This window comes from Astyanax mexicanus, chromosome 5 (genome assembly GCF_023375975.1).
Source record: "Astyanax mexicanus isolate ESR-SI-001 chromosome 5, AstMex3_surface, whole genome shotgun sequence".
Taxonomy (NCBI): Eukaryota; Metazoa; Chordata; class Actinopteri; order Characiformes; family Acestrorhamphidae; genus Astyanax; species Astyanax mexicanus.
Window position 1 is genome coordinate 29,309,994 of NC_064412.1, and position 141,561 is coordinate 29,451,554.

Below are 141,561 nucleotides of genomic sequence, written 5' to 3' on the forward strand. Positions count from 1 at the left end.
GTTGGGTTGATTCTCATATTATACTCAGCAACTGGGGTGTTGGCACGTGCAGCACAAGCTGATTCCTATATTATACTCAGCTACTGGGGGAAAAAACAATACGGTTTGGGTCAATTCTTTAAATTTCAAAAAGAAACATCAAGTGTTAGATTAGGAAATCTTAAATAAGATGAGGCTTCAGTCAGTGTTTGAAGACAAGTATGAAGTAATTTTTTTTGTTTTGTTTGAAGTAAATGATTCAGCTGTTCTGGCACCCAGTGGAAGTTTGTTGGGATGTATGCCTTCCATGGCACTCAAGAGGTGGTGGGTCAAGCCTGTCCTGGAAGATCAAAGAACTCAAGGTATACCGATCTGGCTTTGACCATTTTTATCATGTATGAAGGAGATATATCATTCTTGGCTTTGTAGGCCAGCATCAGGAATTTGAATCTGGTACGAGCAGCGACAGGAAGCAAGTAGAGGGAACGCAGCAAAGGGGTCACATGGCTGAACTATGAAAATTGAATAGGATCGTGCAGCTGCATTCTGAATCAGATGCATTGCTCTGATGGCTTGCAAAATAAGACCAGCCTGATGAGAGTTGCAGTCAAGAGACACATGCACAAGCACTGGAGTGGCTTTATTTGTTGATGATGATGGTGATGATGATGATGATGATGATTACTATTATTACTATTATTATTTTGATTATTATATTAATTTTACTAAATATGTTCAGTTTTTAGAAAGAAAAATAGAAAGAGAGCAAGAGAAAAGGGGAGATACATAAATACAAAGATAGAAAAGAAAGAGAGAGGTCACAGCAGAAAGACAGATAGAGAGACAGTAATATAAAAGGGGGGAGGGAGAGAAAGAACGAGAGGAGCAGGAAGACATAAAGAGAGAGAGAGAGATGCTGATGGGGAGCAGAGAAAGAAAGACAAATAGAGGGGGAAGGGCAAGACATACCGAGAGGAAGAAATAAGGGCAAAAATGGATATAGAAAAGAGAGAGAGAGAGAGAGAGAGAGAGAGAGAGGTGGTGTATGTTTGAGGAGAGGAGGAGGGGAAGTGAAAGAGGGTTCTGTTAGGTGTTTCTACATTCAGCTTGGAGACGAGTGAAAATAACGTGTGTCTGACAGATGGAACAGTGGGTAATAATAATAGAGCGTTCAGATGCTATGATTAGATGGAGCCGGCAGCAGTGATCAGTTTGTGTTGGGCTCTGCTGATTGATTCAGACGACACTCAGTACAAACATCGCCCATATCTTGTCGTGCCCTCATCAGTGCTAGAAAGGGTCAGCCCAGTGACTCAGAAGCTTCTGACCTCAATCTATAAGGTTCTCGTTCCAGTACTTGCTTAGGAATCAGGACTGTTGAGCCAAATACTGTAGCACAATGCTAATACCGTATTTTTTGCATTATAAGGTGCACTTAAAATCCTGTAATTTCTTTTGTTTCAGCACTACCAACGCTGGAGTAGTATTAGCATTAGCCGCTAACCGCAGCACTAGCTCTTTCACATTTGCACTTTAATTAGGTTACATGTTTCTCTTAGAGCACCATTCATAAGGCCATATGACAAATACACACTGACAAACTCACTGGTAGACTCCAGGTGCCCCCATGGTTGAATAAGTGGCAAAAAAGAGACAAAGTGCCCATCTTATGAGTGTTACTGTTGCCTGTTCTTGCAATAAACAATGATCATGTGGCATCTACATAAAGACATTTTAATAACAGGTCTTAGTCAGTGCCCATCTATGGGTGCCCTTTTAGTAGAAAAGGGTGCAGTTTTGACTTTAGCATCTGTTCTGTTTATTTATGTTTTCAGCCTTAGGCAAAATCAGAATGTCAGTGGATCATCTTCACTGACGAATAATGATTTTGTCACTTTTTTTTTGTATTTTCAACCAAGGAATCCATCTGTGGAGGCCAAGTGCTATGGTGTGGGGTCAATTTTGTATAATGTCAGATTACCTTTGGTCATAGATCTAGCAATGAGTTTATGCACTTTAGTTAAAATTAATAGTGATAATGGACTACTATCTGTTTACACTGATGACGATACATTATAAGATACATTATGGGACGGTTCAGTGTTACCTAGATCATGGGGTGAAATCCTGATGTTCATTTCCATTAAGGAACAGACTGTGTGTTCTTGTTTCTTCGCGCTTCAGTGCTGTGTGACTCCTGCCTCCCCCTATCCTACTCAAATTCACCACAGCACACACTGTGGGACAAGGACATACACACGTACTTTCTCTCTGATCTCACACACACACACACACACACACACACACACACACACACATACACAACATATTTTGCTGTTTTCTCTGTATTTCATGTAACACATACTCATTCCCACCTCCCTCTCTCTTTCTCTCTCTCTCTGTTTGACACTGTATCGCATTTGCACAGTAGGACATGTCTCCACAGTGTGCGCACACACACACACACACACACACACACACACACATCATTTACACACCCCGCTGCCAGTACACTCACACCTCAACTCATCTGGGGAAGTTTCACTCAGAGAGGCGCTCGTGAAATAACAGACAGCTTCAGCTCAGAAACACACACACACACACACACACACTCTAACAGCACCACTGCACCATCCACCCTGCAGACACACTGCACCACAGGGATCCTCATTTTTTATATTCAGGGGCCAAAGTGCGTTCTCAGTGATTCATCAAACACCAAAAAGACAAAATTAAGTATGTGGTTATGAGGGTTATGAGTCTATCATATTTTTAAACACCAAAAAACATCAAATCCAGTGAGTTTCTGATGTTATTGGGTGAATACAGTGACATATAGTATATACTGGTAAGGGTGGTGGTCAGGGTGTGAGGGTAGGCTCACTGGGGCAACAATTACCTTTATCAGCCATTTCTTACTGTATATAAACTGACAAAAAATTGTATCTTTACCAAAGATCTATAGTAACAAATAGAACATTTTCGCCACTGTATTTACAGTTTTTCTCAGTCGATTTGGTACATTTTCCACATTATGATTTACATTGAAACCACAACAAGTGCATTTCTCAAAACAGTTAGTGCAAACAGCAAAACTCAATGAAATACCTGCAAAAACACAAACCTCTCTCAGAATTCTTTGTTTTTGCTTCAGAAGCAAATATTCATGTCAATCAACTTGTCAGCGCCATCGGAATGCCTAGTCTGTGTGTCCTTGCCTATGAACAAGGCAGTCAAAACACAGTGCAATACAGTGCTACAGTGTAAGTATATTCGAAAACAAGCTATTGATTCAAATTAAATCAATTAAAACTGTATGTGTTACACACAAAAATGCAAACTTACACAAAACATAATTAATTATGATTGTATGTGGGAGACTGACAGCAGGAAACTGGACTGTAATCAAAAATTCTGAGTAATCTTTTTTGTATTGTATTGTTTGCAGTGCAATTTGTTGACAAAAAAAATCTGAAAGAAATTCAGGAAAGACAGACAACTGTCTATAAAGACAACTCTATAAATAACACAAAGAAAAAACTACAAAATTAGAAACTTACTCTAAACATTCAAAACAACTTGAGACAACTTAAGGAATTAGAGTTCTTTCTTTTTTATGCATTCTGACTCTCCTTTCTGTTGGGCCACATGTTTTCATTCACGTCACACTGAATCTCATCCCTTGCAATTCTTTTGAACGATCGTAGACGCTGTTGTTCTTCCAATATTTGGCTGCATCCGGCGACCAGCTTCAGTCATTGTAAGATCAGTATTTTACCAACTTTACCAACAAAGTTTTATAGAAATGTATATATTATGCCTGAGAGATTATGATAACCTGTTCAGCACTTTTGCATGTAATGACCGAGGCAATGACCTAAAGCCTAAATGTTTTGGAGGGTAAGACAATTGCATAGATATTCAGTACAACACATTTTGATGAGCACGACATAAGCAATGGATAATGCAAAAAACAGCTGAAAATTGTACATGAACATTGGCCATAATGACAAAGACATTTGCAAAATGTGAAAGAATGAGAAATTCAATAATGATGTGCACAAGTGACAGGGAGATGTGGAGATTGAATGAACTGTTTTGAGAACTTTTGGGAACAATTCTGATCTGAGAAAAGTACCAAATGGACTGAGAAAAACTGTAAGTACTAAAATGCTGTATCTGTATCTATAGGAATATTATTTTTTTCTCTTATGTCCACTTTTACTTTACTACATAATTTTCCATGAGTTTAATACTTTTACTCTGAGTTTTTATGTGCTGTATCGTTACTCGTTACACTTAGAAAACTGTTAGCAATAATTCCAAGCCTATATTATCACTAAAGAAGATTTTCTGCACCGTCACCAGTTTTGATGAAGCTCCTCATCATTGAGCGAATCAAGCTGCTCTTAAAAGAAGACCACGCTGCTCCTATTCTGCCTTTGAGTTGCAGTATTTATAAAATGGAAATAAATAGGTCTCAGGGCTGTGTGTGCAGAGCTGATGTAATATAGCGTGAATATTCAGGTTAATAGATGATGCTATTGTAAAAATGTTCAATAGCAAATTACAAATTACACTGTAATTTCTGTGTTCATTGATTGTAGTTTTTGTAATGAGGGGCAATTTAGTTTCTTTTACACTGAGGCTTATTCGATCCCACCTACGCTACTGTCTGATCACTCTAATCGCTACACCACTCCAAACAACATCATCATTATCTGCACAGAGTACACACGTCACCCACGTCACACATATCACACTTCAGTAACCCACCAAGACCCAGTTTCTTGAGTGACATAACCACCACTAACCTCAGACCTTTGCTGTAAAGCATTGACATTCACAGCTGCTGACTCATGTCTACCCCACTTGCCCTTTCAAATGATGCTGAAAATCTAGTGTTTTTCTAGTGTTCAGATTGTTCAATCTGATTGTCTGATGCGATTTTACAGGTACAGAAGCACGGTTCTCATATAAACTTCGTTAAAATAATAAAAAAAACAGTAATGAATGCATGTACTTCTGCAGTACTTCTGCTTAACTGATACACATAATTTTGAATATACTATCTCAGGGCAGCTCCTAAAAAGTTTACCGTTTCTGAGTGATGATCTGGAATTTAAAACGATGATCTGAGATTCTGAATGATGATCTGAAATTCTGAGTTATGATGTGATTCTGAATAATGATCTGAAATTCTGAGTGATGATGAGATTCTGAATGACGATCTGAGATTCTGAGTGATGATCTGAGATTCTGAGTGATGATGTGATATTCTGAGCGATGGTCTGAGATTCTGAGTGATGATCTGGAATTTAAAACGATGATCTGAGATTCTGAGTGATGATGTGATATTCAGAGTGATGGTCTGAGATTCTGAGTGATGATCTGGAATTTAAAACGATGATCTGAGATTCTGAATAATGATCTGAAATTCTGAGTGATGATGAGATTCTGAATGACGATCTGAGATTCTGAGTGATGATCTGAGATTCTCAGTGATGATGTGATATTCTGAGCGATGGTCTGAGATTCTGAGTGATGATCTGGAATTTAAAACGATGATCTGAGATTCTGAGTGATGATCTGAAATTCTGAGTGATGATGAGATTCTGAATGATGATCTGAGATTCTGAATGATGATCTGAGATTCTGAGTAATGATGGGATTCTGAATGATGATCTGAGATTCTGAGTGATGATGTGATTCTGAATAATGATCTGAAATTCTGAATGATGATCTGAGATTCTGAGTGATAATCTGATATTCTGAGTGATGATGTGATATTCTGAGTGATAGTCTGATATTCTGAGTGATGATCTGGAATTTAAAACGATGATCTGAGATTCTGAGTGATGATCTGAAATTCTAAATGATGATCTGATGTGACATTCTGAGTGATGATCTGAGATTCTGAGTGATGAGCTGAGTTTCTGAATGATGATTTGAGGTTCCAAGTGATGATCTGAGATTCTGAGTGATGATGTGGCATTCTGAGTGATGACCTGAGATTCTGAGTAATGATCTGAGACTTTGAGTGATCTGAGATTCTGAGTGATGTGAAATACTAAACGATGATCTGAGATTCTGAATGATGATCTGAGATTCTGAGTGATGATGTGATTCTGAATAATGATCTGAAATTCTGAGTGATGATGGGATTCTGAATGATGATCTGAGATTCTGAGTGATGATGTGATTCTGAATAATGATCTGAAATTCTGAGTGATGATGGGATTCTGAATGATGATCTGAGATTCTGAGTGATGATCTGGAATTTAAAACGATGATCTGAGATTCTGAGTGATGATCTGAAATTCTAAACGATGATCTGATGTGACATTCTGAGTGATGATCTGAGATTCTGAGTGATGATCTGAGATTCTGAGTGATGATCTGAGACTTTGAGTGATCTGAGATTCTGAGTGATGTAAAATTCTAAACGATGATCTGAGGTTCTGAGAGATGATTTGAGATTTTGTGAGTGATAATGTGACATTCTAAATAATGGTCTAAGATTCTAAGTGGTGCTGTAATTAGTGCTGTAATCTGAACTTATTAAAATCTATTGCAGTTTTTTTTTTTTTCGCAACACATTCATTTTAACTTATCATGCAATTAACAAGCACAATATGTGCCAGAGGAAAGAACGCACTAAAATGTACATCCCAGAACTGGAATTGGGACATACAGCTTTCCTTGATAACTGTAGGGTCATTGTGATGTCAGCAATAAAAACATCAGGTGTTTGACTTAGTGACTCACTTCCACTCAGCTGGGAAAAAGTAGGGCTAGTAGTGGTTATGTCACTCGGCAATAAAAGGATCCTGATGCCTGAATGCATCTCTGAAGGGTTTTAAGAAACATTTATCAATTTTAGAAATAACATTTGTCAATTTTCAACCTCAGTATTGCTGTTGATCAATACTATTTGTATTAGTATTACATTAATGATTGACCATTCTTAGCACATTAGTGACACTGATGGCTGCACTCTTCCTTGCAAATTGTACAAAAAAATCCCTTAAAACCATTTCACTGAATTATTCTTGTGAGAGCATTTATTGTAATAATGTTGGTGAAAAGCTTTGCAACCCAAAGAAGCCCATGGTGACATATGTGTTATAAAACCTGTAAAAGATATGTTAAGATAAGTTCCTTAAACTCTCTGTTCTTTACATTAGCTCATGAAGTCCCTAAGTGACATATACTGAACATCCTGAAAGCATCACAAAACAACGTGTAAATGTGTGTGAATACGGTGTCTAGTTTACAGAATGGCTTTTTTTGGTTAAAGATCTTCCTCATAATGTGATCGTTCTACACTGACATAGGTGTAGAACCTTTCTATAATGTTTAGTTTCTTTACATTTAGGCAGACGTTCCCAAATTCTTCTGAGTTTGTTAATTAGCTGAATATCTAAACAGGTGTGTTGGGACAAAGTGTTTATAGGAATATTGGTTGAATCGGTGGCCATCTTTGCAATGCGACCAGCAGTTATTTCCAGTCATTCAAAACCAACCTTCAATCTGTCTGAATTGGGAGAGGCCAAAATATTGGGAAACAAACGTTTTATTACCATTTCAGAAACATTTTTAAAATAACTGATCAAGGGGCGCCGAGTGGTCCAGCGGTCTAAAGCCACTATGAGCCACTATGAGCAGGAGGTCGCAGGTTCGTTTGGGTGGGTAGATGGCGCTCTCTCCCCACATCACTCCTACGGTGGTGTCCACAGCACAGGGCGTCTGTGAGCTGATGTACCGGATCCGAGCCGCTGTGCTTTCCTCCATGCTCAGCAGCAGCTCGAAAAGAAGCGGTGGCTGGCTTCACATGTATCAGAGGAGGCATGTGTTAGTCTTCACCCTCCTGGTGTGTTGGGGCATCACTAGTAATAGGGGGAGTCCTAATGAGTGGGTTGGGTAATTGGCCGTGTAAATTGGGGAAAAAACTCGACTCAATAATGCACAAAAATGTGACTTCAGCAGTTTGGGAATATATTTACACTGTTGGGTGTGGTGGTCTGGAGATGAGGTGCGTTCAGGTAAATTGTCAGAGTTTGTGTTTCTATCTTGGCAGCGGAAAATAAAAGTGCACCACTGACTGATTAAAACCCTGAAAACTGTCAAAATTCAGAGACCACAGACACACTGCAGAGCTCAAACCCAACTTTTCCTCAACAGTAAACAGAATAAAGAATAAAATAACATTACTCTTCCCTTAAATTAGCTGCTGGCGTACCTTTACAGCATGAATGCACAGGTCAGTATCCTCTGCCGAGACACACCGCTGTTATGATCCTAACGTGCCAAGGTCAGAGCACACCTGCCTCTTAAAGGAAATGGCAAATGACAGACTGATTGGTTTATTTGTCGTTACACCCAAAACACGTCCATGATTAATTAAGAGAATTAGTACATGGCTTTTGTGTGTTTCGAGGCGCATAAGGCATATTTTTTGCTCCCTCACTACACCAAAGAAACACTGACATGCTCTAAACCCAGCTGCATGATGTGCAATTGACCAGTGAGCTATAAATCGCTAAAATATGGCCCTAAGAGTCTATCCAGCCAAGAGCAACCAGAAATTGACCACTTATGCACTGCAAAAAAATCCAGTGGCAAAAAATAGACAAAATATATGGAATTTGAGATGTCTATGCTTATATTAAGCAACAAAACAAATCTGCCAATGGGTAAGCAAAATGTCCTTAGTAAATTTTTTTAAAGTAAGTAATCTCAAAGTCTAAAAATGAGTGAAATAAGAATTTAATCAAAAGCAAAAAAATTGCAGATCAGACACAAGAATCACAATAACTTGACTGGAGATTTTTTGTGCTTATTTTGACCTAAAGTAAGATAAAACAATTCTAGGCAAATTATCCTAAAACAAGCAAAACAAACTTACACTTACACACTGCAGTAAGACAAAATTCTGATCAGAGAAAAAATAAGATTGCCATGAAATTGGATCATTTCACTTGTCAAGATGATTTTTTTTTTTTTGCAGTGTGAGGTGTTAGTGGATGTCAGTGAATCAATGCTGGACAGGTAGCCAGAGAATATCCACTGCCATTTTATCATGACTAGTTACTAAATCCATCTTAAGAAAAATAAAAGAGATATGTGGGCTGCTTACATATATATATATATAGAGAGAGAGAGAGACTAACGGAATATATATATATATATATATATATATATATATATATATTTTTTTTTTTTTTTTTTTTTTTTTTTTTTTTTTTCTAACTCTAGCCTAACCCTCTATTACATAAAATGTTCATGAGATGTTCAGTTTGTAGGGCAACAGCATTTGTAGTGGGCACAAAGCATAACCTTCTAAATGCATTCATTTTATCCACTGTCAGTCTTTACACACACACACACACATGCACACACAAACACATACTCAGTGTATCCTCCTGGAGCACTCTCAGCGAGCAATTTGCATGGCACTCTTTGACTGGCCTCTCGGATTTGCTTGCCATGCACTGATTCGCTGAGGAGAGAACAAGGGGTGGGGCTTTACATACACTGAGGTACATATAAAGCAGAGCCAGCACCAGACAGAGGAAGCTACAAGCTCCTTCACTGCAACCATCAGCTGCTATCTATCTATCTATCTATCTATCTATCTATCTATCTATCTATCTATCTATCTATCTATCTATCTATCTATCTATCTTCCTACTGCACATGCAGAATAGACCTTCTTCAGTACAGAAAGGAGATCTAAACGTCTGAAGACTTTGGTGCTGAAGAACCTGAGAAGCTGCAGTTTTGCAAAGGTCTGGAGGATCTGGAAGACGACTTGTTGCATGCAGAAAGCAATTTGTTTCAGAAAGATCCTTCAAGAAGTCCTTCAGTCCTTAACGGGGAGAGAGAGGAGGATCTCTGACCATGGCTTTCTGAAAACAAGACAAGACAAGACAAGACAAGAAAGACAAGACGATCAAAAGAAGATTCTGTCAGTGTTTGGAAGCCACAGTTCTGCAAGACTGATACTGCTGAGACGCTACAGCTACAGCTCACTCTGAAGACGCTGAACTGTAAGGAAGTGCAAGACTGGAAGACTGGAGACTTGTTGCAGTTACACAGTCTACTCTCTGCAAAAATCTGAAGAAGCAATACAAAGAAAGGCATACGAAGACTCAGAGACTGTAACTATTAACTAACTAGTCCACCATGTCCCTGGACGTGAAAGAGAAGACGCAGGTTCGTCTGGTGTTCATGGGAGCCGCCGGCGTGGGCAAGACGGCACTCATCCACCGCTTCCTAAAGGATTCCTTCGAACCCAAGCATCGGCGCACCGTGGAGGAGCTCCACAGCAAAGAGTACGAGATTGCAGGGGTGAAGGTGACTTTGGAGATCATGGACACGAGTGGCAGCTATTCCTTTCCAGCCATGCGCAAGCTGTCCATCCAGAGCAGCGACGCCTTCGCCCTCGTCTACGCCGTCGACGACCCCGAGTCCCTAGACGTGGTGAAGAGTCTGCGGGACGAGATCATGGAGGTCAAGGAGGACAAGTTCACGCCCATTGTAGTGGTGGGAAACAAGACGGACAAGACGGAGCGGAAGGTGCAAGCTGACGACGTCCTGTCCATGGTGGAGCTGGACTGGAACAATTCGTTTTTGGAGGCTTCTGCAAAGGAGAACGAGAACGTGGTGGAGGTGTTCAGAGAGCTGCTTCAGCAGGCTAACCTGCCAAGCCGACTGAGTCCAGCCCTGAGGCGGCGCAGAGAGACCTTTCCCAAAGACACAGACTTTCGGCCACCTATGAACAAGACCAACAGCTGCACGGTGTCTTAAAATGGTAGTTTGAAGAAGTAATCAAACGAATTTGCACAATTTTACCTCTTTATTTCTGACAGCAAAGACATGTTTGGTGTTCCAATTTGCTTATTTTCTAGATTTGCGCTGGAGTTATGAGGCTAATGTAGAAAACAAGAGCATTTTATGTAAACTGCATGCCTAAAATCATTATCAAACACTCATTTAACATACTGGTGTGGTGATATTTTGTATTCTGTAAAACCCAAAAACGTAGACAGACATTTGCCCATGCAATTGAATTGAAACTATTGGAAATAAATTTGATGTACAATAGAATAGCCTTGAAGCTTCAGAACAAAACTGGACACCAAACATGATTTTTGCCAGGTAAAGACATACAGAGGAAGGGGAAGTTGGTGCAAATTTGTTTTTGATTATCTATATGTTTTAATGGAGCTTGAAGATAAGAGCAGATGCAGAGAAGGTTAGGGGGGCGTTCCCGAATGCTTGGAAAGGCGGCAGTTGTTGTAGAGGACATTCCTGGACGGGATTCCCATCCGCTAATCTGCTACAGCAGAACAACAGGTGATGCTGAAGCTAAACAGAGCAGCTGAAAATATACATATAAAACCTTTCAAGTTCCATCTCTGCTTTCTAACTGCAGGTGAGAACGTACCAGTGAAGATATGAAGATTAAGAGTAAAATGAATGAATCGTAATGTAAAGGACTGAAAAAGGAGACTGCAGTAAATGACTATAGATCAATGTCTTAATTCTTATATGTTTGTTTGTTTTTTTGCAACATGTCACTTTGTAACAAAAGCACAATGCTGTATATTCTGACAGCACAATGATATCTATATATGGTGTCTAATAGACTGAAAAGTAGATTTTTATGATTTCCACAATCCACTGTCTGAAACTGCCATTATGTTTACAACAATAGGGTCTTGTACATAAAGTCCATATGTTCATTTAAGCATGACTTGTGTAATGTCAGTAATTTCAGTAATGCTATCATGCACTTTCATTATTTTTGTATGTATGTGTAAAATATTGTTTGTTTGTTCGTTTTTTTTATTTTTACATCAGTTGTGCAATGTACGCTACCATGTAACAAATGTCTATAAAATAAAAATAAAAATATAATTTCTAAAAGAACCATTGCAGATATGCTTATTTTTTGGCTTGAAAGGTATGACATGTTCATTTAACCCCGTAAAATGTCTTGTCCCATATGAGGGTTACAGGTGTAGGTAATATTAAACCCTTTTTCTCTGCAGTAAAATAAATTATTTACATTCAGAAAATTTGAGGGCTTTGAAATCTCCTACAGGACACTTGGAGAAGCTGTTCACTCTCTGTTCACTCTTTACTCCACTTAATAATTCCAGATCAGTAACCGGATCCAAACCAAATTCTGTATGTTTGAAAATAGACATTAAAACTAGACAAACATAATGAAACAAAAGGTTTGGAGGACATTAAATGTTTGATTTGTATTCAGGAAAATACTAATTTTAAAATAAGTGTCAATTTTATGATTTTATTCATTATATTTTGACTTAAAATGATTACTATGTTAATTACAATTAGAATACTACGTTTATTAGCAAACATGAAACATTTTTATGTAATGCTTGAATATAAATCTTCAAGATTTAGGTGTGTAACGTCAGGCAGAAAATTGACAAAAATGCTGGCCTGTTAAGGGGTTTAACAGATTTTAATAAGCTCACATTGGGTATAAATTGTTCCCTGGCACTGGTGGACCAAAACATGTCACAAGGTTGTAAAGAGTGTTAGTGGTGATGGTTGGGAGGTTATGTAAATTTTGGTCAACTACAGGGAACCTCGATTTTCTCTACTTTATTGTGTGAATATGTGACAAAACACAACAGGTTAATACTGCCCTCTATTGGAAACATGTGCTCAGTGCAGGCAAATGCCAATGCAGTTGTGCTATACATTTTCATAATGTAAATAATATACATGTATTAATATATAACACAGCTATACACATCTATGAACAATACTCATATATTATGGTTTAATTCTGTCCATATTTCCAAATAAATAAGCTAAATAGAAATAACTTAAGAATCAGAGATTTGAATTTTACACATTTACTCATTTACGCACTATTTTATTTTTTATAAATAGCATAACATAACTCAGTGGACATTAATTTTAAATAATTAAGTAAACATTCACTACAGTATAGTCTTTTAATTTAAATTTAACATTGTGATACAGTACCCATACTTTCACTGTAGTTTTTTTTCTTTTTGAATTAAATTGTGAAACAGTACCTTTATTTCCACTATAGTACATTATGTGATTTTAATTGAGTTAGATTGATCCAGATAGATCCAGTACCCATACTGTCACTACACTGTAAGCCCTGATAAGTTGAATTTACTTTAAAAATTTGAGGAAACCGGTTGCCTTAAAAAAGTTAAGTAATGGGGAATGAAAACTCAAGTTAGCATAACTTAGGGGAACTTTTCACTTTTTTTTTAACTCTTTATATTGTAAGACCGGATAAGTTGAGTTTACTTAACTTTTTTAAGGCAGCCGGTTTGCTCTTTTTTTTTTTAAGTAATGGGGAACAAAAACTTGAGTTAGAATAAATTAAAACATCAAGTTAACACAACTAAAGTGGAATTTGATTTATTTCTAAGGTCGCCCAGGGGAAATCATTACACACTGATGGTGAGTGTCTGTCAGAAACTGTTGGACACACCCAGTATGCAAATAGATTGTGACCAGAGCCAATGAAAAAGAAGCTGCCAATGGAAACAGACTAAACTCAGTTACTATAAGTTGTTTCAACTCAAAGATCTCAGTTTGAATAAGTATATATGTGCCCACAAATGTTAAACTAACTTAAAATAGTTGAGTATTGTTTAGAAATATCCAATTTTATGTAAAACAGACTTAGATCATTTGAGTTCAAACAACGTATGGGTTTACGGTGTATAAAAAAGTCTTTGCTCTTTTTAATTAAGTTAGATTTTGATTCCATATCCCTACTTTCACTATATAACAGTTCCTGCTCATCTATTTGAGATAAATTGTGATTCCATACCTGTAATTTCACTAAATGACAGTTCCTTCTCTTCTATTTGAATTTAACTGTTGTTCCATACCCATAATTTCACTGAATGACAGTTCCTGTTCTTCTATTTGAGTTTGTGATGCCATACCCGTACTTCCACTATATGGAAGATCCTGCTCTTCTATTTAAGTTAAATTGCAATGCCATACCCATAATTACACTATATGACAGTTCCTACTCTTCTATTTGAGGTAAATCGTGATACCATACCCATAATTACACTATATGACAGTTCCTACTCTTCTATTTGAGGTAAATCGTGATACCATACCCATAATTACACTATATGACAGTTCCTACTCTTCTATTTGAGTTATATTGTGATACCATACCCATGATTACACTATATGACAGTTCCCACGCTTCTATATTAGTTAAATTGTGATGCCATACCCATAATTACACTATATAACAGTTCCCACGCTTCTATTTGAGTTAAATTGTGATGCCATACCCATAATTACACTATATGAGTTCCTACTCTTGAGTTAAATTATGATGCCATACCTGTACTTCCACTATGTGACAGTTCCTGCTCTTCTATTTGAGTTAGAACGTGATTCCATACCCCTACTTCCACTGTGACAGTTCTTGCTCTTTTATTTGAGTTTATGTGATCCAGTGCTTTTATTTTACAATAATACAGTTTCAGCTCTTTCAATTGAGTAAAATTTTGTTACCGTGCCTATACTTTTACTATAGTGCATTTTCTGCTCTTTTAAATGCCTTAGATTTTTATATGGGACCCATAATTTTACTATATTAGATTGGCTGCTCTTACAATGAAGTTAGATTGTGATACAGTACTTATACTTTCACTGTAGTTTCTTATTTATTAATTAAATTGTGTTAACAGTACACATATTTTCACTGTAGTACAGTTTCTGCTCTATTAATTAAGTCTTTGTCACTATAATAGTTTCTGTTTGTAATTAGTTAGATCAGGTTTCAGTACTTATACTTTTGTTATAGTTCAGTTTTCACCCTTTTAATTGAGTTAGATTGTGATCCAGTAGCCACAGTTTCACTATAATAGAGATTCAGATGGTTTATTTTAGTTAGATTGTGATACAGTACTTTTACTTCCACTATAGTACAGTGTGCACACTTTTAATTGAGTTTTAATTGAGACTGTAATCCAGTGCCTTTATTTTAAAAAAGTAGTTTCAGCTCTTTTAATTGAGTAAGATTGTGGTACTGTACCTATACTTTCACTATAGTACAGTTTTATAGATTTTAATATGGGACCCATAAATTTACTCTACTACACAGTAAATTTCTGGGTTTAAACAAAAATGTGTGAAAGTATTAAACTGTGTGAGTTTATTCTTCAAGTTAAACTACAAGTTGGTGGTGTAGTATTTCAGAGTTTATTCCAAGTTGTTGAGGAGCTTGACTGAGTTCTCTAAAGGGCGTGTCCCCCAATCCTAGCTCACCATCAGTGTGAAGTCTTGCCCACCAGAGATACCTTCCATGGGGTGTTTCATTATATTTTATATAATGGTTGTTTGCCTTGCTGACATTTTGTTGCCTATAAGAGCAAGTTCCCACCGGTCGTGAAATTTTATCTAAAGTAAAATATAGAGATTGGGAAATGGTAATCCATGCTTTTATCAATACAAGGTTGGATTATTGTAACTCTCTCTCTACTTTGGCCTTGATCAGTCACTGCTGCACCGTCTGCAGCTCGTACAAAACGCAGCGGCTCGTCTCCTCACTGGTAAACGTAAGCGTGATCACATTTCCCCGGTCTTAGCTTCGCTGCATTGGCTTCCAGTTGCTTTTAGAATAGATTTTAAAATTTTATTGTTTTTAAAGCTCTTAATGGCTTAGCCCCTCAATATCTAACCGAGTTACTTCATGTTTACTCCTCCGCCAGAACACTGAGATCCTCCAATCAGCTCTTACTGGTCCCCCCTAAAACAAAACTCAAAACCAAAGGTGACCGAGCCATTGTGGCGGCGGCCCCTAGGCTCTGGAATAACCTGCCCTGGCACATTCGATCAGCAGGTTCTCTTGAGGTTTTTAAATCCTTTTTAAAAACACTTTTTCTCTCTGGTGTTTAATCATATTTAAGTAGACTATTGGCTGATAACCTTGATTTGTTGTATTTTTAAATGTATTTCACATGAACTTTGTACTGTGTTATTGTATCTATTGATTTGACTGTTTGGAATGGTGGCATTATCTGAGTCACTTTTACCTTCAATGTAGCTTTCTATCTTGTACAGCACTTTGGTCAACCTCGGTTGTTTTAAATGTGCTCTATAAATAAAGGTTGAGCTGAGTTGAGTAAAGTATTACAATGTTTTAAAAATATTAGTTTATAACATTTTTTTTCATAAATTGTTAACACTGTGAAGGAGTTCATGGTGAAATTAACTGCAGCTGAGATCTGTATTTTACTTTAGATGGGGTAAGTTTTTAACTCCCACAACAGTTCAGATTTAACTCCTGAACAGATTTAAATGTGAGAGTGTTACTACAGTTTACCTATGATGTATAGGAAAATGCAATGTTTTCTACAGTTTATGGAGTTACTTTAACTCTGTCATAGAGTGTAGTCAATGGTCATGCATATACACTTAAAATGAGTTGATATTAACTCTCATGGAGTTTATTCCAAAAAACAGAATTTTCTGCGTAGATTGGCTGATCTTATAATGAAGTTAGATTGTGTTACAGTACTCACTGAGTTAAATTGTAAAGCAGTTCCACTTTAGTATATTTTGTGCTCTTTTAATTTAGTTATATTGTGATCCAGTACCCACACTTTTATTTATTAATTCTGACTGTTAAATTGAATTACATTGTGATACTGTAGTAGCTGCTCACATCAGTCAGTTTGGAAATATATATTTTTTATTTTATTTAACACAAAAAGAGAAGAATACATACAGTATATAACACACCTCAGTTCCTGTGCTGATAGATGCTGCAGAGTTTCCACTGCAGATCTATAGGGGAACTTCTGGATCTCAGATGTTGGTTTTTGTGGTTACTTTTACTTCTACTTGAGTCGTGACTGAAGTAACAGTACTTTCACTGTGGGTTCAGGCTTCTCCATACACCTCCGGTCTGTGCAGGTAGGTGTACTGTAACTTTGCCTTAAATGGCACGCTCCCTTTCATAAAGCCCACACACACACACACACACACACACACACACACACAAATGCCCCCACATATAGCAGGCCGTGTCCATGTGTTTCCCTTTTCCTGTCTCAGCTGTGATAGGGGCAGCATTGTCTCACAGGAGGAAGTGGCCGAGAGTCGGTTGCTCTGTAGTTCCTCTTTGGCTCATGTTAATACAGACATTTCTTCCTCACCATGCACATTTCACTCGCTGCACCTCGGTACACAGGGAACCAGTCTCTTCTTATGGCCACCACACTGGGTAAGTGTTCTAGGTGAGAAACTGGGATGATTTTTCATTTTTTCACATTTGAGGTATTTAACCAGTAATAGCAGGGGACCCACTAACCATGGACAGTGTAAGATGTATGTAAGAGCTATGTGAATACAGCCTTCATATAAGATAGGCTGTATGAGAGCATGCAATGTTATATATAGTTTTACTAACAATATCTGATAAAGATTGTGTGTAAAATATGGGTTGTTCTATTATGTTGGACTCAATACATGGTGAAATATGAAAAATACTAAAAGATGCTAGAGGAAGAGTCTGAGTCACTTTCATAAGAACCAAATTTTGCTAACCAGATGACTGGGTCAAAAACATCTGATCATCAGGAAGGTCTTATGGGGTGTTCCTGGTACGCTGGTATTTCTAGGGGACAAACTGGCCAAAAATGCCAATGACATGGAGGCCCCACATCATAACTCACAGGTCTTTAAAGGATCTGCTGATAACATCTTGGTGCCAGACACCAGAGAACACCTTCAGAGGTCTTGTGGAATCCATGCGTTGATAGGTCAGAGATATTTTGGCACCATGAGGAGAATCTAAACAAAATTTAGCAGATAGTTTTAATGAATAGACCATTAAAAATGTGCAATTCTTTATTTTATAATAGTGAACAATGTTAAACATCTAGGGTTTTAGTTTATTAACAGAGAAATTCACACATTCAGAACTTAGGACAGGAGGTGGTCCACAGCTGATTTTGTGTGTAGCATTTCGAATGACAGTAATAACCGTGGAGTGATTTTAACCAGTATGAATCGGCAGTGTGTAGTTATTACAGTTTATCAGTAGTCATTGCGAGTTCACTTTAATCCAGTATGAACACACAGTATGTGTAATATTTAGCCTGGTATTATTAATCACTAAGGAGTAAATAAAAAAAATGTTTAATTATTATAACACTGAAATGATTCCAGTATGAATGCAGTGTAATCTAAGATCAATATACACAGCAAAAAAAAAATAAATTGTCAAAACTAGATAAAATATATATAAATTGAGATTTAAAAATTGTTCATATGAAGCAAAAATCTTCCTGTCGAGTAAACAAATTGTCCTTTAATATATATTTTTTTTAAATAAGCAATTGCTAAGTCTCAAAATGAGCGAAGAGTTAAATAAAGCAAAAAAAAAAAAAAAAAATCACACATTCTAATCAGAATAACTTTTGAGCTAAAATTACTTAAAAATAAGGTGAAATTCTAAGCAAGATCATTCTTCCTAAAATAAGCTAATTAATCTTACACACAAAGCTTAGTAAGACAAAAAGTCTTATAAGAGAAAAAAATAAGATTTATCACCTGTAAATGAGATAATTTCACTTCATAAGATTTAGTTGTAGTGTTGTCTGACTAATAACTGAATCTGCATTGTGTGGTGGTGATTGTGTAGCACCTCTTACTACAGATTCATGCTGCATTGAGTCCAGGCCTGCTCGTCTTTGCCTCTGGACTTGGTCGAAGCTCCACAGTGACTGAAACTAAACCTGCGGAGTTTAGAACAAGTACCGGGTCTAAGACACTAAACAGCTTCTTTACTAACGAATCACGGTTCAGATTCGAGTCAAAACAGTTTAACACACAAGGTGGTTTATTGGTTCATTGTCTTCATACATTACAACAGACAGACACAGAACAGAGGAGAATACTGCTAATACGCAGTGCATGGAGCCTTGGTCTCACTGCATATGTGCGAATGAAGGAATGTACCAGAGATCATTAGAAACAATATCTCGAGATCTCTGTTTACTGTGGTTTCACCGAACCTGTGAAACCATGAAGACCATAACTGTAAACTCCAGAGCACAGTAACCCAGCATCCACCCATTAATTAACACCCAACATTCGAAATTATTTTTTGTTTGTTTGTTTGATATGAACTAAAACAAACAGATGCATTGGAGGGCATTTGAGAACCATGTAAAGAGGAGGAGAACTTCCTTCCTTATCCAAGGTTTAGAATGTCCTAAATAATGTGAATGAAGAACAAAAAAAGGCAACTGACTATTTAAAACTTGTAGTTTCTCCATTCACAATGTTATATAGTGTTCACTTCCAGGTTGAATGAGGGAAATAGATTTAAGAACAGCGTGAATGGATTAAGTGAATAGTGTGAATAAAGGAAGCACGTGTTGGAACAGTGTGACTGAAGGAGAACACTATAAAAAGTGAACACAGTGAATTATATATGTTTCGTTCTAGAACAGTGGTTTCCAAACTTATTTGCCAGATTTTTTTTTTAGTGCTATGGTTTTTCAGCTCTAATGTACGACCTTTAACTCAGGAAGGGTTTGTTCGTTAACTGATTAGTTGGAACAGGTGTATTAAAGCCCGAAGCTTTAATACACCTGTTCCAACTAATCAGTTAACGAAGAAACCCTTACTGAGTTAAAGGTCGTACATTAGAGCTGGGGGAACGTTAAAAAGCACTTTCCCAGACATGAATTAAAGGAGAAATCCGGTGTGAAGTGGACTTGGATTTTGTGAAACATGAAAATGAGTAAGAACTTCTGTCGGACAGCCCTGAAATACATCTCTTTTAGTTGACTGTTTATACCCACAGTACCTTAAGGTAGTTCACTGGGTGCTGCCATCTTGAAATTAAGTCAAGATAAATTTACTGACTAGCACGAACGAATTGGTATCATAGGATAACAGACTGCATGAACCATTACCTCCATGGAAATGCATCATTGCTAAAAATATCTTTAGAATATTCATTCATATTCACCCAGAGAACAACCTCAAGCTACTGTGTGTATAAAAAAAGTTTCTTAATAAACAACATACATGTGAACTTTTAAAGTTCTAAGTGGCTTGTTTCAAATGTCAGGGCCCTCAGAATTCTACCATTAAAGTGTGGAGCAACTTTGAGCTTGTTAATGGTGTAAAAATAGCCATTTCTTTGCACAGGCAACGCTAGCATTGTAAGCCTGTTTGCTGTTTTGGAATGCTGGGGCTGAACGGAGGTGGATGTTTCACTTCACCCCAAGTCCATTTCTCTAAAGATTTCTCCGTTATGCCTTATGTGAATGTGTGAAGAACATTCTAGGACAGCATGGGTAGAGGATTAGAGGAATAACATTGCAGAACAGAGTGAAGGGATGAAGAACATTCCAAAACACTAAATGGACAACATGAATGACTGAAGACAATTCTAGAAAAGTGTAAATAGACAAGGAGGTGAATTGGTGACAAATATTCTAAAACTGTGTGAATGGAGGAAAACACTAGAATATTGTGAATGGAGGAAAGAACATTCTACGAGAGAAACACACCAACCAGGCATCTGCGATCGTTGGTGGTTACTGGTGTGAAGGATATGACAATATAATGCTGTTATGAAGATTAACTTGATTTACTGACCAGCAACAAGTTCAGTAATTCAGAAGATGTTTAGAAGTGGTTTCTGTGTGGCACAGCATCGTTTACATCAGCCTGTGCTCTGTACTTTAGAGTAGGACTCCAAATGGAATGCTGTAGACTCCATCATCTCCAGCTCCTTCTCTTTCCATACCTGTGGAATACTAAGACAGATATACTGATAATTAGAGGTCTGTGCTGAGCAAAGCACTGCAAGCATGAATTTCCTCATGAGGAAGGTTTTAATACTGTCATGCTTTTAAGAAAACAGGCCCCGGGTCAGTGGCTGGTCTCCAAGTACTGCACAGAGTTACTGTCCATCCTTCAAATCCCAGACCACCACAAAAAAACAAAGACCCCAAACTGGTCCCGAATCAGCCGAGGGACTTCCTAAAGCCTGGGGCTAGTCATCCACAGTGACGTTGCGGAACAGGTAGGCCATGGACTCGCCGTTGTGGATGCGCCGGATGGCCTCGGCTAAAATCATACTGACGTCCACTGTTTTGATCTTGGGACACTGTAGCTTCTGGACCTCATGGGGGACAGTGTTGGTCACAACCACCTGAGAAGAACCACAACCAGGACAAACCAGTTAAAATCATAGCAATGAAAGCAGCATGAGCAAACAAAGCAAATATATGAACCAGGTCGGTCATGATAAAAACATTTTTTTTGGATGATTAGCCCAAAACATATTGCAATAAACAATATTATTGTCAGTTTCAAATTAATGTTATTCCAAAAGATGTAACTATAATTTAATAGCATAATATTAATGCATTTCCACATTTATTTTGAAGAGCAATGAAGCAGAGTTATAATTATTAAGAATATTAAATTAGACTTATTTATTTATTTTTGCTGACCATACGCCTTTTGTATCCATACGCCTTATATGAAGGGTGGGTTTGGTGTTTAAAACAAATAGTGTTATGAAGCTAAATCAAACCTTTATTTTTACAAATGTACATTTATTTTTATTAGTTTATAGGAAATAAAGTTTCCATTTCCCATTTATTAAAACAATTTAATTTGACGACACAGGATGATCAGTTAAAGGGGGGAGTGTGTTTCTGTGTGATGACATGATAGAGCAGAGTAAATGCAGTGTTACGGCTAAATGACTCTTCAAACTAAGATTTTTCAGTGCACACTTTAAACAGAGGGCTATGAGAATCACTGGTAAGATGGCGGCACAAGCAAAGACTAAAGAAACCCCATAAATATGAGTATTTTCCTCGTTAAAAATTATGCCAATTTTACCATTGTTTAATGTAAAATGTAGTTTCAATGTTTTATGGTCATTTTCTTCAAAGAAAGCATATAAAGAAAATCACTAGTAGTTTATCTCTGTATCTGGCTGTATTAGCCCTTAAATGGTGCAACAGACACAGACGGCAGAGGCTGAAGCATTTAAGGTCCCCATCATAGAGGAATGAAAGAAAGGACAATATTAATTTACTGCTGCAACACCTGCTTCCTTCCTGAAGACAAAGGTAAAGGTAACTAGGTAAGCAGCAGCTAGGTTGCTGAATTTTAGCGTGCCACTGCTATAGCTAGCTATATCTGTATGGGTGCTTTAAGGGTTGTCCCCATTCTTAGGGGGGTGGTTTTACTAATTTCCCTTGTAATTCTGTTCCAGGGGAAGGCTTATACCCGTAAAGAAGAAGTACAAAAGAGAAGAGATATTTTAGGTCTGAATCCTTTCAATTTTTTTCCAAAAGGTGCATAAACAGAGGAGGATCACATTCAGAAAGTTGTGAGGCACAATAGTCCCCAAACAAAGTTTTTTCCCCTTCTTGTTTCCATATTTTGGACCATTTTTTATCATCAACATTCCATAAAAACACAAAAGACACTTGTAGATTTATTGGTGTGTTTAGACAGTAAATATAAAAGTCCATATATGTGTAGCAATAATGGTGGCATCTGTATCTATTGTTAACTTACAGACTTGCAGACAATGGTGTACATCAATGGAGCTTGGTTTCAGACCACACCCCACTCTGAATGGCTCTGCTTACATCTGATATTTGTTTATATTATGCCGAAATGTTCAATTCATTTGCATGATGCAAAGAAGTACCTGCAGCGACTCTGACTTTTGAATACATGTACAGCCCTAAACAGCACACTAAATCTTTCTAAGACTGTAATGCAATTCATTTTCTACTGTAGTTAAAACCTAATAAATGAAATAAATGTAATTAAAAGTATTAAAAAGTGTGAACTCTGCTTTAATCTCTTTGCTCTTTTTTCTTTTATCATATTTAATTTGATCCTTGGAAACTGTAGCTAACATCCAGCTGTAAAAGATGATTTTTATCTGCACTGCAGCTATACACAGCATGGTTAAGCAACATTACTGTAGCACCCATTGCTATACTGATCATTTCCTCCATATAGCATCCACCTATAACAAAAACCCAGTTTACTAATAACAGAGTATTAGAGTTGTGTTTTAATTCTGATGCAGGAGTAGTACCTTCTGGTAAATATGAATAACAACCATTAACGAATTAAATACTGGTATTTACACTCAGTAATTATTTTCTTAATGTTTATTTGGGTCTATTCTAATGTTATATAGAGTGAAGTACAGGTAGACACACTTATCACTGTCTATGTTTATTTGAGTGTATTATAAAGTTATATAGAATTAATTACAGGTAAACACACTCACTGAATTTGTTTGGATTTATAAATTTATTGGATTTATCTAATGTTATATAGAGATTATTACAGGTAAATACACTCACTGATCAATGGCTTTATGTTTATTTGGGTTTATTCTAATGTAATATAGAGTTTACCACAAGTAGACACTCACCCATTACTGGCTTTATGTATATTTGGGTTTATTCTAATGTTATATAGAGTTTATTACAGGTGAACACACTCACTCATCAATGGTTTTATGCTTATTTGGGTGGATTTAATGTTGTATAGAGGTAATTACAGGAAGACACTCTCACTGACCACTGCCTTTATGTTTTTTTTGGGTTTATTCTAATGTTATATAGAGTTAATTACAGGTAGGTACACTAACGAATCACTGGCTTTACGCTTATTTGGGTTTATTCTAATATTATTTAGAGTTATTTACAGGAAGACGCACTCACTAATCACAGGCTTTATGCTTATTTGGGTTAATTCTATTGTTATATAGAGTGTATTGTATGTAAATTTCTCTCTCTCACCTCATCTATGGCAGACTCCTCTATGAGGCGAGGAGCATCCGCTGAGAGCAGGCCATGGGTGGCCATGATGTAGATTTTATATGCTCCTCTTTCCTTCAGGATCTCTGCTGCTGCTACAAAGTCTGCCACATCATCGATGATGTCATCCTTTAAAAAAGAAAGAAAGATAAAGGAAGAAAGAGGAAGGATTTCAAATTCAGGACAGTACAATAGTACATAATACACCAGTACAGTACACAATCAATACCACACAAACACATAATAAAAGACACAGCCCATATGACTGTAATTCCTTTGATAATCAATTATTTAGCTACTTAAGTGTTAAAAAAAGAAGTGTAAAAAAGTACAGTTGTTTAGTGAAAGCCTGCAGAGCAGAAGGTCTTTGTGAAGGTAAACCTGATCGAGAACTGCATACTAGTGCTCCCTCTAGTGACAGAGCACTGTTATTACATATTTAAACACTTAAAATATACAAATATTCTGATAAAATTTACATTAACATTTTGTAAAAGCAACAAGTTTAACCAATTAATGCACATGTATTTTTTTTTCTTTTTATTTTCTCTGAGCCTGAACCAGCATTAATATACAGAAATGCATAAATATATTAGACAAAATCAGTGTAAAACAGAAAAAAGGAATAAGGTTAAAACAATATTATGGCATTTTTAACCAACTAAAAAATAAACAAATTCTAGAGTATGAAATTGAAAAAAAGTATGGACAAAAAAGTATGGCAAAAAAAAATCTAATTACTACTACTACTGCTGCATGCTCATTCACAGTTTACTTTAATAACGGAGTGATTAGACAATCTAGGTGTGTTGGATGTGAAATGGGAATACAGGACTTTGGCTAAATAAATAAATGAGAGAGAGAGAGAGAAAAACAATAGACAGACAGACAGCTAGCAACATATAGATAGACAGGCAGCAATAGACAGACAGAACTAGCTTAAGACCGACAGCAATAGACAGAGACAGAGAGACAGAGCTACCAAGCATTAGACGGACGAACAGAGACAGAACTAGCGTAGACAGACAGTTAGCCAGAGAAAGACAGCTAGTGACAGATAAACAGACAGACATACATAGCTAGCAATAGACAGACAGTGATAGACAGACAGAAAGAGAGAGAGACAGAACTAACGTTATACAGTCAGACAGCGATAGATAGAGACAAACAGACAAAGCCAGCAGCAGACAGACAAAGCTAGCAGCAGACAGACAAAGACAGAGCTAGTGATTGACAGACAGTTAGCGACAGACAGACAGATGCTAGTGACACACAGCCAGCAACAGATAGAAAGAAATAGACATAATACAGTGCAGAAACACAAAAAGTGCAAGAATATATACACATTTCTATATACAATTAATAGAATATGTAAAAAAATAGACATAGATTTAAACATAAAAAACAGTACAATGATGAATAAAACAATTTGCAGATATTAGCATATAATGAGAATACTGAATAAGCATGGGCATATGGCAAAGAGTATACTGATTAAAAAATAAACATGTGCATATATAGATATTTCATAAAGTGTATTGAGGAGTATCCAGGAGCGTAGGATATACAGTAAACAGCCCAGATAATGACCATATCTGGGCCTCCCTTACCACAATGATGGCAATTCGACCCCCAACATCTCCCACAACTGTGATGGGCGGTTTTTCTTTGGCCATCATCACTGAAATGAGATGAGAATACATTTTTACACTTCATATTAACAACTTAATTGGAAGATTGGTTTAAAAGCCACAATCACAAATCTTCAGGAACACACACTCATTCCTGCTCACCTCCCTACTGGTTTTTAAGAAAGCAGCGAAAGTTGAGCTCAGTGCCATACTTTGTTTGCTAATTGCGTCACATTACTGATCTTTTTAATAATGATAAACATTAAACTAAACCAAATATAATTTATTCTTTTTAATAATGAATGTTACATTTTCTACTATTTAAGCAATTAATGAACAAAAACAAAAAAGCCTCTGAGGATTAAATCTGTTATAGATTTGGCTACAACTGATGTGGCCTTCTTTAACTGATTTAGTCTGATTCACATCAATTTCATAGACCCTAAAATAGAACCCTGTGGGACTCCACTTAGTATGTCCAAAAGGGAGGTGAGTGCGAGGATCTGGGCTGCAAACAATACAATAATGAACTCAAATGAAACAAGAAATACATGCTCAAGAAGATTTTTACAATAATTAGACAAAATAAATAAACAAATCAAATAAAATGTCATTAAAATCACACGCTTACCGCATGCTCACAGCTAATGATTCTGGGTTAGAATCAGAACAGACTTTTTTCTTAATACTAACTGAATCAACGGAACATGCTTAAACAAACGAAAATCATAAAAGAGCAAACACACTGGCTTGTGTGCAGAATTCATTTCAGGAATAAGGAGTTAAGTGGGAGTTTTGGGTCTTTCTTTCCCTCATATTAACAATTGTTAAAACTCATTTTAAGAGACTCAGCAAGGGGATACATACAAGCCAGCACCACGTCAACCCAAGAAGAAGCAGCAGCAGCACACAGTGTTAGCAATGCTTTTAGGTCTGTTCCTAATAGGAGTTAAATTTAGGGATGCACCAATTTTTTGTAACCGTTGGTACTAGCTATTACTAATACTAGCTGGTACTAGCTGATACTAAAATACGTTTGACTGTATGAATACAGAATATAATTATTATTATAAATAAGTTTCCCTCCACCCACCAGTGGTAAAAGCCACAACAGGGACTAAGGGACAGAGCAGCCACCCAGCCAAAAAACTGCAGGTTTACGTTTTCACACTCTTAATTTTTTTTCAAAGTTGTATATAAAAGTAGAGACCACTTCAGTTTCTCTGATTATGCTACTTATAGGTATATGTTTGAGTAAAATGAACATCGTTGATTTACTCATTAAACTACGGACATTTCTCACAAATTCTTTATAAAAATTGTCATTTAGAGCATTTATTTGCAGAAAAGGAGAAATTGCTGAAATAACAAAAATGATGCAGAGCTTTCAGACCTCAAATAATGCAAAGAAAACAAAGTTCATATTTATTTAAAGTTTTAAGTGTTCAGAAATCAATATTTGGTGGAATAACCCTGGTTTTTAATCACAGTTTTCATGACTCTTGGCATGTTCTCCTCCACCAGTCTTACACTCTGCTTTTGGATAACTTTATGCCTGCACTCCTGGTGCAAAAATTCAAGCAGTTTAGCTTGGTTTGATGGCTTGTGATCATTCATCTTCCTCTTGATTATATTCCAAAGGTTTTCAATTTGGTAAAATCAAAGAAACTCAATTTTTAAGTGGTCTCATTTTTTTCCAGAGCTGTACATATTTTTCTTAGCATGAGTTCACATCCTCTTCAAACACTGTCTGTTTTCCTGATGAAAGATAGACTTAAAATCTGCTTATTTGCCAAAAGACTAGCTTTCTATCTCTGGGTAAATTTATGAGGTACATTTATGACTAAAACTGCTGAAGCAGCTAAATGTGTGACTAGAATAGCACTGCCTAAAAATAAATGTATGATTAGAATAGCACTCCTAAGGTAAATGCATGTGCTTTTTCGTTATGTCTGCTGGGATAAAATGTTAAATTAAAAAAAATATATTTTTTAAATAGTAGCTTTGTAGCTATTTGTGTTAAGTTTGTTAAGAAAGATAAAATGCATCTAAGCTACTAAATTTGTTAATTGGTAAATAAAGTGGCCACTTCAATAAAAACCTGTGAAACATGTAGTCAGTATTCAGCCTAAATTCGGTGCATCCCCAGTAAAATTACAAAGCCCATTATTTTCCCATTAGCAAAAAGGGTTTTTAGAAATAAGCTGCTCGAATTAAGAGATGCAGGAAGCACAGAGTAGTGTTGATCTGCTCAAAGATCCTTAAATTAAATTAAATTATTAATGCTAAAATTAAATATTAATAAATGTTCTGCATTCACACTGCTCCGCAATATCTACTGTTTCCACTACTAAAACAGTTTCATAGTGCACAGTCAGTGTTCTGGCCTAAAGTGGGAATGACAGAGACGCCATGGTTCTCAAGCTGCAACACTATATGGACAAAAGTATTGGGATATAACAGTACATACAGTACATTTTGTGCTAGATTTTTACAGAACAGCTTACAATACAATATCTTACTTCCAATAGCTTAGGTAAATCTCTGGGCGCCGCCATCTTAATTTAAGTCATAATAAGTCAACAGTCGAGCACAAATGTATAGGTAGAATAGTTGAGCAGATTGCAAAATGAATGCATGAATTCCAGCTGTTGCTGAAAATATCTGGTTAATGTCGATATTATAATGGGAAAAACCAACAACAAATTACATAAATATTGCTCAAAAAAGTTTGACTATTTTTGTTTAAATGTAAGATGGTTGCGCCCGGAGATTTACCTATGCTACGGGATGTAAACATTGACTTTTAATAAACTTCTTGTGCAGTTTTAAAGTTTTAAATGTCAGGGTCCTCTGGATTCTGCTATTGCAGTGTGGAGATACTTTAAGTCTGGATAATGGTGGAAAAAGTGATTTATCAGCAGGCAGAAGGCATGCCCCATATCATCCATTGTAAAAGCCTGTTTGGGCAAAGTGCACTAAACATTGGATATCAGAAAGCTGCAGGAGAGCAGCGGTGGGCTGTTTAACAAAGGTAAGTACTTTTAATCACATTTTAATACACCCATGTATTTTAATACACCCAAGTCTATTTCACACTAGAGTTCTTCTTTGACTCTGCAGCTTTACCCTATTTATTTGATAGTGCCATCACAATATACACCTTAAGGCAACTTTATATGGCCTTCAGGCCATGCCTGGTACTGGACATGGTGATCATAGCTTCATGTTTACCGGTTCTGCGGTTCTGTTGCTGTATTCTATTGGACAGGTAATGTTTCAGCAATGGATTCAACTTATAGCAGCCAAATGGATTCATAAGAAGGAGTTTCTACATACATTTTGACATATTTTATATTTTAAACATGTCAGTAAAACTGACACGCTATTTTCTTTAAGTTACTAAGCATTAACAGAGTACAGAGTACAGATTACAGTCTTATGCGGTCTTCACATGGGTGAAATATAGGCTACGTGGCCTGTAATGTTAGGGCATATTTGAAGTTATTTACACATGCCCTGTACAATGTCCTGTATTTTAACTATATAATGTAACTGTACATGAACTGAACACATGATATAAGGCCTGGTGTCCCCGGACTATAGGCACAACACATAGACTAAAAAGAGCTGAGTGTGAGTTAAATATGAAAGCCCCTAAAAAGCACAGCACAGATCAGTTTGCATGCAGGGCACTGCAGATCATTCGCAAAACAGCTGACAAAAACAACAGCGGAGCAGAGAGAAGGTGAGAGCGGCTGCCGTACTTGGAAGCTCGATGCCAGGAAATGGAGCTTGGTGTTTCCCTGTATCGCCAAAAATAAAGGACTGGTTAAAAAGCACATAAACACAGCAAACATATTCAGTCAGTGCACTGCTCTCTCAGACTGACCAATTGTGAGAGAACACTCACATTTACATCAGAGGACCAATTTATGCTCCACCCACAAAGCCATTCATTTTATAGCTAAATTTGTGAAACTTTATAGAAAATTGGGTTACAATAACTTTTGTAATGAATACAAATAGGTTTTGATTGATTTTGTTTTGGTAAGTATTTGGTTCAGTTGTGCAAGAGAGCCATCAGAATCATGCAAATTCATTTCTGTTGATATTTTCTAAAAAAAGTCCTTCATTGATAAGTTTAGTGCTTATTTCATAATTTAAATGATAAATATTTAAATGCAAATGACTTAATGAAACTGTGATCTGATATCTGTCATTCCCTACAAATTGTACTTTTATTGTCACTGAAAGAAACACACACCAGAAGGATCTCTTGAATATACATATGTTTGTTAATACAAAAATACAAACTACATGTGCATTAGTCCGAATTACACGGTTATAAGTGAAGTTTCTGTAAAGAAAAATGTAGCACTAAAATTCCCAAAAATAGGTGGAAATGGAATTCAGCGTGATCCTAATAATGGTACTTTAAATATATATATATATATATATATATATATATATATATATATATATATATATATATATATATATATATATATATATATATATATTAGGGTTGCAGCGGTAACCGGTTTCACGGTATACCGTGGTATTAAAATGCACGGTTATCATACCGTGTGTGTTTGCTTATTACCGGTAAAACGCAAGCCAGCGGAGAAAGTCACCCGCGCATGCGCAACTCTGCTCCGCTTCAGCTACTCAGCACACAGCGGTGAGAATGGCAGAAAGTGCATCAGACTAGAGCTTAGATTCTCTGCCCGAACCAGACCTGACCCGAGGACCGACCCGAAATCGGGTCCGTTCGGGCCGAGATTTCCCACCTCATTCCTCGGGCCGGGTCGGGTTGGGCTCCAGAAAATAGTCTGAGATGTAGGCATCTGTTTTTTAATTATATATTTTATTTTTAAATAAAGCTCTGGTGTGACAATCACAATGTTAATGCTAAGTAACCAATTATTATTGTTAATGAAAACGAACCAAATAACGAAAACTGAAAGTGAAACTTAACTAACTTATTTATAAGCGCTGTTTTCACTCCCGCAGTTCTACAGCGGGAGGTGTTGTGCCGATTCTGTCCGCGGAGCGGGAGTCGGATTGAGCAGGGAGTCGGATTCGGCATAACAGCGGCAGCGCGGCTGCACCTCGCGGTCCGCGGTGTTAGTTGTAAGCGCTCGCGCTAGCCGCAAAATACGACAGAAAACACTGAGAAACTGCAGAATTATGAATTGGACTAAAATGAGCACGAGGAGATAAAAGAGAACCTTTACCTGTGAGTAGCTCACACCAGAACAAGCAAATCTCTCTCTCTCTGTGTGTCTCTCTCTCGCACGTGAACTTCTCCGCACTGTGTTTAGCTGTTCTTAAAAATCATTTTTATTAAATAATAGTTCTATGCTTCTATGTTAGTGTTAATTAACATAATTCTGATCATATTTCGCTCATTCAAACAGCCTGAAAACAGACTTGTAATCTTGTAATCAACAAGCTTGTAATCAATGTGGCCGTAGTCACAGCTAAAGGAGGAAATACATCAAACCTGTTCTCCCATCTCCGAGAACACCACCCCGCTGTGCAGCGCAAAGTATGTGTTCAGTTTATAATTTTACCTAAATAACCTAAATAAAACTTCTTTGTAGTCGTGCACAACCCATGCGGTAAGCGCCCGCAAAAGCGCTGAGTTATCCGAAATTTGGGCACGCAGGTACAGGCGTGAAGTGCGTGCTACGATGGATTCACGTGTCCGTGTAAAGGTCCTGGCCGGACTGGATGTGAAAGACGCCATTCATTTACATGCGTTAATTTTCAAATTCTGACGTGCCTGTTTTTCATATGTTGAAGGTTTTAAGGTGTGAAAGCCTTAAAATAGAAATCTCTATTGTGAGGATCATGTCAGAAATAAATCCCCTCTTTCTGCAGTATCTGGTTATATACCAACTTTTTTTATATATATATACACTCTTAATGCCCTTAAGAGTAGTGGAAAAACATGGTTTCCTTCACCTGATGGTGTAGTTTCTACAATAAATAGTTAATTGAACAAAAAAACTTTGTTGTAATTTCTTTAAGGGTCAGTTTAATAATATATGTAACAAACTGTGATACCGTGATAACCGTGATACCGCGGTATTTTCCGAGACGGTTATCATACCGTGAAAATCTCATACCGTTGCAACCCTAATATATATATATATATATATATATATATATATATATATATATATATATATATATATATATATATATATATATATATATATATTTGTATTCATTTTATTAAATTTATTTATTGTATTTTTTTTTACCATAAATACAATAGCAAGTTATTTATAAAATGATTTAAAAACACATTTAAAAAGCATTACATATATTCTACATCTATTGTGCACAAACAAAATCTTTATAGTTATTATTATTTAAACAAATACATAATACAGAATTATATCATAAATAATGCAGGTGTCGACAGAAATTAAGTTTCTTTAGGTTAAATTGCATTCTTTTTCCTAGCTTGTCCAATCTATTAACAGTTTCCATTAAAAAGACTGGATTTGTAGGCAGAGCATAGAGAGGTCAACGGTCCATTATTTGCAGAAGGTCTGAGAGCATCTAATTGTGCACACACAAACATATTAACACAGCAGAACACCCAATGGCTTCAGCAGCAAGGATTAATTAGCAATGCAAAGGGTTTCAGTTCTCTGGGTTTTATTTGTTCATGAACAGTAAAATTATTCATTCCCTATATGGTTGAGAATACCTGACTCAGAACAGAAACTAACTGGCTGGGTATACAGTACATATCACAGCAGACATCAGAGACGGATTCATCAGGCATTATTTCACCCAGACCTTCAAAAGTCTGCTAATGCTTCAAAGGAGACAGTCTTATAAACATTCGCCCATTAGGCCCAATGAAATTAAACAGAGTTTAAACGTGAAACTCTGCACTGGCTTTCCTTTAATCTTACTGCAGTTTAATGGCCTGTGAGGAAGCAGATCACAGCCTGCAGTTACTGCAGTCAACTCCACCTGGCCTTCAACATGAATGAATATCTCAAAAATGCTAATGCGTTGCCTACCATCAGTCGATTAACATGCAAATGAGATCATGCTAAAAGGTGAAATATGACTTCCAAGAAAAGATCAGTAGTATAATGTTCTTTTTATATTAACTTGTTCAAAATTATAAGATTAAATGTGTGTACAACTGGCCAACATGACATTTTTTATATTGTGATGAACCTATTTTTTGTTATAGATGATATGCATCACTATGTGTATATTGTGTATTTTATTGTGCCTAAAAAAAATTTCCAACGGCACATTTTTTTAAAGACTTTAAGGTGTAATAAGTCCTGTTTAACTGGATAAAGTGCACCATACTTTGAATACAAATCACACCACTGTATTTAAACAACTGTAACATATATAATAAATTTTTAAGAATTGGCTAATACTAAAGCATTTATCTGTGTGTGAAAATATGAAAAATATCATGATTTTGTTTTAAATCATGATTTTTTTCTATTTTTTTTACCATACAACCCAGCCCTAGCAGATGCAGCTGTGCATGTGTATTTAATTATTTTTTTGGTAAGTGTGATTGTATATTCTGAAGTCTACATATATTTCTGTAATTATTTAGAATCCACATAAATAAAATAAAAAAAACACGTTTCCAGCCATTCAGGAAAATATACATAATTTACTTGGGGGCAGTTGCTTTCTTCATAATTAGCAATATCCTTATTTTTCCTTTTTTTCAGATTATTACGTATAAGATCTTTTAAGAATCTTTTTAGCAACAATGTTTGACTGATTTGTGTGTGTGCGCATGTGCGCGCATGTCTTACAGGGCAGCTCAAGGCCGGGGGGTCCACAGGAGGGTCTGAATGCAGGGGGCGAATGCCGACCGTCGGCCATGTCTGACTCAGCACACTGGGCTTCACCGTGCATCACTGCCAAACCCAACCTCAACCTCTCAGCATACGACTGAGCCCTGAGAGAGAGAGAGAGAGAGAGAGAGAGAGAGAGAGAGAGAGAGAGAGAGAGAGAGAGAGAGAGAGAAGAGAAAGAGAGAAAGAGGAAAGTGTAAGACGACTATGTTTAAGGGTAAATACCAAGCACTGTTATAGTGCACACCCAAACCAGAGCATAACAGCTTCTAATCATAATCACACTGAACACGTGCCAACCTTTGTTTTACCTCTTTGCAGCCGAGGGGGATTTTGCAACTATAATAGCATTTCTGTAGTCTGGAATCTGAGGAGAAAAACAACAGAATTTCTTCAGTCTGTAGTCCATAAACGCTCTCAGCTCATTCTTAGTCAATGATCTTACAATAGTTAGACTGAGGTGCACATAAAAGTAAGTGTAAACTAGGGCTGCAAGATACTGGAAAAAGTTTACATTGCAAATGTTCATTTTTCTGCAACATATATCGCAATATTAAACAATGCAGGGCCCATGACGTCACCAGCACCGCCCCCACCCGTGAGCTTTAACTGCAAATATCTGCGCAAAACTGTGCTTTTGCCACGTGTGTTAACAAACACTTAAAGCAAGGTACCCGCATGGTAACCGAGGTAACAGGATGGCCTTAGCACGTGCCCAGCCATGTGGATAGAGGCCATGCGGTTAACTCGTGTTTACTCCTATCCCCCCCTCGCATTCCCCTTCCCCCTCGCGCTTCTCACATAGGCAGCAGGAGCCTGTCACTCACACAGACACAGACACAAACGCTTCTTGTGTCAAGAATCAAAACATTGCAAGATGACGCGTTTGATTTAATTGCCTAAGGTGACATCACACGTCCTGCGATGAGCACATCGTGATGGCAATGCTTAAACATTGCAGCCCTAGTGTAAACCTAATGGTTCTTTCACATCTGCCCTCTTTTAGCAAGTTTTGGTTTAAACCTTTTTGTAACTGCTAGTGTGTATTTGTGTAAACATGAACTACCTCTTCCTGAATGTACTGCAGTAAAAAGGGTGAAGCTCGCAAGTTGTCAACAGGGAAGCTGAAGAAGCCCTGGATCTCTTTCTGATGCAGATCCATAGTGATGATGTGAGTCAGGCCTGAGAGGATGAATAAAAAGAGAAAGAAAAAGAGAGAGAGAGAGAGGACACAAAGTAGTGAGAAACAGAGAAATGTAGAGACACACATATCTAATCTAGTGGACAGGTAGTAAAGTAAGGCATATTTAAATGGAATGAGTATTTAGGTCCTATGCTCTTATGTTTTGACTCACAGACAACGTGAACCAGGTGTGGCAGATTCTTCAAAACACTCCTACTCAAATACTATTTTACGCATAGTACAGTGATTTATATCATTTTTGCTGCACATATTTCAATTTAAAAGGATTTTACAGCATCTGTAATGGAATGGACAGTTGTGCCAGTGTTCTTTAATGTAAGAAAATACAATAAGGAAAGTTATCAAAATACAATAAAATATCGATATATTACCCAGTTCTACATTTCTTTTTCTTCTTTTAGTTTCTTTTTTAATATAACAAAGCTGTTCAAATTTTACATGGAACACAAACATAAGCAATAGTGCTAAACCTAAAGTAATACTTTAAAATCTTTAAAATCATACTTTATTAATTGGCAGTATACCACAGCTATCTGATGTGCATCTGTATTATTAAATAAAACACAAAGGTTTGATCAGATTAGTATCAGCAGATACTCAGTTGTAAGGTACATAAGAAAGGAAGCAAACAACTGCTACAATGCAGACCTTGTAACTCCATTTTTTATATATTTTTTATTTTTTGACATAATGTGAATCTGGCAGTTTTTCTTTACATTTGTGTCAAAATGTCATAAACGGACAAATAGAAATCCTCCAAAATCACTTGACATTAAATACAGTCACAATTTTTTTACTGAAAGGTTTTTGTCACATGACCCCAGGCTGAAGCACTGGTGTGTGTACTCTCAGCATTAAGATTAGTGTGCGAAATATGAACATAATTCTTCCTACCAGCTTTAGCGAGCATGGAGGCCAGCAGCTTGCAGACAATGGAGCCTCTCTTCCTCATCTTGCACTGTTTGCTATAGGGGAAATATGGGATGACCCCGATAATGTTCTTGGCGCAGGATGTCTTCAGTGCGTACGCCATCACCAGCAGCTCCATTATTGCTGTGTTCACATCTCTGAAAAATAACAATATTACACACTTTGAATCATTTAAGCAAGAATAGTTGTATTTTACAAGATCAACTAAAATGATTATATTATATATTATATTATAGTATATTATAATCGATTAGATTATGGAAAAAATTTAGAGACCACTTCAGTTTCTGAAAAAATTGAGACCACTTCAGTTTCTGAATCAGTTTTTAACTTGGCAAAATCAAAAAACTCATCATTTTTAAGTGGTCTCTTTTTTCCTTTAGCTTAATATACAGTATACAATATATAATATATATAAAGTTTTTTTTAATGAAATTTCAGTTAGTTTTGGTCTTGTAATGTGATTGGCTAAAATACATTCTGTGCATTCTGTGTATCAGCATCGGCATTACAATGTGTGCAAGCAGAATAGTCACATCAAAAGATGTGCAATTTTGCATAAGGCAAACTCCTCAGGCTTTTGCTGCTTGATACAAAAGGAAGATTTGCAAATTTTTATTTCCCATTTAAAAACAACCAAAGGGAGTTTATATCTGCCCATTACAATTTATTTAAATGTATTTTTGACATTATTTAATGTCATGTTGGAACGTTGACCTCTAGAGGAATCAAAAAATTCATGTATTTTTTTTTTTTTACACTAAAAAACTGCAATAGTTTTAACAGTGCAGTTTAATTTAATAATAATAATAATTACTATTTTTTATTAACTTAAATTGGGCAAGGTCACGTCAAATATGTTTACCCTAGCCTTTAAACACAAAGTTCAAACACTTTATCAGGCCTGCTTGTTTGGAGACATCACTGACACAGATCGATCCCATCCGTTTAGGTTACCGTGAGCAGTGGGCTGCTCCAACTGTGCTATCAGACCCTGCCATCCTGCCTCTTCATCCCTTATGCTGCCAAGCCCAAAACAGTACAAAAATCAGTCTGAAACAGCCTGCAGTTCTCCACCAGCCCAGACCCATCAGTCCTACCCTGAACCTACAAGCTAACTGAGAGCCCAGGCTATGTATAAAACACAGCTAACAGAGAAGAAGAACATATATGGGCAAAGCTTAGCTGGTTTGATCTCAGTCTATATAAGGTCAGTGCAGACTGTATGAGACCCATCTGTGTAACCAATTTCCTGCTTTAAAATAGAACTAAGTCTTCTTTTGATAGAGATGGCATCTTTAGATCATGTCCTTTCTAAGGACCTGCATATAGACTGGTTGTGTGGGTTTGTTAAGATATAAATGAAAGCGGGCCATTTAACTTTAACAAATACACAAACACTGATTTGACTACTTAAATACTGCCACCTGGAATGTGTAATTGAGTATTTGAGTATCTAATATTAGTGTTTTTACCACTATGTTCAACATACAAACTACTTAATTAGCATGTATCGGCATACAGGGGTTATGATTCAATATACTTTATATAGCGATATTTTGTGATACTGTATGTAAGGTGAGCAATTGAGCAATTTTTTTAATGTTTGGGAAACCAGTCTCAAAATAAAAAAAATAGTCATATGCATTTTTTTTTAGAAAACAGAGTTACAATCATAACTGTAGGATCTAAAACAGCAGTCAAAATAGTCTGACATTTTTTGCATTTAAATTAATAATAATAAAAAATATATATATGTTTCTGAGAATCAGTACAGTACTGCAAAATATAATATCACAATATTTTGATATACTGATATTTTTCTTATACATCCATGTTTCATGATTTTGGTAAGGTGTTTTTCTGGCAAACTGCCCCTGGTATTTCCCTGATGTTTTATGGTTACGTTGACTCATCTGTATTTATAACTTTCTTTCTGAAGGGATCAGGGATCACTTAGAGAGCTTGCCAGGGCCATGGCCAGATTCAAACATAGAATTCACTATGAATTCTTTAACGTATTAAAAGGTGATCGAGGGAAATGTGGCATAATCTGCCCAGACTATCAAGCTGAAACTGAGGTGGACCATGCAACATGACAAATGATTTAAAATGGCCTGTACATGCAAGCAATCCCTCCAGCTATTTGGGCATAATTTCGGTCCCAATTTCTTCTCTACAAGGAAAATCCATTTGTATAAATTACATTTTACAACTCATGTTAAACGGTTATTTCTTCAGTTTTATATATTTAGTCATATAAAGCTCAATCGCTCAATACTGTACAATGAAAAACCTACGGTGTCCTCAGTTTTTCACATGACTGTAACTATATATAGCGGAAACTCAACATGAAGCAAACTGACATTACATAAAAGAGAAACAGTGCTTTGAGGGTTAATGCTATCAACTCTCAGTAATTCTCTTAAATGCCTGCAGAAGACCCACACAGAGACACCCCCGCTAATGGCTAAGTGCCTTTTAAAAGCTAGCCTGCAGTTTTAACCACAGGTCACCCCCACTAGAATTATGCCTTTGTCATCATAATTCTATTTAATTGGACTAAACTACTTCTAAATACAGTGTTTGAGTATTTCAGGGAACGTCATATGGTATTCAAAACCATATAAAAAAACGAAAGCCTCAGAAACACAATCAGATCAGTACCAACCCAACATCAGCTGTAGTATCAAATCACTGTTTAATATTGAGCGGATTAAATGGGGAGTTGATACTACAGCTGATACTCATGGATAGGTAACAGCTCAGTGATAAGGGGCTACTTGTATGACCATCTCATTTTACACTCACCTTGCAAACTGCACTCTGTTTTCACACACAATGTCATGATTCTGAGTGTGTGTGACTCGGACACACACACATGCAGAAAAAGACATTTTCCTTGTTCAGATTTGGCACTATTTACCATTATTAAAACACTGAAGGTCACATGTAGGGTTACTGAGGGGTTTGAATAACAAACGGTTACCGTATTTTTCGGACTATAAAGGTGCACTTAAAATCCTTTTATTTTCCCAAAAATAGTCTGTGCGCCTTATAATTCAGTGAATTCTATTGGTCATATTGTAAGGAGCAGTAAAGCTACTCCAATAAATTTTAGAGTATAAGGGAGTTAGCAGTGCTAACCACAGCCGGCTATGCTGCTAACTGGGGCTGAGTAGGCAGGCTAACTGTGGCTGGCTAGCACAGCTAAACAGGCCTGGCTAGTGCCACTAACTAGAGCTGGCTAGAGCTGCTAACTGCGGCTGACTGGCGCTGCTAACCGCGGCTGGCTAGTGCTGCTAACCGCGGCTGTTAGCGCTGCTAACCGGAGCTGGCTAGCGCTGCTAACAGGAGCTAGCTAGCGCTGCCAACCGGAGCTGGCTAGCGCTGCCAACCGGAGCTGGCTAGCGCTGCCAACCGGAGCTGGCTAGCGCTGCCAACCGGAGCTGGCTAGCGCTGCCAACCGGAGCTGGCTAGCGCTGCCAACCGGGGCTGGCTAGCGCTGCCAACCGGGGCTGGCTAGCGCTGCCAACCGGGGCTGGCTAGCGCTGCTAACCGGGGCTGGCTAGCGCTGCTAACCGGGGCTGGCTAGCGCTGCTAACCGGAGCTGGCTAGCGCTGCTAACCGGAGCTGGCTAGCGCTGCTAACCGGAGCTGGCTAGCGCTGCTAACCGGAGCTGGCTAGCGCTGCTAACCGGAGCTGGCTAGCGCTACTAACCAGGGCTGGCTAGCGCTGCTAACCGGAGCTGGCTAGCGCTGCTAACCGGAGCTTGCTAGCGCTGCCAACCGCGGCTGGCTACCGTGGCTAGTGCTCCCAGATGGACAAAATACTGGACATCTAAGCTTACTGTAAATAAACGAAAGCTCATTACTCACCCAAATAAATGGTTTTCAGGAGAGAACTGTGTAGATTAACATCCAGAGCTCATTTGAAGGGAGACATGGAGACTCCCTTGCTCACTAGTGTCGCTTAATGTGCCTTATAATTTGGTGCGCCTTAAGGTCCAGAAAATATACGTTCATTGATCTTACCTTATAATCCAATGCGCCTCATAGTGAAAAAAATATGGTATATTTGTTTTGTAGCATGGACAGGATAATAATTCCAGATCAAATTTGATTGTGAAAGACAACGTCCATATTTTAAACACATTTTTTATTTTTTTGTGTTTTACTGAACTGCAAATCTATTTAAATGGTGCTCAAAAACAAACAACAGTTAAATATAGAGGAACCTAATAAACATAACTGGCATTAACTTTGAGAGCCCTGCCCATTTCTACCATGCCTTCACAGGGACACGAGTCACCACTACAAACTAACAGACTTGTTTTGTGTAATCATCTCTCACCTCCCTCTATATTAAAGGGATTATATAACTGCAAGGAAATCAAGACCGACCTGCTGCTATGTAGGCCGAAGAGATCCTCTGTAATGAGGTCAATGCCTTGGTAAGGTGCTAAGCCTCTACTCACACTGCAAAGCCCTTAATACAAAAAAAAAAATAAAAATTCTCCAGCAAACACAAACAAGTTCATGCTGGCAGTTAGTGTATCTATACATAAAAAAGAAAGAAATTGATATTACATATATTAATGTGTGTTCTACTCTGTGTACTATATAAAAAGAATAAGCAAAGTTATCACATTAAATTGTATGGCGTCACATGATCATCTAAAATATTTTACAGACTAGCCCTGTTTATTGACTCCCAAATAACTAGAATAATACCAAAAAAATAAGAAATGTTTGTTGTGTAAAGAATGAAAAGTAGGCCTGTAGAACCATTGTGATTTAATACTAAATTCATCCAAACTATAAAGAAAAATATATTTTTTTACATTTTAGATTCTTAAAATTAGGCTTAGATGACAGCTTTGCACATCCTGGCATTTTCTCAGTCAGCCTTATGAGGTAGAGTCACCTGGAATAGCTTTCAGTTAACAGCTGTGCTTAACTTGTCAAGAGTTAATTACTCACATTTTATGTGTTTGAGATGAATCAGTTGTGTTGTAAAAAAGTAGAGTTGTTATACAGTGAGAAGCGTTCTAATCCATATTTTGTCAAGAACAAACTTAACCAAGTAAAGAAAAAATACTTTAAGAAATGAAGGTCCGTCAATAAAAACAAAATGTACTGAAAATAAGTATTCTCATGTGCGGTCACAAAGACCATCAAAAATGTTATAATGAAACTGGCTCTCATCAGGACCGCCCCAGGAAAGGAAGATCAAAAGATTCCTCTGTTGCACAGAATACATTAATCAGTTATCAGCCTCAGAAACTGCAAGTTAACAGCTCCCCAGATGAGAGCACCTAAATGCTTCACAAAGTATTTTGGTTTGTTTAACACTTTTAAGTTACTACATTAATTCCTTATGTGCTCCTTCATAGTCTGAATGACTTCAATAATAAGTTTACAATATGTCCAAAGTTTTGACTGGTACTGCATAAACACTGAATGATTTTTGGATGACATATAATGCCAGAATGTATAAACAATATTATTAAAATTTGAAGGCCATTGTATGCCGCTGAAAAAAGAATAATACAATAGAATAATAATAAAATTACAACCTTTTAAAGAGCAATACATTTTTCATTAATACAAGTTCAGACATATTCAGACAGTCACTTAAATATAACATTTTAATATAAAAAATTATTTTAATAAAATTATTTTTTTTAAATCAACATAAATGAAAAGACATAGTAAAAACAAGGAGCAATATGTACTGTATTTTTCGGACTATAAGGCGCACTTAAAAACTTTTAATTTTCACAAAAATTGACAGTGCGTCTTATAATACGGTGCGCCTTTTGTATGGATTTTACTCGTCAGGTTGTAAGGAGCAGTAAACACACACTCCGTGCAGCGTTATAGAGAGTTTCAGTGCTATACAGAGTCCAGAGCCGTGCAGCTCCGAGGCTGAGCAGCAATAGCATTAGCTAGATGCTAACCGCTAAGCTAGCTAGCTTATTCACTGTTCAGAGATCAGTATTATCTAAATTTTACCCGTCAGGTGTAAGGAGCAGTAAACACACACTCCGTGCAGAGCCGTGCCGCTCCGAGGCTGGAGCAGCAATAGCATTAGCTAGATGCTAACCGCTTAGCTAGCTAGCTTTTTCACTGTTCAGAGATCAGTATTTTCTAAATTTAGTACTTTTAATACTGCTGGAGCAGTATTATTAGAGTTAGATGCTAATCGCTAAGCGTTCACCGTTCAGAGGTGAGTTATCGGCCTGTAAGTCTGTGCTGCTTTGCCTGGCTAGCATTAGCTAGATGCTAAGCGCTAACTCTCTCAGAGGTGAGTTTTATCAGCCTGTAATCTGCTTGTTTACCGTGTTAAAACAAGCTACGGGGGACGAATCGCTAGCTAATATCTCACTGTCTTACCAGAACACGCAGGATTACTCAGTGTAACGCTGTCGTTTAAGTTTGGGTTAACTTTACTAGTTTAGGTGACTAGCTAGCGCGCTAGCGGATAGCTATGCTAACGCTGGTGCAGCAAGCCTTAGTGGACATCTGGAAATCTAAGCTTACTGTAAATAAACTGAAGCACGTTACTCACCCAAATAAACAGTTTTCAGGAGAGGAATCTGTGTAGATTAATATCCAGCACTCGTTTGACTTTGAAAGAGCTAGATTTGTATACTGAGACGCTCCACCGGCAAGAGACCACCCCCGGTGGGGGAAGGGAAACATGGCGCCACCCCTGTTCACTTTGATATAGGCACCCTTTCTAGTGTCACTTAACGCGCCTTATAATGCGATGCGCCCTATGTATGGAAAAATAGCAGAAAATAGGCGTTCTTTGATAGTGCGTCTTATAATACGGTGCGCCTTATAGTCCGAAAAATACGGTACATCAGCAAAAACTATTTAAGTAATTTCGATAAATTGGACCTGTCTTGATGAAGTGACTGGCTTGTATACATAAAAAATAAATATTTTTTTTAGTAAATTAAATATACATAGAAAAACAAAAAACACAAACTACAACCCTTGCTGCCCAATTTAGATGTAATAATTCTGCTTTCATAACTTACTGTATGTAAAATACTAATATGAATCCTTATACCCCAACTTCTTATTATATCACACATTAACAGTCCATTAATCAATGGAGCATGGTGGTCATCTTACCTGGGCATGGTCTGAATGATGAATATGTCCTGTCCTCTCACTGATTCCTTCACATCCACTCTGGTCTCTGTTAAACACACAAAGCCATGTTAGTCGTGTTAATAAAAATAATAAGTAATACAGGGGATTATTTATTGCACTTCAGTAATTATAACACTGTTTACTGATGTCTATGGTGCTTTAGGAAGCCACAGAATTTATTATTTACAAAAATTAGTATAATCAATATAAAATTCATTATTTCTGTAAGTGATCTATCCAGGCTTGAAAATACAAATAAATTAAAAGTGTGTTGTTTATGTTTTCCTAATGCAACATTTTGGTGCTGTTTTGTGGATCAGTTTAAATTATTCTTCTAAGAGAGATCTATGAAAATCCTTTGATGAATATTTAAAATGTAAAACTTTAAAATGTCCCCACACTCTCGCTTTTTCTTACAAACCTGACAAATAGATACTTAAACTAGATGAGATGTAGTATTTTCAAGTTGCGATTACTGTAATAATGTTAAAATTATTTAAGTTATTATTGAAGACACTTTTGTGGCCCGAATATTCAGCCACAGAGAGAGAGTTCACTGTATGGGTTCTGTTAAGGGGGTCTGTTGCAGCAGCACAGTGAGGGATTGTACTTTGGACCTAAAAGCTCCAAAAGGTAATAAGCTCCACTACTAAACCTCCAGTCACTAAAACTACACTGAGTAAGTGGGCAGCAAAAAATTACAAATAACAAGGCAAATGTTTAAAAAAAAAAAAAAGACAGCAGCTCTACACTCACCTCTGTTTGACTCCTGGTAGACCACTGATTTTCCCAACTCCACACCAAGACGCCTGAGTAAAAGACAACATGTACTCATGAATAAACAGACAATTTTCACACAGTTACATTGTATGTATTTAGTTCAGTCAGTTTCCGTTTCATACTGCAGAAACTGACCACATTTTGTCGTCATCACCTGTGATGCCCGTCTCTATACTTGACACTGATTGGCTTGTAAAATGTTGTCAGTTCAACTGCTGCCTTCAGGTACTCCTTGGAAATTCCTACTTACGAGTTTGGAGTTCGTAAGTATGAATTGACGTGCGTTCGAGTATTTTTTAGGTGGGTGGAAATGGGCGCCATTAGGAAAATATTTTTGTTTATACTTTTGGTTTATTATCATAAAAAAACAGGAGGCATCACACAGCAGAACGAGAGTAACTTTTACTTTCGGATTCATTTTATTTATGTAAATACTGTAAAAAAAAAAAAAGGCATAATCTACAGTTACAGCAGATACAGCCAAGGCAAGCAGAATCTGTTACATCCATATTGCTGCATGACATGCAAGTTTCCTGTGACTGGTCTGAAAGTCTGTTTATATATATATTTATATATATTCTAAGAAAGGGTTACACACACTGCAAATAAACCAAACCATGGTTCAGCTGATTCAGACAGAGACCACCTCTTTTGGTGTGATCAGTTTTTGGTTGTTTGGTCTGGACTATGGTTTCAGCACTGCTATTTTGGGTACAGACCTAGGGTTAGGCGGTATAATGGTAATATCCTACATTTAAGTATTAAAAGATTAACACGTCTCCAAATAAAGACAGTACTTCATTAATATGGCATGTATGACATGGCAAATTTCTGCTCTGGGTCTAGCTGCTGAAACAGCTCATTCATTCATGTGCATTTAGGATGGCCACAAAATAGGGAGCACTTTCTGAATTTGAGCCTCTCTCTGAAAAATCTTAATTGTATGTTTAGGCAAAGGAGTCTGCAAGGTGTACCTTCCTAAGATCACCCGACTGTTTGCGCAGGTTTTGAGCTTTATCTTCAAAACATGTTTAATTTGAGCCTCATTTAGCTGGAACACAGTCTGTGTTGTGATATTAGCAGTTAGCCTGTTAGCTATCATCGTTTAGTTAACTAACTAACTAACTAACTAACTAACTAATGATTCACACTCTCAGGAATGTGTTTTTAATCAGTACTCAAGTTAGTTAGTCCGAAACAGCTGTACTGAGCTGGCTGATACTCTGTATCTGTACTATAAGCTAGCTTAGCAAGTGAGCTACAAAAACAAACACCATGGAAAAAAACCCCACTAGTTTCTGCATTCTGTGCAACAAGTTGCTCTATCATTCTCATCTAAAAGTGAAGTTTCAATCAGACCGGAGTGCGTTCTGTGGTGAACAGAGTATTAGCTATCATGCTAGCTAAGTGAAGTCCTCAAGTCCAAGATTTTTTTTTTTTTTAAATTGTCAGACTGATGGTAATTTACGGTACATTTTACGCAGTACTGCATTTTAATACATCTATATATGCTTATATAACACCCTAACCATTACTAAACTAATTTGGCTCCAATATGTTAGCAGATCTTGTTTAGCTGGACAGATTAGGATTGGTAGGAATCAGTGCAGAAGAAACATTAAGCTTTGTGGCAGCTACACTGCCAGCTTTTGTGTTTTTATCAAAACCATTCTTTATGATCAACACTTACACGCCCTGTAGAGCGACAAAGAGGACTGCTTTAAACACACACACTTCACCTGCCAGGTCTCAGGTTTCATGATAAGTGACAGGGAAGGGCTGGTGAACATTCCAACCTCTTAACATGAAGCTGAGTTTAAGAGAGTCACTTCAGGTTCACACCAGGGCTGGCTGATTTATCACCTATGCCAGAATACAAATACTGACCCACTATGACTAAAATAGAAAAGTCATAAAATAAAATGTCCTGTTTGTTTGTAGCTTAAATTGTAGCATAGTACTATTAAGACTATTATTACAGCTTTATAAATTATAGCTTAATTCAGACGTGTATGTGATTTCTTAAAGAAAAATAACCCATGATCTGAAATTACTTCTGAAATATGGTGATTTGGCAAAAAAAAAAAAAAAAAAAAAGACATATCTGAATTTACAGCTAGGACTTATGAAAATATATTTATCATTTCTCCTCAACAAAACACATTTATCTCTAAAACCGCAACTGTACAAAAAAGGGAGAATAAATCATGTCAAAAATGAAATCACTTTAAAGCATTTCTATTGGTCCATTTATTATGAAATGTTAACAAAATATATGCTATGAATCACTTCTCAACAAAAAAAACGTACTTTAATTGTTACTACAAATCAACGGCAATAAAAACAGTGTGAAACTTTAGCTGAGAGTAAACACCCTGTAGATAAAACACTGTGGAGCTTTAAGTAGAAACACAATCAAAAAGAGCTGCTTATCCAGCACTAAAATTCCATTATTTTGAACGGTTGCTGCTTGGTGTGGCTAGCAGTGTTTGTTAGCACTTTTACTCAAAATGAAAGCCATTTGGTTAGTAAGTTTAAAGTTCCTCATTCTCTTTCCTCTATGAGTTTAAACTACACATTCCACAAATATGAACTGAGCCAGAGATTCTTAGGCCGAGCCTCCAGCCAGAGACGCTGCTACAGCCCTGACTGACTGAGCGCTGACTAGCTAGTGTCTGCAACTGTGCTACAGCTCTGGAGATCCATGTAGTGGTTAAATGAGGAACTGCAGCTTCCGGTGACCAGTAAGCCATACAGTGCTGCTGTAAACCTCCCGAATATAAACTGATCAGCTCTCAAGATCCACTAATTAGAATACTGATACATAGCTGATTAGTAAAACAAAAATTAATTGATGCAAATGGCATGTTTATATATTTACTGTGAACAATCCAATTGATATGTACAGAGCCCCTGAAGGGACATGATGTATTTTTTATGTAAAAATGTGGTAAGTGCCAAATACTAAGTGGTGGAAGTTTTCAGTGTGGAATTTTTTAGTTAGGTAGCTATAAGTCTAAAGCTAACAATAACCTATTAGCTAGTTAGCTAGATAACTATTATTAGAAGTGCACAAGGCAGAAGGTACAGAACACAGGCTAAACAGAAAGCAAGTCTTCTAAGCTAAGCTAACTTAGCTAGCGTTAGGTTAGCTAGCTATATCTTTGAAAAAGCAGCCTACATTACATCACAAATGGCTAGCTAAATAAATATGGTTTTGATAACGGTCTAAACAGATAACCTTATCCTCTTTAATTTGTTTTAATTCTTCTTGTGCCATCTGCTGTGACTCCAAAAATTCATAAACCTCATGATGAACTTCCATGATGAAGGGATGGAGAATTGCAGAGTATGTGCACAGCACAATGTAGCAGTCTGTAAATCCATGTACAGAGCAGGGAAAGTCCCTCACCACTTAATATGTGGTGCTCACCAGTTATTTTTTTTTTTACGTTACAAAAATACACCATGTCCCTTCAGCTCCGTAGATATGGTAGCTTCAATCAGAAAAAAAAATAATAATCCAATATTTGCAATCCTTAAGCATTCACAGCAAGTGTGTGCTTTGTACTGCCATAATTAATAAATAAATATAATAAATCTCTGCTTAAAGTTCTCCTCATTGAATCAGTATCTGGGCTCATTTTGCTGTAGGCATTACATTTTTCTCATTGTTGGTGGTTAAAAGCCATCAGAAGCCCATACCACATATATTTAACTTGTTCATTCCAAACAAACTTCACTGCAGTCTTTTCCTCAGACATAAATAAGGGCATTCTTCTCCTGTTTCATTTAATGCAACATTCTGCTACTGACCTCTCCACCCCTAAGCTTAGAGAATATCAGCAGTCAGCGCAACTGAAAAGACCCTCTGTTGACAAACCCTAAGGGGAGCCAGGATATACAGCAGTATACAGGCCTGGCTTACTTAGTCCTTGCCATGGGGCACCAAAACAGCATGTGAAGATACCACAGAGAAAAATAACACGCAGGAAAAAGGGGAGAAAAAAAAAAATCAAGTAACGCCTACCAGGTTTAATCCACTTCAGCAATTAAACCCACGCAGACATTTCAGTGTAAACAACTTTAGAATAAAAGTGGCACCATATGAAAACAGTCTGAACTTAAAATGTATGTTTCATATTTCTTTCTTTCTGTTACTTATTTAATAGTTCTTTTTTATATAGTATTACAATTAATGTCTAAATAGAATGAATAAAAATATACAAAAATACAAAGAACAGAGAGTTCATACACGTTTTAACCAATACATTTCCATGACTTTTTTCATTACTTTTCTATGCCTCCAAGCAAATTCCATGACTTATTTTTTTAAAACTTATCCAGTCCTGAAATTTGCTACTTTTATATTCCATGACTTTTCCAGGTTTTTCATGACCATACAAACCCTGAGAGCAAAATGCCAGTAACTGTTCATCAAGCTATTTCCCTGTAATCCCTTTATTCTTTAGTTGTCTCCTGAAGTTTAGTTTGTTTATAGAAGGCATGAAATAGTGGTTCCCTCAGGTAAAGTCTCTGCAGGTACTTGATTAGGCAAATTACATGCCAGCCGTACCTCCACCCCTCCGTAGGCTGGCTTTACACACAATACAACGGTGTTGCTTTTTGCCCTTTCCAGACAAAAATATCTCCAAACAAGTGACATTTTTCACAAAACAGCTGCTAATTTCACCATCTATCTTTCTCATTTACAGGCTGGAGTTGCTCCAACTTTGTTAGCATGAACCCCTTCATGTGAAACCTCGACAGGTGTTGATTATAGTATATACAAATCCATATATACATTTATTATATGTAAATCAATGTACGTGAAAACTCCATGGAAAAACCATCATGTTTTGAATTAATTATTAAAAAAAAAATAAAAATAAAAATTAATGGCTCCACCCATTAATATCGAAGATATAACAATTGTTGCAGCCTGCACTAAACAACAGATATACATATATTTTACGTATGTACATCAGACTTAAATGCACAGTAGGGGTGAAAATGAATATAAAATTTTATTTAAAGCTATTATTGCATATATTATACACAATATGATATGGCACACCCTTAATTGAGGTCACCACCAGATAGTAACAGAGCTCAATGATCCAATATGTCAGGATACTAATAATGCACTTTATATTTTCAGAATTGAAGTAAAATAAATGATACTGGACAGATAATCGGTCTCTAGAAGATATTTATTGGGAAATGAGAACAGTGTGAATTCTCTTTTTGCTACAAACTGCTAAAATGTTGAACCCTATTGACACATAAGGCCCGATTTTGGCACAAAAAAATACACAGAGAACATTTCAGACTGTGTAAAAGCCATTATATTTCTATAAAATGTATATAAAACAGAATTGATTCTCTTAACTGATGCACTGTATCTAACATGAGCAAAGACACAAACTGCCAACGTAATATGAGTTGACTTTAACAAGCACTGATCTAACAGCAACCCTCTTTGATCTGTACAGTTCCATTCATCTGAATATGAAGGTGACCTCCACACCAGCAGGCCTGAGCTTTCTACTGCTGTTCTGCTCAACGTCTTCCTCTGATCTTTCCCGTAAGCTCAGAGAGGAGCTGGATATTAAATAAGATCATTGGCTGCTTTGTGCTGTGTGTTTTTGCTGTGTGCGTGTTCCAGCGCAATATTAAACAGTGCTGACAGTTGGACCAGGCCGTGCTGACTGCTCTGTAGGGAGGCAGTTTCTGAGGCTAAAATCTGTGGGCTCATCATGATTCAATAATAAATGTCAATATTAAGAATATCATATTATTATTGTCATCATCATCTTTACTAGTGGAAGCCATTTTATTGGCACACAATTTTAAATATATGTATATTATGTGAATATATACAGTTACATATAAAATCATTAGTCTTACCAAAATCAAGAGCTTTTGATTAAGAAAATGATTAGGAAAGTGAAAAGTGAGAAGCAGAATGGTAATAACATCAGATATAAGGGATCCACATCAGATAACAGAAGGATTATAATCATAACAAAGAGAGAGGGGGGGCGGGGGGGGGGGTGGGGGGGGGGGGGACACCATGCACCTGTCCGATATATCAGAAGACAGGTGTGAGGCGAGAATGTGTTAAATGCTGTAAAACAGTCAGGAGATTGCTAGTTTACACTTTGTTAAAAAGTAATTTACAGAGCCTGCAGAGATCTAAAATGGGTCTTGTGGGCAAGAGCTCAAGATGAACTTATATCAGAGCAAGGGCATGAGAGGTGTGGAGGAGTGGAAAGCATAGCACCTCATCTATAAAACATGGTGGTGGGAGAATTATTTTTTGCCTAGGCCAGCATGATTTTCACAGACACTGGGTCACTTGCCTTAACTGAGAATTAAACATAGCAAAATAAATTCTGAGATGTATAGTATGGGTGTACCAAGTTTGACAAACACGCAATATGCAATACCACTTTTAGATTTAAAGTTAAGAATTGATTTAAGGTTCTTGGCTTGGCTGCACTCAAGCTAAAAAGTATAAAAAAAGACCTCTGCCTTGCTCTACCTCCAGCCTTTTTGAGTCACAAGAGTACAGTCTGCAGCATTAAGAACTCTTAAAGAACCACAGTTGCTGCATGTGGGTTATACAGTTAAAGTTTGCTGATATTCACAAGAATATAACATTTAATTTATGTGTTTATCGTAAAAAAAAAAAAAAAAAGAAAAATCTAATTGCAATAACAATAACTATTGGTTAAGGCCTTAGCGTATAGAGAAATCGAACTCCTCAAACTTATTGGACAGTCCAGGACAACGATCACAAACCCATTTCCAAATCAAAGCAAAGCCATTTCTCAGTAAAAATTCTACCCAAGCCAGGTCAGTCACCTGACCTGAATTCCATTAAGCCCTTGTTAACGTGTAGCTACAGTGTAAGATATGCTGAATCTAGACATTTTTCCCTTTTGCTCAATTTACATACATGTACAGACACATTAGCAAAGGGACGCCGTCATCTAAAGGCACCGGTTTCGTCGCCGTGAGTGGATGAAACACCCCCAGGTCAGTCAGAGCCCAACTGTGTACTGCTGTTGTATTCAATCCCAGTGTTGGGCCCCCTATGGTGCAGCGTATACAGCTGCCCTTGCTCTAACACCCCTTACTCAATTCATCAGCTAATTACCCAGACTTTGGTGAGCTGTATCAGGTGTGTACGCTCAGGAAAAAACAGAGAAATCTGTGGGGCATGGGAGCTGCCTGACTGGAAATAAACACCACTCCTGCGGAGCCTCCATTTCAGGCTTTGCTGACAGGATTGGAGGCAGTGATGGACGAGGCACGCAGCAGTTTACCACTGCACTTAGCATTTACTCTGCACTCGCCACCCTGCATGCAGCCTGTAAGCTCCCCAAGACCCACTTACAGGAAAGCTTCGGCAAACTTTCAGAAACATATTTGTGTATCTCAACATTTCTGCAGGTTTCAGCTCACTCATTTATTTGGCTAATAATTGAAAACGTGAAATGGGACAGGATTTAGGGCATCTATTTTGCTCCTCAGGAACCACAGATCCAGAAATATCCTCACCCACATTTACTGACCAGAATCAAATAGTGAAACATCAAGCTTTTCTAAAGGTAAAGGTCCTTAAAATTAAACAGGCCATGTCTGTGATTAAATGTAGGTGAAGCAACTGCACAGTTTGCGTTGTTCTTCATCAGCGGCTACAGGACGCTGTTGGTGCACTGTTCTTAGTCCAGCAAGGACACTGAGGTGTTTAAAAATTGCTGTTTGTACAGATGCTTGAGTGAGGCTTGAGTGATGATCAATCACTCAAATAATGCCTGCTATGTCATGGGGGGTTGTTGGGGCTTTATTGCCCCTTCAGCACATATATGTGGCATACACTTGGTTTTATATGTCCAGACAGAGTAAAGTTGTTCAAAGGTTATAGCATGATAGGGAAAATATACGTACCATTGATGAACAGGATAAAAGAAGGATAATAAAGGATGCAGAGAAACAAATACAAGACTACAGTCTGTATTATAGAACTATAGAACAAACTGTTCATATATCAGTGACCAGTGTAGATGACATCTGGTCATAATGTTATGATGGATTACTGTACATAAATGGCCTCTGCTCCGACTGGCTGACCTGCATTGTAGCTTATTCTAAAGGCAGTCTGACCTGGAAAAATACTCCTCACAACTTTTGTGTGAATGGGCCAGACTAAACCATTGTAAGCTGAAAAGGTGGCTATAGTATTTGAATACACTAGGTTTTGTGACAAAAACAATAAAACAGGCTGTTTTTGATCTTATAAATACATATCATTATTAAAACACATGATTTCAATAACTTAGAAGTAAATACTTTATAGTAGTAGCCCAATAATATATCAAAAGGCTTGAGTCATAAATGAATAATAAGCCAGTTGTTTAAAGCCAGCCCCAGTTTGTCTAGGGTGCCACACCTTTGTGTTTTAAACTGCATTGTTAAAACTGAGTCGCTCAGGCCTGAATTTTCTGCATAATTCAACAGGTAAGAGAAACTTATACACAGTAGCTTTGGTGTAAAATAGTGTGATAAACAGATCATTTGTTTTGGGAGTATCATGCCTTTAAACACCTCATACATACTACTCCACTGTGCAAAAAAAAAAAATCCTCAAAACTATGGTAAAACAGTCTTAGGCAAAAATTCTGACTAAGCAGGTTTGTCTGGAACAATGTGTTTCAAACCAAAACCATTCTGAATCACTTTGTTTACATTTAACCATTCTGTTATGACTAAATATAATTATTAACTGTCACAGAGAAGTTATAGAGAACCATTTTTTGTAAGACTGATACATAAGCTAATAGAACTTTTCCATACTAATATTTTTCATAAAGTTTTAACAAATTCTTTAAAATCACATGCCAATCTATAAAAAAAAAATATCATCTATTTGCATTACTTCTTCTATGGAGTTGTGCAAAGAACCCATGTCATATTTACTTTAATAGAGCCCATATTCTACACTATATAAACCATAGGTGCTTTAAAACCTGATCATGTCTATTTCTTAGTGACTTATTAAAAATAGTTCTTCTAGCACCTTTTTTAAAAGTGTGGATGAACAGTTGTTGGATGGATGAAAAAATTTTCTGTCCTAAAAGCTATCTGCTATTTACAGGTAATTGAGTTTGCAGTTTTATTTAAAAGTAGAATTTTAGTACATTATTAATATTTTTATACTAACTTTTGGTAAGTTAATTTTGCTAACAACATGGACAAAGATTTACAGATTTGTTTGCTTCTACAGAATGCTTCAAATTGTTATACTTACATGAAATAAACATTACCATTATTGTTGCAGTAGAATATTCCTGAATATAATTAAATGTTATAGTTGTTTAAGACTGATATATGTAAACAACCTCTGTTCTGATTGGCTGCCCGGTACTGTGCTACATTTAAAAAGCAGGGTGAGCTGCTACAATATGTATAACATCAGTGTATAGTGTAGAGATAAACTGCTGTGGGCTGAATAGATAGAAATATGTTATTACTTTGTATTGATGACCTCAAATAAAGGCTATTTTTTGTAGTTATTAACTGCACTTTAACTTTGTGCATATTTTACACCAAATCAAACAAAAATAAACATGATATAGGTCAAATTATAAACTATATTTCTTCTGGGTGCTTTATCCAGTATTTGTTTTTCGTTTTTATTTTGCTAATGTATGCATTTCTTTCTAGGTAAAACTACAGCTATAATTCACTTGTATAACCTCTTTTTATATCTTACAATTAAACAGACCATTTCTGTGCTTTTAAAACTGATATACAACAGACCAAACACAACATTATAACCTTGTTTCTATATAAATTATGCATTTAGTCTTAGCTCTGCTGAACATATAGGAGCACTTTGTATTTTTATAATAACAGGCGATAGTCCTTCTGTTTCTCTTGATATTTTAATAATTATTATTATTTTTTCACCCTGTTCTTCGATTCTTAGGACCCCAAATTGCCATTACCGCACTGACATGGTGATGTTTGTTGTGTTAGCCTGAGTGGATTAGACATAGCAGTGCTGCTGGAGTTTTTAAACACCAAATTCTAAACTATATCTTTCGGGTGGTTTAGCCAACATTCGTCCCGTTTCTTTTATTACATCACATTATTTAAAGACATGTTCAAGATTCACAGTTGCCCATTTTCCGCAATGTTTGACATGCGGACAAGATTCTTAAAAACTGCTAATTAAAAACTCTCTCATACAGCATTCTTTTTTTTTGCCACACATTATCCAATTCAACATGACTTTTTACCGTATCTTGTGTATAATGTGTTCTTAAAACATTAATGACATCCATGATGTTTCAATAAGCATATTTTCTATACAATAAAATACATACATACAGCTCTGGAAAAAATGAGACCACCTATAATTTATGAGTTTCTTTGATTTTACCAAATTGAAAACCTCTGGAATAATATCAAGAGGAAGGTGGATGATCACAAACAATCAAACCAAGCTAAAATGCTTGAATTTTTGCACCAGGAGTGTAAGACTGGTGGAGGAGAACATGCCAGGATGCATTAAAACTGTGATTAAAAACCAGGATTATTGCAACAAATATTGATTTCTAAACTCTAAAACTTCATGAAAATGAATGTGTTTTCGTTAATTTGACCATTTCTTATTTTCTGCAAAAAAATAGAATGTTCATTTTACTCAAACATATAACGTTACCTATAAATAGCAAAATCAGAGAAACTGATTCAGAAACTGAAATGGTCTCAAACTTTTTTTTCCAGAGCTGTATATATATATTTTAATACGATAAAAAATCAATATACTACAATTTAAACTATACTATAATTTATATCCACAAAAAATTAATACAAAAGAGTTTAGTTAGCACTTACTCAGTGATCTGCTTGGCGAGTTCAGAGCCAGCTGGTGTGGAGTTCGCAGAAAAGACCCGGTAGCCACTTCTCCCCACATTCATTTTGGACTTATAACCATAGGAGAGCTTGGGTGTTTGAGGGTGAGACAGAGAAAACTTGTGAGGGCCAGCTCGATTTTTGGGCATTTTTAGACAGAACTGGGTGTTTTCTTACTTAAATTTAGTAAAATTGTTTTTTGGGAGGCCGCAAAGAAGCAAAAACAAATGTGCAGTGATACAAATGACTTTAGTCCAAGTGGAAATGTGGTTAACCTAGCTACGTTTGGGGGCAAACTTGTGAAAGTGTAGAAAACTAGAACTGCACTAGCTTACTTAGCGTTAGCTAGCTAACGTTATGTAAAAACTTGATGTGATAAAGAGTTAACATAGATAACCTTGTTGGCTATATGGTGGAATTTAAATCCACTAACTTAGGTTAACTACCCAAACTAGTCAGAAAAAATGTCCCATGACACAACAGAATTAAAAATGAGAGGAAAACAAGGAAAATATATTAACCTAAACACACTCCAACATATAAACTAGCTTAGCTAGTTAAACTAAGCTAGCTAACCTTGGTTAACCTAATCTAACGTTAGCTACTCAGTGCCCTGGATGATGACTGACTGTAACTAGTTAAGCTAAGCCCTCACAGAAGTCCACTAAAATCTAGCAGCTCCTCTTCTCTCTCTCTCTCTATCTCTCTCTCTCTCTCCTGCTTTCAGAGCAAGCCCAGGTCTTTCTGCTGCTCATTCACCACAAACAGGATTATCCTCGTAGTCTAAACAGGTTTACCAAAGAAAATAATCACTTATGACCATATAAAGCCACAGACATGTAACGTTAACTCAGCAGGACAGGGAATGGTCTCCAGAAGAAGGAAAGAAAGGAATAGACCAGAACCTGCAGCTGCAAACCGATCTGGACCTCTCTTCCTCTCCGAGACTCCGAGCCGAAACAAAATACTATCCGATTACGAAACTCGTAAACAAGACCGGAGCGCAAAGTGTCCCGTAAAGCTGGATGGATTTGTATCACTGCAAACTTGGTTGCAATGCGGTTGGAAAAGAGAGAAAACACGCCACGAGTTTGCTCATTGGACGGCCCAGATACGCGACTGACGTTCGCCCTGGCCAATGAAATCCAGCGCAGTGAAGGAAAAGGGGCGGCGCTCTGGGGCTTTTAATCCAATCAGCTCAGTCTTGTGTAACTTCAGGGCTGTGTTCCTAACCGTGGATTGCTTATTTGAGCACCAGTGCACTGCGGAGTGAGGCAGCCATATTAATGCCGCGTTCCAATTCTCAGCGGTTAAAGTTGACACTGTTTGTAGAGGCTTGTCTAGGACCATATCTTAAATCCCGCATTATTATTGTGTATGAAGGAGATGGTGTTTTAAATAACGTTCTAAATATAAAGGGTTAATAGCAATATAACATGGCTTTTGTATCCACAACATAGCTGTTTATATTCATACAAACAGATTTCAGCATTTACTGTGACTAAAAACTCATTATGTGTAATACAGACATAAAAGAGACCACATCAGTTTCTGAATCTTGCTATTTATAAGTATATGTTAAAGTTTAAGTAAAATGAACATTGTTTTTTACAAACACCATTTCTCCCAAATTCCCCCAAAAATATTGTCATTTAGAGTATTTATTTGCAGAAAATGAGAAATGGCTGAAATAACAAAAAGATGCAGAGCATTGAGACCCTTAAATAATGAAAAGACAGAGTTCAGAAATCAATATTGGAATAACCCTAGTTTTCATGCATCTTGGCATGTTCTCCTCCACCAGTCTTACACACTGCTTTTGGAAAACTTTTTCTAAGCAGTTCAGCTTGGTTTGATGGCTAGTGATCATCCATCTTCCTCTTGATTATATTCCAGAGTTTTTTAATTTGGTAAAATCAAAGAAACTCATAATTTTTAAGTGCTCTCTTTTTTTTCCAGAGCTGTATGTGTGTGTAATGTTAACCTTCACTAAAGTACTTTTTGTATATTCATATACAGTTTTTATTTATGTGTATGTGTGTGGGGGTACTTTATTTTATTTATTTATTTCTATATATTTTTTATATTTAGTGCTGCCTGGTTGAGTTGACTGATTATGGTGGTAAATATTTTTATAATGTGATCTCAAAATGCATAAAAATACATACACAAAATATTGAGAGAGTCTTTTTCAATAATTATATGGAATTTTATTTACAATATAAAGCTGTACAATCTAAATGACTCACAATCCATTTCAGTAGTAACACATTTGATTTTTCATCAGGTAAAAAAATAACTTACATAAATGAAAGTGCTGGGTTATTATTTTCATACTTTCTTTTTCTTTTTTTTTTTAAATAGGTTAGTCACTGAAAACCTGTAAGTGCAACATGTACAGAGCCAAATTGGCAGTATACAGTAAATAAGACATGAATGAACTCAAAATCAGCTACATTCTACCTCAGTTCACAGCAAACGTGGTATCATTTCAGACAGAGCATCTATATTTTATATATACTGCGCATAATGTACACTCTATATACTGTCCTCTGAATCTTCTAGGATAAATGGGGTAAACCTTATATCTACAGCCATCTTCTAGGCAAACTTAATTTACTAAATCATGACCTCCAAGCTAATTGATAAAATACAGCTGTGATGTCATGGCACCTTCCTCAACCAAATTTCCTGGCTCAGGTACAATGATTCCACAGAGGCTCCAGACATACTGTGACCCTGGCCAGAACGAAGCAGATAAGAGGATGGGTCGATGGATGGACCTCTGGCCTCAGTCTGGAAACACAACAGGCTCCAGAAGAAGAAGTTTCAGAGGTGGATGAAATTACAAACTAGCGTGAGTTCGGTGTTGACTTTTTATTAGGGAAACTAAGTTATGTCTATGTGGGGGATGTTGCCAGTTGATAAGATAAATCAGCATTTAAAATGTAAAACAACAATGACGAACAGTATATAGGAGAAGAATATTACCAGATGACAGTTAGTATTGTGAGTATTGTGTGTAGACCAGATCAAGGACACTACTGGAGGACAGATGTTACAGGGTGATCAGTAAGGTCAGCATTCTGAGACGTTGACTGTGTAATAATATATTGATATATTGAAGTATTGCAATATTTTGTTTGGCAATACTGTATCAATTAAGTGTCATACTGTTGTGTTTAAACCCCAACCACTAGTTAGCAGGGTTGTGCATTTCGTTAGATCCCACCGTTATAACTGCGTTAAAAATAACTTTTTAACTAAGACTTTTGTACTATGAGATTTTTCTTTAAATTTAAACAGTTTTAAACAATCACCTTGCTTACAGTGTCGCAAAATATTACAAAATATTTATTTGGAACCTCTGTATCGTGATATGTATCCCATCTCAAGTTCTAGCCAATGCACAGCTCTAGTATACACACATAAGGGTTTTTCAAGGGTTCCTTTGTAAACTCAATGATTCTTTATAAAGTCATGGCAATTTGTCTTGTTAGATATTTTCAAATTGGTGGCAAACAAAAAAATGGCTCTATTAAGCACCAAAAAAGGGTTTCACCATCAATATGAGTTTAAAAACACTTTTAGTACTACACAGAACCTCTTTTGTTAAGGCTGTTAACAGGCTCTGGGGATCAATATGTTACAAGTTGACACTACTGGTAGTTCCCATTGCTAAACCATATAACTGCCAATATAAGACAAGTATAAATATAAGTCTCTGATTGAGCTGAGACAACCAGTCATTGTGAATCCTTTGGGTTGTTGCCCAAATCATTGTAGTCCAACTCATCATTCTGAGCTGTAGCCTAAAGTACTACCAATCTAGAACAGTGTCTATATGAAGAGTGATGCCAGCTGACAGAAAGAGTCAGCTTTCTGAGTTCTTCTCGCTCTTCAGCACCTTCTCTTTCAGCAGATCGAGGATGACCTGTCTTTCCTGGCTCTCCAGCTCAAACCGCCGTTCCCGCTCCTTCCTCTCAGCTCCGAGTCGTTCCCTCTCCAGAGCTATTTTACTCCTCTGGATCTCCAGCTCCTCCCTGCGCAGCGCCATCTCCTCCTCACGGAGGCGCTGCTCAGCCTCGGAGCGCTTCTCCAGGAAACTCAGGATCTCTGAGTAAGTCTGGCAGCAGCACTGGCATGGACGCTTAGCTGTGGGTGCCGCCAGCTCGGCCAGGTCCTCCTGATCGTCTGGCTCCAGTGCTCCAGACACTGCGGGGCAGATAGAGGGTACAATCAAACTATCATCTCATACTATGTCTTTTGCTTTTTTTTTTTAGGTATTGCATTAAGGGCATTTTCACACCTTTAGTTTGTTTCTCTGTTAATGAATTTATTTAGTTTTGGAGAGCACCAAAATGCACGTACATAAACCAAAGGAGCACATAGTGTCTTCTGATTGGTCAGAGCTGTCTGGCACAGGGGCAAGAAAGTAAATATAGCGAGAAGGTTCTGACTTCCAGAGCAGCACATATATCTGTGAAGTGTGAAGCTGAACATTCTGTTTTAACTGTTAGGTTAGGTAGTACTTACTCCAAATATGATTTATTATAACCCTTTTATTACACTTCAAACATGGCACCCATGTTGAAAGTGGGAGAATTGGGCAGCATTAAGACCAGACAACTTTCCAGACAAAGGGGGGTTGTAGTATGTTCCAAAATGGCAAGGCAGGGCAACGAGGGAATTTCTAGCATCTATTGTCCAACAAGTAATAGACCACAGTCTGGTGGCATGGTGTCTGCTGAAACATCCTGGTACCAATGCGTCTTCTAGTCACTGGTGTTTGGTATTTAAATAAACAGCTTCTGTCACTGATTGGGTCATGAACCATCAGACACCAGGTTATAGAATGGGCGAAAAAAAAAAGTAAATTTTAAATCTCTTTAACTCTTGAGCTATTTAAACATGCAGCAAACACAAATCTAAAATGTGAAAAATACATTTATTACATCTGATTAATGTCAAAAGTGTGTAAAGCAGGATATAAAAGGAAACAATAAAGAGATTCGTACTGTTTGATGGCTCCTCACCAGTTGCTGGTGCTGTCGAGATCATGGTGGGTTTGTCCTGCTCAGGCAGAGCTAACTCTTCCAGCGCTCGCTTCTTCAGCTCGTCATCCTGGTATTTTCCTTCCCCGCTGGCTATCAGGTTCTTCTCAGCCTCTAGCTCCAGAACTTCATGGAGCAGGTCCTCCTTCTGAGCGTAGAGCCTCTCGGTGCCGAATCTGAACACAAATCACACAGTGTGTCAATTACAGAATGATTCATACAGTCAGCTATGTACTGTTATTATGCCACTTCGCTCAGGATAAATGCTTAATCTGTGTAAAAAATATGTGTAAAAGTTTTTAACAATAACAAGGCCGAAAATCTCGTGCTAAGCTAAGCTAAAAGGAACAAAGCCAAAACACACTGCCATCAGTCTAACCTGCGCAGACTGGGAAAGTCCTGTTTTTTATAATAGTCCAGAAGCAGCATAGTCCTCTCCCTGCACCTGCGGCCGTCCACCTCAAAGTTCTCGTCCTGCAGAGCAGCAGTGATGATCTCCCCGACCCGAGCCCAGATACGCCCCGATTCTTTAGAGGTGAAGGGGTTCTGAGCAATGACCTCCCTGAGCAGCAGGATATCATGACGAGCAGAAAAACGCACCTGCCGCTTCCGGGGAGCAGTGGAGGGTCCGGCCATGCTAAACCCTAAAAAAAAGAAAGAAAAGACGTTAGGAAGGAATGAAGGAACCAACTAATTAACAAATAAGCCAACAAGAAAATAAACAAATAAAGAAAGAAAGAAAGAAAGAAAGAAAGAAAGACAGAGGAATGGGTGGATCAATCGATTGATGAAAAAATGGAGAAAAAAGATAGGAACAATGGATGAATATAGAGAAGAAAGAAAAGAAAGTTCGCAAGGAAGTAAAAACGAATGAATGAACCAACAAAATGGAAAAAGGAGAAAAAAAAGAATCATAGAACGAGAAAAGACAATAAGAATGAAGGAATGGAATGGAGTTAAGGATGGAATGGTAGCTAAAAAAAGAAATTATGTAAAACAGTAAAAAGAAAGACAGAAAGAATTACAGATATATGGATGAAAGGAGAAAAGAAAAACATAAAGGACAAGAGAATTAAAAGAAGGAAGGAAAAAGTGAAGATGAATGGATACATGAGTGAAAGAACTAAGAAAAGCTATAGAAGAGTAGAGTGAAAGAAAAAGAATGAATGAATAGGAAGAAAAAAAGAAAGAAAGAAAGAAAGAAAGAAAAAATAGATGGCAGATTGATAGATAAAAGAACTGAGAGTGGACAGAAAAGGAAAGAAAGCATTAAAAAAGAAAGAGGGAAGGAAGGACAGTTATAAAATCAGTGTTATATTTCCAGTTTAGACTTTTGCACACAGCTGAACCCTGAGCTCAGACACTAAAAACACCAAACATATCAATATTATTTCACACACATATCAGTGTGATCTCATACAAACACACCAACCAAAAGAACAGCTCTGTGATTCCAGAAGAGAATTGATTATCAGACACACCTGGATTTCAGCACCTGTCCAGATGTGTTACAAACAGAACATCTGCACTGAACTGGACCTGCTGGAGATTAATAACGTGTAGCACACGGACAGACTAAAGCAGTATAAAACAATACACAAACCTCAGAGTGGGTCAGAGCAGCTGCAGCAAAACACCCCCCTGATCACAGTGAGGGTCATGAGCTCACTACTGAGAACCAGACCGACCAGTACTGCTGCATTCTGGAGAAATGGGAGCCTCTCAGATCATCCGCAGATCAGCTGTTCGCCCAGAAATCTCCCCCAACATCCCTGCTCACCATCTCCATCATCATCACCATCACCATCATCAGCCTGCTCTCAGCACCTTCTCTCATCCATCCGGGAAGTGACGTTACACAAGTGTTCACTTCTGCACCGCGGAGTTTCAATCCCACCCGCTTTCAGACACGCCCCGCCCCCACGCGCGCTGCTCCGCGGTCCGATCTCTCATGTTTAACGTTTAACGTTAATTTCTTTAATATATTGACATATATTAATATTAACATATAGCTACAGTAATAGCTAACAGCATATACCAATTAGTGTTACTAATAATACAAATATTAGTGTTAAATTAATAATAAACACTCACAGAAATATTGTTGTAAAATTTTAACGATAAAAAATATGCTAATATATGTTAAAATCAGTAAAAAAAATAAAAAATATATATATACGTATATATATATATATATATATATATATATATATATATATATATATATATATACGTATATATATATATATAATTGTTCTTATACTGATTTTTTTTAGCTTAGGGGCACATTCATTGAAGGGGCATTATTTTTATGTTAAAATATTATTTTGTTATATTATTAATTAACAAAATCAGAGTTATTTTATACAAAATCGTTGTTTACAAAATAGACAAAAGTTTACATTTTTCTGTTTCTTTGTTTCTGTTTGAAAATTGCAGGAGTATATTCTGGAAATTAATAAAAAAATGTAGTGTTTTGTCACATAAAAGCATAAAAAACAATATATATTTAATATAATATATGAAATATGTAATTAATATATATTTATTTGTGTATTATTCTTTTCTTTTTTGCTTTCTATCTATAATTCTTCGTAAAACAATTCTCTCTAAGCGCAGCTGGTCGGATACGCCTAGCCAATCACAGAGTAGGAGAGGCGGGACTAACTCGCCGATTCTGAATTCTGAGTAGACGCGGGACCGCTCCAGCCAATCGCCGCTCAAGAGGGCGGGGCTCGTCTGAATACGGGTGGGAAATAAATCCGGAGGATTATATAGAAGCTACGCGCTAAGAATATGGTACACGCTTGAGCAGCAGCGCCACCGGAGTCTCGCGAGGCGTTACTGCGCAGCGCGAGCCCGGTGTTTTTCCGTCAGCTCGCGCGCCTCGCGCTCACCCGGCCGGTTAGTCTGTCTCAGACCGTCTCTCTTACCGTCTCCGCTCGGCATCTCCGCCACACGTTCCATCGTCTTTCCGCCCTCCGACGGTCAGCTGATACACATAAACCGCTGAGGTCACCGTACACGTCCGGCTCACAGGTTACAGGCTCCCGCTCTGACGTGTAACTCAACTTCTCGTGTAAAAAAAAACGGGAGGGAAGTGCAGCGCTTCGGCCGGCAGAGGGCAGCAGAGGACCGGCCTAAAATAAACCGCTGCTGCACGACCCCGCTCTCTATAACAGAGCTAACTATAATACAGTGACCAAAACCACTGAAGGGAGTAGACAGCAAGTGAACAGGCAGTTCTTGGAAATTATATGTTAGACTCAAGGTACAAAAGGACAAGAATCTGAGAGACTTCCAAAGGAAATTTCCTTAACATCTACAGGTCTACTAGGGGTGGGTATCACCACCGATTTCCCAATTCAATTTGATTCCAATTCACATGGTCCCAATTCAACTCAATATCGATTAATTTAGGGAAATTTCATTTACAATAATAGTTGTAGTTTGATTATGAATCTTTGTAATTATTCAAGGAATACTTAAACTTTAAAAAATTATTGGGTTTGAATGGTCACTTTACTCAAATGTTTACATATAATGTGGTTCCAGAATATTAACAAAGCTTCGGAAGCCGTCGTTTTCAACATAAAAGCTTTTATTTTAGTTACATAAAACAAAAACAAAACATGCTTCATACATTTCTTATTTTTTTGCAAATAAAAGTGTGAAATTTACCCAGACCCAATAGTTCAGATGTGATACTACAGTAATTATAGTGACAATAAAAAAGACAAGAAGCTAAATGAATAATGTTAAGAGAGAAAACATTTATTTAATTTAAAGGAAAAATTCATCTCTCCCGTTATAAGAGCCTCTTCCCCAGCCGGTAATAGCATTCATTTCTGGGGACAAAATAATCAAAATTAGTAAGAGCGCTTCATGGAGAACATGATCATAATTCCACTATTTACACATTAAATCACTCAGTTACAGGTTAATCTACAGTTATTCCTTCTAGCATATGCGGGGAAAATGGGCTAATTCTAAGAATTGATCTCAGGTTTATATAAATCGATATCGGATCATTCAAATGAAGATCAATTAAAAGTGCTCAAATAAAGGACAGATATGATAAAAGGAGACACTTCTTCACATCTGACAGGATTTAAAGTATCTGCTGCTTACGTCTGCAGGTGTTCAGATACCACAGTACACTCTCAGTTATATTGTGAAGATCAAATCTCAGACCGGTCACAGCTGTTTTGATGGGAAAATTAATTTTGGTTTTATTGTGTTGGCTGCTCAGAGGCTCTAGCCATTATAATTATGTTATATACTTTTGATTAACAATTTTGGTATATATGCCTGGCTAAAAAAGAGGTCACCACCTGGATTGAACTAAACAATTAGGTAAGTGCCTTCCATTGGATAATTACTGAATGGCTAATTATGTTTCAGCTGGCAGCAATTTACATAACCCAAACTAATGCAGTGAGTAGCTAAACTTTATTAAACAACCATGTGGAAAGACACTGTGATCCTGGGGTTGTGAAAAAGATGTAAATCTGTTTCAGAAGGTTCAAAACATTGGCATGCATCAAGCAGAGACAAAATCTAAGGAGATTGCATAAACTACTAAAATCTGGTTAAGAATTGTCCAACACATTATTAAAAAGTGAACGGACAGCGGGGAAATATCATTTTTGAGAAAGGAATGTGTGTGGAAAAAAATCTTAAATTAATGTGATCGGCAATCAGTTCAACGAATGGTGAAATCAAATCGTAGAAATCGTACAAAACCAGAACCGGAATATGTTTAATAGTGAAAGTAAGAGCATTTCCACACACACAATGCAAAGAGAACTCAAGCCTTCAGAAAACAACTTATTACTGATACTAACTGGCAAAAAAAATCAGTTTGTTAGAGAGCATAAAGATTAGACGATGGAGCAATCAAATGGAAGACGTCATGTAGTCTAATGAGTCCAGATTTACCCTGTTCCAGAGTGATGGAGCATCAGGGTAAGAAAAAGAGAGGCAGAACTGATGCACCCATCATGCCTAGTGCCTACTGGACAAGCCTGTGGGGCCAGTACTATGATCTGGGGTTGATGCTGCGGTTGGTCATGTCTAGGTTCAGCAACAGTATGTACTGAAAGAATGAGGTCAGCTGACTACTTGAATATACTGAATATAGACCAGGTTATTCCATCAATAGATTTTTTTTCTTCCCTGATGACACAGGCATATTCCAAGATAACAATGCCAGGATTCATGATGCTCAGATTGTGAAAGAGTGGTTCAGGGAGCATGAGATCATCATTTTCACACATGGATTGGCCACCATAGAGTCCAGACCTTAACCTCATTGAGAATCTTTGGGATGTGCTGGAGAAGGCTTTGCGCAGTGATCCAAATCTCTCATAATTAATTCATTAAAGATCTTGGAAAAACAGTAATGCAACTCTGGACATAAATAAGTGTTGTGACATTGTGGAAGCTTTTGGAAACGATGCCATAGCAAGAGAGTGTATAAGGGTCTCTGATTTAGGGCCTTTGATTTAATGAGAGAAGTACTGCTTGTTTGGTGGTCTTTTATTCTCTCTCCTGTTATAAATACAATTTTTTCAATGGGTATATGTCTTTTTGCTCAGCTCCTGGTGACGCTACATAATAATACATATACTATCATATTATAAATATTTATTAGCAGGGTTATTAACACCTTATAAGACATTAATACAAATAATAATTGGTTTTAAGGGGATTTCACTGTTACATTGAGACTCTAGTCACTTCTAGTCACTTTTTTATTCTCTCAGAACTAAGATTAACTTTCAGACACTCAATCAGGATGACTGATGCCTTTTATCAACATGTAAACAAACGTTAGCTCTGCGTCGCTGTTCTTAACTGTGTTAGTCTCTGCAGGCCTGAGAGCAGCTCTTGATTTACAGACTTCACAAAAAAAAATCACATGCTAATTTGTGGCGAAGTCATGCAGCGATAAAAATTGCTTTACTGACAGCCTGTGGTGGTGACTTCTGAGGATTGAAGCGGGGGTAATTTGGAGATATGAAGAGATAGACCCTCAGGGGTGAGACAGATTTGAACCCCCTCACTGCTGCCTCGTCTGACTGACAGCCACTGTGGCAGGGAATAAAACAGGGGGTTAGCAAAGCAGCTAAACATCTGACAGAATGCTGGAATCTGTTTTGGAAGAAATAGGGGACTCATCATCATAGAATAAAACTCCCAAAGGAGGACGTGAGGTGAATCCAGCTAAGCTCAACCACTTGTTTACCAGTTGCTAGGCTAGCACATTCTGCGATTTGTTAAAATCTATTGATCACAAGCAAGCTGAACAGTAAATTTTCTTTCTCTTGGAAAAAAGCCTCTTGACCAGACTCTCTTGAAAGAATGACCAGTTGAATTAAATATAGAGCTGAATGTACACATGCACTGATTAATTAATGTAAATGATGTTGTGGACTAAAGCTAACAGGTAATGTTGTTTATTGTGTTGTGTAACATACTTAAAAATAGAATGTTGCTCACAAGGGACAATCTGTGCTCAAAGTTTAAAATATAAAATTAAACCAACACATTTTAATATTATTAAAACCTATTTGTGATATAATGTTGAACAGCTATTCTTCTATATTATGTCTGAAAATCCACTGTAAAAAGTTTCAGTGTTAAGAAGGAAAAAGTTAAAACACCTAAACACTGTGATAAAGCACTTATAACAGCTTAGGCCACTAATGCTGGTTAGTCTAGCTTAATTTGGTACAACGACTGATACAACCCTATGCATACAACTTCTTATCTGCTTCTTCCTGGTCAGGGTCATGGTGGGTCCAGAGTCTGTGTTTCTCCTCCTTCATTATTATTTGATGATGAAGGAGTTAATTATTGTTTCTTCCAATCTAAAGGTTAGAACTCCCCTGTTTCACATGAAAGAGGTTTTCCTGTTCTTAGACTTGACTGGAATGAAATGAATAAACACTCTTTCTCTTTAAATGCAGGCATTTAGACAGTCACACTGTGAAATCAGAAAGAACAGAGATAAATTACCCAGAACTGTCTTTTTTTACTGTAATTTCACAGCTCTGAGGCAGCGTAATAGTGTAACTGCTGCTGATCGAGTGTGAGGAGGTCATAAATTCAAATACATACGTTCTCCAGGGTGTGAAATTAAAAAGGACATGTTTGGTTCAGTTGCGGTTCTGTTGTCCAGACCATTATTTATTTTGGTTTGAAAGTCCAGATCAAAGAAGGAAGGTGTAAAAAAGGATGGAAAGAGGATTCTTTTCTTTATCTGTATTTAATTGACCTTACTTGCAATCTTTGTTGTTGTGAAGTATTAATAATTATATATCCATCATTTCCAGAGTGATACAGTAGACCCCTTACAGTAGTATTTACAAATCGTAGGCTGGTTTCAGGCCAGCTTACTCTCTCTTTCACTGCAGAAACATGCAAATGTTCACACGTCTGGAGCGCCTATGGCTTCGCAAGAGCTAAAGGATTATAGAGAAGTCGCAAAGCAAAAGAAAAAGGACACATTTACTGACTGAATGCCTCCCGCAGTCACGACTCTGCACTGAGGAGAATGGTGAATGCATGCAAATGCATTCCCTTCCATGACACTGACACACACACACACACACACACACACACATGTCTACTCTCCATTTGAATCCACAGTTTAGTGCACTGAAAACCCTCCCCCCCATCCCTAGAGACTCAGATATGGGAAAACATGCACACATGTTCACATACACACGAGTATACATGCACACATGTGTACGTGCACATGCCCTCGCTCTCCCACTTCAATTGAAAATGCCTCTAGAGATGGTTCCAGGTCTTTGTTTATTAAACAGTTGGGAATTCAGCTTATAATAAAACACCATGCAAAAGGAATACTACCAAGAGACTGTGCCTCTTTTCCATCTTTGGGAATCCTGTTATACAGACCCTCCATGGTGGGCTGTACCACTCATACAGAAGCTCGCTGTGAGCATGATATTTCAAATGCAAACCTTGTATGCCCACTCACTAGCCAATTTATTAGAAACATCCACCTTGTGCTTCCACTTACTTGCCACTTTATTGAAAACACCTATAGCTTGTGCTTCAACTCATTGGACACTTTATTAGAAACACCCACCTTGTGCTTCCACCCACTGGACACTTTATTACGTTACATTTGGCGGACTATTTGTCCAAAGCGACGTTTAATAATCATGTACAGTTAGTGATAGAAGACAGAAGTTCAAGGTAAAAAAAAAAAACATTTAAGACAGAGCCTAAAGGAGGCTAAAGGGAAATAGTGGGATAGATGCGTAAAGGTGGGAGAGCAGGAAATGAGGTTAAAAGTAATTAGTTTGTTAGAAGAGTATGTGCTCTTTGAAGAGCTCTGTCTTCAGAAGTTTATTAAAGATAGCGAGAGATTCTCCTGATCTGGTAGTGGAAGGTAGTTTGTTCCACCATGGGGGAACTCTGTATGAGAACAGTCTGGATTGCTTTGTGTGAAAGTTTGGTAAAGCAAGGTGACGTTCATTGGAGGAGCACAGCGGCCTGGAGGTAGCGTAAGCCTTCAGGAGTGAGTGCAGGTAGGAAGGAGCTGTTCTGTCATCACCTTGTAGGTGATTGTAACAGCTTTGAATTTAATACAAGCAGCAACAGGTAGCCAGTGGAGCTCAATGAGCAGTGGGGTGACATGTGCCCGTTTTGGTTGGTTGAAGACCAGACGTGCTGCTGCATTCTGGATCATTTGGAGTGGTTTTACTACACATGCCGGGAGGCCAGTTAATATGGCATTGCAGTAGTCGAGGCGTGAGATGACGACTGCTTGTACCAAGAGTTGGGTGGCCTGTTGCGTCAGAAATTATCAGATTTTTCTGATGTTATACAGCACAAAGCGGGAGGATCATGCAACTGAGGCCACATGGTGCGTGAAGGAGAGCTGGTCATCAACCATAACACCCAGGTTCCTAGCAACCTTTGTCGGAGAGAGAGATAGAGGTGATGGTTATGGTGAAGTCAACCTTTGGTCAACTTTTTATACCACCAATCATTGGCCACTTTATTAGAACCCTCTACTTTGCATGTCCACTCACTAGTGTTTAAACTGGCGCAACTGGGCCTTAAGAAAGAATGTAAGCCTAATGATGTGTTCTGGTCACCAGTTTTGGGTGACTGTGCTGACGGGAGATCTCCACTGAAGGCTTCTTCCATACCAGGCCAAAGAGATGACCCTTAGCTAATGTGTGACTGTTAGACTGTGTAAATGGGTTATGAACAGCTTCAGCTCTTCATGCAGAGAGAGAGTCAGTAGCAGCACTGATTCATTCCCGGGACAAGACGGCTGAACGCATCACGTCACCACCAGACAGACTGTCGACTCTGATGTCTTCGCTCTGTCGGATCACTGTGGCAGCCCCACAAAGAAGACCAGGGGGTCGCCCCGCGCATCAGTGACCAGCGGAGCTGTAGTTCAGCTTCAATTCCCTGCAAACTGTGTCACAGCGTGACTAATCTGTGGAGTGCTCTCAGGGATACGGGCGAGGATGGGGTTCCAATCCTGCCTATACAAGTGGAACGGAGACATTGGTTCAGTGGGTTATAAAGCATCACACTTAAAGCATGTGTTCATGGAGTTAGCTCATTGTGGGGACCAGATGTCCTCAAAATCATTTATTCTGTTGATGAAGTTTATGATATTCTTGATGCATTTAGAGTAAGGATGCACCGAATATTTGTCAACCTGAAAATTCTAAATTTGGAGAGATGCGACAGGGAGTTGACTATCAAAAAGTTTAAGTTTTTTTTTTTAACACTCTACTCACACAAATTAAAAAAAATTAAGAGTTCAGTTTCCATTTTTACCTTTCACCAGTTGTCTGTTTTCCAGCTGATATATACAAGCTGTTCACAGCTAGAATAGTAACATTAACTAAGATAACTAACTGCATTTTTAATGTTTGAATTGAACTCAGATGTGAATTGAGTAGTTATATTTATGATACGAATAGCACTACTGAGGTACATTTAGAACTGGAAAAGCACTACTTTGACTAATTTTAGTCCTTTATTATTAAAACTGCACTGCTGATGTACATGTATTATGTTTTTTGGGTTTTTTTGAAAACCAAAACACAAGTATATAAAGCTATGGTAAAAATGTATAACATTTTACAAAAATCTGCTAAGAAAAATGTGTTCGCATTCAGTTTTGTGTTCGGTGCGTCTCTAATTTAGACCAAGGTCTTCATCTTTCTTAGTAGAAAGATGGAGAGACTGGGTCTCACTTCTAATGTAATGAGCATAGATTAAAAGGGATGACTTAAATTGGCTCGGGGACTGAACGATGTGGACCTACTTTCTTGTGCTCACTGCCAAGATCTGCCTTATCTCCAGAGACTGGTGGACTGAGATACTGTATCTTGTTCTGTAGGTTCAGAGCTAATATATGTATGTACATGTGTGCATCTTTATCTTTCATACTCTCTCTCTCCCTTTCTCTCTTGCTCTCTCTCTCTCTCTCTCTTTCTGTCTGTCTTAAAGCCAATGATACAGATTGTTCTTTGGACAATCCTCTATTTCCTCGTTTATTTGGTCTCAGTCAGAGTGGCATTTTCTATAATACCCAGAGTCCTAACATGCTTTCATGTGCTGATCATTTCATATCAGTCTGTTTTATAGACTCTTTTATGCTTCAGTCTAAAGGTTTTTTTTTTACATTACATGGTTTGGACTATGTTGATCCCAGCTATCAGGAGTGAAAAACTGCCTAGTAACTGTAGGCAAGGACTTATTCTTTGAAACATATTAAGAATTATATTATTACAGTTAGACTTTTATTTTGAAATTGTAGATGTTGCACACTGGATAAAAGAGCATTTTCCCAGTTTGTGTGTAACAATAAACAGTAGCCTTAATCGGTTTCTGGTTGTGTTGTAATCAATGGCTAAATACACCAATAATTTAGTTAAACGCACACATTGATAGAGTTTCCACTCCAGCTGAATAAAACATTAAACTTTTTAACTTTGCTCATCATGTATCACTTTAAACGAGGCAATTAATAAAACTTGGGTGAAGCTAAACCAGAGTGAAAACAGACCCCACAGTTAAGCCTGAGTTTACTCTGATTCAGCTAGAAATTATTTTAAAAATGCTAAATTCAGCATCAATATTAATTAATTTTATTTTTTTCAGATTATGAGAGGAGACTGACAGTCTTAGTGAGTCTTAGTGAGTAGTGAGTAAAACTCAGATGCTGTCTCTGTGTTGTGTTTGCCAATGTTGCTAATATGTCTAATGTTTACATGGATTGAGGGGGAAACCTGCAGTATTTATTCTCATTCAGATTAAAGCTCAGTAAGTTCTAGTTTCTTTATTTTGTTCGTTTAGATCCTGGGTCACTAATAGGTGGTCCGCTGTCCGGGTCTGGACCCAGACGTTGTCCAATGTGGACCCAAACCGCTAAACTACTGAGAAGGATTTAATTCTGACAGTGTTCATTTAAAGCGGCGAAACGTTTATTGTCTTTATGGTTTACATGCTTTGCGATGCAGTAAACTCACAGACCAATCACATGCATTGTAAAATCACCAAACGCTAACACACACAGGCAAAGTACACAGTGAGAAGTTGTAGTCGGAGAATAAAACGAGAAAGGCTAATTCAGATGGTGCGCACCAGAAAAAGAAATCAAAATACTACATTTATAAAACATACTAACAGTAATGATATTAAATAAAATAAAACTGCTGTTTTTAAACAAAGCTGATATTCTGGCCAAATTCGAAAAACATTTCTCCATATATTGTAGGATTTGTCATTCATGTTATTATCATGACAGGCAGGATTAAATCTAATATAAATAAAATCAAATAGAATAAATATAGCATTTTGAAACAAAGTTGACATACCGATTCACATTAATAGACTCGATAAGTTTAACTATTGAGGGTGTTTACATTTATTGTATGAAAAGTTGATAATGTAATTATTGTGACAAGCCTATTTAAAACAATATATATTATTTTATTATATAGCAATATATTGAATAGTATTTGTCATTTGTTTTGTCATTCAGTTGTTGATAAAACCCTGACAGAACAACTAGGCTTCTTCAGTATACAGGATAAAGCACTGAATCATAACGCAAGTTAAAACTGATGACGGTTCTGACTTGGCCTGACTAAATTTCTCAAACTGGACCGTACTAAATTCTAATTAAATACCCCTGCTTTAGAGAAATGTTTTTACTGTGGTCAGTAGAAATTAGGCTAGGCAATATGGATCAACAATAATATCTCAAATATTATGTTTCTGAATAGTGATATACAATATATATCTGATTATTTCGTCACATATGGTATTAACAAAAATACCATATTTTGTCACTTTTGAGACAAAGCTACTTGTTCCAGGTTTTATATGGGCACTTTTATAATTCAGTGCCATATCCTGTATATTAGAGTAGCCTAGTAGTTCTAGCTGCATTTCATTTCAACATCTAAAAGGCAAAAATAGTGCTTTTGAAAAAAGTATCTAAGTGCTTATAAAAATATATTAAATAAAGTAAATAAAAAGTGAAGTTTGACTTTTAGTCTTCCATTTTCTTCAAATGGGCTAAAATAGTGTCAGGAGTTAATTGTAATCTCATAGACTATATCAGTATAAACAATATTTTGTTCTTATATAAAAATGTATTGATATTTTTTAAAAACTCAATATATCACCCAGCCCTAGTACAAACTCGCCTGTCGTCCATGATGGAGGGATTCTAGACATGTTAACTAGCCTCCTGCTAGCTTTGCTGAAGCATATTAAAGATTATAGAGCTAGGCTATAAACCACTCTTTTAAACTGTGCAAGCAGAAGTTCAATAAAGCTACTATCACAGAACTAGACGAAAGGGTGCATCGACTATGAGAAAGGTCTTTTGGAGGGTAAAACAGCAGTAATATCTCTTTTCCCTTATACCTGTCCATTTTTTTCTCCTTCCATGTGCTCTTACAAATTTACAGTACAGACCAAAGTTTTGGACACACCTTCTCATTCAATGTGTTTTCTTTATTTTCATAAATATTCTCACTGAAGGCATCACAACTCTGAATGAACACATCTGGAGTTTTATGTACTTAGCAAAAAATGACCTGGCCTCCACAGTCACCGGACCTGAACCTAGTCGAGATGGTTTGGGGTGAGCTGAACCACAGAGTAAAGGCAAAGGGGCCAACAAGTGCTAAACACCTCTGGGAACTCCTTCAAGAGTGTTGGAAAACCATTTCAGGGGACCACCTCTTGAAGCTCATTGAGAGAATGATGCCAAGAGTGTGCAAAGCAGCAATCAGAGCAAAGGGTGGCTATTTTGAACAAACTAGAATATAAAATGTTTTTTTTAGTTATTTCACCTTTTTTGTTAAGTACATAACTCCACATGTGCTCATTCATAGTTTTGATGCCTTCTGTGAGAATCTACAATGTAAATGGTCATGAAAATGAAGAAAACGCATTGAAAAAGAGAAGGTGTGTCCAAACTTTTGACCTGTACTGTACATATATAAACACTGTAAATGCATAATATGTTAATTTTATGTAGAATGCAGAAAGCTCATTTTATGTAGCCAATGCAGAATGCAAGGCTAGCTAAATAATGCACACGTGGCCTAACTGTTCTTTTTTGTTTTAAAAAACAAATGTAAATACTTCCTAATGACTAAATATAAACTAAAGTGCGATTGTACTGCACCCATGTACATTACATTAATTTGTGTTGCATATTTAGAGCATATAGTGTTTTAAAAATCCTCTTTTTCATAGATAAGTAGAGCTGCAGGGCGTTTGCCACTGTTCTAATGCCACCTGGATTTCACTAAGTAAATGATGTGGGTTCGATGCTGCAGTTGGTCAGGTCTAGGTTCAGCAACAATATGTGCTGAAAGAATGAGGTCAGCTGACTACCTGAATATACTGAATATAGACCAGGTTATTCCATCAAGTATGGCACGGGCATATTCCAATATGACAATGCCAGGATTCATGGGGCTGGAATTGTGAACGAGTGATTCAGGGAGCATGAGATCATCATTTTCACACATGGATTGGCCACCACAGACTCCATTGAGAATCTTTGGGATAGGCAGCGGTCAGACTCTGCATTCGTCAATCTTGATGAAAAATTAATGCAACACAGGATTAAAAAAAATCTTGTGACATTGCAGAAGTTTATCAAAACAATGCCACAGCTAATGCATACAGCAATCCAAGCTAAATGTGGTCCAATTAAATATTAGCGTGTATGATATTTTTTTTGGTGTCCAGGCAGTGTATTTTGTAAAATAATGCATGAGTGAGCCCTGTAACCAAGCGTCTGGTTATACTTGCTGCCATACCCATCGTTTCCATCACCAAATCTCTTACCAGGCAACATGCATTAATAGGATGCCCTGCAGCCACAGGCAAATCAGTAGAGGATGAAGGAGCTGCAGTGATTCCCAGAAGTGACAGATGGCCTACAGTGTGGATACGCCGTCGCATTAACAACCGCTGCCTTGCTACCTGATGAATACATCATCAGCATTCTCAAAAAATGAAGGGGACATCTGTTTTTGGTAATAGCATGGGTATCTTTGCCAGGAAACTCCTAAAGCGCTGCAGTCTCACTGACAACAGGGGATACTCGGCCAGACTCCCAGTGCAACTTCTTAAAGAACATCAGCACTGTGGATATTATTTTCACTGAAAGAAAAGCACTGGGAACAAAGGCATGTCCAGTTAATGGTCTTAGTAGATGTTTCCAAGGCCTTTGAAACAATAAATCTTCTTTGCATAGTCCTCTTAGACTACTGCAGTCCCAGGAAGTTTGTAAACATCCTGAGGAAGTTTCGTGAGGAGATGAGGGCCATGGTGACAGTAGGTGTCTGAGCTTTTCAGTATAAACACTGGTCATAAGACAAGGCTGTCTGCTTACATTGTGCTTTTAACATCTTCCCTCCTTACGTCCTTACTCCAGCAAGTATCCTCTCAAGCAAGGAGATTCTGGAGCTCTTGGGCAAGACTTTTCATACCTAAAAGTCTGGACTACAGTCCAAACAAAACTTCCTGTGCTTGTTGCATTGTACAACAATCATCATCTTGTATTATGGAGTGTGTGTTTCCTGGTTAATTGGCTGGAAGAATGTTGTCAATTTGGCAAGTTGCCTCTCCAGGAGTTGTGCTGACGTCTGCCTACCTGTTAGAATTTAACATTTTTTTTTCTCCTACCATAATATGTAATATGTGATGAGTGCCTGCCTATAAAAAGTAATTTCACATTACAGATGAACCAGAACATCATTCAGTTGATCCTGACCAAGACTGTCTCTTTTGAACTGACCAATTTTTTGGTACTTTCAATTGAACCGTAGTTCACAGCACCTTTGACATTAGCTATTTTGGTCCAGACCAAACCAAAGTCTAAAGATTAGGAACAAGGAATATACAAAAGCACCCTTAAGGCAAAATCATACTATGCGATATCCCAATGTGCACCTACCCAGAAATGTAACTATGCATCATGCAACATGGAAATTTTACAATTTACAACGCCAAGTACCCAACCCACTCATTAGGACTCCCCCTATCACTAGTGGTGCCCCAACACCAGGAGGGTGAAGACTAGCATATGCCTCCTGCGATACATGTGAAGCCACCGCCTCTTTTCGAACTGTTGCTGATGCAGCATTACGGAGTAGCATCACACCGCACTTGGAGGAAAGTGCAGTGACTTGGTTCCCATACATGAGCTCACAGAAGCCTTGTGCTGCAGACATCACCCTTTGAAGTGATGTGGGAAATGAGAGGGCCATCTACCTATCCAGAAAGAGCAAAGCCAATTGTGCTCTTTCAGGGCTCCGGCAGCTGATGGCAAGCTACATGAACTGGATTCGAACTTTACATTCTCCTGCCTGTGGCAGAAGCCTCCCCCTTAAAGCGTGGGTGTCAAATCTGTCTGCAAAGGGCCAAGGTGGCTGCAGGTTTATATTGCAAACAACCAGCAGCACAGCTGTTGCCACCTGTTTTATCAATTAGTCTGATCAGTCTTCAAATAACTGAAATTAAAAAAGCTGCAGCCAAATTGGCCTTTTGGGGATACAGTTTGACACTGCTGTCTTAAAGACTCCAAGAGCTGAACACTGACAGGAGAAAGGTCTCAATGAACAGCATTGCTGGAAAGAACTGTACCTGGTGAAGAAGCGTAGGAGACCTGACACCACATGTCAAGTTTTTATGTGCACTGTCAGTGGAAGCCAGTGTGCATCCCATATTATACATGTATGTACATCCCTCCTCCTGAATGTACTGTCGAGAGAAAGAGAAACGAGGGGCCTGGATCAAGCACACTGTCAACACTATGTTGACCAACTAAGCTTCTTTCTGTGTATTATTGTTATTGTTATGTCTGCATGTGAATATAGTTGAAATCTTAACATCCAACCACCTGATTCCTGAACCTGACAGACTGGCTCTGATTGACTTAGCTGTGCTCATAATTTTGGGTTTGTCAGTAAATTTAAGTCAGTGCTGAAGCTGTCCAGTCTCTTTATTGCTGAATCCTGAGGGCCAAATTTCTAACAAAGGGGTCCCATCCTCCTCAGGTCAATCTACTTATACATTAAAAAGATAAAAATCACTAAACAGTATTGATATAATTGGAATATTGGCTATAGAAATAGTGAGGGGTAATTATTTATTTATTATTAAGTAGTCTTAAATAATGATAATAATAATAATACAGCAGCAGCAATGGAAGCCAACAATGGAAGCCAGAAGGTGCTAAGAGCCATTAGCTAACCCCTTTACAACCACTTTAATTGGCTGTCTAAAGGAGCTGAAGGTTGAAGGTAGCTATGGTTCCTAACCTAATGACTATGTGTTGCTGTTACCCAATATGAAAGTACAATGTATGAGGCTAATTTGAGTAAATGTGAACTGAGGGGGTAACCTCCTCTTCTCTTGCCTGATGATCCTTGTAGAACCCAAGTGCTGACTCTATGGCTGGCCAGACCAAGAAGAGAGACCATGGAGAGACTGTTCAAATGGGTAGATAGCAAATAAAAAGATGCAACAATTTCAAAAGTGTTAGGAGAGGGATTTAAAAACTTCCACCATCTTGAATACACCCAGGCCTTTCTTCAAAGACTTTGAAGTATTGTGGAAGTGTAGTGGCTAGCTTAATATGCTTAACTTATAATTTATATTCCCTGATAAAGGCAATTTGAAACTTGCCAATTAGAGTTCCGGTAAACTTTAGCATACTTGGTAGAGAAAGGTGAGAAACTTATCCAAGGCAGATGGCATAAACTGGGTGGTGGATGGTTTATCTGTGGCAGGTGACAGGGAAGCCTGACATCTGGTTGGACAGGTCACATGAGAACCTGTGGGATTAATTGGGAGCAGTGGGAGAATTGACTGACCATTGGACGCAACAGAAAAATGAGCATCAGCACTGTGCATCAGTGCTTCTGGATGTCTATGTGACTTCCAGTGTTCCACGAAGGACGAAGCGTGACTCCATAGCGCAAGTTCCACGAAGGAGGACACACAGATCCGTAGTGCAATTTGTGTGACTTTTCCATGAAGAAATTTGCTTCGTTTTGTAATTTATGGCTACCCAGAAGAGAGAGCGAGAGAATATGTGCGACAAAGACAAAGCGAGAGAGAGCATTCATGTTGACAAAGAACAGAAAGGAAAGGGTTGTTAGGTAACACAGGAATTCTCCCCCTCCCCATTCTCTCTCTCTCTCTCTCTCTCTCTCTCTGTCACTCTGTCACTCTCTCCTCCATCAACTCCTTATTTCCTCATGCCTCCCTTTCTCCTGCTCTCCATCTCTTCCAATCTCTCTCCCCCTCTCTCTCACACACCCACTCTCCTCCCGTCATCTCCCTCCCTCTCGTCCTCTCCTCACTCTCCATGTCTCAGCGCCTCGCAGAGCCACAACTTCAGAGCGGCGACAACATCTGCGCGAGAGCGAGGGACAGAGCACAGAGAAAGAGAGAGAGAGAGCGAGAGAGAGCACAGAGCTAAAACAGTGTACAGCACGGGAGGACTAGAACAGAAAGAGAGATACAGGGAAAAAAAGAAAGAAAAAGAAGGAAGACAGTGTTTGTTTGGTCCATAGACGGGTGTCAGGAGTCGAGGGCATCCTGCCTGCCCAAGGGTGCAGCGAGGGGCAAGGGGTGAGAGGGAGGCTGGACACCCTCTGCTCTCTCTGCTCTATTGCCCTGCGCTCCTGCTGCCCCCTGCGGCTCCTGCGCCGCCCCTCACCACCCCCCCAGCCCCTAATCGGCCCTTCATCACCTGGCTCTGGACCGGGCTCCCCACCTTGTGCCTGCGGGATGGAGAAAGAGAGGGACGTGGATGAGCCGGAGCGGAGGGAGCGCGCCGAGCCACTCAGCGACTTGGAGTGCAACATTGTGCAGAACACCTGGGCAAGAGTCTACGAGAGCTGTGAGGATGTGGGCGTGGCCATCCTCATCAGGTACGCACCTTTCTTAGGGGTCTTCTTAGGGGTCTTTTCAAAAACACACTTAATTTGTTAATAACTTTTTCCATCTGTTTTCCATCTTTCGTGTGGATTTAATATTTTGTGTTATTAAGGATAGATTAATAGTTGATGGTACTTCATGGTCACATAATTATCACTCTCGTCGATGCACTATTAAAGATAAATTACATGAATTATTTCTTCAAATACTGCTAGAGAAAATTATTTTTTGGTTCCATAAAGAACCACATTTGTAGTAGAGATACAGTAGTAGTGAGTGTTAAGAACCTGTACATCAAGTGATGTTTCTTAAGGTCCAATCAAATCCAATCAGGTTTATTAATGTACTGTATTTCTTTTTACATCTGATGTTGCAAAAGCAGCTACACTCTTCAATCTGGTAGCAACTGTCACAAAGAAAAAAAAAACAGTACCACTTTAAAATAAGACTACCTTCATAAAGGGTTTACAATTAGTTTGTTAATGGCTACTAATTAGGTTGTAAATGCTCTAAAAATCATTAATAATCAGTTGCAACACATTCGTAGAAAGGGCAACGATATAGATGGATGTGGGTTCAGAGTTTGACAAACAACAGGTCATTGTTGCCCTTTCTATGTATGTGTTATAACTGATTATTAATTATATTTAATGCATTTACAACCTAATTGGTAACCATTAATAAATTAATTGCAAACCATTTATAAACTCTTTATAAAGGTAGTCTTATTTTAAAGTGGTACCAAAAAACTATCAGAGCTGGAAGAAGAAGGCTTATAAGGGGGGAACCATGCTCCTTTGGTCAAATTTATAAAATGTAGATTTTGTAAAAGTTACTCATACTCATACAACTCTATTAGAATTATGGTTCTTTAGACCAAAACCAAAGACCAAAAATGGCTTCTTCTCTGGCAGGGTCGCTTGGTCCTGGTCATGGATCTACCACCCTGCAGAGTTAGCACCAACTCTAATCCAAAACACCTGATTTAGGTAAAAAAAAAAAAAAATCAGCGACATATCAGTATTAAACGCCAGGTGTGTTGTATCTGATTTCTTTAGAGAGAATTTCTCCAGCAGCACGCCTGTTCTATGGCAACACTTTTATAGTATACCATTTATAGTATATTTACGTTTTTAAAAGAGTGTACAATCAGACACAGTTTTACTTTATTAGTGGACCGTAACTGGCACAAAACTAGTACTCAATATCCACAATTACTATTTTAATCTTTTCAGCTGTTTAGCATCTTCTCAAAGTGCAATACCTTTCAGATTGTCTTTAATTAAAAAAAAAATCTGTATAGGAAACCTGTATTCACTCCATACATGTAGCCAATCAGCCAAGGTTAAAGCCACATAAGCTGCCATATAAAAGTATCACTGTTTAAATGTGGTTGATATAAGGTAAGTTGATTTCAGTGATGATTTTAATTTAATGACATTTAATGTATTATATTTTGACAATAAGGCCACTTTAATGATCTCAATTTATATGTTGAATATAGAAAACAAACAACATGTAAAGTTTGTGAAGAAACTTTGAGTTGTGTTTTGAGATGCTTGAGGTGTTTTGTTGAGGTTTGTTGATGGTTTAATATACACTGCCTGGCCCCCCTCAAAAAAAAATCACACTCTAATATTTGTTTTGACCATCTTTAGCTTTGCTTGCAGCACACATTACTCTGTGGCATTGTTTTGATAAGCTTCTGCAATGTCACAAGATTTATTTCAATCCAGTGTTGCATTAATTTTTTACCAAGATCTTGCAGCAGCATTGATGAGGGTAGAGTCTGACCACTGCACAAAGTCTTCTCCAGCACATCCCAAAGACTCTCAATGAGGTTAAGATCTGGACTCCGTGGTGAACAATCCATGTGTGAAAATGATGATCTCATGCTCCCTGAACCACTCTTTCACAATTCCTGCTCCATTAATCCTGATATTGTCATCTTGGAATATGTTCGTGGCATCAGGGAGGAAAAAAAATCAATTGATGGAATAACCTAGTCTATATTCAGTATATTCAGGTGGTCAGCTGACCTCATTCTTTCAGCACATAATGTTGCTGAACCTAGACCTGACCAACTGCAGCAATGCCAAATCATTTTTGATCATTTTCCTCCAGGTGGCGACTTTTGTAACCTCTGCTTTTTCAAAACAATGAAGACCCATACATTTTGAAGAGTATATAATGTAGAATGAAAATGCAATGTAATCTGGAGTTTATTAAATGTTGAAAAGTGAGATGCTGGAACACTGTCGAAATATTATCTTTGATCTATATTTCTAAATTAATAATATTGATTCAACCCTGATATGGTGTTGATTAACCGTGTATAAACGCTGTATTGTACTGGGCATGTTTAATATGGTATCAGAAATCTATCTGAACAAGGTAACAGCTTGGATTACTGCAATCTTCATACACTTACATGAATTCTTGTTGAAAACTCTCAGAAAGACTAGATTTTTAAATTCCTTAACGAGTGGCATATTTCATAGGCAGATATGATCATATGGTTATGTCTTACTTTGTCTTAGTCTTAGATTAAGTCCAGTCCTCATAAGATTACTGCAGTGTCTTCTCTACATTTTAGTCCACTCTTCTACATTTTTATGTTGTTTTATGTGTCTCTCACATTTAAGGATGGCTACTGTAGGGGGCAGGGGTCCAAACAAAGATATGATGCAACACTGGGACACACAGAGAGACCAGACATCAAAATCACCAGAATCCCCTAAAGGCCCTAAAATAATCTCACAATATTTCATGGTATTTTTTTGATAACTATTTTCTACAAAAACAAAAACACTGATAAATATTTTATTATGTTAATTTCAAGAATATATTACTGCAACAACAATTAATTGTTAACAGTTTCGAACATTATAAAACAATGCCACAATATAAACAATACCATCTGTAAACCTCTTTTTCGCAGAAAACAATAACTTTCCAAGTCTCAGATTTTCTATAGAATAATAACAATGTAACACAATAAATGATAATATAATAATATAAAAAATCTAACAAAATACTAATGTGCAGAATATTTAGTGCATGCGTATACTGCATAGTGCATAAACATAAACAATGAAGCAAAAAAATGTGATCAAGAAAGAATAGCAGATTTCTGCTTTTGTCACATCATGGATTTTTTTTTAAATCACACAATGTACACAATGCCATAGAGGAATCATTTTTAGTGTTAAGAACCTATGAATTCGTAAAGAACCTATATGTACACTTTAACATTTAAAACATTTAAAAAATGTTCCTTACTCTCATTTATATTATATATGTATATATAAAATAGACTGTAAATTGTTACGGATGAGTAGGACATATATATGTGCAGATATACAATTTATTAAGCAAACAAGATACACAAGAACAAAACTGAAAGCAAACACAGGTAACGCAAAAACTAAAAAACAAGACTGGAATACTAAATCAACTAAGACAAGAACTAGGACTAGGCTAAACTAAGAAAACAAGAAACTCTATAACAGTAACAACACTGAGACTAAACAAATCTGACAAGCATAAATGGAATCTTTAGAACACAACTCAGACTAAGCACACAAAACAACAGACCTGGATACATGAAACACAGCGATTCTATGGAACACAAAAAATACAAAAGACTCGACTATATATACACAGAGAGGGTAAGGAACACTTGGGGCAGGAATCAAGGGGGGTGGGGTTACAAACAAGACACCAGATGACAACACCTGGGCTAGGGCGGAGTCAGGACCAATAATACAACAAAGTCATGTGCTCAAAGAGCACATGGGAAGGTAAACAAAACAAGAGAACAGAGTACAGAAGCAGAAGACGATAAACACATCAGAAGAACTGTAATAACATCATGATTAACAGCAAACTCAAATAGCAATACTCTAGTCATGCTGTAAGCTATGCTCACACGACATAACAAAGCTGGAGGTAGAGCGAGGCAGAGTAAAGTAGATTGATGTTGAGTGAGGTAGAGTAAGTACCACAGTAACACACACACCAAACAAAAAAATGTGCAGCCAAGCCAGGTTCCGAAAAGGAGCCTAAGAAAATTCAGTGTCTTTATTAATCATGTCTCATATTGATATCAGGATATCCAACAGAATAGCTGTACATATTTTTGGTCAATATTGTGCATCCCTAATTTGTGGCACCTTCATTTCCAGAATGAAGAGAATTCCTGGTGCAGTTCTTACCTGCTAGAACAGAAACAGTGCGAGGCCACCGTCCCCGGCTCGATCGTAATGTTTCATGAAGTGTGTGATTGAGCACTTGGGAAAGCGATTTTCTCATTTGAGATCCATTTCTGTCTGAGCACTTCCAGGATCATTCGGAAACAGATCCTATCATCAGCTGGCTGAACGCCTTCCAGCAGCTGCATGCTCATTCACTTTGCGTTCCTTGTTTCTTCACTGCCTGTATAAATGCATGTGCTTGTGTGCAAGTAGTGTGAGACATATAGCAGTGAGCAGAAGCAGCAGGAGAACACTGGCATGGTGAAGGCGTTATATATTGGACAGCTTACAACATGTACAACCTGCAGCTGGTACATATCCATCTCATCAGCTTAAATTTCAATGTATACTCATGGTGGAATCAATGTCATATTAAAGGAGAAATCTGGTGTTAAATGGACTCAGGGTATAGGGAAACATGATAATGAGTACGAACCTTTGTTAAAAAGCCCACCTCCATTCATTCCTAGCATTGAGAAATACAGTGCTTTTATCCGATGCTTCCAACGGGCTTCCAATACTAGCGATAGGGGCATACCGTGCCTGTTCATAAACACCCTTCAATTCAATCAACAGCTACCCCTTACTTAGCACTCATCTTGTGAAAGCATGTGGTTTGTGAAATTAGCTTTCCTGTAAAGTCACAATTTTGGAGATACTTGTTTTTCATTGGAAGCAATAATATGGATTATGTATTAGGTCTTGTTAGGTCTTGTTAGCTAGTTAAGGTGCTGTTAACTTGTGATATATGTGGCAAAGAGACTTGGCAGTATAATGGGATGAGCTACGACGATGGCGATGTGACAAAAAAAATGTATATTGTGATAAGCTTGAGATAATGCGTGATATATATAGCAGATTTGGCTGACTTTAGAAAATTCAGGATTAACAGTTTAACAGATTAATTAGGCCTGTGTATTGGCAAAAAACTTGATATGTGATGCAAAACCTATCACAATACAGTGTTTACAATTCACACTAAATAAATCACACTATTATTTTTTATAATAATTGATTTGCATTGTTTTTCATTAAAAATACGTATTCGATACTTCTCCATACAAAACTTCTCCATTTCTTTTACATTTCAAGGTTGTCACTGGACAACATTGAGTTTTAGCTACATGGATTTTTGATAAGTTTCAAGTCTGGAGACTTGCTAGGCCACTTAGGACCTTGGCTAGGAGCTTGAAATGCTTCTTACAGAGCCAATCCTTAGTTGCCCTGGCTGTGTGTTTTGGGTCATTTTCATGATGGAAGACCCAGCCATGGTTGGGATGGCGCTAAAATCTAAAAGCTCTCTTTTGAGTTTTTAAAAATCATACAATGTGATTTTCCTGTATTTTTTTATATTCTTTCTCTGACAGTTAAATTTTACGCATGAAAAAAATACAGAACACCCCATTTTTTTGTAGGTGGGAAAACTTGCAAAACCATCAGTGTATCAAATACTTTTCCCCACTGTACACACTGGGGAAATTTTATAGTATACAATTTTGTATTAAATTTGTATTACTGTTTAAGTCAAATAATTTTAATTATTGTTTAAATCAAATATTGTTTCAATCACATCTTTGCTTGTGTTTTTAAAAAAATTGTAGGTACAGTACTGTAAAATAAAATATTGCGATACTTTGATATATCAATATTTCCTTTTTACATATTTAATCATAACTGTATATCAAATAACAAATAAAAAAACATCTACTAATATAATATCCTGACAAAAGTCTCAAACTGAGACAATTTTAGTCTTAAATTAGCTAAATTTATGATGAATGTCATATTTTGCATTGCACTAAAGCGTTGAAGAAGAGTGTCTGTCTTACTCTCGCTGTCCGCAGCAGGTCCACGTTCTCCATCGCAGCGCAGCCTCCTGAAATAGTCTAGTCAGGGGTGAGGGTGGAATGGTGCCCGGGAAGGAAGGAAGTGCCATCACACATTTTCTCGCAGCTCTCAAGAGCCTTTCTCCACACTTGGTGTGTGCGAGTGGCGTGCCAAAACTGCATTGTGTCTCACACTATTTTTAACCCTCACCTGATTGAATACAGCCTCGTGGGAAGAGGGAGGACATGTTCCGCAATGTGCAGTGCTTCTTATCTTCTTTAGGAAGCTCAAATTCAGCAAAGCTCTCGCAGAGTATCCCCAAGAGATGTGAGAAAAGCTCAGAGAAATGGACATGCCAGTCTGACTGAACATAAACAGGGTATAGAGAAGTGAGAAAAGCTCAGAGTGTTAGATGCTGTTTTATGTGTTGGGTTCTTTAAAGAAACGACTTTAAAGAGGAGACAGTGGTTACATTTAAAGCAATGGTTTGGTGAAAAATCACATTTACACATGATTAATTTAACCCAGTTGTAGTCGATGAATTAAAATATTTAGATTTTTAGATACATAAATTGAACACAAACTGTTCCTTACACAGTGTCAAAAATTCTTGTTGAGTGGACCAATAGAAATTCTCCAAAATGCCTTGAAATTAACTCTTATTTCATTAACTTCCACTGAAAGTTAAGAACGGTTTGGAGATAATTTTTCCATTGGAAACACTGACATTATTTTACATAAAGAGGTATGTACTATACAAAATACTGTAAGTACTAGAGATAAATAGTGACCTATAGGTGACATAAAATATTACAAAACATTTAACTAACATTAGACTAACACTCAGCAGTCACCTAAATCTAAATTTATGTATGCAGTTGTGCAGGAGAGATATAATTTGGCACAGCACCTGTTGCATAAATTATTTATTAATGTTTTTACGCCACAGCCAATCACACTGCACACTAAACCATATCAGCAAATCAGCTCTACCATAATAAATCTCTGAATGCAGTTTGCAAGCATGTAGAGTATTCATGTATTTTTTGTGATTTTGATTTTGGTCAAAATTTAGCAAAATGATTTAATAAAATAATTGTTATTAAATGTGAAGTGCCATTCATATGGGTAATATTTGCTTCAACTACACACAAAGTACAGAAGTTGTGTGTAACTCTTGTGTAATGCATGGAGTTGTAGAGGTTCCTAATGTAAGTCCTGTGTTAATCAATTCCATGCAGCTTGAATATTTTCACGCACTTCCTGGGTGGAGTGTTTAAGGAGAACTCCGGTGTAAAATGGACTTTTGGTGGAGTAAAACATGATAAAAAGTACTTACCTTTGTTGAATAGCACACCTCCGTTCTCCCAGAGCGTTCAAAGATCCAGAAATTATAACAGTTTGTCCAAACACCCTTCAGACTGGTTGACATAAGGCATAATTTGCCCCGATAAATTGCTTTTTCCACCTTTATTCAGGCTCAAAGTAGCTCCACACCTCCTTGCTAGAATCCGGAGAGACCTGACATTCAAAACGAGGCATTAAGAACTTAAAAAACTTAAAAAACACTGTACACAAACCACTTTACATAACTTTACATAAACCACTTTACATCCCATAACGTTAGCTTCAGCTCTGAGCACCGCCATCACTGTACTGAAAATGACATAGCAAGGAAGTGTGGAGCTACTTTGAGCCTGGACAACGGTGGAAAAAGCTATTTATCGGGGCAAATTATGCCCCGTGTCACCCAGTCTGAAGAGTGTTTGTACAAACTGTTAAAATTTCTGGATCTCGCAACGCTGTGGGGGAAAGGAGGTGTGTTATTCATCAAAGGTAAGTACTTTTTTATCATGTTTTACTACAGCAAAAGTCAATTTTACACTGGAGTTCTCCTTTAACAGCTAATTAAAAATATCTCAAAAAAGTCTGGCAACAATTTGAGCTGTGAGTGGACGAGTTCTGTTGGAATAGCACACCAGAGTGTGCATTCAGAAGTTTGGTAGAGGGGGGATATTATGGTGTGGTATTGTTTTTCAGGAACCCCTAATGCTTCAGCATAGCAAGAGATTTTGCAGATACAGTTTTGGGATGTTTTTTCTCTATTCCAACATGACTGCGCATCAGTGCACAAAGCAAGTCCCATAAAGACATGGCGGAGCAAATAACTTGACTGGCCTGCACAGAGTCCTGGCCTAGACCTGATAGAACACCACTGGGATGAATTAGAATTAACATGAGACTATTTCCCACAAGCAAATACTTTTGGCAATATAATGTATATACATATGTAAAGAATAATGTGCTTATAGTTTAAAAGAGTATTCTGCATTACAGATTATCCCTGTGGAATAATGTATTGAGGTCTGTAGGGTAAGGAGTTCACACACACACACACAGAGACACATACACACACACCGCTCTAAATGAGTAAAAACCCTGAGGACTCGTTAAAATAGAAGTCCTCGGCTTGCCAGAATGACTGTCGGGAACAATGATACAATTTTGGGTTAGAAGTGATAAGCCAATGCCTCTATTCTCTATATGGTGTGTGCGTACGTGTGTGTGTCTTATCTCAGGATGGCAGTAGTCTGAGTTGGCACCATCAGAAGTGTTTTGATGTACTATAGTGTTACAGTGCCCCCATAGTGTGTGTGTGCATGTGTGGTCTCTCTTGGCATGCTGTATGGGCAGCTCTGAGCTGAAGGACTGCTCAGATGTGGGTCTCCCGTGAGTGCGGAGGTGTTTAAATCCAGTCTCTTAGCCGAAGCTTAGCTGGACTCATAAGAACCAGCTTTAAGAGACCGTAAGTAAGCCTTACACTGGGTTCCTGGCTCTTGCAGAGTTTCGTCCCAGTGCTAATCGCTAGAAAATCTGCATACTCAGAATCAGACTATTGAAGCTGTATGGGACTAGTGCCAGTTATTCAATGGTTAAACTACGTTCTTTAGCTAGTAATGCTAACATATCTCCAAAACATCTAATATTTATCTATCTAAATACTGACTTGAATTTGTTTACACAGCAAGTAAAAGTGACATAAATGTATCATATGTGAACAGCAAAAAACGCACTGAATCCAAAGTTTCATTTCTGATTTGGGCCACTTTAATAGAAGGTATTGAAATCTAATGCATGTCCTACTTTCAGCAGTGCGACTCAGTCTAAACAGCTAAATCGGAATTCGTGTGATGTTCTCAGTTGAGAAGGAAGTTAATATTTGACCAGAGGACAGGTTCCCCTTTTACATCTTGGTTCATCTCAGGGTCTCGTCCTCTTGCTCTGAAGGAGTTTTCTAAAGCTGCTTTGTGGACTGGGTCAGAACATCTCCTAAACATCAGGCAGGTCCTGTCAGGGGTTCCTGGTATGCAGTGGTCAGTAACTACTAAGGAAGGGTAACCAGTGAAACAGCAATCAAAGCTTCCACCTCAACAACTGCAGGACTTAACGGGGGAATATTATGCAAAAGTCACATTTTGTGTGCTTTTGTATTTTCACTTGGGTCTCGACTGCCCCATTTACACTCCAAGCTTGAAAGATATCCATCCATCCATTTTCTGCGAATCAGTTGAAAGAGTTTGTTCTCAGGAATCATATGCTTCTATTAGCATTTGAACAGCTTCCTTATTGTAAAGTCACAATAAGAAAACCTGTATAGAACCACCCTCGTACCCACCCTTTAACCATCAACCCCCACCAAAGCCACTTGATCAGTTGAAGATCCACCATTTCACACAGTACACAGCATGATTAGCTCGCTAACTTAATCTGAAGGATGGGTCTGTGGCAAGTCAGGACATAAGAGAGATGTAATGGCACTAATGGCACTAACATGGCATGGCCAGCAACAGCTTATTTGCATAAAAGTGATCGAGCTTATAAATGGCTAATTCTTAACGTGACCGAAACTTCAAGAAAAGGTTTTGTGTAGCCCATAGACCGATTCTAACTTGTGTAAAAAGATGTATAGTTTGTTTACTTTAAAGAATCTGCTTCTAAGATCTTGGTGTTCCAAATACCACAAAACACATTTTGAGGACTTGACCATAAAGTTTCATGCCTTGAAGAGTCAGAGCTGCTTTGGTGACACAGGGTTTCACCTATTATTAGGTAGTTTTAATGTCAAATAAATAATTTTTAATCACTGTTGTGCTTCTGGAGGTGTTGTGGGCCTATTACAGTAAAATGCTGAAGAAGGAAGGAAGTGGCAGGTTAGGTGTATTAGGTGTTAGGATCTGTTGATAGGTGGGTGTATGATATTTTCAAATGTGTAAAGTTCTACCAGAATGTCTATAGAGACAGTGTGAAAGAAATACTATGCAGATCCTGCTGAGCTCGGAAGGCAGGGGGGCATAATTTCCCTCTGGGCAACTAGCGGGACCATCCTGGGGAAACGCAACATCACATCAGAACACGGTAAAAGAGAGCAAATGAGTGAGTCATGTTTTAAAGGCAGGTAGACGGAGGTGATTGGTTAAAAGATGATATGATGTATCATGGAGTCCACTGACAAAACGTCCGCAAGCTTTTAATGTCTCTACCATCACCATGTATAGAAGCTGTATTGTAACCTTGCTAGCTCTCAATGTGAGCTGTTCATCTACTTCCAAACAGAGTTTCATTACAGCTTCCAAGACAAAATTTCTAATATGTCTGATAATATGAGAAAATGACCAAAAGCTTGTCCATCTTGAATGTATTTAGCCATATAAAATGACCATGTTACATTTTACCCTGTGTTAATTAACCCACATTCTTTTCAAAACAAGGAAAAAAATCAATGGCACAGATCTAGATGTAAGAATACATGGTGTGTTATCCATGTGACTGGACTGACACTCGCCTCAGACAATGTCATCAAGCTGTACAAATGCAATTAGACCACCAAAGGCATTCGCCAACCCATATGGCACTTCTCTAAAGGTCGGAAAACCTGACCTTCAAAGACAATATATTATCTTCTGTTTGGTGTAGTTTAGTATGCTTGAAAGAATTCACAGCATAGCTAAGCATGTTTACACATTCTTGGTTGGATCTTCTGCTTGAAGCCTTCAAGAATTTTCCAAAACCCTTCATATGCAGCATAATCAAGCCCCAGGGTTTTCCAGTAAAGCTCTTCCAGTAGGTCAAGAGGAACACTTGGACACTGAAGAAGCATTCCTTACCCAAATATCATGAAGTCCAATTCTTACAACTAACTCAAGACTGATTAAAAGGGATTACTGGATCCACAGCATGAAGTTATTTTGATTAAGAAAGTGTACCGTTCACAGCCTTGACGGGAAGCTCTTCTATTCTTAGCACCTCTTGTCTAATATGACAGTTTAAGTAATAATATTTTATTATATTATATTTTTATTTCTAATTTTCAACATTTTCTCCCCAATTTACACGGCCAATTACCCAACCCACTCATTAGGACTCCCCCTATCACTAGTAATGCCCCAACACACCAGGAGGGTGAAGACTAGCACATGCTTCCTTTGATACATGAGAAGTCAGCCACCGCTTCTTTTCGAGCTGCTGCTGATGCAGCATTGCTGAGTAGCATCACAGCGCGCTCGGAGGAAAGCGCAGCAACTCGGTTCCGATACCTCAGCTCACAGACGCCCTGTGCTGTGGACATCACCGTAGGAGTGATGTGGGGAGAGAGCACCATCTACCCACCCGGAGGGGTAATACGATTTTAACTGACAGCAACAGGCCATCAAGCAGGTCAGTAAGCTAAGTCACACTGGTTGATGAGATAAGTCAGGCTGATACTGGTTTAGAGCTAATCTAGCCAAACATTGTACATATTAGTAACCATGCACACTGTAAGCACAAAATTACTTTGAACTCAAATAAATGAAGTTTTATAAAACTGGATATATATTTAAGCATTAGTAAAGAGTTGAACATTTGCAACCACACAAATTCAGTCGGCATCTTTGAGTTGGATCAACTTATAATAATTAAGTTTAGTCCACCACAACTGGCACCAACTGTTTGCTTATTGGATATGTCCTCCAGTTTCTGAAACTCACAGTCAGTGTGTAGTCTTTCCCCCAGGATACCTTAGGTAAACTTGTAGTTCATATATTATGATTAACTACCTGGCCTTTATGTTGTAAGCCGTAAGAGCAAGCACAATTTTCTGTGCTGCTAACTCTGTGTTGGCTGTATGCTCTACACCAATATTTTCCAAACCATAAAAATTCTGTTTTGGAAAATGAAGTGTAATGGAATGGAGTTCTACAGACTAGTAGCTCTCCAGCCCAGAGGGTTGTTGAACCCAATTGCAGAACAGTTGATCTCAAAGCAGGTAAACCCATGCAGGATCGAACCCATGTTGTTAGGGTTGCAGTCCAATACATTATTGCTGACCCGGCTAGTGAATTGGGACACAGCCAAGACAAAATGCTCTTAAAAGGAGATAGAGAGCCCAAGAACAGTGGGAAAAACAAGAACTAAAGTCATGCCGAGTGCGACAGAGAGACAGGGGAGGAGTGTAAATAAAAGCTTGCCAAAGAAGCATTTTTTTTATTTATTTTTTTTATTATCGTTCATTATAGTTCAAACAACCTCACGGGCCAGATGTTTCATGCTTGCGGGCCACATCTGGCCCACGGGCCGCCTATTGCCCACCCCTGCTCTATACTGTTCACTCTAATTAATTAATTTTTTTCTAGTTTTCTATGAGCATTTCACTTCTATATTTTTAGGTAAACAAAATAAAAAAGAGCTCTAAATACAAATGTATTTTATACACCTGACTATTAAAGTAGAATTATTGTGCTATAATAAGCAATTAAGAAAGAAAAAAAAAAAAAAAACAATTCTGTTAACTTACTATTTAGGCCAAAAAAGATTTTTTAATTAAAGTTTTAACTCGAATTAATTAAAGTTTTTAGTTTTATCAATTTGTGTAAGTAAGTTTAACTTATCCAGGCTTACACTACATAAAAATGCCACGGCAGATGTCATGTACTATCATGAGTCATCAGTATTACAATCCAGTCCAGTCTCACAGTACCAGTATCTGTGAGAACTGTTACCATATTTGACAATATGTGACATCACAACTTGAGAAAATGATAGAAATGTCATGTTTTTAATGGTATGATTGTGTCAGTGATATGCAGAAGGGTTCAAGTATAGTGTTACCAAACTTCCATATCTAAGAGCAGCACAGTCGGCTTACAGGCATTGATGGGGCAAAATCTATTAAGATTATCTGGTTTTACAATTAAGCTCTATTAGAAGGTCAACAGAAACACTTGAACACTGAATAAGCATTCCTGACCAAGATATCCTGAAGTCTAATCTATATAACTAACTCAGGACTGATTAAAAGGGCTCGTTGGCTCCACAGCATGAAGTCATTTAGATTCAGGAGGCGTAGCGTTCATAGCCTTGAGAGGAAGCTCTTCTATTCTTAGCACCTCTTCTCTAATATGAGAGTTTGAGTAATAAGACATTAACTGACAGGAACAGGCCATAATTTTTCATGCATATTTTTACCCCATTGGTACAGACGAAGCTCATTACTCTGGTTCCAGTTATCAAAGTGACTTATTATAGGAGTCAAATGGATTTAGCCACAGTTTGACCTTATATCACAGTAACGGAATGGTTTGGTGAAGAAACAAAGTTACATCATTTTCTTCTTAGCCTGGATACAAGAGTTCTTCAGCCAGAGCATGTTTTTCATCCAACTTTTTAAAGCTTTTTTACTTTTGCATAGAAACTGCACCTGATTTTGAGCAAATTTAGGGAAGCACACAGTGGTGCTGATAAGGGCTCTATCAATTATCAGACTATTCAACTAATATAAACTGACTCTTTTCATTTCATTGTAAACAGTTACCAACAGGTGACTTATTGTATATGTAATGGACAGCAAAAATATAGTTTGAAATGAAACAAAATCGTACAATGTATGGAAGCTTGATTTTATTGACTAATTTATTGAATATATTCTGAGGATAATTATCCATTATTTTGACATATTCATATTCAATTTTCATATATAGCTATTTAAGCTGATCACATTTTGTTTTTCCAAATAGAAGACAATGGGGATGCACAGGTATTCACAGTAGTTGAGCTAATGTGGCCTGGGGCTTCAAGAGGGTGACAGTGTGTTAATGTGTTTGTGTGAGGGTGGGAGGACGTTAAATGCTGTATCTCTTGAACAATGCACCTAAATTATTATATAATGTATCAACATTATTAAATACACATTTACTTACATGTACCCTAATAACCTATATGACCAAAGTAGCTCATTTGTTTTAACCCATATCTTACAAGCAAAATAAAAGAAAAAAAAAGAGTGTTTTACAGAATTAGCTTTCCCATTTTCCATATCTGGGAAATATGTTAATTAGCAACAAAAAGTTTAATACTAGGGGTGTGATCTCACAAGATTAAATCGGCACAATATTTATTGTTAGGTGTTAAATGTGTTTCGCAAGGCTTATGCCCAGGTATCCAAAACAAAAATTAGAATATCGCTGGTCTGCTCTAGCTTAACTATAATACTTACACTCACCCTCCACACACCAGTCAAATATGCATTCACCTGCAAAAACCTTGTATCAGCCTTGCTTTCACCCACCTAGCATCAGAATGTATCATGCATCGGCCACAGGTTGCCAGGTTTGTATAGAACCATCATGGGGTGTTGCCAGTTGAATCAATGTGGGTAATAATTCTAAAGTCTGAAGAGATAATACGGGAAAACGTTGTTGGGTGAATGGTATATAAAATCGGCTGCAGTACTCACATACTGTTCTGTGTTTTACTGCATATGATAAATCATATGTAATTCATAAAAGTAAAACTCAATTGACATCAAAGTAAGATGATCACAAAGTACATAAAAAACTCACCTGTAGTTTCAATCAAATATTTTAACTTATAAATATACTTATATATAAATATAATATGTACTTATAAATAAAAGTATATATATACTCTGAGTGGTCCATGAACTGAGGATTGAACTGCCGGTTTGAATCCAGATCATGCTGCTTGCCATCAGCAGCCAGAGCCCCAGAGAGCACTATTGTGGTTGCTCTTTCTGGTTAGGTAGATCGAGTTCTCTCCCCACATCACTCCCAAGGTCAGCACAAGCGTCTGTTAGCTAATGTATCAGATTTGAGTCGCTGCGCTTTCCTCATAACACGCTAGCTATTCGGTGTATATTCTTAAAATCTATATTTTACCACATTTTCTGAAAATTTTGAAGATGATTAATAATAATTTAGGTATTTTCTTCATTCATTTAGCTATGTAGCCATGTATTATTAAGCCATGTAGCCATGTATGAGAGCTGTGTCTAACCTCATCCCTTTAAGAAAGCAACCTTTGAAATCCATGACATCATTACCTTCATATTGTTTTATTTTCAAGAGACTGAATTTTCTATTTCACTTTTCTCATATTGTTTCATATTTTACTGAGGTAAAGCTTAGACTGTCCACACTGTCATAGTAAAATATCAAGGTAATTAAAAAATAAGGAACATCTAAATGTATCTTTGAATCAGAATAAGGTCATCATGAACAATCAAAAAATGTTTGCAACTCTAGATCAACCATGTTTTCATCATATTAAAAAATATTAAAAAACTAAAATTTTGTTATGGGATGCAAAAAGAGGATAATTTTGATAACGACCCAGTGGCAAAAACGTAGTTAGGCAAACCCATAGGTCATGTTATATGTCAACATAATGTCTCTTAGCTGTTAAAAATGATGTGAATAGGCCTCTTGATGGCTAGCATTGAATGTCTCACACAGTGCGTTCATCTCAGAGCATAAGGAGCCACTGAGCCACTGAACCCGCTAGCTTCATTCAAGCTAATCTTGCAGAGCTGTGAGCATTTTTCATGCTAGTTACTGAGCACACAACCGCTGGGCTACTCTGCAGTGTTTCAGAGCACAGAGACAGCTGGAGAAACCATGCATGGTCAGCCAAGAGCTGCCATTCCATTTCAGAGCCAGCCAAAGCATCAAGGGAGCAATCCGGCACTAGTGCCAGAGGCTAAAGCTAACAAACGAGCGAAACGCCTCCTGCTTAGTCTTGATCGTGTAAAATAACACTCAGACGGGTTCAATTAGATGAGACAGATATACAGTATCTTTCAACAAGATATTGTTTTACTCAAGAAAATAGGAAACACTTCTTTTTGTTTACGGAACTGGTGTGGTATCCATTACAGTCATGCCTGATGTGAGATTTACTGGTACTCTCATGTTTATTATTAGTGACCCACAAGAGCTTTAAATAGGACCGGTTAATAGATGTTTCAACTGTCACTGAGATTCTTGGAAAACACTGCCCTGATGAAAAATCTGACTCAAGACCAGCTTTTGCTGCTGTATGGTTTCAGATGGCCAAGCTAGTCTTTGATGGTCAAGGTGTTGCAAAGATGGTCACTCAAACCCAATGATGTTTACCAGCTCTGGTCTTGACAACCATAATGTTGATTTAATTTAGTTTGATGGACTAATTTGATGGTTATTCTATCAGCATTACCAACCTGGACATCAAGATGGTTACACTGGTTCATAATGCTGGTTGACCAGCTGGTTGACTCAGGCTTATAATTATAGTCACAGAGAACTAATGATGCTCATTCTGGTCAATTACCTTAGTTTATCTCTCAATTAGTATAGGATGTGTGCATGTTTGTGTGTGTGAATTTGGTGTTTTTGCTGATCAGCATAATCAACCTGTCCAAGCTAGTCAACAACACTGTAAAAAAGTTTATTGTAAATTTTACAGTAAGTTAACAGCAAAAAAGTTGTCAGTAAAAGGTTGTGAAAGTACAGCAATTCAAGTGATATAACAGCATATTACTATATAATAACAATAGTATTTTACTGTACGTTAATTACAGTAACTGCAGTCTTTTTAGAGTAGGGTTTGGCATAAATAAATACACTAACACTGTACTTATTCTTTACTAAAACCACATGTATTCAAAATGTTGAAGGAATGCTTGAGTTGCCAATGAATTACAGTACAGTATATTACTGTAAATGAACAGTATAACACTGGCACTGCAGTTCTCAGCCAGCATAAAGTCAGGTTTCAGGGTAAAGAAAATGGTAACTTGATCTTATGCCCTACAAACATTGTTATAAATCAGTCAACCATTATATAAAATATGCCTGAATGCCCAAGGGAAAGTAGCCTCATAGGCAGGAGTCTACACTGGTGAGTTAGCGGTGGGGGGTTGGCTATTATACAAATAGGACAAATAAGAAAGAAGTAACTTTTGTGAAACTTAGTTGTGAAACTTGTGTCTTAGTTGTTTGATTCAGGTAATATTTACTCAGAATACGGAGTGAACTGTACCCAAACAAATTCAAATTTCAAATATATTGAGTAGATTCTATATGTTACTTTTTACAGTCTATAACTGGGTCAAATCTAGGAAATGTTTTAAATATGCTCCTAGGAAATTCTATTGTTAAATATACAGGTAGCAGCTGGTTTTAAGATGCATTCTGTTCCACACTTTCACAACAGAACATAATTCAAGTTATTTACTGTATGAATTTACTGTTTTAAAAAAAAGACATGAATTGGATGAATTGGCAAGTGTGTGTTATGACAGAATGCATATCACACATCTAAGAAGCACGGTGGAGGTGGTGTTAAGGAGGGTATGTATGGCTGTCAATGGAGCTGATTCATTTGTAGCCATTGGTAATGTGACTATTGAGAAAAGCAGCAGGATGATTTCTGAAGCGAAACTAACGATTAACGAAGAACAAGCCGAAACTGAAAACCTGGCTTGAAGGAGTAGTTATAGACAGTAAATGATTTGCAGCCCATGATGTTTTAATGTATGATTATTTTTAGCATGTCCAGTATGTATACTGTGTTAGCTAAAATGAGGGTATTTCACTTTACATCATAACTAGGTTATCACATTCAAAAACAATAACTACACTGGACATGGACATGTTTTGTGTTTCACTAGTTTGAGGTAGTCTGGAACAGTGTCAGTTTTAGCCAGTAAAAGCTGTATATACATATTCAACTAGAGGTTAGATTTGAGCAGTATATAGTAAGGTTTACTTCAACATATATGTTATAGCAGATGCCATATTCTGTCCTGAGTCATCATGACAGATCATTTCCAGTAATACAATGTCCGGTCTCTTGCTGCCATTACCGGTAACTGTCACAGTCAACAGTTACAACAATATTTGACGTCAAAACATGACAAAATGGTTATGTCAAGTATAGGGTTCAAGTACAGTGTTGCTTCTGTTACCCCTAAATTAGTGCAGCACTGTCGGCTTTGAGGAATGGATGGGACAGAATCCAGTCCTGGCTGTGGGCCATCAGGACCTTATCTATTAAGATTCCTAAAGAGGGGCATGTTTAGATCGTCCTTAAAATAGCCCCCCCTACATAAACACTCATTCACAAAGAAGGTCAGTGCAGGGTTCGCGTAAACTCCATTTGCGGTGGACGGTTTGAAAGGCTTTACTATTGGCACCGTTCATATAAACATATACATTCCTCCCGGATTTCTTTTGTCAGAGAGTCTTTCACATAAACCACCGAGGCATTCAATCGTCGAGCCGCGCGCGCGTGTTAGCAATACGGAGAAGCTCTGTCTTCAAAAGCCGTTGTTATTATAACGAGGCCTAATAGCCAGCTAACTCGGACGTGAGCTTCCTGCCTCATGTTTCCATTCGATAAAAGTGTATTAATTAGCTTCTCAGTCGGCGCCCTGATGAAAGTGAGCATGTCTACATTGTTCAATTATTTCTTGAGGGAGCGACGGCGAGCTCCGAGAGCTGGAAGCGGGACTCGTGGTGTTGAATCTCAAGCAGAAACAGGGTTACACAATTTGCGCTTTATTAGTCCAGTTCCCGCTCTGCTTGTTTATTATGGGATGTTCATAATCAGCGCTGAGGCATTCTGGCAGGCTGAGATGCACCGAGTGAAATATTGGCAGTGTTTCTTTCTCTCTCTCTCTTTTTCTGTGCATCTCTCTCTCTCTTTCTCTGCACCTGCCTCTCATTTTCCCTGCTGTGACTTAATGACATCCCTCTTGTCGGAGTTTCAGAACCACTTCAGCTTTGCTGTGCAGTCATGCAGCTTAGGGCCTTGCTGCTCCATCTCTCTCTCTTTTCATCTCTCCTTCTATTCTTCTTAATCTCCATCTTTTGCTCTTTCACTCACACTCTTTGTACTGTATATGCACACTTTGATCTGCTTTTTCACTGTCTTCATCCTTCCAACAAAATATTTTACATATTTATAAGGAATGCAGTCATGTCAAAACTATGATGTCAATGAAATGATTTTCTCCCCAATTTTAGGAAGGTGAAGACTAGCACATGTCTCCTTTAATACGTGCAAGTACTAATAATACACTAGGTGTCCTAATGATGTGGTAAAAGAGTAGTCGACCAACAAAGATCACTCCAAGAGCAAGAAATGTAATAGTTGGCAAGGTCACAAAGGACCCCAGGGTAACTTCTAAGCAACTGAAGGCCTCTCTCTAACATTGGGTAATGTTCATGTGTCTACCATCGGGAGAATGCTGAATGGCAATGGTGTGCATGCTGCTCGCCTGCAGTTTGCTAAAAATCACATGGACGAGCCACAAGGCAATTGAAAAAATGTTTTGTGGATGGCTGAGACCAAAATACAACATGTGTTCATGTTCATCATTATGTTTGAAGGAAGGAATACACTGCATTAATGTAATAGAACATTATCCCATCTGTTAAACATGGCAGTGGTAGTATCATGGCTTGGGCCTGTTTTGCTGCATCTGCACTTATGTAGAAATATAGATCATTCTAAACGGTTTACAAACTTTTAAGCATGGTGGAGGTGGTGTTATGGCGGGTATATGTATGACTGCCAATGGATGCCAATGTTTTATTATATTAGCATGTCCAGTATGTATACAGTATTGATTAAAATGAGGGAATTTCACCTTACACCACATCTAGGCTATCACATTCAAAAGCAATAACTACATTGCGTGGCCATGTTTTGCATTTTACTCGTTTAATTGTCAATTTTAGCCAGTAAAAACTGTATTTTTCATACTGGATTTCATACTGAAAGATGTCTTTGTTCTGAATACAAATACCATCAGTATTTTTGTGTCATAACAATTTCCTATCAATTTTTCATTGTGCACTTTCATGCAGGTTCTTCGTGAACTTTCCCTCGGCAAAGCAGTACTTCAGTCAGTTCCAGGACATGGAGGATCCTGAAGAGATGGAGAGGAGCTCCCAGCTGAGGAAGCACGCCTGCAGAGTCATGAACGCCATCAACTCAGTGGTGGAGAACCTCCATGACCCAGAGAAGGTGACGTCTGTACTGGCGCTGGTTGGGAAGGCTCATGCACTCAAACACAAAGTGGAGCCCATGTACTTCAAGGTAAGAGTCTGTCAGCAGCTTAAAGCAATGGTTTTACATTTACTTTAACTTAGATTTAGTCAATTAGTCCAAAGGTTTCAAAATGTTCTGGAGCCAGGAACCCTTTCCAGTGTGAAAAATTATTTTCTAAACTCTATCCAGCCTTTTCAGTTCAAGAAAAATATGTAACACTGTATTCACTTGATAAGAGATTATAATGGAGCTTTGTTCAATTCTCTAAACCTCTAAGATTGTCTAGATTTATGCATTTTTCCATTCATTCATGGAAAGTTTGGTCACTAAATAATGCAACTAGCAACTAATGGATGTGTATCAGTCAGCGCTGAATCAACTGTTTGTAAAAATATCAAAACCTATGGCTTCTTATCCACTGTGGAGCCAAATGGTTACTAAGGACAGCAGACATTTCAAGTTGCAAAAATTAATTTCAGGGAGGTACCCCTGCACCTAGACTTGGACCCCCCCCTCCAACTTGCAGGCATCAGGGAGCCGTTATTGATATGCAGTAGACTCCCACAACTTCCAGGAGACATGGGAAGTCTGGGACAGTCCATAACAGAGTCCAGTGAAGACAGTGAAGGCCTGTTAGCTTCGTTACAATTTCTTTAATCAGGACACACTGTCTCATCAGTGGTTGGTCAGATGTGTCATGGCTCATTCCCGCTTGCTAATTTGCAAAATATAGCATAGAAACTAAATATAACATTATTACCACAGTAAAAGCAAGTCTTCTCCCAGGCCCTGCTGTTGCGGGCTCCTCCAACATTGCTATTGCGGCTTTGCAACATTGATAGCATAATGGCTATGGGATGCATTAGCATGGCCTGAAAAACATATGGGCAGATCCCTCAGTTTTAAAGTCTGTTGATCCAACCATGCTGAGAGCGCTCCAAGCTGAATGGTGTCCACGTGAACAAGCCACTGGAATGGTTACCCTCTGTGCTCAGAACCATTCGGCTTTCCAGTGGAAAAACAGTCTTTGTTTCCTTGCTAAAAACCTAACCTAACCTGTAGCCTAATTTTTTTATTTCTCTCTTACTTAGATCTTAAGTGGGGTTATTTTGGAGATCTTGGCAGAGGATTTCGGCGAGTGCTTCACCCCCGAGGTGCAGACGGCCTGGACCAAACTGATGGCGGTGCTCTACTGGCACATCACTGGAGCCTACCAAGAAGTGGGCTGGGTCAAGCTCTCCAGTTCAGCTGTCTGAGACCAGCCTCAACCATGCACACATAAATACACACATACATATCGAAACACACAAAAACACAAAAAACATAAACAGACTGGTTTTAACACCCATTTGGACTGAACAAAATGCAGAAGGGCGGGAAGAAAATGCATTGGATAAAAAGGATGGAGGAATCTTCTGGAAACTAATCACATACTATTTTGTTTGTATTTTTACTGTTTATAACCTGATAAGAACCACACTGACCACATATGATAGTCTTATTTGTGTTTGTGTGTAAGCATTTCATATCTTAAATGAATATCAATGACATAAACAGTGTCCTTAGGTTTTTGTCCTGAACCGCACTCTGAAACCTGAGACTTGATCCACACCCAGAGATTCAATACATAAGTTGGATTTGAACCCAGAGACCAAAACTCCATTGGCACCCACAGATTTGAGACTCAACTCACACTCAGTTACTTGTAACTCGACTGGCACCCAGAGATTGAGACTCAACTCATACCTAAGGACTCAATACTCAATTTAGACGTTCAGTTGAAGACTGCAGACATTTAAACAGACTTAAAACTGAACTAAAACCTGGACTGAATATCCCACTCAGAGGCTCAGAACTCAACCTCGAGAACTCCCCTGCATCTTAGAGGCTCCAGACTCTTAGACTTCAGAGACTTATACCTAACTCAGTCTCAAAACTCAATTACACAAGAGTGGACCTGGCCTCAAACCCCAGACACGTGAGATTTAACACGAGTGGCGAGAAATTGATTGGTCATGACTTAAATTAATCGAACAGACTCAAATTCTCAACAACTAGACCCTGAATTCTGGGTATCACACAAAACCAGAGATTCAAGAACTCCCTTGGAAACTCAAACCGAAGAGACTTGAGACCCAATTCTGATTCAAACCTAAGTGATTTGAGACTCAACTCAGACTCAAACCCAAGTGACTCCAGATTCTGATTTAAGGCCAAATGATTTGAGACTCAACTCAGGCTCAAGTCTCAACATTCTGATTCAAACCCAAGAGACTTGAAACTCAACTCAGAAGACTTAAAACTCTATTCAAATTTATACCCAGAGACTCTGGACTTTACTTGGACATTCACCCACAAACTCCAGCCTTAGCTGACATCCAGAGACTCCAGCCTTGACTGTCTATTACATCCCCACCAGTTGCCAATTACAGTAAGAAACCAACTGGGCCATAATAAAACCCAAACTACCCTACAGCAAACAAACTCCTCCCGAGACATATACACTCACACTGACACAAACAGTACATGCTCTCCAAACACAAACACACAATTTAGTGTATATATCTGGTGGTTGGACCTCAGAGACCTCACTTGATTGGTTGATTGGATTGGATGCCTATGTTCATTTGTGTTCATGAATTTCATCCTGAAATCATCTTATTTTTCCCTTCCTCCCCCTCCTCCACTGTCCACTCCAGATGCCCTGTGCTCAGGGGGCAGGTAATTGAAGTAGAGGAAGATTTCAGATACACATCGGCGCCATGATACATCTCAGTGGCTCCTGTCCTCAACATCAACACCACAGAAACCACTAACACACACACAGCTCACCACATCAAAGTGAACCTAGCATTAACAGTGCAAGCAAATGGAAGCAAAGCAGGCACGCATACACACACTCTCAAATACACATATAGTCAGTTTCACAAGCCTAGCAATAAACACACACACACATACACACACACACACAGGAGATGAACTAATCCACTGGAGTGTGTGTATGGTGGTCCATTTGGTTTACATCATTAATGTGTAAGGTTTTTTTTAAGTTTCTGCCTGTGTTGCTCTTTCTTTCCTTCAGTGTGTGTGTGTGTGTGTGTGTGTGTGTTTGCATGAGTGTGTGTGTGTGTGTGTATCGGGCTGATGTTCGTCTCCATAGTGAACTTCTTCTGACAGCTTGTTTATTAAACACGTCTCTGTGATCCATCCATAACTCGAAAAATGGCAATGTACTGTTCTTTCTCTCTCTCTCTCTCTCTCTCTCTCTCTCTCTCTCTCTCTCTCTCAATCTCTCTCTCTCTCTCTCTCTCTCTCTCTCACACACACACACAGACATGCACACACTCTCTCTGGCTATATCTTTTATCTTCTTTTTCTGTCTTTTTTGTCTCTCTCTTTATTTTCGCTTCTTCTTTCTGTCTTAATCACTTCATCTCTCATTCCCTCACCTTCCCATCCCTCCTGCTCCCTCTCTCTCTCTCTCTTTGTTTCATCCTCTCATCCCTCACTCCTTTACCTTCCCTATCCTTCCTGCTTGCTCTTTCTCTCTGTCTTCATCCCCTCTCTCCTCACTCCCTTACCTTCTCCAGTCTTTCTGCGCCCCCCCTTCTATCTCCCTCTTTCTCTCTCTGTCTCTCTCTCTTTCTTTCCAAGACTCTGAGTTTCCTCCTAAAAGATGTTTCCATTAGCTTGCTATGCCCACCTGCTGGGTATCTGTGAAACATCCTGCCAGGTTTAACTGTAATATCACACACACACGCACACACACACACACACACACACACACACACTGTTACAGGTGTTAAACAGTGAACAGGAGTAATCTGATCTTAGTTTCAGCTCCTTTGCGTACTCTAGATGTCCCCTTGTGATTTCTTGTCTTTTCAAAAGCTTGGACTTTATATTTTTCTAAACATGTAAGCAAAGTGTTTATTAATGTCCATGGATATTTAAATAATATTAATAGTAATAACAATAATAATAATTATTATAATAATAAAAATAATAATAATGTTTATTATTCTCTTTGTACTCACCGCTGGTGTTCAATAGGGTGGTTACTAGTGCTAAACTAACATAGTGAATGAGATGAACAGAAACTGGCAGTATTAATAAAGTTGTATCTGAAATGTTGTTGTTGGTCTTATTTTTTTTACATGATTCTCATGAATACGAGTGGTGAAGCAAGAATGTAATGTATAATAAATAAAGTAATTAAAATTGAAATAATTAAAAAACAAGAAAAAATAAAATAAAACTTTTGTTTTATTTTAGCGTATTTATGGAATGCCTATGTTAGCATTAAGTTAATGCTTGTGGAAATATTTCAACAGATTTCACATTTCAACAGATATTGACCTCACAAGATGGGATTAAATGCAAATAATAAATGTTCTAATTTTCTGTACATACTACTAGTTGAAATTATAGAAAATCAAAATATGCTTGACTGACTGGTCTATTCTGATTATATCTAAAAGTCTTTAGTTCATCTTCTGAATACCTATCCAATGGGAGAAGTCACTAAGGTGAAACTACCCAGATACCAGAATAAAAGAAACCCATCAGTCCTAGAAGGCCACCACTGATTGGAAATATAGCATTTATAGTATATTAACAGACCAGAAGCTTATGTAGGTCTTTAGTTTTTTTTTATAGAGTTTTAAATAGACATCCAAACTTCAATCTGAACTTTAAAGACTAAAGTCTCTGAATCCTTTACTCACACACAAACACGCTTTTCCTTGACCTCCTTCACATGATGCTTTAACGGTCAATCTTCCTCATTGTCGCTGACTCAACCTTTCTCAGGATAGAGAGATAAGTACCAGTCCTATTAATAGCATCAGCACACATCGGATGCACTACTGGTGGGCTTAGGCTTAGAGAAGCACAGTTCTTTAACCCTGTTCCCCACTAGACTTCAACACACTACAGTATCACAGCGCAACACACTCTTAAACTAAATATGCATTCTTTAAGAGATGCAACAGCAGAACCATAAATATTCCATTAAAAAACATGTTGGCAACAGAGATATGCGAGTGTGAAAATCATATTTACTTGTATAGAATTACAAACCTGGGATGTCCTGTTCAGGTTATTTTATCTCTGATCCTATCCGTGTCTTTAATAAGGACTATCTTTCGATACCAAATTGATCCAATATTTGTGTTTGTACGCACAATACAGCCACACAGTTTAGCTCAAATACATTAGTTGAAAGATGAAAATCACACTTAGCTTTAGCCTCCACTAGGTTCTGAATAAGCTGTCCAATGTTGGATTAAAAACAAAGACAATAGTGTGGTTTCTTCTGCTAGTAAAACATTTAGTAAACCATTTCCACAATAGTTAATATGCACTCATCATAAATTTCAATGCTATTCATCCACATGCTGCAGCTGTTTAAAGAGCATGCGTTAAAAGCACAGATATTATGCCATAGTCAGTCGCATTGCCAGACAGAGTTGCCAGGTTCATTGTTTTCCCGCCAGATTGGGTTTGTTTGAAAATGTAGTCGCAGGTAAAAATGTAAAGGTTGTGGGGTGCATTTTTTGGGAGGCAACATTTAAACATTCTGTGGCCACCAAAGATCCTTCATTGAAAAACGTTCAAACTAAAAATGCACTATCTTGTTAAATGTCCAGGTATATACATCTGATACACAGTTCAGAATATAGCACCTTCTGTCTTAACCCACCCATTAAGATTAAATGCCTTAAAATTAAAGCAGAAATCTTTTGATCTTTTGTCTCATATTTATCTTTTAATGACAACCCCAAATGTATTCAGTCTACAGCAAAAATAACTGTTGTAATACTTTTGGCAGGGACTATAATTAAAGCACTTTTGCAGAAACTATACAGTATAGTACACTCTAAAAACAGAGGTATGATATGAGTACTTTTTTGTACTCAAAGGTACACTTTTCATAATTGTACCCTCAAAGGTACAATACTGGTCTTTACAGGGTCAGATTTGTTCCCTCTGAAGTACAAAGTAATTTCTAACAGCAATAAGTACAAATTTGTACCATTTAACTGGCCAAAAGGTACATTCAGTATCCTGTATCACTGTAATAATAAACAATATATATTTTAATTGCACTTTTTTTTTTGAAAGCCAGACAATTTTGGATCATTAAGTTTACAATCTTTATAATCTTTACTGGTATAAAAACCATGGGTACAAAAAAGGACTTTCACTGAAAGGTTCTTTTTTGTACCTCAATATAAGGTACAGCCTCAGCAACAAGCTTTGTACCCTTTTAAGTACAAATCTGTACTTACTTTTCTTAGTGCGCACTGACCACAGCAAGTTATTTTATTAAGTTTATGCAACTATTATAAAAGAAAATTTTAATATTACAAAAAATAATCTAATATTACAACATTATTTATAATAGAATAAAAATAGAACAAGGTAAGATTAACAGAGGTTTTAAGTGTAGCATACTTACAATTAATTCTTAAAGTTATTTTGTCATTTACGTGTATACTGTTTGCTTCAAACATTTGTGTCAACCTAAGATATTGGGCTAGTTTAAGTTACTAAAAGGTGGGTTTTAGACAGACCTTGGGCTGGAGACCTATCCCTGATAAAAAATGTTTGGGGTCCTTTTTTTCACACTATCAACACTATCAACCACTACTGCAAAATCTGCAGGAACTACGTGAATATTCAAACTGCATGGGATGGATTATTTCAGGACACTATTAGGCACCTCTACAATTCCATGGCAAAATGTCTGGCGTTACGTGTTACAAATGCAATACACATTAACAACATATCAGTTAACACACTACACATATCAGTCTGTTTTTATCATTTATTGTTTCTGGTAACCTTTATCTACCTTTCAAATAGCAACACAATCCTACACTTCCCTCTAAGTGCAGCTCTTTTTGGATGATGAGTGTAGTTTTAGATTTTTGCTATATAGCCTTTGATTCACAGGATTACATTGGGGCATTCATATTGCAAAAGAAAAATGAATGCTATTTATTCCTTATAGTTCTTTTCAACCAAACAACTGTTTAGGATTCTTAAAACCTTTGTCGGAACCAAGAATGCAGCATTAGGGCATGCAAACTAAAAAGAAACCTGCTCCATGTTGGTCAAAAAATGGATTCAAAAGAACAATCTGAAGCACCTGTATTTTCAAGAGCGCTGAAAAGAAGTGTATAGATGTTATTCACCTTCCTTCCTCTACAAAAGTCTCGAGGGTATTTGAACAGCAAGCAACACTTACTAATGAGATACATCCTTCTGTAATGAGACATTTTTACAGAAGCAAGAGGGCACGCTCTTCAGAATAGACCCATGGAGGAATTTCAGCTATTCAAGCCAAAAGACACCTAAAGAGTCAATCAAACCTCCAGCAGCTGTGCCTGTCTTACTGTGCCGTGACTCTGCAGCCTTACCTCTAATGAGGAACACCCTGTCTCTAACAAGAGCCTGCCAGCTAATATCGCTAATGAGAATCTGGGAACTACATGTATTCATGTCGAACAAAAGATCCTCAGGCAGCCAGTCTTTCACATGTCACTGTTTCCTTCCTGCAAATGCTTTCAGATCCTTTATGTTTCTTCAGTGGCTAAAGCCAACCCTGGCCTGTAGATTAGCTGTAAAAAAAAAAAAGATATTTTTCTTTCTAGCTTGTCTCTGAGGTCCTATTAACAACTATGCTTTTAGATGGACTAATTTGGTATTTTAAAAATCATGGTGGTTAAAACAGCTGGATATTCATTGTTGTTGATAGGATTAGCAACTGACCAGCAGGTTGATGGACTGGCAGGTTCATCAGCACAGCCAACTTGACCAAGTTGATTGTTAAGCTCATCATACTGGCCGACTATTTTGGAAAAGCTGGTTGGTCATTTGTTGTCATTCTGCTTATCCTGGTCAACTACTGTGGTCATGGCAGGCATACTAGTTAGTGTTATGCACATCTCAGTATTATGTATCACTTTTGGAACACGTTTTCACAGAGATCCACATAAACACACCATCCTGCTCCGTGTGCAAAACCTGGTATCACATGACAACACGTGTAGTGACCGAGAAAACGTATTTGTCCTCTTTTTTTTTAATTGCAGTCCGGATACCCAGTTTTATCACTGAGTAGAAGTGTGAAACCTCCATCTAATAAATTAATCCCGTCCGGATAGAGCTTAGTTTAAGTGTTGCCTAGATAAAGTTTTCTTCTGTTCGAAAAAAACATTGACCCCAGACAATAATGATCCAGTCATCCTTCATTTCCTTCAGTTATTCCAGAAAATTAAACAGATTAAAAGTTGTATTTGCAGTTTGTTGTTGTGCTGGAATTCCATTGATCTCTTTTAAGTACTCAAGTCTCAAACACCAGAAGGACAAGTTGATGGAACAGCATAGCACATGTAAAGCTCAACCAAGAAAGATTCTCTTAAAATGATGGGGCTACATAGAGTTATTTGTGTGATGCCAGAGACAAACTATCATTGATTTCAAAAAGATCCATTGTCATAAGAGATTAAAGTGAAATTTAACATGAAGCATTGCTCTGTCACATATGCATGCCACTTACAAAGCATATTAATGTCAGATAGGGGTCAAACTGAAAGATTATATGAACAGCCTAAACTAAATAAATAAAAGATTATGATGCCCAAACTACTTAAACCATGGCACCGTAATTAAAAAAGCATCATTAAATCATCATTGCCCATTTGGACTTGCATCAAAAAGGTAAAGTGCTATCAAGAAAGAGTGAATTCATGCTGTCTGTGGTTCTTTTACAGGTACAATACTTTATGATTTGTTAAACTTTTGACTTGCATTTATGAGCAGAAAACTAGCAAGTTTTCTTAAGGTTTCAAGATAGGGTTTAGCCTAATAACCTAATTGTAATCTTAATTAAGGATGGAGACTACCTTAGAAAAGAAGTGTGTGCTGTTTAAGGATCACTCTGTTACAACATTCTTCCATATCCAAGCCAGAATTTTCTGGTCTATTAGTCAAGATTTTTAAATTAAAGAGTGCATGGTCACGTCTTACCAAGTTCCAGTCTGAGATATGCAGGAAGGAAGCACTGCTGGATGTTTTGCTGCTACACATCAGGATTAATGTTGTTATATATCAGGCTGTATTATGTATTCTGTATGAAGTTCAGGTCTGAGAGGAAAACACTGCAATAAACCTGGATTACTATGATATGTCCAGTGAGATTAAGAAGAGAAGACTGGGTGTCGCTGTTGGAGATCTCATGTAGAGCCACATGGATTAGTATTAGCATTCCTGGATGCATTTAGTAGATTAGCTTAGCTATGCATGACTGCATGAATCGGCTGATTCTTTGCACTGCTTGCCTTCAACAGCACATCCTCTACCATAATCCCACTGCTAATCTGGGATCTTGGTTAGAGGAGCAAGGCAGGAAGGACATTGATAGCTGCAGTTACTCGGCTGTTCTGGGTTAGAAGGGGAATGGCTGGGAGTAGCTGATCTGATGGGCCTGGGAGGGTTCAGGTAAACACAGTACCATGTGCACCACCATCATGGTGCTTTCCACAATGGTCATTCTACTGCGGCGGCGCTTCTCCAGTAGGGTTCAACCGTGAGTAACATTTCTCTGGATTGGCAGCCTTTATTTTTCTGGTTTGCTTGAGTTCTTTATGTGGTGAGTGTTGACCAGTGTGTTAGGGTTGGGCTACAAGAGCACAAGCTCATGACCAGAAAAAAGGGCGAAAAAAAGCATTTGTGAAATTAAGAAATTGACTTCAAAGCTGAAGTTTTGAAACTCACAACTGATAACAGCTGATAGTAGTACAGTTACAGTAGTATATTAGTTTCTGTTTGCTCCCCAAACTGCCTCGCTACAGTCAAGCAGGTCATAATTAAATTAAAATGTGTCCCTGAAGATCAGATCGTTGATCAAGTTAATCTCAGCAAGTTAAATATTCAGTTAAACTAAAGAACGTGCTCTAATTTTACTCCCTTTTACTGTTTTGGACCAGAGCAAACAAAATACAGGCATGAAATTTCCTTAGATAACGCTGTTCAAATGTAATGTGGCCGTAGTCTATTAATTATATAGATCAACAAAAGAGAAGATCATATATCCAATTACACATACACATTTAAATTCAAAACTTCCATAGGCATGTTGATGGCTACCAGAAGTTCACCCTAACAGACATTAAGACAAGTATTAGGTGTGCTGTATAGACATTTCTGACCCTTTTTAAACCTGTTCTGCTTTCAGAAAACAGACTTTCAGTTACAGACTCTTTCTGCCCATTTTTGTAGATTTTTACAAAGAGTCCCTTACACTGTGTCAAATCTCTTTAAGAAATGACCAATATTAATTCTCCAACATTACCTTGAACTGTTTTTACATTTACTTCCATTGAACATTATCATTCTTTTGTAAAGTTGCTGATTTGGAGATTCTTGTTTTTTATTCATTAGCAAGCAACAATATATACAGCACTGCAAATTTTAGGCACCAAAGCAAATTACACTGATCCATTTATCTCAGCAATATGTGAGATTAGTGTTTTTACCTGAAAACGCACCACATCTGATTTGAACAGATGCAAATAAACATACATACAGTAAAACACAACAAAGTATTCTCATTTTTAACTAAGTTAAAAATTAAGAACAAAGTGTAGTTCCAGATTTCTCCTGGATGCCCTCAACCAGCATGTGTATATGTTCAGTTCCATCAGCAGCTCACCTGATTTACCAAATTTATCAATTTACCAAACCAGGTGTTGATATGATGAGAACTAGAAATAACTCTATAACAGTGGTATAAATATCTGAACAATTATCTGTTCCTTAACATACATAGATTTTAGCAATTTAGTAAATTTAGTGAACAAAATGTAATTTACTTCATGAAACATCTTACATCATCTTGCAATGGCTGAAAAAAAAAACTAATTGCAAAAAGCTTGTCATCCTTTTTTAATCAACAATTGACTCATTGACCAAAGTCAAGAATGAAGTCAAATCTACAAAAAAATCAAAGCCATTATGTGTAATTACATTCCTATCTGTCCACCAGATAATATCTCCCCTTTAGATGTGGAACAGTAGAAAAGTTCTCTCTGTACTTTCTGTCGCCTCAGACTGTTTAAAGAGATTCTCATCAGTGTCAGTCTCAGCAAGAGGTGCTGCCGGTGATGAAGATGATGATGTTGAAGGGCAGCTCAATGTTAAGCTAACTCACGGCGGGCAGCAACAAACGGAGGTGATGAATATTCATGCACACATCTAGAGCCCTCCTGTTATCAGAGGAATCAGGGTAATGCGCAAACACCAGTGCCTCTGCATCCCCATCAGCCCTCTTTCCAAAATGCAAGGCACACCGCTGGCAACCATGATGGCATTTTAGCGATGCACAAGCTTCCTACTGACGGATTAGCATCCAGACACATGAGGGAAGAGAAGCAATGCCAACATGATAGCGTGTCAGCAAAAGCACTAGCCTGCTGAAAGAGTTAGTGTTAGCATGGCAGGGGTTCTGCTGCAGTAAAATACCCAGGGGCTGAACTGCGCTGTGGCAGAAGCTGGCTTTAACTGAAGAGGTCAAAGCGCTTAATGGTATATGGCTGGCACTAAAATGATGGAGAAAAAATATTTTTATAAATGGTTTCTGGGAGGTAAAAATACATATCTTATAATAGACTGCTTTTTGAGCAAACATTTCACTGAAATTTCTCTTTGCTAATACAAAGAAATACTACAAAATGCTACTTAAAGTGCTACTTAAAAATGTATAGTTATAGAAAATCTATGGTTATATTTTTTTGTTGGCTATTAGTTATATGTTGTTATATATTAGTATATGTATTTTCTAACAAATCAAATTAAATTTATTTGTATAGCGCTTTTTACAACTGGTGTTGGCACAAAGCAGCTTTACAGAAACATGATTACAGGACAAAGAATCAGGCAAAACATTAAACATAGAATATACATAATACAGAACCCCCAGTGAGCGCGGAGGCAAGGAAAAACTCCCTCAGAGCTGCAGGAGGAAGAAGAAACCTTGGGAGGACCAAGACTCACATTAAAGGGGGGAACATCCTACCACTGGTCAAATGGCTTTTAAATTAATTTTAAAAAGTCTTTCATACATCCACATAGGTTTTATATATTCAGGTGTATAGCAGCTCCACTAATGGCTTATAGAGTAAGATGGATGATGAGCAGCTGATCTGTGGTGGTGGATGGAGAAGAGCTGACTTCAGAAACTTCCAGTCTGGCCAGACAGAGGACATGAGAGCCTGAGGGTCCAACATCCCTCGGTATCGGGTCAGACAGGTGGGCAGTCAGTAACTCGGAAGAAGGCAGAGAGATGGAATTAGTTTTGACTGGATTTATGTAAAACAGAGAATATAAAACATTATCAGAGTGTGGCAAATGACTCCGGCAGATCTAAATAAAACAGCCTAACTAAAGGCAGAGAGCCAGAAGGTAACATAGACATGGAGGCTCCCTAAAACACTGGCATCCACCCACTCCACCGTCCACAAACCTGAGTGACCGTGTGCAGTGGGAGAACAACAGCACCAGCATCTCAGTTTACCACAATTTCCTCTGTCCATGAACCCCTGAATCTGCAGCCTTATCTAAAGGGAAAAACATTAATTGCCAAAAGCTAAACTAAACAAGTAAGTTTTCAGTCTAGACTTAAAGATTGAGACTGTGTCTGAGTCCCGAACATATTCGGGGAGATTATTCCAGAGTTGAGGCGCTTTATAAGAGAAAGCTCTTCCTCCTGCAGAGCTCCTCTGAATTTTAGGAACTACTAATAAACCAGCACCCTGAGATCTAAGTAATCGCGGTGGTTCATAACAGGAGATGAGGTCTTGTAAATACTCAGGAGCGAGCCCGTGTAGGGCTTTATACGTTAACAGGAGAATTTTATAGTCTATGCGGAATTTGACTGGAAGCCAGTGCAGTGCTGATAGTATTGGACTAATATGGTCAAATTTTCTCGTTTTAGTAAGGACCCTGGCTGCAGCATTTTGAACTAGCTGAAGTTTATTTAAGTTACTGCCGGAACATCCAGACAGTAGAGCATTACAATAATCTAGCCTTGAGGTAATAAAGGCATGTACTAATTTTTCTGCGTCATGCAGTGATAGGGCATTTCTTAGCTTGGCAATATTACGGAGGTGTAGAAAAGCTGTTCTAGTAACATTAGATATGTGTTTATCGAATGCTAGATCTGAATCTATGATAACTCCAAGGTTTTTAGCTGCTGAACCAGGGGTGGCTGAGAAGTCAGACAGATTTAGCATTAAGTCTGATAATTTATTTCTAGCTTTGAGGGCCTAATAGGAGAACTTCTGTTTTATCACTATTTAATAGGAGGAAGTTGTGCGACATCCATGATTTTACATCTTCTACACAATCCTCGATTTTCTTTAATCTCACTCTGTCATCAGGTTTGGCTGATATGAAGAGCTGCGTGTCATCCGCATAACAATGAAAATTCACATCATGTTTTCTAATAACTTTGCCCAGTGGGAGCATATATAATGTAAATAATAACGGTCCTAATATAGAGCCTTGTGGAATTCCATATCTTACCTTGGTATAACTGGAAGACATATCATTTAACCTCACAAACTGATAGCGATCGGTTAAGTACGATTTAAACCATGCTAAGGCAGTTCCGGTTACACCGACCATGTTCTCTAGTCTTTCTAAAAGGATAGTATGATCTATTGTATCAAAGGCTGCGCTCAGATCGAGAAGTACCAGTAGGGAAACACAGCCTTGGTCGGCGGCTATAAGTAGATTGTTTGTTATTCTAACTAAAGCTGTCTCAGTGCTATGATAAGGCCTAAATCCAGATTGAAATTTTTCATAGATCTGGTTTCTTTGCAGGTAAGAGCAAAGTTGTTGGGCTACAGCTTTTTCTAAAATCTTAGAAATAAAGGGTAAGTTTGAAATAGGTCTATAGTTAGACAGTACACTAGGATCAAGATTTGGTTTCTTGATCAGAGGTTTAATTACAGCTGTTTTAAAGGCTTTGGGTACATGGCCCAGGGTGAGCGATGAGTTTACTATCATTAACAGAGGTTTAATTATATCTGGCAGTACCTGTTTTAGTAATTTTGTGGGAACAGCATCAAGTGTGCAGGTTGTGCTGTTTGAAGAGGAGATAATTTTCTCTAGTTCTAGCTGTGGAAGTGGGTTAAAGACTTCCAACCTAACTTCAGTAACAGGGTTTTGTTCTAGATCAGCCAGACCAGATGACAGAGAGGATGTAATATTTATCTGTTTAATTTTATCCCAAATGTTTTCAATTTTACTATTGAAGAAGTCCATAAAATCGTTGCTGGTGTGAATGGCTGGAATCTGAGGTTCAGTACCTGCCTGGTTTTTAGTTAATTTGGAAATAACACTAAAGAGAACTCTAGGATTATTTTTATTTATCTCGATCTGTGAGGCCAGATACGCTGAGCGGGCTTTATTTAGTTCTTTTCTATATTTAACAAGACTGTCTTTCCACGCAGAGTGAAACACTTCCAGTTTAGTTGATCGATATTTACGCTCTAAATTTCGTACTAACTGCTTTAAGGTACGAGTTTGATCATTGTACCACGGTGCGAGCTTTTTCTGTCTCTCTATTTTGTGTTTAAGGGGAGCTACAACATCTAAGGTAGAGTGAAAGGTATTTTCTAAACCTTCGGTTAGTTTGTCTAGTTCTACTGGGTCTATAGGAGAATATATTAGAGTTGATAAGTCTGGAAGCTTATCTGTAAATTGTTGGGCTGTAAAAGGCGTAATTGAACGTTTTACAGAGTAGCTAGGGGATGTACATATATTATGACTGAGATGTAATTTAAATGAAATAAGGTAATGATCTGAAATTGCAGAGGTTTGAGAACGAATATTTGGGTTATCTATGCTCACACCCAGGGTCAAAACTAAATCCAGAGTATGATTACAGTAATGAGTAGGTCCTGTTATATTTTGAATAATACCAACTGAGTCTAAAATCAATGTGAATGCCTTTTTTAATGGATCATCCAATTTTTCGAAATGAATGTTGAAGTCTCCAACTATAATCACTTTATCATTACTTACTGCTTCTGTGACAAAATCACTAAATTCTTTAAACAATTCTAAATAGGGCCCTGGTGGTCTGTAGATGTTAATTAAAGAAAATGCATTTTTTTTTGTAACTGGATTAATTATACTGGTGTAAAGAAGCTCAAAAGAAGTAAAATTTTCATAGTGTTTCTGATTGCTAACTAAGGTACTTTGGAAAAATATGCAGACCCCACCTCCTCTACCGGACAATCTCGGATTGTGTATATAATTATAGCCTGCAGGGGTGGCTTCATTTAATGCTACATATTCATTTGGCCTAATCCAGGTTTCTGTCAGACACAGAACATCGAATTTCTGATCAGTTATCATTTCATTCACTAGAACTGCTTTTGAATTTAGAGATCTAATATTAAGTAAACCAATCTTTAGGCTTGAAATGTTAGTACTACAGTCTGGATATGATTGTTTAATATAAGTTAAGTTATTTAGATTTACTGTTTTAGTTTTTTGATGTTTTTGTTTGACTCGGGGGACAGACACAGTCTGAATACATTGGTATCTAGGTAACGTCTCTTTGCAGCTCGCAGACGGTCGGTTAAGCCTCTCTGTCTGCTTAATCAGGTCTTCATTCACAAAACTTAACATTCTAATTTTATTTGCTAAATGAGTTAAACTCTCAGTTAGGCCTGTCTCAATAACTATTTGTGTTTGGACGATATGTTGTCCCACAAATAATTGCAATAAGCAATATTAGTATCACTTTAAAACCATTTTATGCTACTGATATCATTTTAAAGCAACAGTGCTTAATGGTTTTTCTTATTTTTATTAGCAGTTGTATTCCTGACTTTGGAGAGAGCTCAATATAATAATAATACTTAGCCTCAATGTGCTTTTGCTACCATCCCTGCAAAGTCACATATACTGTATTTATTCTAAAAAAAAAAAAAAACAGTGTGTCTGGTAGGTCCTGGGACTTTTATCTGGCAACCACTGTGCTGCTAATGGCACTGATAAAAGAGCTACTGCAAACATGGAGATATCAGAACAGTAAACTCAGTCTTCATCTGTTCATTCACTCTAATGCTAAACCAAAGAAACAAAGAATTAGAACTGAAGAGAGCTGGTTAGCTAAAAGAGATGAATGAACAATACATTAATTTACTATGAAAAGAGATTGAACCACAATGCATGTTTTAAAAGTATTTTTAGCATGCTAGGTGCAATTACATATTCTCACCAAAAATTTACAGACTGTCACTTTAATTTATTAGCATAAATTTGCAATTATACTTTAAACTTTTAATTACTAAGAATATTCAGACACTGGAAATGGAATATAAATATTTGTAAATATTCTAAATAAATTAAGTTTTTAAACAAAGTCATGTCAGGCCTAATTTAACATTAACATGTGTGATTTCACACTAGGATTTTTACTATAAAAAGTGTAATGTTTTGGCTTTTTATTTATAAAATACATTCTCCAGTTTTTATTATCGGCACTTTGAATAACGCTTCTTCACATCCAATGACAAATATTAGCAGCACTAGCTATACTGCCTCTGCTGTGCTGTTATTCCATGGACTGTCCCTGTAGGCTAATGTATGAATGTATATTTTTGTAAATGTAAGGATCTGGACTCACAGATATTTTTTTAACAGGAGATCAGTGAAGTACAGGCCGGTACACAGGCCTCCAGTACATCCCCTGCTTATCTCATTATCCTAGCAAAATGTGGCTCTGGTCAGTTCTGTATGTTGCTGCTTCCTGTTAGAAGCTGGTGGCTGAACGTAACCTGCAGTGGAAACAATTTGTACTATTTTTGAAAAACGCAGAAACTGGACGTTCATTAGTCTGGACTGGAAATCGCCTTCACAATGAGGTACGGAGATGACACCATTAAAAAACCATTAGCACAAGAGCAGTGATGACATTTAGCAACTTCCGCTAAACCTTCAATAGTAAGTTTGCATAGCAGCCCTGAATTCATTACATATTATGAAGACAGATGTGGATCATTTCACTAAAGGGATTTTCAGTTGATACAAGCTGAAGAGGAAAGTGCGGTCGTGAAGCACCGAGGCCATGATTCCGGCGGCGGACAAGTGCCGAGGAATAACAAGGCTCATGTCAGCATGAAACAAAAACACTCTCAAGTAGACTAGTCACCCATCATGTAAACCAACATATTTCATTGTTTATACCCATTCCAAATATGGCTGATTGATAAACATCTATTCAGGCTGCTGTCCAATTTACAGCTCTGGGTCATTTTGTTTTAAAAATGTGGAATTTATTTGGGATTTTAAGATTAATTTCACATGACATCAATGTTGATTTGATTTTGAAATATTTTTATTAACATTAGCATGGATTAGCAAGCATATTACAATAGTGTAAACCAACATATTCTAGTATTTAGAGTTGCTCCAAATAAAGCTGATTGAGGAAGATTTATGAAGGCATCTGTCAAGGAACAAGTCTCAGCACTGTTCAATGCTCATTTTTAAAATGCTGTTTTTAAATTTAAGAACACTCATTTCATTAGAGATACATAAATATAATCTGTTATTATTCATATGCCTTTTTATATCTAATGCTACATATATCTATCTATCTATCTATCTATCTATCTATCTATCTATCTATCTATCTGTCTATTTATCTTTAAGAACACTATTTTCATTTAAATATTTTATTGCCTTTTATATCTAATCCTTTATATATTATAAATATATTTGTTATTATTCAAATACATTTTGTGCCTGTCTATCTGTCTATATATTTATCTATTTATCCACCCCTTTAACTTTTCTCCAACCTTAATGTGGGATTTTATGTGATTTTTGCATTTATGGCCAAAAAAGCACCTTCTTTCCCATATTTGTTGTATTTGCAAATGTGAATTCTTATGATTAGCTTTAACTAACGGTTCCTTGTTGCCACTCTTCCATAAAGGCTCAGCTCTACCTCAGCTATAGATCTCTGCAGCCCCTCAAGAGTGACCACTGGCCTTTTGGCTGCCTCTCTAATTAGTGCTTTCCCTGCTTTCAAGCCACATTGATTTATGTTAGAATATGTACAAACCCTCATAACTGTGGTTACAACATTATATTGCAGTTGATCTTTGTTGAGTGTTTCAATATTTGAAATATGGTTTAGAATGACTTTGATTAATAATCGAGTCATAAAATTTTGCACTCACACAAAACGTTGTAACTCTGAAATGGCAACTCTACAAGAGAAGGAAAAAATACCTTCTCAGCTCTCAATGGAAGTCACTATAAAAAGGAATGGGACATTTCTACTGGTCCTGTCATTGTTGAATGTTGACACAGTGTAAAGTACACTACGTAAAAAAAAGAAAAGAGTAACAGTGACATTATATTTAAGATCATCAAAATAGTTTGCAAGTGGGTCAACAGCTTACGGATTACATTTTGAAGAGCTTTCCCTGCAATTAGTATAAATCTGAACGGATATAACTACATTTATGCAGAGGTTCTTGTCAAGACTGGATCTAGCTGGAGAGATAGAGAGCAATCTCCTGGTTTTGAAGAGGCAGCCACACATGGTCTTGAGATTGTGCTGCTCTGGGAGAGTGTGAGTTTGACGAGAGACGGCACTGACAGTCCCCTTCACGACACACATATTTCTGCTAATGACACCACAGCCTGTGCAGAGCCAGCGAAAGCTCCTCAGACTGCAGTGCAAGCTTCTCCTGAGCTCCGGTCGTCTGTTTAATTCCCTCCTTCACCCTGATATTAATCACTTAATTACGGGTTCTTATGGAAGTGTCCGGGCCTAAAGTCTGAATTTTTTGAAGAAGTAGGCCAAGAATCAGGCCTCATTTGCATTGTAAAGACACTGATGATGGCATTTCTATGTTACATAAGTTGCAAGAGATAAGATGGTTTTAAAATGAGAACCCCCCACTTTTTCCTGGATTGTGTTGGCGCATGTACATTATGTAAGTTTAAAAAGGGGTGAATCCCATGAAGAAGAAAAATGAGTAAACCCTGACGTTTTGGAACCAGCGACAGAAAAGCAGTGTGTCTGGATGAATCTTAATAATGAGTTCATTGCATTACGTAGCTAAATTAGAATATCCGAATTTCCTCATTTGCTCCGGCTCATGTGTCAGGGGCGGGGTTACGTAATCCAGATTTTCCCAACGAGAAAGGAGGCCAATAATCTGTGACAGTGCTGGAGTCATCAGACCTCAGGCTGGTAGGAACCCCTCAGTCCTGAGTCATGATAGCTTCAGTGGAACAGCAGAGGCCTGTCAGTGATTCACTGCCCTCTTTTCACTAATCTATCCTGACGTGCCTTATTCTCTCTCTCCCTCTCTCTGTTCATCTCTCATTCCTTTCACTGCCCTTTTCCAGCCATCAGGAGCAGCTGTGTGAAAAGGAGATGGCGTACGTTCAAACTGAGGTCACACCTAAGCACAAGTGACCCACTGCACAACAATGTGTCTCCAGAGTTTCTAAAGTGACCAGAGAGTGGAAGTATGAAGTACAAGGTGGGTGATTCTAATAAAGTGACCAGTGAGAAAAAAACAAGGTAGGTGTTATTAAATTGTCTATTGTCTATTAAATTGGCATATGAGGAAACTCAAGGGTGGTATTTCTAATAAAGTGCCCAGTGAAGAAACACAAGGTTGGTGTTTCTAATAAAGTGGCCAGTGATTAAACGCAGGGTAGGTGTTGTTAATAAAGTGGCCAATGAGAAAACTCAATGTATGTGTTTCTGATAAAGTAGCCTGTGATTCACCACAAGGTTGGTGCTTCTAATATAGTGGCCAGTGAGGAAACCCAATGTATGTGTTTCTAATAAAGTGGCCAATACAAAATGGCCAGTACAGAACCAAACGATATGTGGTCAGTGAGAAAAAAACAACAGGTTGGTGTTCCTAATAAAGTGACCAGTAAGAAAACTTGAGGTTATTGTTTCTAATAAAGTGGCCAGTGAAAAAACACAAGGTTGGTGCTTCTAATAAAGTGGCCAGTGAGGAAAAACGAGGTTATTGTTTCTAATAAAGTGGCCAGTGAAAAAACACAAGGTTGGTGCTTCTAATAAAGTGGCCAGTGAGGAAAAACGAGGTTATTGTTTCTAATAAAGTGGCCAGTGAAGAAACACAAGGTTGGTGTTTCTAATAAAGTGGCCAGTGAAGAAAAACAACCTTGGTGTTTCTGATAAAGTGGCCAGTGAAGAAACACAAGGTTGGTGTTTCTAATAATGTGGCCAGTGAAGAAACACAAGGTTGGTAAATTGAAGCACTTTAATTCACATCTTTTCTTTGGTTTTATCCCATGATCTGTAAAATGACTAACTGGAATGCAGAGTTTTAAAGCTGGATGCATTAGTGATTATTTTCCTCATGCAGACAGACAGACGGAGTACTGGCGGCAGGTTCAGGCAGATCCGTCTCACTGGTTGAGTTGCCATGGTGATCTGTGGGCTCAGGAATGCGGTAATGTGTGTGTGAGGACAGGTGTAGCGTCTCGCTGCTAAGACCCAGAGTTTTCATCACTTAATATGCAGCAGCTACTGAATCAGGATAAACCTGAGGAGAAGAAATCCATGACTGCACCTGCAGAGCCTGATTAATACTGTGCAACAAAAGTTGGTGAACATCATCCTTTTTATATTTGTGTGGATTTAATATCCAGAAATATAATCCAAAGTAGTACAAGTAGTTTCCAACCTCTGTGCAATCAAACAGGATGTTTGTTACTGTGCCTTTTAGATTGTTACATAGGGATGTAAGACCATACGGAAATATATCAAAGTATTGCAATATTTTGTTTTATAATCCTGTATTGATTCTCAAAAATACAGTATAGTTTACATTCTTAGTTTAGATGTAAAGATTGACAGTTGTGTTGTCATTCGAGACCACTGTTCTGATTAAGTAGTTTTTTTTTTATTTTAAAAATAAACTAGTTAGTATTTTTTATACTAGGACAGTTTTCCTAAAGAATTGCAATATATTGTGAATTGTACCCCTTGTGATATGTACATAACATCGACAAGTTTTTGCCAATGCAATCATGAGCTTAAATGTGGAGCTTAAAGTGGAGCTTAAATGCATCAGCCTCAGCTGACAGCTATATTGTACATTGCAATTGTAAAGTCCACCTCAGACATTAATGCTAATTCTTTTCTAATTTTCTTTCCAAAATACTGCAATTAAATCTAATTAACAAAAAACAACGAATGAACACTAGGTGACAAATATTTTTATACAGTAGAAGTATCAGTAGCATGTACTTATCAGATTTTTTAACGTTCGTATAAAATTAAACCATCAAAGTGTAATTGCTTTTAAATCCATGTTTTTTATTGACACACCCACAATAAATCAAATTAAATAGTTGGGGTACATAACAAAATTCCAGGTTTTCATTGATAAATATGAATTTATGGTGGTAATAATTTAAATACAATACAATATTTCTGACATGTCTTGAAGGCAGTATAACAGTACAGCTGTTATCACAAAAAACTGTGATTTTTTTATGTATTAGTTCTTGCTTATATATTGGTCCATGTTTACCATACTAGATTTGAGTTCATTAGGTTAGCATGGGGCTAGTACCTCAGCTTGAGCCCCATACATTAGCTCAGGGCTAGTATCAGAGGCAGTTCATTAAGAGCATGTCCACTTCTACTCCCCTGTTATATATTTAAAAAAAATCTAACTTATTCCTTTAATATTAAAAAGTAAAATCAAGTATTAAAAAAAGCAAAGACACCAGGATAAACCTGAGATGAAGAAATCCATGACTGCACATGCAGAGCCTGATTAATACTGCACAACAAAAGCTGATGAACATTTATGTTTGTGTGAATTTATTATTCAGAGATATAATCCAAATTAATTTGTTTATTTTTACAGCTAGTTTCCAACCCCTATACATTCAAACAGGACTGTTATTGTGCCCAGTACATTAGCTCAGGTCTAGTATCAAGGGCAGTTTATAAAACGCATGTCCACTTCTTACTCCCCTGTTATATAAAGACTAATTTTGTCTAACTACATGTCCAGGATATTCTCTTAACATTAAAAAGTAAAATAATTTTCTTTTTAAAAAGCAAAGAAACCGTATCTGTGTATTTTCAATTTTTTGGTAGAAAATGGTTTGTGTAATTTAGACTCTAGCATTAACGCTACTGTGTGCTGATTGGTAAGGTAATGCTGAAGTAACAGCCAGAGCATGCTTAAAAGCCTTATAACTAGAGCTTTAAAAATTAAGCATGCTGTATAGAAACATATTATTCTGTGTTCAGAGAAAATGAGTGGATTTTTCAACATAAATATTTTTTGAACTATGATTCAACTAATTCAATTTGAACTAGCATGGGAGCTCCCTCTAGTGTCTGACAAACCTATAGGAGATTCTCAAGTATCAGCTTGGCAATTATACATTAGCTTAAGTCTTGTACATTTGCACAAGACTAGTACATTAACAGAGAATTAGTACTGAAATCCTTTCATTATGTTTAAATTTAACCTTAGCTTATTACTAATACACTCTTATTACACTATTTCAAAAAACAATAACAGTAAAATTACAATAAAGTTTTTATTCAAATATTATTATTTGAATGTTCAAATTAATATGATTGGTCACTGATCCCAGATGCAGTCTATCAATCAAGACATTTTTAGTATCTGAGGTATGCCACTGTTGATTAAAATGTAAGATGCTAAGCTAACACTGCTACATGCTAACAAACACTGGACATAAACAGACACCTGTGTGTCCAGTTGTAGTCCAGTTGGTACATGAACTAGCAGCAAAAAAAAATTAAAAGTTAAAATTACACAGATTATAATGTAGTTCCAAATTTTAGCTTGTTCTAATATGTTTTACTCAATTGCTCCTGTACAAAAGCTTTTTTTTTTAAGCTAATAAATAAGGCTAAATAGCTAACTGTAATTTTAATTGTTAGTTTTCTGTGCCTGTTTACTTCACTCCAACACAACACATGTTAGAGCATCATAAAGAGATGTAAGCACATGAATCAGTCTGTGCTAACTGCCCTGCTCACCTCACCTCACTCTCAGTGTTTGGACTGGGTTAATGACCTGTATTGAATTACCCCACACAGGGCATGTTGATTACCTGAGCAACAAGTGTCTCTCTGACCTCCAGTTTCACCCAGGCTCGCTGCTTCCAGGCAAGCCTTTGACTTTAGTCTGCGTAAGAGCTGGACTGGGAGAGATTTAAGGGGGAAATGGCTTCAAAAGAAGCTCGTACGCTAGCTAACGTTAGCCTCCCAGCCCACTGGAGGGATGTCAGAGAGTGGAGTATGGAGAAAAGACAGAGCTACGAAGTAAGAGACACATCTTTGTTAATCTTTATTAATTCTAATGTAGCTAAAACCTTGCTGCTGATTTCTTCTTTGGAGTGCTTGTATATGTTAGCTTTAAAAGCTATCTAAGCTACTACCAGTGTGTCTTGTTTCAAAATTCAGTTTATTTAGCAGTATTTACAATTATACAGCCATAAAATTAAAACCACTGACCTTAACAGAAGTGAATAACAATAATGGGTGGATATATTAGACAGCAAGTGAAGACACCATGTGCCTTGTGTGTTTTTCAGTATTACAAAGACAAAAAGTGGATTATGTTTTTCAGAAAATGTTATAATAAAACTATTAGAAGCTGATCAGCTGTAGCTAAGGCTAATGTAGGAGGGTAAAGCCTCATGACTTGGCAGTATAAACAACAGCTGTTTTTATCAAATTAACTAAGATTTGACAACTTTACTACACAATTTGTGTCTTATTTATCTATAAAAAGAAACAAGAGCACAGTTTATTTAAAATATAAGAACTTAAAAAGTAAAATTGTGCGTCTTAACAGTATCTTTTTGTATCTGCATTGAATTCACAAGGAATTATCGGTATTCCAATTGCTTTCCTGACCGAGTCACCAATCGATGCATCCTCGTTTATTGGGGCAGAGCACGAACACATTCAGTTTGTTCTTTCTAAATGGGTTATTGAGTATTGCAATGCAACTTGGGCACTAAAAGATGATGTCAGGCAAGAAAATGAGAACACAAAAACACATATTGCAAAGTGGTAAATTCTCAGTATTCTATTTGTCTTCCTTACTGAGTCAACAACTAATGCATCCTCAGTTTTTGGGGCAGAACTAGAACACATTCAGGACCTTTCACAGTTCTTGGTAAATGCGTTAATGAGTATTAAATTGCAACTTGGGCAGGGGAAGAGGATGTAGGGCCAGAAAACATATTACATATTGAGAAGTGGTCCACAACCTGACAGGTCAGAGCTGTTGGTGTGGCATGAATATTAGAAAGGTGGTTTTAATTTTATGGCTGATTGGCAAATGTAAGTTTCATGGAGGCACTCTAGAACTTATTTTTTCTGAAAGTGTCTCCAAGACAGACCACTGGTTTCTGTGTTCTGAACATCACTGCTGGTTCATCTGTCCATTAGATACAGCTACTTGCTTCAGTGGTTAAGAAGAGTTAAATTGAAACTGCAGGGACATGGCTGTGCACATTAGAGATGGAGAATGGTGTGTGTGTGTGTGTGTGTGTGTGTGTCATCCCTCCCTCTGGGCCTGAGGATCCATTTCCATCTAAATGATTTATTTGCCTGTGTGTGATTCAGTTACTAAAGCTACCTTTGTCTCTCTCTTTCTTTCCCTCTCTCTCTTGCTCTTTTTTTCACACATATACACGCATTTGTTCTTCATTTCTTTCTCTCTCTCTTGTTCTTTCATTCCTGACAGATGTGGGTGCTAGATGTAGAGAGTGTCCTTAACTCGATGGCTAGACAGCTGGTAAGTCCATTAAACTGCTATTGTTATTACTAATTTCAGCCAGCGAGAGCTGAGATGTCCATCTGTTTCCAATCACATTAAGTCTCAGTTAGGCTGATTGGATAAACGCATCTTTATCCTGTTACCCAAAGTACAAGCAGGGTATTCTATCTATTTAATCTGTTCATTTGGTGCGTGAGATTCTTATTCCTCATGCTAGCCAATCATCCCACACCACACTCCACTCAGTCAGGGTCATCTTCAGAGTCGAGGGACTCAACCCTGATCCACAAAGTGCAGGTGAAGCTACAGGTTATCATTTTAGCTAAAAGAAGCACATTATATTAGCTATTTTACTGGTCTACAACATGTTGATGAATAAGAGTTCTTTGGAGCAATACTAGAGAAAAACACTTTTTGTTTTATAGTGATTGGTCCTTAGAGCTACGGTATGTAAATGTAGAACCCCTAAATTGGTATATGTGAAGGTTATTTTAAGCAAAAGTGGTTCTTCTATGTCAATGTTGCTAAAACTTGGCCCTGGAGGCTCACTGCACATTTAGTACATTTCCTTCTTCCAGCACAACTGATTTAACTAATCAGTTAATTAACACCATTCAGAGTGCCAGTGGATATGTTAAAGTGAGCAATCCTCTAAAACAGGGGTGTCAAACTCATTTTGGCCGAGGGCCACATTGGCATATTGGCTGTCCTCCGAGGGCCAGATGTAACTTATAAATATAAGAAAATGTAACCAAATGTAATACAAAATGAATGTTATTACTCCTTAATGTTAAATAACTCTCAATATATTATTTATTCAATCAAATATTACAGTTGCATGGAAAAAATGTTTGCTTGTTGCTCTATTAACATAAATCCTGTTATGAAATCCAAAAACTCCATCAATCAAGAACCAAACTATACAAGTGAATAGAAATGACATAAAATACAAGTTATATTAACTTTGATCAAAACGTTTGATACTGAAAAGAGGCTTAATAAATATAAAATCAAAAATTGTGAGCTGTGACAGATTTAGCATTTCCTCATCCAACCACTAGTGGGAGCTGCAGCAGCACAAGCCCGCAGTCTTTACTGAGTCAGAGCTACAGCCCAGCCACGGGCTACAGGACTCAGCTGAGCCAGTCTGGAGCGTTTTTAAAATTTTAAGTTCTTCTGTGTATGAAATAAAATAACCCCACTAACCGGATAATACAGCTCTCTACAGTTCATATTTCAGCCCAAGCAGCTAACAGCAGCAGTTTAGAGCAGCCATCCCGGAGTCACTGCTCGGATTACATTATAAACAGGTCAGTTAGCGCGCTGCTAACCTCAGGATGTTTATAACTACGGAGTTTAGAACACACCACGGCTGCAAGGTTAGACTGTTGAAGGCTACTGGAGACTATTAAAGGCTATTGGAGGTTATTGAAAGGGTTATTGGGGGCAGAAATCAGTAAAGGCTGGTTAGATAAGTGATTCACCTCCTCGTCCTTTGCTGAGGTGAAACTGCGACTAGCGATGTCACAGTGATGTTTATTAACCTCATTAAAACAGATTTTATCAGCTATTGTCTTATAAATATTTACACATAATTTATATCTCTTCTAAAAAGCGTTTATTTTGGTCAGTAACACAAAATGCATACCGGTCTTTCGCCTTGAAGCACAGCCGTCCGTCTGCATCAACTTTTCTTTTTCTGGATATTATGGGATAAACATTCCAATTCCACCCGCGAAGTTACACCTTCCCTCCGGCAGGGTTTCCACATCAATGACTACACTGCCGTGTAGTGGCAGTAAGCCGTAACTTTGCGGGTAATACAATCGACAAGCATTGTGGGAAATGTATTTTTTGGTCAAAGAACGCTTCTGACCTATTTATTATAGACACTAAGATTTTACAAGCTCTCGCGGGCCACATAAAAAGACGTGGCGGGCCACATTTGGGCCGCGGGCCTTGTGTTTGACACATGTGCTCTAAAATGTCCATGACCAGGTTTGAGGAGCTCTATGACATTGTTAAAAAATGCCGCCTGATGTTAAGAGGTTTAGGGATTACTCTGCAGCTTCAAACTAAAGAACCCCAAAAAAAGGTCTGTAAGGAACTCTTACTTTGAACAGAGTGGCATAAAGCCCTCAGCATATCATAAGTTTTAGGGGAGTTGGAGTTGAATATCTAACATCAGGACCTGATCTATCTATCAGATCCTTACATCAATATTTCCAACATCTGATGTAAAGAATTCCCAGAAAATAGAGTAGACACTGCAGCAAAGAGGGAAAACTCTAGTTGTCCATTAGCGTTTGGACACAGTGAAATGTAGATAATTAAATGAACTGTGTATTTTGTTGTTCATAACTAATAGCCAGAGTAAGAGCTAATTGAATTAGCACTCTGCTCATAAAAGCCTATTTTTCCGCAGAGTCTTTCTCTGGAGAAATATCCGAGAGAGAAGCACAATGATGGCTTTTCATCCTCTTCAACCAAACGGAGGCTGCCTTTCCATTACCCAGCTCTTACACTGTGATCAGCCATAATCCTGTACCAGTAGATCACCTGGTTTGACTCACCGCATAACCTCCTGAGAACCATGAATTGATCCACGTCTACAACCAGACTCCCAGTTAAAAGTCCTGGACTATGTTCCCAAAAATCTTGGTCATGTGACTGCCCTAGAAAAGTCCTAAATGAGTTCACAGTGCAGTATGATAGCTTTGTCACTAAATGCATTATTGTGGCATCTTGTTGTGTCTGCTTTCTCCTCTCTGCTGAAAATAAAGTTTTGTCTGACCTCACAGTATCGGTCATGTCAGTCAGTTTATATGGGGTTACCGTGGCAACAGTTAACAACATTTTGAAAGGTCATTCAAGGTCTGAAACTTGCTTAACTATCCAGCTCAAGAACAGCTTTAGCTAATTAGTGGCCTTTGATGGTCAATCTGGTCAAACTGCCTGATCGCAGAAATGGCCCAAATGATTTTTGCTATCTGGGGTGGTCAGTATTTTATTTTTTTTATTGGTCTTTCAGCATAACCTACTTGAGCAACCATTAAATTTCTTTAGCTTTCAAGCTGCACAAATGTTTTTAAAACTAGGATAATGAATGAAATAGTATTACCCAACTTTCCAATTAAGATTATCCCAAAGGTATGAAAATAAATAAATAAATAAATAGATTATTTTATATATATATATTATTCACAATACAGAGTGAGACAGTTTACTGTTTAATAAAAACATGAACTCATATAGAGCAAGACGGCAGCAACACATCTTAAAAAGTTGAGACAAGGCAACAAGCAGCTGGGACTGTAAGTGGCACTAAATAATACTGACTAATAGTCATGTCCCTTGTCCTATTTTTCCATTTTCTTTGAATCTTTTGATAATATTAAGTAATATAAATGGTGGGATATTCAAACTGATTGCAATTTTACATTGAGGGTTTTTTTCTGAAATTATTCCACAATTTGTAGATGTTTGCAGATTGGTGAACCTGTTCTTGTTCTTGCTTCTGAGAGACACTGCCTCTATAAAATGCTCTTTTTGTACCCAGTTATGCCAGCAAATTTCTCCTATTGCATCTGTTTTTTGTAAGTATCTCATGTTTTTTCTGCCCTGTCCTAACTTTTTAAGATGCATTCTGAGTTATTGTTAATGAGTTATAGATAAAATGTTTCGATGAGATTTGCAAATATTTGCATAATTACATAAATAATTGTATTCTGTTTTTTATTTGCATAAATAATTGTATTCTGGTTTTTATTTGCATTTATTTACATTCTACACAGGAGTAAATAAAAGTACCTGAAAACAATCTGTAAGGAAATAAACGGCGCCTCTGAGTTCAACTATGGCTCTGGACTTCATCACCAGCTGCTCTGGATCTTTTCACCGGGCTGCAGATGAGCTGATGCCTGATTCAATCAATAAACCATCCAACCTCTGTTGTTCCTGTTGTTGTTTAGACCATATTGTCATGGCAATTGATTTTATTGGTTTGTTTGTCTGTGTTTGTGAGAGGGATGACTGCGAAAGGTAGGCGAGTGATATGAAGAAGAGGAACGCATTTAGTTAAAGAGCAAATTGAGTCAAAAAGCATATTTACACAGTTTTCAAAGTATACTTTTACTCAGGGTTTCTTAACCTGTAGGTCAAAACCCTCAAAAGGCTCCTGACATATTCTCTGGAGGGTTGTGAAATAGATTGTCTTTTCTCGCAAAATGAATGGAGAATCAGATCCGGAGATTACCCAGAGTCATCCTTTTACTGGATCAGACTGACTCATTCACTCTTCTACTCAACCCTTTTTTTCAACTTGATTCAGGTTCACTCATGCCCATCATGGGCCTACATGACCAGGATTGCATACAAAGTAAGCTCTTTTTACAAGGTGGAAGTAGGAATGCAATGGTTAATGTGCAGAAGTGCCAGATTCAAACATTTGTTTTAAATCATTTGTTTTTGTTCATTGTGTGAATCATTTAGAAGAGGTGGGTGGGTTAAAGCGAGGCTGGTGAGTTATTTTAAACCCTAAAAAGTGGCTGCATCAAGAAAATGTTAAGAACATCGGCCTTAAACTAAACTAAAAGGTTGGTTTAGACATATGTAGTGCCTGAAGTTTGCTTTTTAAAGCCCTGTCTTCACATAATTGGGATTTTTGTTAACAGTTTACTCTTCAGTTTAAATAACAAAAAATCTGCTCATGCAAGACACATGCCTCTCCAACAGGGGCACTAACAATGTTTTATCTCGGATTCCCAAGGAAACAAGCAATAATGGCCAAAATAGACCAAAATACAGCATGAAGATGTAGTGCATTTTTCCCACAACAAATAGTTTTTTTTGTTTGAGGGCAGGGCATTCAGATAATGTAATAAAAGAGCAAATTGAGTTGTTGGTCAGCAACAACCTTGCCCAACATTATGATGCCAGTGTTTTCAAAAAGTGATGCTTTGTCCATCTACATGAGAACTATGGAAGGGGAGTTCTCAAAAGTAAAAACAAAAAAAAAAACAACGAAGAACATTATCAAAAGATTTCACCCAAAATTATGTTTTCAAGAACCTCCACTCTGCAAAAACGCACATTAAAAGTTCTCAAAAGCCTCCACCTCCACGAACCAACCACCCCTTCCCTAATGACTCCATTCCCTTAAGTGTCCTTTTTAGTGGCAAAAAAAGGCAAAGTGCCCATCTTGTAGACAAAAATGATTGAGTGCCCACAAGGATGCAATAAATAAATGCTCTGGCCCTAAAACAAAATAAAAAGGATCACACCCCAACAATTAGCAAGGTGCTAACTGGATAAAGGTTTAAACACTGGGTTGAGGCAAATGCAAGGAGGATTTAATTAAAGTCATATAGAAAACTTACAAGAAACAAACACTAAGACTAGAAAATGGTGATGTTAAACAAAATAACTTAGATTTTAACTGAATTGAGTCATTTGAAACACTGTTTTGACACACAGCTCCTTGAAGACAAACAAGTGCCTGATTACCCACCAGATGTCATTGGGGTGGATGATGGTTCCAACGGGTCATAAGATCTAATCTTTTTCTAAATAAATTGTTTCATTTGATTTAATCTCCCAAAAGCCTCACTTCTGCCATCACTCCTGGGAAAACAAACAATAGCAAGAGTAGAAAACAAACAAAATGGACTAACTAGACAGGGCAAACAAACAAAATAAAGATAACAACCATACAAAACCAGCTACAAGGAGGGGTCAGACAAAGCAGAATATGGGGTCTAAGTAGAGCTGAGAAAACAAGGGACACCTGGGAAAGATAACGAGGGGGCTGGGTAACAAACTAGACACAGATGGAAACAATAATGACAAGGCGGGGCTAAGGTAGAGACAAAGGCAGAGACAAGACAAAAGCAAAACCAGAGCCAGATGCTAAAGAGCACATGAAAGGAAAATCAAACAGACTAGGGAAAACATGGAAACAGACAAGCAAGAAAACAAGACAGGAACAGAACAACAAACATGGGCTAAGGTGTAACAGTTGTGCGATAACTTTGCTTCATTTAATTCTATAATATCTTTTGGTTTTGCTGTGTTTATGAGATTTGTTTTATTCACATATAAATGATGCCCCAACTTATAACTGACAATTATAAAATCTGTGCATCTCAACAAATAAATGCTAAAGGCTCACTTACTAGAGTGTATGCTTTCTGACAGTCAAACAGGGCAAATTAGATTTTTGGCTTCACTATCACTGTAAGGCAGTGAGGCCCTTCTAACCCTTCAGAGAAGGGGTGACAATTAAGGCATGTAAATAATTACATATTTTTTAATCAGGAAATATATATCATAGCTATTGTAAGTGTAAGAATGTATTTACAAATTAACTAAAATAAAAACAGCAACTAATTTAAAAGCATTACTCTGTTTTTCAGTTGCTACAGGACTCTTATGTGACTGACAGCGGTTTAACCAATCAAAGCTTTTTAAAATGGCTTCTGCCCCCACGCGACTGCGTGAACCCTTCTCCTGATTTTGAGAAGGGTGTAGTAATAAATCTATTAGCAAAGTCGAAGGAGAGTCTAACCAATCACATTCATGATTTTCACTACGGGGGCGGGGCCATGGCTGTCTAACCCCTTCTCAGCGCTGTGTTGAAGGTGTTATGTTATGCTTTGCTTAGTCATAAACGGCGCTCATGCTGGATTAGTTCAATAGGTAGTTAACTATCATGGAATTGCGGCGGCAAATGAGACAGATATTGTGTCACATCATATTAAAGAGCCTTTTTAAAGGCTCTCCTTCAATGTGAAACTAATTCACAATAATAGGCCGCTTGACTGGTGAGTTTTTGTGTGTACTTAATGTTTTGGCTGCCCTGTCCTACTGTAGACATACAAATGAGTGAACTTTGTTGAACGGTTGTACTTGTAGGCAAATTAAGCATTTATTGTTGGGTCTATTGTATACTTTTGTAGTTTGTAGTTGTATTTGTTGGCTGTTTATGTGTATTAAGTGAATATAACTAAGTCAAGACAGAGAATATGTATTTATTGTAATATTTATCTATGTGTCGGTCGGACGGCGGCGGGGTGGGGGGTATAGGGGGTAGGGGGGGTGGTTGCAGAAGGGGTACCCACTATATTCACTGCACGCCACTGCTGTAAGGGGATGATGCTGAGTCTTAGCACAGTGTTCTCTGGGTGCAGATAGATGTTAGCACTAATGCAGCTGAAGGTAATCAGTTCACCTGATTGTTGCGTGGAAGGGGAGGTAGCCTGCTCGCTTCACCAATCAGCCTGATAAAGCGCTCAAATGTCCGGAGTGCTGGAGATAGCGCTTTTCCTCCATTCCGTTCTGCGCTCAGATAGAGGGATGAAAGCTTGTTTTGGTGGAGAAGAGGAAGGGCGGTCATTAGCGGTGCTGCCTTCCTCATCAGGCCTGCTGCCCCGCAGAGTGCTCGGGTAATTTAATGACAGAGAAAAAGCTGTGTGCTAATGGCACAGAGTGAGAAAGAGAGGGCATGTACTCTGCCTGTCAAACATATGGGAACAGCTAGCTTCTCCAAATGCTTCTTTATGCAAATGAGTGTTTTGTTTGCAGGGTTACAGTGATGACACATTAAAGACTGCACAGGCTTACTCAGAAAAAAAACAGTAGTTGTAGTTAATTATTTAAACATAACTGTCGTTTGCCTTGTTTTTCTGCATAGTCCTGCTTAGCCTCAGCTAGCCTAGCCTAGCATGACCTAACAAAGCATTTTAACAAGAACAAACGACTGAAATTCAAAAAAAATATAAAAAGAAAAAAAGTAAATGTTAAAAATTAACATTTATTTAAAGGAGTAGGAAATGGCTACAGCAGTTTAATTTCAAAAAAAGAGAGAAAACCGCTTTCTCGCACGGCTCGGCTCTATGGCATTTCACGGTGCTCCCGTTTGGGTTGTGTAACTCGCCGGCTACTTTCGAGCGTCTAATGGAGCACGTGTTAAGCGGGATCCCGCGTTCGTGCTGCGTTGTTTTCCTGGATGACGTCATGGCGCACGGGACCGACTTCGACTCCGCGCTCTCTCACCTCGAGGTGGTGCTCGGCGCGATTCAGGCAGCTAACCTGAAGCTCAACCCGGCGAAGTGTAACCTGCTGAGGCAGCGCGTGAATTTTCTGGGCCATGTAGTGAGCGGTGCTGGTGTGGAAACCGACCCTAAAAAGACGGAGGCTGTCCGTGACTGGCCTGTCCCACGTAACGCGAAAATGGTTCGTAGTTTCGTGGGGCTCGCATCGTACTACAGGCGGTTTATCAGGGGGTTCGCGGACGTGGCGGCGCAGCTTCACAATTTAACTAGACCGGGTGTGACATTCCGTTGGTCTGACGAGGCGGAGCGAGCGTTTGAGGAGCTAAAAAGCCGTCTATGCAATGCTCCAGTTCTAGCGTATCCGAATATGTCGGAGAGTTTCATTGTGGATACTGATGCGAGCGACCGTGGCCTCGGAGCGGTCCTGTCACAGGTTCAGGATGGCTCAGAGCGCGTAATAGCGTACTATAGCCGCCGCCTGGACAAGGCGGAGCGTAACTATTGCGTAACTCGCCGGGAGCTACTCGCGGTGGTCGAGAGCCTGAAACATTTCCGACCGTACGTGTATGGGGTCCCATTTCTGCTGCACACCGACCACGCCTCGCTACAGTGGCTCATGCGTTTCCGCGAGCCCGAGGGCCAGCTTGCGCGCTGGATATCTAGACTCCAGGAGTTTAGCTTCGAGGTGGTGCACCGACCGGGCCGTAGCCATGGTAACGCGGACGCTTTGTCTCGCCGGCCGTGTGCGGCCGTTGACTGTAAGCATTGCGCTCGTGCGGAGGAGAAATCCGCTGAGACTGCTCGTTGCGCTGCAGTCTCAGCGGATGTGGCCGGCAGTGTAGCGGTGGCCCAGGTGTCCGTAGAACAGATCCGAGATGCGCAACGGGCGGATCGCGACTTAATGTGGGCAGTACAAGCGCTCGTGGCGAATGTCGCGCCATCGTGGGAGGAGGTGATGCCGTTGGGTCCGGTCGCTAAAGCGCTGCGCTCCAACTGGGCTAGCTTTAGCTTATCTGATGGCGTGCTGTGTCATACCTGGGAGGATCCGGCGAATGGGCGGCGCGTGTTTCAGGTGGTGATACCGCGGGCGCTTAGGGATTCGGTCCTACGGGGAGTCCATGGGTCGCCTGGGGCTGGGCACTTTGGCGTTACCAAAACCCTGAAGCGCCTGAGACAACGCTTCTATTGGCCTGGGTGCAGGGCTGATGTGGAGCTCTTTGTGCACTGCTGTGACGTGTGCGCCGCCAAGAAAGGCCCCTCGAGGGCGCCCCGCGCCCCACTTCACCCCTATCAGTGCGGCGGCCCGATGGAGTGTGTGTGTGTGCCAGCTTTTAGTGTGCCTGTGGGGGCGGGGTATGGTAATCCGGGGCCAGCGGGGCATTATGGGGGTATGTTTTGGGTGGGTTAAGGGGACCTACCATCTTTGTGTTGGATAGCTGGGTTGGTGGCCTCAGGGCTGTTTATGCTGTCCTCCTTCCTCTTCCACGCCACAATATGGTCATTTATAGCATTTATTTAAAAAATGAAAAATGGCTGAAATTACAAAGAAGATGCAGAGCTTTCAGACCTCAATAATGCAAAGAAAATAAGTTCATATTATAAAGTTTTAAGAGATCATAAATCAATATTTGGTAGAATAACCCTGTTTTTTCATCACAGTTTTCATGCATCTTGGCATGTTCTCCTCCACCAGTCTTACACACTGCTTTTGGATAACTTTATGCCAGTCCTGGTGCAAAAAAAACAAGCAGTTCAGTTTGGTTTGATGGCTTGTGAGGTTTTTAATTTGGTAAAATCAAGGAAAAACATCATCATTAAGCGGCCTATTATTTTTTTTCCCAGAGCTGTATATCTCTGCTTCATTTTCTCAAACTTTCTCTACATTTCTACTTACTGTCCCAATTTACATTTGTCCCAATTTACATATTTCTGTTTTCCATCTTTCCTTACTGTCTTTCTCTGGCTGCCTTTGTCCGAGTGTCTCTCACTCTTTTTTCCATTCCTTTTTTTCTCCTTTTTCTTAGTTTCTCACTCTTTTCTTGCTCTTTTTTCTTTCTCCCCTTTCTCCTCAGTGAACATGCTCATTTGAGGCTCATATGGGTGGAATGTGGGATAGGTGGGTTACAGTTGGGCATGGGCTCTAAGTGGGATTGTACATGTTGTGATACTGGGTCCCAGTTGGGTTTTCAAAATAGGCCCCATCATTACAGCTCTTCTTAATCTCACATTGGTCTGCTTTAGACCCAAATTTGCAGTGTACAACACAGATGGGGCCCATGTTTAACCTTTCCCGGTCCCATCACTGACCCGGGAAAACACTTAAAAATGAGTTTTTTGATTTTACCAAATTATAAAACCTCTGGAATATAATCAAGAGGAAGATGGATGATCACAAGCCATCAAACCTAGCTGAACTGTTTGAATTTTTGCACCAGACGTGGCATAAAGATATACAAAAGCGGTGTGTAAGACTGGTGGAGGAGAACATGCAGAAAGCACATGAAAACTGTGATGAAAAATTTGGGTTTTTCTACTAAATATTGATTTCAGAACTCTTAAAACTTTATGAATATGAACTTGTTTTCTTTGCATTATTTGAGGTCTGAAAGCTCTGCATCTTTTTTGTTATTTCAGCCATTTCTCATTTTCTGCAAATAGTGAAACTGATTCAGAAACTGAAGTGGTCTCTTAAATTCTTCCAGAGCTGTATTTCTTGTGCCAATGTGGAGCTCATGGACAAAAATGTGTAGCTTCCATATGGGCTAATCATATAGGCCCCACATGGGCATTTTCTCTGGGTCTTGTTTACTTGTACTTCTTCCAGCTTTTCTTTCTGTCTCTTGCTCTCTTATATGCTCTCTCCTTTTCTTAATATACTGTATACTTCCTTTTGCTCTCCACTCTTTCATTGGAATAATCTTCTTCAAACAAAATTTTCTGTTCTCTCTCTCCTCCCAACTTTTTAATTGTCTCTTCTCTCTCTCTTTCAGTCTGTGAATAATTCAGTGTGTGTGTTTAATTCGTGAGAAGGTGTAGATGAGGAGTGGATAATTGAGAGGTTTGTTGACGCTCAGTCTCAATTTGGAGCTGGTGAGTCGCAGGTCCCTGAGAGATGACCCTCAGGATAATTAGACCTACAGGGAGGGGCGGGGACAATTTGCCCCATTAAGAGGGGGGTCAGATGGGCCGTCAGGTGTCCTGGGTCTCACCAAAGAGCCGCGAGAAAAAAAGATAAGGAGGAACCTGTGACTCCTTCAAGAGGCTAATCCTCAGCTAGAATGCTAATCATCTTCTCTAGGCATGGTTGCCAGGTTTAGGAAAAATATCACAAAGCTTAAAATCTACCCAAAGCTCAAACTAGCTCAAAAACAGAATGACATAAAAAGCTGAAAAGATAATTATGAATGTATTCATAGTAATAATTTTTTTGTTAATTACATTTTGTTTCTAATTTACTCCAATTATTCCCAATTTGGTAGGCTAATTACTTAATCACTTGTAACAGCAGACTGGATGGAGTGATGCTAGCTGAGTAAAAGACAAAGACTGGTTTATGTACAGGCAGAAAACCAAATAGAATAACCAGAATAGCCAGGCAAACAAAACTCTCACCAGATACAGGAATTGTAGTAGAATATACAGTCCAGGATCGTAACCAAAAGACAGTTTGACAATGCATCAAATCCAAAAAGGGGCAAGACAAAAGACGACAACAGAAAAATAAGGTCGTAACGAGAGGACAGTAGAAAACTACAGGATATAAACGCTCAGTACGCAATGGAAACTCGACAATACCTTGTGATGTTTGTTTACTGCTGCCTTATATACAGGATGTTAGATGAGACTGAACCGAAACTTCCTCAGAACGCAGGTGACCATGAGCGATGGAGCGTAACATAATAGGGTGAAGCAAAACGGGTGACGGTGATGTCATTGCTCAATGGATTTTGGGAAATGGAGTCTGGGAGTGTGGAAGGAGAGCATGGTGTGACATCACTACTCACATGGGGGTGGGATAAAATATTGATATATTGAATCGTTTTCAAGTGCAATACATTTTCAATACCTGGCATCAAATATAGATTTTTTTAGTAAAACACAGTTGCTCTTAACTCCCTGACTCGCCCCCAATTTGATTTACCACTGTTGCTGCTTCTTTATTACTCCATGTGAAGGCACTAATCAAATTAATTGGGTAAACATATGGTGAAGAATATTTGTTTTCAAACAAATAAATTCATAGTTTCTGGTATTTGATTATTTATCAATATTTTATCATCTTTAGTAACACAGATGCTGTGAAGTATCGTAGAAAATTGTTTTGCGATATATACAAACTATCACAGTGTTGTGATATCATTGCAACCATGATTAATTAAGAGATTTAGTACATGCCCTTTGCACATTTCAAATCGTGCAAGGCATGCTTTTCCTGTCATTACGATAGCAAAGGCACACTGAATCTCCCTAAATCAAGATGCACGGTGTGCGGATGATGGCTTGCCTAAAGATCGCTAAAATTGGGCCCAGAATGTACATTTTTAAATTGCAAGAACACACTCTCTCTTACTGCCTTTACCGTTGCATGTCCTTGGGCTGTCAGTGATTTGGCAACAGGATCAATATGCATTCATAGGACAGTTAATTTTCATATTTTACTGGCTCCAATTATCGTAACAAACCTGTTTTTACCCCACAACTTTATCATTTTGTAATGAGGCCAATGTAGTGGCAATTCTGCCAACCTGGCAACCTAGGCTGCCATCTACAGGCTAGCTGAAGGACTTTGTTGGGTTGTGGAGCTGTTCAGCATGCAGAGGGTACTTAATTAGGCTGGGGTGAATTAGCCTGACCTTTTCATGTGAAGATGCTTAAAACAGATGGAAGGATAGATGGATAGATGGTGCAGCTGGGCAATAAGTATGAGATGGATGTTAATATGAATGGACATATTAGATGGATATCTACACAGTTACCTTTGAGAAACACTTAAGGTAGCTTCCTCGATGCCTTGCTACCATACTGCCTCAGAAAAGCTAAACTGATGAAGGCTACTGAAACCAAAAGGCACTAGGTTGTGACATTGCAAGGTATTGACTCGTTAACTCATTGCTGGATATTAGTATTTTTTTACTCAATAAAAATATGTCTGGATAACTAGTATACTGAACTTTGTTAATTAAAAAATGTAGCTGGTTTAGTGAATATTTTGGTCTAAGTGGGTATTTGTTTTGATCAAAGAAAAAGCTGTTCATCTCTAAAAAAAAACACGTATTTAGCCAGATGGGTCATGCTAGTCATGCTAGTCAACCAGCATGATTGTCATGCTGGCCAGGCAGGTAATAAATGAGAAAGGTTTGTTGGGTTTTAGGCTGCTGTTTTAGTATATTAAGCCACACTGAGCTTTTTCCTTATAATAGGTTATCAGGTATCAGAAAAAAACTTAGTGTAATATGTGTTACTTTTCTTTTGGAACACTGTCTAATACTTTCATCAAAAGAAAGTGCTAATTAAGAGTTACAAACGAGAGATGTTTAGTGGTCTTAGGTCATTGTTTTAGTACATTAAACCATGTTGAACATTTTCCTTATAATAGGTTTTAATAGGAAGAAAAACATCCTTACAGTAGTAGATAGTTATGAAGAGTAATAAATGAGAGACATTTGGTGTTCAAGCCACATAAAATGAGCCATCAGTAGGAAATGAAAGCAAGCATGTGAAATGTCTACAGCAGTCCAATTTCAAAACACCACAGAGAGTTGATGCCAAGCTTACTGGGGTTACCAGGCTGTGGACACTGAACCTACACAAATGATGAGTGCAAGATGAGTTCAATAACTTCTAATAACAGGTCTACAATGTTATATTGACTGTATTGCAAAGGATAGACAGATAAATAAACATCAAAATATTCAGCTATTTGCTGAGAATTGTCATATTGTTTTTGTATGTATTTTTTGCTAAATTAAGTCAATATAGAGTTTAACTTTTGGTTTCTGATTTATATGTTCGATATTCTTGTCACTGCTGCTGTATAAATCAGATATGACACGTCTGCTTCTCCACTGTAAATGATTGCAGTTCATGTTAGCATGTGTAGTATGACTGTTTTAGCCAGCATAGTCTCGATCAGTTCAGCTAACATTTTTACCCCAGCTAGCTTTTTTCTTTACCCTCTACCTTGTTATCCCAGCTGCACACAGACCACTGATATAAATGCTAACACTCATTTTTTTTTATTAAATAAAATGCCAATCATTACCAAGCTAAAATAGTGGTTGTGATAAATCTTTGCTTTAGAACTGTTCTTATTGTAATGGTTTGTTGTGGCAAGCTGTGTAGCCTTTAGCTTACTGACTAGCATACTAGCAAGCATAACAAAGCTATGTGTAATAGGTGGTGATTCCTAAACCAGCCTGAACATAAATCAAAAACTATAATTGAAATAGAAATGTACAAATGCAATTTAGTGGACTGGGGCCAATCCAGTGATATTATAATGGGCCTGGTATCTGCTATATCCATCCATCAGACCACTCATCTAATAAACATAATTTGTGCTAATAACCTAATGGAGTGGCTCATAGGGTTGTATCAAAGATTCTTCTGTTCCTCCAAAAAGCAGGAAAAAAATATACAGCACATGCATAATGGTTTGACCAAATAACCACAAAAAGAAAAAAAAAGCAGCTTTTAATATCCAACCTGATTTTAACATTTTGAAACGCTCTGAAAGGGTCATCATCCCTACAGCAAAAAAAGAAAACCCAGCTCCTCTGCTTTTTTTGCCCACCAGAGTACATTAATTTCTGAGAAATGGGGTCATATAAGGGGAAAGCCCATTATTATGATTATTTCAAAACTGTTAGTCCATTTTCACACTACATTAGGCATGCTGAGGCTTCCAGTTGAGCTGTGAGATGGATAGATTTGACCAGGAGGATGAAAAAATGAGAATTTCTCAGGTTTCTATTGATAGAGATTCTCCTTTTTATAGTTTTATATTTTACATGATTTACATTATTTTCACGAAGGCCAATAAGGTTATTGGAGCACACAATTGGTGTGTTGTAATTAGGCAGTAAATGGCTATAAATTATCTTCACATACTCATTTGAGCATGAAAATAAAATCATATTAGGGGAGTTTTGGCCTCACTGAGCAGGATACTGACTATTTTAGCAGTGACTGTATGTGTGTATTACTAAGATTGTTCATTTGCAAGAACTGAGTGATATAATCATGATACAGGGGTTTCGATTCTATACATTGTGATACTGTAAGCAGAATGATATAAAGTGAATATAGCACAACATAATATGCATAACATCTTTAATTATCTTTTTGTTGGGTTTCCATTATTTGCAACAATATAAAAATATACAAAAATATCTGGGGGAACAGTGAAATACAGACGATAAAATACATTTTGTGTCTCTTAATGTAAAAAGTATAAGAACATCATGTCTTTCGGTGCCAAGTCTACAGAAGGGACATAAACTAATAAGATTTAGAGGTAAACATCTCGAAGGAAACAGGGTTAGCTTTTCCAGATACAATTGTAGAGGAGACCAATTTCTGGTAAATCTGGTAAAGTTCTGGTGAAACTTGTATGTCAGTTTTTCCATTAAACATTTGTCAAGCTGCTTCAACCACATCTTTTTGAAAGTAATGTCTATTTTTGACCGTAATAATAGAATGCACTTTCTGGCAAGATAAATGTGTAATGGGGTGGAGTGCTACAGGTAGGTGGCACTCCAGCCCAGAGAGTTGTAGAACCCAATGGCAGAACAGTAGATCTCAAAGCAGGTAAACCCAAGAAAAAAGGAAAATAACAATAATAATAATAATAATAATAAATATATAATCGTTTATATATATATATATATATATATATATATATATATATATATATATATATATTTATTTATTTATTAATAGGATATATAATAATATTATATATATATAATTATTATTATTATTAAACCCCGCTCCACGCGGGGATCGAACTCAGGCTGTCGCGGTTGCGGCCCAATGCTCTAACCGCTGAACCAGTGAGCGGATCGGGATGCGGCCGCTTTAATCACCCTTTAAAAGGGCCTCCGCCGAAAGGGGCGGAGCAACGAAAACGGGCGGAGAGTGAAAACGAGAGTGAAAACAAACCTCGCGCCGAGCGTGAGTGAAAGAGAGGGGGAGAAAGCGTAAACTAAGGCTTGCCTGGAAGCGGCTACCTCTTATGAGACGAGGTGAAGGATTAACTAAACAAAAGGGGCTTCCGACGAAAACAAAACTAAACTGAGGTGCTTATGGATTTAAACGCTGCTCCACCAGAGAGGGGAGGAACAGTGCGGGAGAGGGAAGGTAAACAAACCGCGTGCCTCGCGGTGAGAAACACACACAGACACACACACACACAGAGACTCGAGAGGGCCGGCAGAAAGAGCACACCGCTCTGCTCCACCAAACTAGAGACAGATAGATGGCGGCTGTGGGGCTCACTGCTCTACACAGCTCCACCAAACTCGAAGGGAAAAAGGGATAGAGATAGAGAGCTGGGGCTCGCTCGGAAAACCGGCATAGATTCGCTCTCACGAGCTTCAAAGATCCAGCGCCGAGTGGCTAGTTGGCGTTGCTTATAAGCTGTTGAAAGCAGGTGTTGATAATTAGCCAATTAACCCTCGGCGCTGGCCTGGCGCGCCCTCCGATGCCCTGGAGGATGCCTCGATCGGGCACCAGCCCTTACAGGACCCCCCCTCCGAGGGGCGGCACCCGGCGGCCCTAAACCCGCCGCACGGTCTCGCCGAAAAACCCTGACCAGTTCCGGGTCCAAGATGTGGCGCGCTGGTACCCAGGACCGCTCCTCTGGCCCGTACCCCTCCCAGTCCACCAGATACTGGAGACCCCCGCGCACCCTTCGGGAGTCCAGGAGCCGGCGGATGGTGTAGGCGGGGGCACCACCAATGGTACGGGGACCCGGGGGAGCAGCCGGACCCAAGGAACAGAGGTAGGGCTTAAGGCGGGACACGTGGAAGGTGGGATGAATTCTTTTAAGGGCAGGTGGCAGGGTGAGCCGGTAGGAGACGGGATTGACGCGGCGAAGGATTTTAAATTTTAAAGTTTACGCGGGGATCCCCTCAACGGGAGGTCCTTGGCCAACAGCCAGACCCGTTGGCCAACCCGATACGAGGGGGCGGGCCGCCGCCTCCTGTCTGCATGGCGTTTCTGGGTTGCCCTGGCAGACAAGAGGGCAGCCCGCGCCTTCCTCCAGGCTCTGCGGCAACGTCTTACAGTCTGGTCGGCCGAGGACACCCCCGTGACTGTCTCCTGTCCGGGGAAAGCAGGCGGAGCATACCCAAACTGGCACTCAAAGGGAGACATGCCCAAAGATGAGTGCCAGAGTGTGTTGTGGGCATACTCCGCCCACTTCAGCTGGTTGGACCAGGTAGACGGAGCGGAGAATGCCAGACAGCGGAGGGTCCTTTCCAGATCCTGGTTGACCCTCTCTGTCTGGCCGTTAGACTGGGGATGAAACCCCGAAGAGAGGCTGACCTCAGCCCCCCACAGGCGACAGAAGGCACCCCAGAACCGGCTGGTGAAGTGAGCCCCACGGTCTGAGACTATGTCTGATGGAGGCCCGTGAATCCGGACCACCTGGTCAAGCAGCACCTGTGCTGTTCCCTGCGCGGACGGCAACTTGGGTAATGCCACGAAGCGTCTGGCTTTGGAAAACCTGTCCACAATGACCAGTATCACAGTGTTGCCCCGAGATGGGGGCAACCCTGTGATAAAGTCAAGGGACAGAGGTGACCAGGGACGCAAGGGAACAGCTAGAGGGTGCAACAGACCCGTGGGCTTGGTTCTGGGGACCTTACATCGTGCACACACTGCACAGGCGGCCACGTAGGAGCGCACGTCATGCTCCATGCGGGGCCACCAGAAACGACGCTGCAGGAACTCCAACGTGCGTGTAGTCCCCGGGTGCGCTGTCTGAGGGGAAGCATGGCCCCAGGCGAGCACCCGCTTTCTGAGGGAGGAGGGCACGTAATCCCGACCCGGGGGGGGCGTTCCCCGGACCAGGATCGGCCCTCTGTGCACGTCTAACAGCGTCCACCAGTCCCCACCTGAGGGGTGCCAAAATTCTGGACGGTGGAACTATGGTGGACGGTTCCACAGGAAGAGGGAGGGGTTCCTACTGGCGAGAGAGGGCATCCGGTTTGACATTCTT

The 141,561-nt window shown here is 38.2% G+C and overlaps 4 protein-coding genes and 1 long non-coding RNA gene across 10 annotated transcripts; 3 read left to right on the top strand and 2 right to left on the bottom strand.

Annotated features, from left to right (window-relative positions):
* The first annotated feature begins 9,558 nt into the window (after positions 1–9,558).
* Positions 9,559–11,916, top strand: LOC103025798 (GTP-binding protein Rhes-like). The gene has a single exon (XM_007252151.4). The coding sequence runs from the start codon at positions 10,168–10,170 to the stop codon at positions 10,789–10,791; it is 624 nt and encodes a 207-aa protein (XP_007252213.3). The 5' UTR covers positions 9,559–10,167; the 3' UTR covers positions 10,792–11,916.
* A 5,285-nt stretch (positions 11,917–17,201) lies between these two features.
* On the top strand, positions 17,202–22,899 carry LOC111193751 (uncharacterized). Its single transcript, XR_007439128.1, has 2 exons — positions 17,202–17,272; positions 22,617–22,899. It is a non-coding gene; the product is annotated as an uncharacterized LOC111193751 (long non-coding RNA).
* On the bottom strand, positions 18,872–55,500 carry LOC103025091 (phosphoribosyl pyrophosphate synthase-associated protein 1). 4 transcript variants are annotated; one of them, XM_007252150.4, is made up of 12 exons: positions 55,302–55,500; positions 54,379–54,485; positions 43,441–43,493; positions 42,664–42,730; positions 35,480–35,652; positions 34,448–34,563; positions 33,693–33,748; positions 33,340–33,485; positions 29,281–29,319; positions 25,493–25,563; positions 23,865–24,011; positions 18,872–21,226 (listed from the first exon to the last, which is right to left on the bottom strand). In XM_007252150.4, the coding sequence occupies exons 2-12, from the start codon at positions 54,459–54,461 to the stop codon at positions 21,068–21,070; spliced, it is 1,110 nt and encodes a 369-aa protein (XP_007252212.1). In that variant the 5' UTR covers positions 54,462–54,485; positions 55,302–55,500; the 3' UTR covers positions 18,872–21,067. The 4 variants fall into 4 exon arrangements, with proteins under 4 accessions (XP_007252212.1, XP_049335237.1, XP_007252211.3 ...); XM_049479280.1 differs by having other exon boundaries at positions 54,379–55,500; XM_007252149.4 differs by lacking the exon at positions 29,281–29,319 and having other exon boundaries at positions 54,379–55,499.
* Positions 55,501–56,583: 1,083 nt separating this feature from the next.
* On the bottom strand, positions 56,584–62,492 carry si:dkey-45d16.4 (scaffold attachment factor B1). 3 transcript variants are annotated; one of them, XM_007252146.4, is made up of 4 exons: positions 62,384–62,492; positions 59,830–60,094; positions 59,433–59,626; positions 56,584–58,611 (listed from the first exon to the last, which is right to left on the bottom strand). In XM_007252146.4, the coding sequence occupies exons 1-4, from the start codon at positions 62,415–62,417 to the stop codon at positions 58,271–58,273; spliced, it is 834 nt and encodes a 277-aa protein (XP_007252208.1). In that variant the 5' UTR covers positions 62,418–62,492; the 3' UTR covers positions 56,584–58,270. The 3 variants fall into 3 exon arrangements, with proteins under 3 accessions (XP_007252208.1, XP_007252207.1, XP_007252209.1); XM_007252145.4 differs by having other exon boundaries at positions 59,415–59,626; XM_007252147.4 differs by lacking the exon at positions 62,384–62,492 and adding an exon at positions 61,054–61,477 and having other exon boundaries at positions 59,415–59,626.
* A 15,026-nt stretch (positions 62,493–77,518) lies between these two features.
* Positions 77,519–102,536, top strand: cygb2 (cytoglobin 2). Its single transcript, XM_007252144.4, has 3 exons — positions 77,519–77,941; positions 98,218–98,449; positions 99,493–102,536. The coding sequence occupies exons 1-3, from the start codon at positions 77,799–77,801 to the stop codon at positions 99,655–99,657; spliced, it is 540 nt and encodes a 179-aa protein (XP_007252206.1). The 5' UTR covers positions 77,519–77,798; the 3' UTR covers positions 99,658–102,536.
* Positions 102,537–141,561: the final 39,025 nt, after the last annotated feature.

Excerpts from the sequence above, each read along its gene's own strand:
- LOC103025798 (XM_007252151.4), top strand. The coding sequence starts at position 10,168 with ATGTCCCTGGACGTGAAAGAGAAGACGCAGGTTCGTCTGGTGTTCATG.
- si:dkey-45d16.4 (XM_007252145.4), bottom strand. The coding sequence starts at position 62,417 with ATGGAACGTGTGGCGGAGATGCCGAGCGGAGACG. Across the intron at positions 60,095-62,383 it reads GGAGATGCCGAGCGGAGACG|GGTTTAGCATGGCCGGACCC; the intron begins GTAAGAGAGACG and ends TCTTTTTTTTAG. Across the intron at positions 58,612-59,414 it reads TGGTGAGGAGCCATCAAACA|TGTCTGGAGCACTGGAGCCA; the intron begins GTACGAATCTCT and ends TCTGCCCCGCAG.
- cygb2 (XM_007252144.4), top strand. The coding sequence starts at position 77,799 with ATGGAGAAAGAGAGGGACGTGGATGAGCCGGAGCGGAGGGAGCGCGCC. Across the intron at positions 77,942-98,217 it reads GGCGTGGCCATCCTCATCAG|GTTCTTCGTGAACTTTCCCT; the intron begins GTACGCACCTTT and ends ACTTTCATGCAG. Across the intron at positions 98,450-99,492 it reads TGGAGCCCATGTACTTCAAG|ATCTTAAGTGGGGTTATTTT; the intron begins GTAAGAGTCTGT and ends TCTCTTACTTAG.
- LOC103025091 (XM_049479280.1), bottom strand. The coding sequence starts at position 54,545 with ATGCCCAAAAATCGAGCTGGCCCTCACAAGTTTTCTCTGTCTCACCCT. Across the intron at positions 43,494-54,378 it reads CTCGCCAAGCAGATCACTGA|GCGTCTTGGTGTGGAGTTGG; the intron begins GTAAGTGCTAAC and ends TCTTTTACTCAG. Across the intron at positions 25,564-29,280 it reads TCCTGGCATCGAGCTTCCAA|TGATGATGGCCAAAGAAAAA; the intron begins GTACGGCAGCCG and ends ATCTCATTTCAG.